Consider the following 144,179-nt stretch of genomic DNA (forward strand, 5'->3'; position numbering starts at 1 on the left):
GTTCGCAGGTCCCCAGAGCTGGCCCACTCACACTCACAGGCCAGGGCCAGCTCTACTGTCTGCCCAGGTGAGATGCAGAGGTTTCTCTCTCCCTATTGCTGCAGGCAGTGTGGGAGAGGGTCAGTACTCTCATGCCCTCAGGGCTGGCTCACCTGTGATGCTCCTCACAACAGGGTCAGTTCTAGTGTGCTGTCCAAGTAATGCGCCCGCTCCCTTGTGTGCTGCAACCGGTGAGGGGCAAGGCTAGCCCTGCTGCTCTCGTGACCCTGGGCCAGCTCTCTCGCTTGCCACAGGTAGCAAGCAGCAGGGCAGAGAGGGCATCTTTCCCTCATTCGTGGCATCATTTGGCAGATAAAGGAGGTGAGGTCAGCTCTTCTGCTCTTAGACCCTCAGAGTCAGCTCACCTGCATGCGGACAATAAGTCCAGCTCTAGTGTGCTGCCCTGGTAAGTTGCATGCCTGTGGTGAGGGGTGGAGCCATCTTTCCCAAGTGTGTGGGGGGGGGGGGGTGAGTGGGTGTGTGTGTGGGGGTGAGTGGGTGTGTGGATGGGTGAGTGAGTGGGGGGGGGGGTGGGAGAAGCCTCTCCTGCTACAATATCCAGTAGGGGCAGGACTATTCATCCCAGGGCCACCAAAGGGTAGGACTGGTTCAATGCAGCCCTCAGATTTCCACTTATGTGGTTCCCATGACCCCCTGTGCTAAAAGCAGGCATGAACATCATCACAGACCCTAGCTGCAGCAGAACCATGGATCCAGACATGGTTCCTGGCAGCACCTTGGGCCCAGATGCCGCCATGGCCCTGGTGGCAGCACAAGTCACCCAGACCAGTATGGTCCTGGTGGCAGCATGACCCTCGGACACCAACATGGTCCCAGGTGACTGACCAGACCCGGGGCATCTGAAGAGCCCTTGGTGGTAGTAGGAGCCATGGACATCACCCAAGACCCCAACCGCTACAGGCAGCAGTCCAGACGTCTCCATGGCTCCAGGTGGCAGCACAGGTCACTCAGATCAGTGTGGCCCCTGCATTGGCACGGCCCTCGGACACTGGGGTGGCCTCAGGTGGTTGACCAGACCTGCATGTCTCTCAGGGGTAACAGGAGCCACAGACATCAGCTCTGCTCCTGGCTGCTGTAAGGCCATGGATCCAGACATAGCCCTGGTCAGCAGTCCTGGCCCAGAAGACACCATGGTCCCAAGGAAGAGTGCAGGTCACTCTGAACAATATGGCCCCAGCAGCAGCACGGCTCTCAGATACCCACCTCACCACAGGTTGCAGCCCAGACTCCAGACATTTGTGTGGTCTCTGGTGGCCTTATGGGCCACAGACATCAAGACAGACTCTGGCTGCAGTAGGGCTGTGGACCCAGACATGGCCCTCGGTAGCAGCCCCGGCCCGAATGACACCATGACCCTGGGTAACAGTGCTGGCAACTCAAATCGACACGGCCCAGGTGGCAGCACAGACCCTGAGCAACATCATGGTCACAGGCTGCAGCTTAGACCCCAGGCATCCGTGTGTCCTTCTATGGCAACATGGGCAAATGGACATCAACACAGACTCTGGCTGTGGCAGGACCACAGACCCAGACATGATCCTCACAGCAGCCTGTACCCACATGTTACCATGGCCCCAGGTGGCAGCACAGGCCCCCAGATTGACATGGTCCCCATGGCAACGTGGCCCTCAGACACCATTATGGCCCCAGTACAGGCCTCTGCACAGCCCTCAGTGGTGACAGGAACCAAAGACATTAACACAGGTCCCTCAGCTGCTTCCGAGCCTAGAATGAAGACTTGGTCCTTAACAATAGCCCAGGCCCAGGCATCACCAAGGACTGAGGTGACAGGTAGGTAATTCACGCAAGCCTGTTCCTCAGCACCCTCACCTCTTTGGATATGCCTCTCTCCCCAGGCCATGAACAGTTCTCTCTCTCTCTCTCTCTCTCTCTCTCTCTCTCTCTCTCTCTCTTTCATTTCCCCACTCTGTACTGGTTTACCATAATGGTCTCCTGAAATTTGATGGGCTCCTGGTGGAGTCAGAGGCAGTACTTGGTTGAGCCCTGCCTGCCCCAGCCACAAGAGATGGTGCAGAGATGTTGCTTTTCATCTCTCCCGTGCCTGGGTCTAGATGCCACAGGCTTGATATGATGGCAAACAGGTGGGCTCCTGGGTAGTTGTGGTCCCCCCAGACTATGATGTATGGTGGGGAGCCATCTGTGTCTTCTACCTCTATAGAGGTTTTTCTTAATTGAAGCTCTCTCAGGTGACTTTAGCTTGTGTCAAGTTGACATAAAACTATCCATCCAGCACACATAGTAAGTCAGCACACAAAGTATGTCAGACAATTCTGTGATGACATCACAGTCATCATGTGAGAGTTAACGAGATGGCTTTGCAGGTTCTACTATCCCCCAGACCTGCATGGTAGGAGAGAACCAATTCCTACAAGTTGTCCTCCACATGTCCTCTATGTCATGTGTGTGCTCTCACATACATGTACATATGCACATGTGTGCACACACTAAATGAATATATGCAATAAATGCTCTAAATAGTTTAATTTTTTTTAAAAGCCCAAGATCTGTAGTCCCTCAAAAGAATCATAGTACTCATAGGTCAGAGAGAGGGCTCAGTTGGTAAAGAACTTGCAGTGCACACCAGAGGGCCCGAGTCTGGATCCCCAGCATCCATATAAAAAGCTGGGTGTGGCAACTATCTACAATCCCAGTGCTGGAGAAGTAGAGACAGAAGGTTCCCCAGGGCTTACTGGCTAACCAGTCTAGCCAGAGAGACCCTGTCTCAAAAAATAAGGTGAAGAGCGATTGAGGAAAATGTTTGACATCAATTTAACTCCCACACATGTGGGCACACTAAACATCCCTTCCTCGAAGCACAGTAGTGAGCCCACAAGTTCTAGGAACTCATTTGTCACACTGCAGTGCCCCCACATCCCAGGTGACCCCAAGTCACCTCTTCAAATGTGACCATAGTCCCAGAGTCCTGAAGCCTGGTGGAAGCAACTGCAGTGATGAGGGATTCCCCTCTGTATGCTGTGAATACCATTGGTTAATAAAGAAACTGTCTTGGGTCTGTGCAGAGCAGAATAGAGGTAGGCTGGGAAAACTAAACTGAATGCTGGGAGAAAGGAGACAGAGTCAGGGAGAAGCCATGAAGCCACCGCAGGAGACAGACATGTTGGAACCTTGCCAGTAGGCCACAAGCCTCATGGCAAAATATAAAATAATAGAAATGGGTTAAATTAAGATGTAAAAGCTAGCCAATAAGAAGTTAGAGTTAATAGGCCAATTTAATTAATTAATACAGTTTCTGAGTCTGGGAGCTGGAGTGATAGCTGAGTTGGTTTATAAAATGCTTTTGCTGAAAGTATGAAGACCTGAGTTCAATCCCACAATACCCACCTTGCAGGGAAAGAAGGAGGAGGAGAAGGAGAGTAGTTGTGGAGGAGGAGAAGGAGAGTAGTTGTGCATGCTTGTCATGGAAGTGCTGGTGAGGGGGAGATAGGCAAACCCCCGGGTGCTTGTTGACCATCCAGCCTAACCTAATCAGAGAGCCCGGGCCAAGGAGAGACTAACACTAAAAAAGCAAGGTGACCAGAGTCTAAGGAATAACAGTCAAGGTTGACCTCTGACTTTCACATGCGTGTGCACATATGTGCATACCACCCCCCCCCAACACACAGTAAAGCCCAATTCCCATGATCTTATGTGGGCACTATATACATAAGGATTCTCTTCCAATAAAAAATGTGTCAGAAAGCTAGCGTGGGACACTCAAGAGTGAGACTCACGATAGCTTCCTCCTTATTCTCCTGTGTCTTTCCCTAGGCAAGTGGACATCATGGTGGAAATCCCCTCAAGAAGCCTTGTGTCAGGAACTGGACCCTCCTGCCGGCACCATCTCACACATCTTGGAAGCAACTTTCTTCTCAGAGTCCTCTGCTCTAAGAGCTTCTTAATGGAACCTCATGAAAGATGCTGAGCCAGAGCAACAGACTTCCTCTAGTTGCTCAATTCCTGGCCCATAAAAACCACAAGGTAGGACAGGGGAGATCGGTCAGTGGTTAAAAGCACTGGCTGCTCTTCCAGAGGGCCTCAGTTCAACACCTACATGGCGGCTCACAGCCATCTGTAACTCCTAGTTCCAGCGGATCTGATGCCCTCTTATGATCCCCGTGGGCACTGCACACACAAGGCTCACATACATGTAAGCAAAACACTCATGTTCAAAAAAACAAAAATTAAACCTTTAAAAACTCATATGGTGACAAAGTTCATTGTTTGAACACCGTTAAGTTTGGGGAGGATTTGTTGCACAGCCATAGATAACCAGAGCAGTTATGGTTACGAAGTGAAAGACCCTCTCAAGACCCCAGACAGGGAAAAGAGATCTGACTTAACAGGAGTTTAAATTCCCTGTGCTATCTGGCTGTGGTGGTGTATACCTGTAATCCCAATGCTGGGAGGCAGAAGCAAAGGTAAGTTCAAAGCTTGCCTGGGCTACATAGTGAGACAGTGTCTCAAAAGAACAATGACAAATATCCCTGTGGCCCAGAGAGCAGCAGTGAACACAGACCCATTCAGAATCCCAAAGGATGAGACTTATGATACCAAAGACAAACCAGGCCTCCAAAGAAGCAGTAGGACCAGGAATCAGAATGACTTCATGCGTCACGGCTCACCAGAAGAGAACAGTGGGGGGGGTCCTCACCTTCAATGCTGCTGGAAAATGATGTCCAACCTGGACATCCAGCAGAAATCCAATCAAAGGTGAGAGCAGGGTAAAGACACTTAGAAACATTCAGTCTCTAAGAAAGTTGACCTCACCCAAGCCGCTTCTCTGACAGAGGGCTACATCCAGTGAGGGGCTTGAACCAAGAGATGCTACCCCTGAAAGGAGGGGTGCCAGGAATTCCTGGGACACTAGCAATGAAGAGTCTGAAGGGGAGTGGGGTGGCTCACGGGATAGTCTGAGAGATATGTCATCCCAATGAGAAAGGGGCCCTTGAAGCCCCTTCCTAAAACAGTGGACAATCTGAGAGTGTGTGGAGTGCTGCTGAATTTGGAGGATGGCTCTGAGAAAGGTCTGAAGAACATTAAACCAATGCCAACCCAGCCAGAAAAGTATGTGTCAGAGACTGAATGTCATCAAAATGCATGACATGTCGCTATTTGCATTATAGTAATGCAAATGTGATATTTACATTATAGCAATGTAAATGTTGTATGTTGATGTGTTGGACAGTTTGGATGTCTGGTAACCCTTCCGGCCCCATTCTTCCTTCCCCATCTCTGGAGGGCACAGATCTCTACTTCCCCGTGGAAACAGTAGATCACAGCAGTCGGGTGTATGGGTTACTAGCTGTTTCTGGGTGTGTATTGCTATAGTTTAGATGCTCTGGCAAATGGTCTCCACCTTTATGTTCGTTTTCTCATTGTTTGTTTCTAGTCTGTAAAATGTATTTATTCTTATGCATGGATTTTCTATCCAGTGAGTTTCCTAAGTTGCCTTCTCAGCTGTTCACAGATCAATAAGGAGGCTTTGTGGGGCTTTTTGCAAACACCATCACAATGCCTGAGAAGGACTTCATTTTCCCTCTTCTCTCATTCTGTCTTTTGTTTCTTCCCCTTATCTGATTGCTCCAGGTAGACGTGATAAAGACAGTAGGTGTCTGTTCCACGCTTCCTATCTCAGCTTGTGTTCAATACTTCACCTGGTTAGGGCGGGGCAATGCAAAACTTATATGTTAGGAATAAACTCAGCCAGGTCACAATATATCATCGTTCTTACGCATCACACAGCTGGTTTGGTTTTGAGACAGGGTCTCACTGTAGCCTTGGTTGGCCTGAAAAACACTATGTCAACCAGGCTGGCCTTGAGCTTGCAGTAATCCTCCTGCCTCTGCCTCTTAAGTACTAGGAGTGCAGTCATGGGTCATCATGCCTGTCTTCTATCATGGGATCTGATTTGTTGATGATTCAATTAGAATTTTTAATCAATACTCACAGGAAAGATTGACTTGCAGCTCTCCGTTTGCAAGGCCCCGGCTGGACTCTGTGGAGGTTACAGTAACCTTGAAAGCCACTAGAGAAATACTGGCGAGCCAATGAGGGCTTTTTTTCCTCCTTAAATGTTTGGAAGCATTTGTTGGTGAAGCCACTAGAACCTGTGGTTTTCTTTGTAGAAAGATTTTCAATTAAAAATCAATGTCTTTAAATTATAGAAGACTTTCAGCATTCTGTTTCTCTGCACGTCTGCTTTGATATGCTGTGGTTTTGAAGGATCATCCATTGGACTTAAATTGTTTTGTTAATTACACTAGTTCAATACACCTTTTGTTAGTATCAATAGAATCAGGCCAATCTGGTTGTTTATTACTATTATTCCAGATATTGCTCATTTGTGCTTTTTTCCCTCCTATTTGTTCTTCATTGGTCCAGCCGAAGTTTAGCCAATAGCTCCACAACTAAACATGGGGTGCAGATATCACTACTGAATGCCAGCTTTCATTCCTTCTGGGGTACATACAAAAGAGCGTTAGTGTTTTGTTTGCTTTTATTTTGATTTTCGTCTGGGGTTTCTGTATGTGTTACATGTGTGCATGTGTGGGTCAGGGTGGGTGGGCACCACAGTGCCTGTGTTAAGATCAGAGGCCCACCTCAAGGGCCAGTCGTCTCGCCCACCGTGTTTGAGGCAGAGTCTCTTCGGTGTTTGTTGCTTCCTGCTCCAGGCTGGCTGATCTGTGAGTTCCTGAGGATTCTCTGTCTATGTCCCACCCTACCCGGTAGGAATGCCAGGATAATGGACACACCCTACCACTCCTGGCTTTTCATGGGTTCCGGGGATCCAAATTTATGCTCTCCAGTCAAGCGCTTTACCAATGAGCCGCCTCCCCAACCCCTCTTACTGTTTTGAAACAGGGTCTGGCTAATTGCCTAGGTTGATCTCAACCCCACAGTCCTCCACCTTCGGCCTCGCGAGTGATGGGACTTTTAGCACTCCTCTGTGGTGTGCCACAGACAGGCTACACGTTAGCTTTCTGAGGAATCTCCATACCATCTCCATGGTGGCTATGCTACCTTATCTTCCCACCAGCTGTGTGTAGAGCTGTTTCCTCCTGAATTCTCACTGGAATTTATTGTCCTTGATGACAGCTTCTGACTGGGGTCAGTTCGAATGTCAGTGAGGTTTAGCACTTCCCTACTGACTGGGGATATTAAACATTTTTCCACATCTTTAAGTACTCTTACATACATAAACAAAAAACACATATATGTACTTTATGAACTGGGCTTTCTGAGTCTTTTAGGAAGTTACCTGTTTAATTCTTTTCTTGGGCATAATTGGATCATTCTTTTCTTGTCAGAATTTTTGAGTTCATGGTAAGTTCTGTATGTTAATCTTCTTCCAGATGAATATCCAACAGAGATTTCATTCCATCTTCCAAGCTCTCTCCACTGTTGCTTCCTTTGCCGAGCTGAGCTGTTTACTCTGATGAGATCTCACTTCTCACTTCTTTTTATTACTTCCTGAGCTCTCGGGGTCCTAGGGTTTCGTTGCTGCCTGTAATTATACCTCCAAGAGCGTCCCCCGAGTTTTCTTCTAGTAGTTTCAATGTTTTCCATCTTCCGCTGTCTTGTGCTAAACCTGAGAATCATGAGGAGAAAAAAACAAACCCACAATTGCCCAATTAAAGAAAGCGATATTTTGGGGGTGCACCTCAGACTGACGAGACAGTTATTTCACCCTAAGTCTGGATTTGAGAGAGCATCCCCTGCCAGCCTCTCGAGGTCCTTTTTATAGGAGAGATAAGGTGCTCACAGAGGCAAGAGAGTTGGCTGTCACACATTGTTAGAATAGAATGAAAGGTAAGGAACGAGGGTGAGGGAAACTAAACAGGGTCTAGTTTCAATTATCTGAGTGCAGATACCCAGTTTTCATAACCCCCTTGTTGAACAGGCTGTCTCCCCCTCCCCCATGTCGGTTTCTAGAACCTTTGTCCTACGGATCATATGGCTACAGCTATTGGGTTTATTTCTGGACGCTCTGTTCTATGTGGGTGGTCTGAGCACGTTGCTTTCGTTGCTGTGGCTCCACACTGGAGAGTCTGCAGTACTGCGACATCCCAGTGACACCCCAGCATTGCTCTTGTGGCCCAGAACTGATGGCAGTTTGTGGTCTTCGATGCTTCCCCGAGGCTCCAAGGAATACTTTCTGTCCTGTGAAGAATGGCGTTGGTACTTTGAATGGGAATTATATTGAATCTGGAGACTCCTTTTAGGAGTATGGCCATCTTAACACTATGAATTCTGCTGGGCCCATTTGCATGGGACATCCATCACTCCATCTTCTAGCCGCCTCCCCCGTTCCGCTCTCAGGGTTTTTTAAAGTTTCATTGAGGTTGCTTGTAACATGAGGGCCGGCTTGTTGGGGTATCTGTCCTGCACAGTACCCCACAGCTGGCAAATCCCAGAGAAAATCAATCACACAGAGATCTCTATAAGTTATAAAGCTGATTGGCCCATTTGATCAGGCTACTTATTAGCTCTTATAACTTATGTTACCCCATTATCCTTATCTACGTTAGCCACATGGCTCAGTACCTTTTCCAGTGGGGCAGCTTACATGTTGCCACTTCGGTGGTCTGCGCAGGAATGGCGGAGGGACCTTCCTCCTCCGTAGCCTTATTCTATTCTCATTGCCCCGCCTCTACTTCCTGTCTGGTTGACCCGCCTATACTTCCTGCCTGGCCAATCAGCGTTTTATTAAAATACATGATTGACAGAATACAGATAATTCTCCCGCACCAGTTGCTCACTTCCACGTGCTTAGGCTCATTCCTGGCTCTGTTGTTGTTGGGTTTAGGCTATGCCTAATGGGACTGTCTTCTTGATTTCTTTCTCCAACAGTTCAATATTGAGTTCTAGAAAAGCTATTGATTGGTTGGTTAGTTTGATTGACTGATATTTTGTTTTCACGTGCATATGAAGAGTGTACTTTTCTTTATTTTCTTTCTTTTTTCCTTTTCTTTTCTTTTTTTCTTTAGATAGCATCTTTCTATGTAGGCTGTCTTGGAACTCACTGCGTAGACCAGACTGGCTTTGAACTCACAGAAATCCTCCTGCCTTTGCCTCAGGAGTGCTGGGATCAAAGGTGTGTGTCATCACAGCCTCTCAATTATCTTCTCTCAGGAGCCTTCAACTTTGTTTTTTGAGATTGGGTAAACAACCACCCCACCACTGTGTGTACACAGGCAACCCCAACTGAATGCACTAAAAGGCATGAAAACAGAAGGCAGACTTGTTGAGAAGACAGGCTTCAGAGAGCAGAAGTAGATAAAACAGGATTATGTGGGGATTTTAATCGAAGTACAAAATACTTCTATGAAACTGTGAAGTTTTTAAAAAAATATATTTCAAGTATTTAGGGTTGTTTTTATATTTGCTAAGCTTTGATTTAAAACATAGAGTATCTGTTGGGGAGTAAGCTATGTGAGCAGCTGAGAAGACTGTGTCTATCAGTTGCTGTATGTATGGGATGGTTTCTAGTTGTCTGTGCCCACTTGGTCTACCATGTACTTTAACCCTGATGTTTCCTTGCTGATTTGGGGGATATTGGAGATCCCCATTATTAATAGACATCCTGACCAGTAGTGTTTATGAAACTTAATATACCAATATTCAATATATGTCTCTCCTTATTAATTCTGTCTTGAATTATAACTTTGTCAGATATGACTAGAGCCACCCCTGCTTGCTTCCTGGCTCCCTCTGCTTGGAATGTCACATCCCCCTCTACGTTCAGTCAGTGTCTATGTCGCCAATGTAAAGTCAGTTTCTTGCAGGCGGCAGCTACTGGAGCTTTTTAAATTAAGTCAGTTAGTCTATGTCTTTCCACTGGAGAATAAAGACCACTTACATTTATAGCTATTACTGAAAGGTAATATATACTGTAAGGTAATATACTGAAAGGTATGCCCTAATTCATGTAATTTTGTTCTTCCTCTTCTAGCTGTCGGGAATGTTCCAGTGCTCTCTTCCTTCTCCCTGTTCACCTGAGATTCCTGATTGTTTACTACATCCGTCATCTTTCATCCCTGATCCTGATCTGTGTATCGGCCTTTCTAGTGAGATTTCTCCTTTGCTGAGATCTCCTGTCTTACTTCTCCTTCTATCTGTGTGTAGGATTAAGTATTTTATACTTAATTAATTTAAATATCATATACTGGCCTACTGGTTATGAATTCTTTTGTGTACATTGATCTCTGACAGTTTTTATGGACAAGTTTCCTGGACATAGAGATCTAAGTTGGCAGTTGTGTTTTCTAAGGCCTGAAAGTTATCATTGCGTACGATCCCTCCAGGCCTTTAGAGTGTATGCTGAGGAGCCTTCGGCATCTCTCTTGCATCTTTGGGGTTTTTCTCCTCTGTTCTTGATAATTTAACTATAATGTGCTGTGAAGAGGTTCTTTTTTCAAAATGAGGGGGGACTATTAAATCAATACTGACAATTGAATAACAATATATTAAGGACTGAAAGTAATAAATCGACCCAAATGCTTAGTCATGAAACTGGAAATTCCCACTCATTTCCAGACTCAAGAAGTTAATGCCCAGTGGCCAGCAGGAGGGGCCAGTGCTCCCCAAGCTGTATCCAGTAGCTGGGAAGAGAGCGCAAACTCAAGCTCACGTCATCTCCTACTTCCGGTGTAGAGCATGAACATAAAATAAATAAACGGCTACTCCTAATGCTCTTCTGAGACGACAGATCTCGGCTGGGGAGTACAGTAGGCTGCTGCTCCCCCACACCCTCTGTTCACAGCTGGATCAAAGCCTTAAGTCCAGCTGTGGTCCACTCTTTGTTCAAGGGAAGCCACTGGGGGTTCTTCTGCCACCTCCAAGCTGTATTCATCAGCTGTTTGGGGCTCCCTTGTCATTTTGATCAAAATACCAGAAGGATGTGAGCTCCAGTAGGAAACAGGACCATTAGATCCTATATACTAATGAGCTAGACATTAAGGGGGGGGGGCATTAAGTTGGTCACATGCTGCTTCTTCTCAGTGGCCTTCTGGCAGCTGAGGATCTCAAGCCATGTGCTGCACACAGGCCGCCAGGTGGTGAGTGCCACTTGAGCCTCTCCACACAACTCCCTATACTGGTGTGTCTGCTGACGGCTTCACATTTTACACGCCCACAGTAGAACGCACTCATCACAGCTCCTGTAGCTAGAAGATGCTCCCATGGGGCTGCTCTGAATGCTGCACACATCCAGGGAATATCAGTAGGCAAAGGGAGGTCCTCAGGCAGAATCATGGAGGGGCCAGCTACCGTGCCCTAGAGGAAATAGACATGCCGAGCATCCTTCTGTCCAGCCTCTCAGAAGGCTGTCACTTCCCCTTGCATTCCGCCCAGCAGAGCAGCCTTACAGATCCACTGGCATTTGCCAAGCCTATAAAATCACGGCCAGCACCTGGGCTGTGTGGCATTTCATGTCTAGGATGGCAGAAGTATCCTTCTTTGAATCTCAGTCAGAGGGTTGGCAACAATATGATCATTGAAACTATACAGGTAGATTTAAATTTATTGATAGACTTAAGTTATTGATATTTCATTAATGGTTTTTGCGTTCACATTCTTATTTATTTATTTTTATTTTATGTGCATTGGTGTTTTGTCTGCATATGTATCTGTGTGAGGATGCTGGATCCCCCAGAACTGGAAAGTCTTGAAGAATACTTGTCAGTAAATTTCTTGTAGTGCCTCTACCAGTCTAGACTATTCTTAAAAAATCAAAAAGGACTCTTTCTTGTTTTCTGAAAATACTGGATTATAGTTGGTAATTTTTGTGTGTTTTATAAAGGTTTTCTGAGATATAAATGATAGAGCATAATATTTACTTTATATATGCATACCCTTTGCCATTTTTATGTTTCTTGGTGTTGAATAGTCACTTATAGCACATGCCACTTACCCTGTAAAACTTCCCCAGAACCATCTCTCACTCCAGGCAACTACTAATTTACAGATTTACTTTCTAGATATTTTATACATAGACCCATGTTATCCATGACTTCCAGTTTCTGTTGCTTATTTTGTATGGATTTTCTCAGGGTTATCCATGCTGTAAAATGAGCCAACAGCTTGCTACTCTGCATGTCCTATAGTACTGTCCTGGTTGACTATAATATGCATTTAATTCTCCCGTTGATGGATGCTTAGATTGTCTCTGAGTTTGGGCTATTATGGATACAGCTATAGACATTCAAAGTCTTTACACCAACATGCATAGAGACGTACATGTTTCCATGTTAATTTGCAGGCTCCTAGAAGTGGAATTGCTGTGTTGAATATGCAAACAGCCCTTGCACCTTCTTAATAAGAAAACAAGCAGCCCAATTAAAAAATGCACAGAAGTTTTAAATAGACATTGCATCAAAGAAAATAGAGCATGAAAATAGTTAATAAGCCTGTAAAACTGAGCTCAACATCTTTAGTTATTAGCAAAATGTAAATTAAGACAATAACGTGTGTTAGCTTTCCGCTACTGTAACAAAATGCCTAAGAACAGCTACAAGGGGGACGAGTTCCTTTGTGCTCATAGCGTCAGAAATTCCAACATGTAGTCGATCCGCTCTGTGGCTTTGAGATGATGGTGAGGCAGATGTGGTGGGGAGCAGGTTGTTGATCAAAACTTCTCCCTTCATGGCAGTCGAGAAGCAAAAAAAGAAGGGGCTAAGGTCTTAAAATACCCTTCAAGAGGTCAATGGCATGACCCAACTCCCTGCGACTAGACCACACCTCACGGCCGTCCCTAGCAGCATTGCAGGCTGGGAAATGAGCTTTTAATACCCGGGCCCTCATAAACATCTCTGATCCAAAGGCTGGCAATGAGTTGCCATGCTCCCCACACACACTACAATGACTGTAATCAGAAAGACTGGTTGGTTGTCAAGAGCTGGTGAGGATGGGGTTAAACTGGAACCCTCAAATGTTAGTGGGGGGCAAGTAAAATGGCTTAGCCGTTTTTGAAAACAGCTTGGTATTTGAAAAGGTTAAACATAAACCCGGCAAATTCAACATGTCACTCTAGGGAAAGCACAGAAATGAAATCTGTTTGAACCCAACCCAACCCCAGGGCCCAGGAGTGACCTTGGCAGCTACCCACTTGCTGACTGCAGGTGTCACACATGGTGTGGCTGTCATTACCTCTGATGACACACAGAGCTACACAGCTTGTGGCTGTAGCATGTGGGCACCTTCGTCACCACAGCAGGTGCTTCCGAAGACAGAAGAGGACTTAGAAAGGCCACAAACGAGTTTATGTTAATTTGTAGTCTGTGTTTTGAGCATATAGGATGAAATGGTGACATTTCTTAAGTCCAGGGGGAGGGCGCATCTGTGCCTCTATCTCAAAGAATCTCTGCCTAACTCAAAAGAACAAAGTTTCTGTCTCTCTCTCTTTCTCTCTCTCTCTCTCTCTCTCTCTCTCTCTCTCTCTCTCTTTTAGAAGTTTTATAACTGCAGTTTGTGGGGGGTGTATGTGTATGAGTTTGTGTGTATGTGCGCATGCGGGTGGATGGCAAACATCAATGTTTAGTGTCTATCTCAATCTCTCTCCACTTCATTTTTGAGACAGTCTCCCTGTACCTGGAGCCTGAATCCTCATGCCTCCACCTCCCCAGTGCTAGGATTACAAGCATGGAGCATGATAAACACCTGGCTTTTTATGTGGGTACTGGGAACCCACACTCAGGTTCTGATGTGTGGGTTCAGCAAGCACATTGCCAAATGAGTCATCTCCTTAACCCCCAGTTTTTCGGGGTTATTTTGTTTTTGAGATGGGGCCTTACTATGTAGCTCAGGTTGACCTTCAATTCCTGCCTCAGTCTCCCAAGAAGTGGGATTTCAAGCATATGCCACCATGTCTGGTTGCCTTAGCTCTTAAAGGAGGTCATTGTATTGTGAAATATGCCCCGTTCTTCCTAGATGATTTGTGAGCAAGTGACAAATGGTTAGATCCCGTGGCTTCAGGGTCTCCCTCCTCCCACCCCTACCCCCACCCCAAAGCACTTTGAGCAAAAGAAATGGCCTCCCCTACTGTCTCTATTCTTCCTTTCCTGGGGTCCTTGTCTGTGGTGTATTATGATCCCAAACCACCCTTATTGCTGTACTAGGACCATACAGGCGGAGAGGAAAGACCCTACTTCTTAGTGTTTAAGTTAACTGGAATCAACATTTAAAAATAAGGAATGTAGCTTAAAATCTGACTGGCCATCTCTTCCTGAGAAGTTTGTGGACATCTCTGTGGGGAACCCAATTGTGCTGTCACCATTTGGCAGAGCTGGCTCTGCAGGCCACCCCGTACCTGTCCCTCTGAAGGTCTTCAAAACCACGCAGCTGGTCAGCTGTCAGAACCGGTGATTCCTCCAGCTGCTAGCTCTCCAACTGCTGGTCCCGGCAGGGTCTCGTCCTCAGCTCTCCAGTTCCTGTCCCTCTTCAGCATCTCACGTGGCCTGGGACAGGTTTGATGAGTTAGGTCACAGTAGGCATTCTGAATATAAAGATTCTGCCCAAGGGCACACAGCCGCTAAGTGGTGAGCTGGCTTTGAGGCCCTCTCTCTGCTCTCCCATTCACTGGCCCGGAGCCCTGGGCCTGGGGGCTCCCCTCAAGCATTGATGCGGTAAGCTGCGAAGGGTGCAGATGTACCATTAGTTCCGCCATGCACACTTGTGCATCTTCAGAGGTACGCAGCTTCCAAGATGAGGGCTCTGTTTCATTAATGCTTGGAGGAACAATTAATAAATGGGTAGACAGTCACCCGGGCAGCTCTCATATGGAGAATCATTCATCAAGACAGATTCAACCATAGAAACGTTTTAGCTGAGGTATAAAGGAAGAAGAGGGCTGCCCAACCAAACCAGAGCCACCACAGTACTGTCTTCTAATGACTGCACACTGAAGGAAGAGCTTTCTGTCAAAAGCCTAAATAATAATGTTGGAACAGCTCTTAGAGGTCAATCTTCTGCAGCTAACTGGAGGATACCTGTGGTGTTTTGAATGAGAAGTGTCCCCAGCGTGACTATTTGAATACTTGGTCCCCAGCCGGCTGCTGTGCTGGTCAGTTTCTATCAACTTGACACAAACTCAAGTCAACTGAGAAGAGAGCCTCTCAACTAAGAAATCACCTCTAGCAGACTGACCTGTAGGCATTCCTGTGGGGCCCTTTCTTGATTAATGGTTACTGGGGGAGAGTCCAGCCCACTGTGGGCAGTGCCACCCTTAGGCAAGTGGTCCATGGTTGTATGAAAAAGGTAGTTGAGCAAGGCATGAAGAGCAAGCCAGGAAGCAGCCCTCCTCCGTGGCCTCTCCGTCATTTCTTTCTTCCAGGATCCTGGCTTGAGTCCCTGCCTTGATTTTTCTCTATGATGGACTGTAACCTGTAACCAGAAATTAACCCTTGTCCACTACCAATTGTTTTCAGTTAATGTTTCATTACAGCAACAGAGAACTCAAGTAGGCTCGTGGCACCGTTCGGGGAGGTTATGGAACCTGGAGGACAGGAGATTTGCTGGGAGGAATGTGTCACTAGGCACAGGCTTTCAGAGTTTAGAGCCCCGTCCTACTTCCAGTTCATTCTTTCTGCATCCTATATGTGGCTGGAGATGCGATCAACATGCTGCCATGCCTCCACCACCATTATGGGCTCTCCTGAAACTGTAAGCCAAGATAAACTAACCCATACATCACTTCTGATCGTGGTATTTTATCACAGCAATGAAAAGGACCTAATAAAAATCTGTATGAGCTACAGTGTGAACATGGTTTGTCCCCTTAAAACCCAATTGAGGATCATAGGGATAGCTCAGTGTACAAAGTGATCCCCACTCAAGCATGAGCACCTGAGTTCAGGTCCCCGGCTTCCCTGTAAAAAGGTGGGTGCTGCGATGCATACCTGTAGCTCCAACACTGGGTAGACTGAGACAGGAGGATACTCACTCACTGGCCAGCTAGTCCAGACAAAGTGCTAGGCTCCTGGTTCAGTGAGAGACCCTGTCTCAAACAATAATGTGGGAAATGATAAAGGAAAATACTCTGTCAATCTCTAGCCTCCACACACCTACTATGTACACACATACTAACACACAATGCACACACACAAACACACACACAAATCCATATGCATGCAAACACCATACACACACACACACACACAGAAATGGTCATGTTGAATTTTACCATCAGTGGTATTAGAAGGCAAAACCTTTAACACGTGATTAGGTCATTGAACATAACGCCACTCTCAGATTGGATTAATCCTCAATTCTGGGGAGACGGAGCAAGCTCTAAACTCTCAGGAGGCTGCATCAGTGGGGTGAAGTAATTCTAAAGCAAGGCTGTCCCCTGCGCTTATCTCCTTCACGTCTCTCCTGTCTTCCACGGCCCTGCTGTGCTCTGACAGCAGCAGGGGGTTCTTGTGGGTTATGCTTAGCCAATCTTGGACAGTCAGCCTCCAGAACCACGAGCTAAATGGAGCCTGTTCCTTTATAAATTACCATGGGCGGTAGTCTGAGCAAGAGACGTACGTCCCTCAGAGGCCCATGTAGTTAGTAGTGTTCTTGCAAAGTGTGCTAGTTAGTTGTTTGTTTGTCCAACTTGACACAAGCTAGAATTATTTGGGAAGAGGAACCTCAATTGAGGAAATGCCTTCGTCAGATTGTCTGTAGGGCATTTTCTTGATTAGTGATTGATGTGCCACAGTAGGGCAGTGCCACCTCTGGGCAAACGGCCCTGGGCTGTATAAGAAAGCAGACAGGGCAAATCACGAGAAGCAAGTCAGTAGTGGCTTCTGCGGCAGTTCCGGCCTGCAGGCTCCTGTCTTGAGTTGCTGCCCTAGACATCCTGACGTCTCTCATTGATGGAGCGTGACCTGAGAGCTGCAGGATGAAACAACCTCCGTGCTGGTTTGCATGAGCATGGCCCCCATAGGCTCATGGATTTGAATATTGGTTCCCTGTTAGTAGAAGTATTTGGGAAGGATTAGGAAGTGTGACCTTGTTAGGTGTGTCACTGGGGGTAGACTTTCAAGTTTCAAAAGCCCACCCCATCCCCAATCCTCCCCCTCTGCCTTGTGCTTGTAGATTGAGACGTGAGAGCTCTAAGCTACTGCTCCAGCGACATGTCTGCCTGCCTGCTGTCACGTCCCCATTAGAGCACGGGCTCTAATCCTCTCTGACCATGAGCCCCAAACTAAACTTTCTTTTATTAAATTCTCTTGATCATGGTGTTTCATCATAGCAAAGGAAACCCTAAGACAGGAAGTGAAATCTTGTATGTCTCTGGAGGCTTTGGGACTTAATAGCCTTACCATACTTTGTTGTCTCAATGCTCCCTGTGTGTGGACAAAAACATGGCCAGCCAGCTTCCTGCTCCTGCCTGCCACGATGCCGTGCCTTCTGGAACCATCAGCCAGAATAAACTCTTAAGTGTTGGGAACTGCAGACTCTCAGACCCCGAACTTTCTATGACCCCTTGCCTGCTGATGTAAACAACTTGTTTTCCTATGCTTGCAGCTGCTCTGGGCATGAATCCCTGATGGCAGGGGAGTGGTTTCTGGTGGGCTTGCAGCTGAAAAATTCCGAAAGCTAAGGTGTGACCATTAGTCAAGGAGAGCCCTATATAAGCTGCCCTGGAACACAATACAATTGGCATTCTTGTTTCAAGAGTGACCTGTGTCTCTGTGCGTTTTTTAATCCCCAGACCGTTGCCCGATAGCGGTTCCAGGTTGTGCAGATGCTACACTTAAGTTGCTTTTGGCTATGGTAGTTTATCACAGCAACAAGGAAGTGACTAATGCATTTGCTCCAGGAATTCTAATCCATTGTCAGAAAACGGACAAAGACAATATGAGACGAATTTCATTACACTTTCTCTGAGATGTGTAATTATAATGAAAAATCCACACAAGAGGAATGGTATGCAGCTTATATGAAACTTTCAATGGAATCTTTGAAAGTTTTTTAATAAAAACTCTGACCTTTCTTGAATTACCTTAACTTTTTATATTAGGATTTATGTTTGAGACAACACACAATCCCTGTCTAGATATTTTTAGTGACAGCATCTTTAATTCTTTGTAGCCCACATTGATGAGACAAAAAAGTGCTAATTTTCTTTGCAATATTCATTCAGAAATCTTAACAGTATAGACTGTGCGCAAAAAATGCAATGAGATTCCTCCTCTTTACCAAGTTTATTTCTAAACTTTTAATAGCATTATGCATAGATGGTTAATCCAATCAAACATTTTTAGATCTGATGTTTAAAAGAAAGAAGATGCCATAAGGAAAACCATTACCTTGTAAGCTAACCCTAAACATTAGTGACAAAGACTAATTTGAAGAACGTGTTTCTTGTGAGGGAACAGACACCCTGGCTTGGGGTAGCTAAGGACACCAGCAGCAGACAGCATGAATTATTGGCTGCATGTTAAACAATACTCTCAGCCTTGTTTGTAGAGGTGGCATAAAGATTCAGAAACTTGTTTGTAAAGGCAGGTTTGGGACCACTGCCTACACCCACCCAAGCTTTGCCTTGTCTCACTACGCCAACCATTCCCTTGTCTCCCCCGCCTCAGTGCCCAGGGGAATGCATTTGGGCATTGCACAGTTCTCCTGGGCCCACAGAGCAAACACCAGGCTTTCTAATCATATTATGTGCTTCTTGTCCACAGTAGACAGAAGAACTCTCTGCCTTTCTATCAGAAGAGATGTCCAAGACCTCAGTCTGTGCAAGATGTCCCTTGCTGAGCGTGCAGCCCACAGGTACTTAACCACACCTAAATTTCTCCCAAAAAGACCCTGGAGAGGAGTCTCCCTGGGGTTTGACCTGGTTGTTGATACCCTTAGGCCTTGTGATGCCTTGGAATCCCCTGTAATCCAGGCAGGGCGCTCTGACCTACCAGATGCACGGTAATAGTTCTCTCAGAAGCTCAAATGTGCTGGCTCAGGCTTTTAAAAAGTACCGTCGCTGTGTTAAGTTGATTTGTTATCTCAGCCCATTTGAGAACTTGTTCTTAAGAGTTAGGGCTGTGGTGGTGTAAAAGAAAATGGACCCCAAAGGGAGTGACACAATTAGGTGTGGCCTTTGGGACAAGTGTGGTCTCGTTGGAGGAAGTGTGTCACTTGGAGGAGGACCTTGAGGTCTCATGTGTGTTCAGGCCACATTCAGTGAGACAGTTCACTTCCTGTTGCCTTTGGATCAAGATGTAGAATTCACCAGCACCCAGTCTGCCTGCATGCTGCCATACCCCCCACCATGATGATAATGAATTAAACTTCTGAAACTGTAAGCCACCACCTCAATTAAATGTTTTCTTTGATAAGAGTTGCCATGGTCACGGTGTCTCTTCACAGCAATGGAAAACCTAACTAGGACATGGCTCAGAGGTCAAGAGTACTGGTTGCTCTTCTAGAGGACCTGGGTCAACTACTAGCACCTACAACCCACATTCCTAGCACCGACCACCCACTCGGTGGCTTACAATCATCTGTAACTTCCGTTTCAGGGCACCAGTTACATAAATGGTGCACACACATACATTCAGGCAAAACACTCATATACATAAAGTGCATTTAAAAAAAAAGGTTTACATTAAGTACAAATACTACCCCCTACCCACTAAACAAGTGAAATGTCTCCAGTGAACCAGAGTGAATGAGAAATGGGTAAGTCTCTGAAATCTTTATCTGGAGGCTGCAGACTGCATCCCCAGGAGCCTCGAGCCAGAACAGTCTAGAGCCCCAAGAACTTCTAACTGAAATGTAGTTTCTTCCTTTGTAACTAGAAGCCATAACCCACAGTGGTGCCGCAGTACCTGTGGCTTTAATTCCAACAGAAACCACAGATGTTCCCACGGCTCATTAGAATTGCTGCAAACATGCCAGAACATCCTCTGCGCGCATGACTGCTTCAAGGCACAGTGGGTAAGGGCCCTGCCGCTAGGCCTTGTTATTTAGTGAGTTAATAAGAAGCACACAGAAGACTGTATCACAAATTTGCTTTTCTTGCGTTTGATAGCTCAGTGTCAACATTAACAGTAATAGTTTCCTTTAATCCTATGCATTTTATTTCATGCACTTAGTCATGATTCAGAGAAGTTCCAAGGCTCCACCACAACGCAGGAGGAATCCTCAACTCCAAGGCTACCAGCCCTTAATCCATTTGGAAAGTAATAAGGAAGGTGGTGGAAGGGATTCTGGTCAGTAAGAGGGGTTAACCTGCACCTGGGCTGTCTTGTAATGTTTTCTGTCCTGGTTTGGCACATTCTTTGTGTGCACACATGTGTGTTTTTATGTGTGTGGATGTGTGCAGATATATGTGTGTGTGCATGTATGTGTGTGTGTGCTAGAGGCATGTGCTAGACAAGTACTTTATACTGCATTGCCTTTTTCTACATTAAATTTTCTAAATGCTAATGAGAAAGGAACCACAGCTGCCAGAAGACATTGGATAATAGCAAAAAAACCACAAAAAACAAAAACAAACAAACAAACAAAAACGGCATTAAATCAGCCTGTATACTTTAAAGATGTGTTGACTTCAGAATGGAAACCAGGATATGTGTTACATTGGGAAAGGAGTTTTGCTTTTGTTTCCACAGGAGAAGAAAAGCTATGAATACCATCAAAATTGATAAAGGTTTGATTTGAACAAGAGAGACCTCTTGATTAGAAGAGGTGATAGTTCATCAACCAGTGTGACCATTCAATCTAAACTCACTTATAAGACTAACAAATGCTTCTCATTTGATCAGATATAACTTGCCAAAAGGGAACTTCCCCAAATTTAGGGTTAGGGACAGGGTTTTCTTTTTGTCTTTTCAGGAGAATAGGAATCTAACTAAAGAATCTGAAGACCACTGGACAAATGAGACATCTGAAGAAAAAGAACAAATCATCCAGAAAAAAAAATGTCCCAAGAAGAAGAGTAAATTGGCCTATTGGTATATCACATTTCCAACAGGATAAAATTTCATAAATCTTTCCAAATGTCTGTTTCTGCTGTTCTCTATAGACATATGACACAAATGGTTTTTTTGTAGTCCCAGACCAACTAAAAATTAAAGCTGGTGGTTGGAATGTGGCTCTTTTCTTCTCTAAACCCAAGCATGTTTGTTAAAGTAAAATCCAGAATCTCAGTTTCATGTCAGAAAAGTCACATGATATGGGACAGAATAAAAACCAAAACTAAGGGACTATTTTATTGTCACTAATCGCAAAATCCTTTGGTGATATTTTGACTCTTTAACAACTTTTCTTAAGGCATAAATATTATCTCAAAATGTATAATATATGTTTTTTTAACTGTGGTCATGTTATTATTGGTCATAAAGAGTACTAATTCTAGAACAAAAGCTTCCTCTAGCTTCCTGTACATGATTTCAGGTTTGAGTCTCTGTCAGGTCACTAAGAATTAAGTTTTTATATTCCGATGTACTTAACAAAGTATGGCCCTGGAACCTCTCTGAGATCTGCTGTATAGGACACTTAAAATGTTGACGTTTTCTGCAATGAACCATGACCACGCCTAACAGTGACCTTCGAAGTCTCCAAAAAGAGGATGGGGCCCAACAAGGACAGTTCCACCAGGACTATGATAATACCACTAACCTGAAAAACACCACCAAAAGACAGGTTTTGGACTACAGACAGCTCAGGACCATTTCAAGGTGGCTAGCTGAGATGATCCAGACTCACAGACTGCTCTAGCCAGGACTTGAGACAAGTCCTGCACTTTCCAATTATGCAGAGACTAGACAACAAATGATGCAGCTACCTCTCCCAGGACTTGACAATTAACCCAAATTCTTACTTTCAGGATCCCCTAAAGATGCCTCCACCCCTAGACAGCAGGAAGTAAATTTAAGAATATGACACCCACATTCCAAAGAGGTGGGGTTGGATGATCTTTGGTCTTTCGTTTGGGCATCCATGGTTATGTGTCATTGTTTAGGGGGGTTAGTTACAAGTTGTTATTGGTAATGGTCAGGAAAAAAGCTGAACAAAAGAGTTTAGATTCAGGGTTCTTGTTTTGAAAAGAAAAAGGGGGATGTAGATATGATAGGATATAAAGGTAGATTATTGAGTCTACTCTGAAAAGGAAAGTAAGGATATAGAAATAGAATAAAAAGGTAGGTTATTGGATCTACTTTTAAACCAAAAAAGCAACTAGTTTTAAATATTTTACATTGATATGGAATTTTGTATATTGATACAAATTTAGGTTATTTTTGTTAGAACACACTGTACATACATGTGACTGAGTTTATTTCCCAGCAACCACATGGTGGCTCACAGCCATCTGTAATGAGATCTGGTGCCCTCTTCTGGCCAGCAAGCATACAGACAGACAGAACACTGTATACTTAAATAAATAAATCTTAAAAAAAAATAACAGGAGGGACTATTATCAAAGTATATCATACATATGTATGAAATTGTGAAAGAATTAAAAAAAACTCAGAAATATGAAAATCTAATATTAGTTGTGTTGTGCTTCAGAGTGGGGCAATGGTCAGTACTATGAGATTTAGAATATTTATAATTCCCAAGATTAACTCCATACTCTTCAGTTAGTTCTCCTTTCCCCAATGTCCACCAAGCACTCAGCAACCACTGGTCTACTTCCTACCTGTATGGGTTTGTCTGATCTGGGCACTTCATATAAAAGAATCATACTTTTGTGATATTCTGTAGCTGGCTTCCTCCCTCAGCACTGTGTTTTCTAGGTACTTCCTTGTTGAGGAGTATTTATTTACACTGTAAAAATGTGTCTCTGCTTAAGGCACCTTCTAACTGGTTTAATAAAGAACTAAATGACCAATAGGTAGGCAAGAGAAATAGGCAGGACTTCTGGGGAGAGAGAGGGCTCTGGGAGGAAGACAGGCAGAGATGCCAGCTAGAGGCAGAGCAAGTCAGACACACAGAACGGAAGAGAGGTAGAAGTCATGTGGTGGAACGTAGATTACTAGAAACAGGTTAATTTGAGTTTTAAGAGCTAGCTGGAAACCGCCTAAGCTAAAGACCAAGGTTTCATAATTAATAATAAGTTCCATGTCATTATTTGCGGGTTAGCGATCCCAGAAAGTTCAATGAAGAAGCTTACCACACTTCCTTTCCTCATCCCCAATACCAGACCAGTGCCTGGCTAGCTGCACACTGCACATACACTCTTCAGCTGTAGACATCTGGGTTGCTTCCACTGTGGAGCGCTTGTGAAAAATGCTACTGTGGCCATATACAGCCAGCTTTTTTTTTTTTAAAGATTTTATTTTATTTATTACTTATACAACATTCTGCCTCCATGTAAGTCTACAGGCCAGAAGAGCACGCCAGATCTCATTACAGATGGTTGTGAGTCACCATGTGGCTGCTGGGAATTGAACTCAGGTCCTCTGGAAGAACAGTCAATGCTTTTAACCACTGAGCCATCTCTCCAGCGCCCTACAGCCAGCTTTTTGCAAGGCATGCTCCATTCCCTTGAGCATGAAGAACCTGAAGAACCATCATCGGCTCCCAGTGTCTGCACCATCCTCCACTCCCATTAGCAACATGAGAACCCACTTTCCCCACAACATCACCAACACTCATCAGGACCCTTCTTTTACAGTGGCTGTACAGTGGTATCTCAGTGTGGGTTTTGATCTCGTTTCCTGGTAACCAGTGATACTGAATATATTTTATGTGTTTTATCACATATCTGCATATCTTTAGATCCTTCACTGATTTAAGTTTTGTATGCATATGGTTGTGCTGAGCCTCCCAGTCATGACCCTCTTGGCTGAGTACAAAGATTATGTACACACACCACTATGCCTAGTTCCTGTGCTCATCTTTAATAATATGGGTGTCACTTTTGCGTATATACCCAAAGGATGCTCAACCATACCACAAGGACGTGTGCTCAACTATGTTCATAGTTCCATTATTTGTAATAGCCAGAACCTGGAAACAACCTAAATGCCCCTCAATTAAAGAATGAATAAAGACAATGTGGTATATTTACATAATGGAGTACTACACAGCAAAAAAAAATGACATCTTGAAATTTGCAGATAAATGAATGGATCTAGAAAACATCATATTGAGAGAGGAAACCCAGATACAGAAAGACAAATATAATGTGTATTCACTCATAAGTGGCTTTTAGACATAAAGCAAAGAAAAACCAGTCTACAATTCACAATTCCAGAGAACTTAGACAACAAAGAGGACCCTAAGAGAGACATACGTGGATCTAAATAGGAAAGAGAAAAAAAACAAGATCTCCTGAGTAAATTGGGAGCGTGCTGATCATGGGACAGGATAGAAGGGGAAGGGGAGAAGGAAGAGGAGCAGAAAAAAACAAATATATAGCTCAATAAAAACAATGTAAAAAGAAAAAATAATGTGGGCATTTTTTATTATTGAATACTTTTCATTTTCTACTATACTTTAAAACTTAACACAGTACGAAGGATTTGACTCCAACTTTACGTCGCTCACCAGGAAACAGGAGATTGTCTCCAGGGCACTTAAGTCCTAAAAGCTGTGGCTCTTAAATCTCTTTTCAGCTCCCAGATATCTGTAAGAATCTTAACAAAAACTCACTGCCATACAAACACATGTGCACACATCTTTTTTTTTTCACCTGGTACCTAGGAGTTTCTAGGCCTTCCACTGTTCAGCCATCACCTGAAGTAGATGCTTTCTTTTTCCAGGAGGACTGTAAACCCACTTTTGAGTAACTGCCAAAGGGGGCAGCATAAAATGCCCAGATTCTCGGTTCCCACAGAGGACAGTGTGAGCAGTGTGCTGGAACTATCAAAATTTCTCTTAGAATAGTGTTTACAGTGGGCCGCTCTAAAGTCTGAGCGCCCACCGCAGATTTTCTCCGGTCCAGCTTCATGCCCTCATGCCCGGGATCTTCTCCGAACCAGTTCTGATCATACTTCACCCTAAACCTTCAACCTGCAACTGTAAAAAAGCAAAGCAGATTCTTTATCAGTTAGGAGAAGATTACAGTCTCCCCCCTCACCTGTCACCTAAACAGGTGCTCACCAGACCTGGTCAAGCTCAACTTTTCCTAAGGCAGCTGTCTGCTTCAACCTCGGAGGCACCAGAAGCCTTTAGAGTAAGTGTTTCCTCCTCTGTCTTTGCTGACAACTCCCTTCTCTTGTCTCTGTCCTGTCCATGCTCTTCGTGACAGCTGTTTGTGTCCCCCATGCCCTCGGTTATGTACAGCTTGTTGTGCAGCATCTTTCTCACCTGTAACTTTTAAGTTCTGGACTCACGGGTGTTCTGCACACAGAAAACACCATGCACAGCTCCTACACCTTCCTTGTCCTAGGGGAGGGGAGGCAGGACCTGGAGTCAGGGACGTCACAGAGCAGAAGACGCAGGTTATTTTCCATTTAAGACTTCAGAGCACGCTGTGCCAAGCGAGCTGCTACGTGCTTCACAAACATACTGAGTTCATTTCCACAAAAACCCTGAGGTAGGCACTCTTTTTACTGTTTTATCTTACAGAGGATAAAACTGAAGTGTAGAGAGGTTAGTTCAGTGGCTCGGGTTCACCTAGCTAAACTGGGCTGTGCTGGAATTAGGAGGAAGGTCATTCATACCCGGAGTCCACACTTCCTCTTGGCTCTGCTAGAGGGAGGGCTCCAGGGCCCTCTACAGGCCATTTTAACTTCCTTATAAAGTGGGGAAAATGACTGCCACTGCTTCCTAGAATCTAGACACAAATTTGTCGCGAATCCAGGGCAAGCAGAATGACCCAAGTCATGTGACACAGCAGTGTCTGTAAACAGTGACGGAAGACTTCATCCTCAGACACGCCAGTGCTGTGAAGGCAGAAGGCTGCCCTTGGCTACCTAGGATGCTCCAGGACAGGCTGGGCAACAAGAGACCCTGACTCAACAACAAAGTAAACGTCACATCCCTTATCATCTCATTTGCCCTGAGCAGTCACAGTTTTAAAAAAAACTGCTAAGAAACAAATTTACTTAGTTTGGACAAATTTGGGTAGTAAGAAATTTGAAAAACCAAAGTCCAGGGAATAACTACAATCCAACGTTCTACAAATTTAGACAACAGACTGCTTCAGCTCTTGCGAAAGCACAGTGTAATTCTAAGGAAATTCATAACACCTCATGATTCCTTGACTGCTCCCAGGGACTGGGCTGTCCTCTCCTCCCTGATAGGACACAACATAGAAACCTTTCATCTGAAGCTTGGGAGACTCGGAAATTCAAAAACCCCTTCAGACTAACCTACAGAACCAGCATTTTCCGAGCCTAAACAGTGCTTTAGAAATACATCTTCAGTAACTCCTCTTAACCCCAGGAACAGTACTTTCATTCTACAGAGAAGTACAATGAAGGCCGACGGTCAACATTTGAACTCACCCACTATGATTACTGAGCACTATCTGAAGAGCAGCGTGCCGTTCAGCCCTCGGGAACAGAGGTCAGGGAAGGCAGCAGAGCGAGGCTGGTGCTGTTATGGGGCGTGCTCAGGAAAGCAAGAGCAGCTCCCTGCCCCTGGCCACTCCCATCACACAGGTTATGGCAGCCAAGCATCTGGGTGCTGTGGGGTAAAACAGCAGCGGCAGGCTGTGGGCAGAAGAGACCAGAAGGAAAGCATCCAGAGCAGGAGGAGAGCGGCATGTGGGCATCTAACGGACAACCGACATTTATCACTGGCTCAACGCATTTGAGTGCCTCCAAGAAGATGGGCTTGTGCAGTGTGTGAGGACCCCACGAGGAATGGGGCAGCAAAGGCCCTGCCCCAAGACGTATAATTCAAGTAACAAAGTCTTCTCGGAGGATGAAGAGCCCACAGAGAAACCTCTAGGAAACCTAATATGAGCAGCTCACTGAGGGAGGCACAGTGAGGACCATGTGCAGGCCAAGGTCATGGAGGCTCTGTAGGCACAACACAGTTGAGTTTTGTTCGGAGTGCAGTAAGAAGCCTCCTTAGGTCACAAAGTGGGAAGCAGTGACATTTCATTCCTGGTCTGAGAGTGTAGCTCTGGACACTCTGTGAAGGTGAATTACTGGTGTCCGGTACTGGAGTGGTACCAGGTGGGAGGCCATGCCCAGACTTTAGGTGAGAGTCTGTGTAGTCTGGAGCAGGCTTGTGCTGTAGAAGACAGCAGTGGGGGAGCTGAGACAAGCAGAAGCAGCAGGGGCTCCCGATAAACTGGGCAGAGCACATGGCAAGGAGTTAAGAGTAACACGGAGGAGCCAGCAAACACAAGCCCAGTCCTGAGGTGACTCTTAGCCAGAGGACAAGCCCAGAGTCCTCTGCTGGAAATGCGGAGTGTTGGACCCGTCCAGGACCACCAAGCAAAGGCATCTCACCAACCGGAGACCGCTCTCATTCCTTGACTGTAGAGTACATTGGCTTTACATGGTCGTAAGAGCCTGGCAACAGAATGGAATGTTCTAGAGAAGAGTGTGCTAAGTGAGGAAAGCCATCTGGAGCCCTCCAGTGATGGCGAATGATGTGGAGAGGCCAGGCAGACAGAAGGGAGCCTGCAGGAGCAATGGAGGACGGGAACAATGTGCAAAGCTTAGGTTGATAGTGTCCTCCGTGGCAGGAGAGCAACGTTAGAGTGAAGAGGGCTCAGGAGAGAGGAGACCAACCAGAACCATCACTGCCAACAGCTGTTTATGGAAATGTTTGCTGGAAAGGAGCAAATCGTATGGAGATGACCAGTTTTCCTGTTTCTCTTTGAAGGAAGAAGAAACAATAGGATGTTTGTATGCTGATGGGAAGGACCCACTAGCAGGGGGAATGGAAGGTTCTGGGTCCCTGAGCTGGCAAGAACAGTGTGTGCCTTCTCCTTGTCTTACCTGCATACTCCACTTCCTGTACTGGTCTGGCTCCTGTGATCCTTTGCTGCCCAGGACCCCGCTCTTCTCTCTCCACACCTCCTTGGTTGTCAATGGTGTGGCTTCAAACCCTGTCTCCCACCTGACTCTCTCCTCAGCATGCAATTGCTGAGCATTCACTGGCTGTCCCAGGAGCCCCATGCACTCTTTGACCTGGGGGTGGGACAAACGCCTCCTAGCCAAGGATTTCACCATGCCCTTCACACACTTCTAGCCAGACCTTGCATGTAACATGGTAAGAAAGGGTAAGAAGCCAGCTGCGCAACTTTAGAGCCAGGCTTCCACTACATACTTCCCTAAGGGAAGTGCTGTAGTTTCTTTATTTTCAAACTGCATTAGAAAATCTTTATTGTAATTAGTACACAGCTATTCACATTTCAGTCAGAAAGAAAAAATATTGCTTTGTGGTAATAAATATTCATGTGAGAAAAGTCTGCAAATTGGTTTATTCTCACAAGTTACTGTTGGGAGAAGTCTTTCAAACAAGTCAGTGAAAATAATTAGCGCAGATCCTTCACCGCTGCTCTCACGGGCATCGTCTGTATTACAACTTTATAACCAAGTCTTCTGTCTGCGGCTGTCCAGGGCTACACGAGGGCCGTGAACTGCCTCACCGTCCTCTCACTTTCTCTTCTCAGCTCTTCAATGTGTGCATCCAGGCGCTCTAGAATATGGTGAGACCGGAGCTCCTCCTCCTCCAGGAACCTGGTAGCTATGGATCCCAGAGGAGAGACGGGCAGCGAGCACTGGGAGAGGGACAAACCGTGACATGTGTTAGGAAGCAGGGGTGGATGCTCTGACACTATCTGTGATATTTTCTGCCTAGCAATGCAAAGGGAATTTCCCTCTGAAGAAATATTTTTATCTTAATGTCAAGAAAAAGGAAGGTAAAGTTCTGAAAACATTGCACCACAGGTCTCTTTCTTTCTGACCCAAGCAGTGTCTATATGAAGAGTAAAATTGGTATAGAAAAGCTCGTCACTAGTTGGACAGGATCTCAGCTCAGACTTGAGTGTCTGCCTGCCACTCAGACAAGAACACAGCCAATGCCTGCTACTTCAGACTCTAAACATCACTCTCACTTTACAGCACTGAAATCTACAGAAAACAAATTGGATGCTGGTTAAGAATCAATACTTTTATCCCTTTCTCAAAATTTCACTTCATGGTCTTTGATCTGCAATTCTTGGATCTGGTGATGTTTCAGATCTCAGATTTTTGAAGGTAATATAGGAAATCTACCCCTCATTTACAGTTATATTTGAACATTACCCTGAATGCTGAGTTAGCACAAACTGCTGCCTCCAGAGTAAAGTATAGACATACATACACCCTGGAAGTCCCTTGTCTCCATCTGACAAGACAGAAGTAGGTCTCTAGAGTGAGAAATGACTTTCCCAGGGCTGACAGCACGCTAACTGCACGGTGCTACCCAGCATCACCACGTGAACACTGAGACAGAAATGCAGGATGAGGCTGCCCTGTACCACCTCCATTAGGAACGTGTAAACCAGCTCTCCTGTTTTGTGTATGTCCACACATGGGCACAGCAGGACTACAGAAAAGTCTAATGGGCAGGCAAGCAGGCAACTGCTGAATAATCAGGACAACTATGCTAGCACCAAATATCGAGTACTTCTGAAGGGAAATACATGGATGCTCACACTAATCAGAAAAAGCAACATCAATAAAATCCACATCATCGCAGGTCAGAGAAGGTGTGCTGTCAAACTTAGGAAGAAAGTCACTTTTCTGGGTGATGAGTTTTTTGTTTGTTTGTTTTATTTTTTACTACATGTAAGTAAAACAAACATGTACTTGACAACTAAAGGGGAATATTTCCATGAAATTGCTGACACATTTTACAAAAATCAAGATTACTGAACTTTTACAAGGATACAACCACAGCTGACAACAGACAATGACTGTCCAACACAAGTACTTCCCTACTGAGGACAAAGAACAATAGAGTCCAGTGGTGGGGACGAGAGACCAGCACAAGGTCAAAGATGGCCTCTACCACCGGGGCCACTACAGGTACCTAAATCACACACTGCACACCTCAGATGCACCATCCTCTGCCACCTAACACCAGCTCCTCTTTTCCTTTCTCTATCCATGCTTTGGGACTCTGCTGGCATCCAGAAAACAGCCCTTGATGCAATCGCTGTAGCACAGTCAGTCCTCTCTGGAAAAGGCAAGCAGGAAGGTGCAGGCTAACGTCAGTGGATACCTACACTCATATTTCAGAATGTGAGTTTGAAGTCATGATGGCTGAATGTGCTTTCACAAGTAAAACTGCATGGTGGCAATGTGTGAAAATAATAAAGGGCACTGACTGGGACCCGGTAAGAAAAAAATCACAAACAAAAACAAAATACCCTCTCCAGCTTAAAATGAAAAATAAAATAAATGTTAAGATCAGAAAATTTCCATACCGAAGACACAAACTCTTCTTGGTCATTCATACAGTCAGACAGGACGTCAGAAAAGTTGGCATCGTTTATATCTAGTATTGAAGGCAAAGAGTGAGCATGGCACAGAAAGTTGGAAGGCAGAGACACGGTGGAGCTGTCAGGGCTGATGTGAGAACTCCGGGGACTGGGGCCCCTGGCCATGGGGTCTTTGCTACCCAATATTTGTTCTCGAGGCGAGTGGTGACCTGTTTTATACTGCTCAGTCTTTATTCCATCATGTCTGTGCTGGTGGCCATGGGTTGGCCTGGATAGCAGATTAGAAAACAAAATAAATGAAAAATTGTAGCAACTTTTCTTTCTGATAAATGCTGAAAGAAGTATGCTCATTTGAATGTTAAATAAGAGGCTAAGTAGCGAGGCACTGTCACTTACAAAGGAGCAGCCCACTTGGGGACATGTGTTCCTCACTCATTCAAGCCCTACTCTCATGCTTCCACCACACAGAGGCCAAACAAGCTGCCACTGTGATTCAGAGTGAGCAGGCAGGGCAGCCCTATGCCCAGAGAAGACACATAATGCCACTGTGGGTGAAAGCAGTGGTGGGGTGCCACCAAAGGCTTCTGACTGGAAAACACACAAGCTACATATGATGAGCTGAAGCCACTTGGCTTCTCATTGAATGAATCTTTCTTATGGTAATAACCTAAAATTAATTAACCAAAAATACAATGGATGCTTTTTATAAAAAGCCATGTTTTACTTCTTATGGAACAGGTGGGACAGAGGTGGTGGGAAGTAGTATGGAAAGGCTCTGGGGAACAAGATGGTGTTTACACTACATCCAGGGTGCACAGAACAAAAGCTGTAACGAAATAAGGGCCGAACCACCTGAGCCGCTTGTGTAGTCAGAATTAAACCCAGAGCCTGTGATGACTACTTCTCAAAGCAGAGGAAATCACATTGCAGCACACACATTTCAAAGAGACTTTTAAGAAACTTTACTTAAGTTCTGTGTTCTTGAACTCGGCTGCTCTGGTGTGTGTTGGTTTAAAGATCCTGTCATCTTTTTTTTTACACACGAGAGTAGCATGCTGCAGCTGAGACTTGGTGTTCATCAGATCTTTCTGGAGTTGTTGATTTTCAGACACTAATTTATTTAATGCCTCAATATAATTCTCCTGAAGGTCTGCTAGTGAAATCTCTTTTGCCTAATGGAAAAAGAATACTACAATCACTCGTGTGTTTAAGGGTACATACAATCAATCTACAATGGTGCTGGCTGAAATAGTTTCTTTTTTAGTTTTATTAATCCATGGCTTTACTTAAAGAAACTGAAAATTTGTCTTTAGCCATGTTAAGTAGAACACAGAGAAAGCATCAGTCTTCCTAGAGGAAAGGGAGGAGAAAATGGGGGCAGGATGGCTTCCTTTATATGAACATATAAGGGACAGAAAGAGGACAGAGGAAAGCTTCAAGAATAAGAGACAGGAGAAATCAAGAATAAAACAGCTCTTAAAGAAGAATGAGGGGCTCCCTTCCCACCCTACCTCCGCTCACACACAGAATACCTGTAAAAGAAAATAAAAAGAACTAATTCAAAGAAAGTAATTTAAACACAAGGTTCTAAAAAATTCTGGCATAAAGTTAGGTGACATAAAAGCAGGACTCAAGCACATGGCAGGAATTACTACTGTGATCTGGTCTTAGTTCTAGGACCGTGCATCTCATTTCTTGATAATACAGGTCTACTTTTGTTTTCTAATGATAGATTTCAATTAGCATTCTAAAAAAAATGGTGATCTTTACAGTTTAGCATTTCATTGTCTGTAAAGAAAAAATTGTGAAAGCAAGCTTGTAAATAGTGTTCTGATAAACATAATTTACCTGTCAAGTCACAAACGTGTACAAAAACCTGTAAGCTAGGAATTACAAGATCTTTCAGTAGCTGCCCATGTCTGACATCTCAGAGAAGCATATTTGCAGGACACGGGATTACACTGTCAACTACCACCCATCAATATTCATCAGAGCTGCTGCTTTCATTACCATAATTAGATTAATTTAGAAAAGTAATCTCACCTTCCCAGGTGGTAGCATGAAAAAAGTACTTCCTAATAATTATGTTTTGATAATTTGTACAAGATATCCACACTGTATGTAACTCTGGAACCACAGAAAGCTAAGACTGACAGGATTTTTTTACCACTTTGATGTCTAAAAATCATTAAACTAGCGTTTCTCAACCAATGGGCTACAACCCCCTTTGGCAAACCTCTATCTCCAAAATTATTTATATTACAATTCATAACTGTAGCAAAATTACATTTATAAAGTAGCAACAAAAAAAATTATGGTTGGAGGTCACCACAATGTGAGGAACTGTATTAAAGAGTCAACGCATTAGGAAGGTTGAGAATCACTGCACATACATTAAAATACACACACACACACACACACACACACACACACACATAATACTTGTCTTTCCATGCATCTTTCTGGAATCTCCAAGACCTAGTGGTTTATTAACAACTACTCCAGGAACATGAACGGTGAAGGTAGCCTGACAACTGGGTAGCAGGCCTGTACTTAGTGTGGTAAAGAAGGGTCAGTGTTCCCACTAGGATTCAGGAGAAGCTCAGCTGCACAGAACACTGGGCAGAGTCCGACTGTGACATTCCTGAAAGCTCTCAGTTCTGAATGTGAACAGGGAATCACTGTATCCCTAAATCTTTTTCTTTTTTTAAAAAAGATTTATTTATTTATTTATTTATTTACTTATTTATTATGTATACAGTGTTCTGTTTGTCTGCTTGCTGGCCAGAAGAGGGCACCAGATCTCATTACAGATGGCTGTGAGCCACCATGTGGTTGCTGGGAATTGAACTCAGGACCTCTGGAAGAGCAGTCAGTGCTCTTAACCTCTGAGCCATCTCTCCAGCCCCAGGCCCCTAAATCTTTTTTTTTTTTAATTTTATGATTTATTTATCTTTTATTTTATGTGCATTGGTATAAAGGTGTCAAGTCTCCTGGAACTGGACTTTCAGACAGTTGAGAGCTGCCATGTGGGTGCTGGGAATTGAACCCGGGTCCTCTGGAAGAGCAGTCAGTGCTCTTAACCGCTGAGCCATTTCTCCAGCCCCCCCCTGCAAATCTTTAACACTGCCAAATCACATATTCTTAAAGGATTCTGTAGTATAAATCAGATTAGTTCATGAATTACTATTCACTCAGTGTTGGCTTTATCAGGGCATACAAGGTCATTTGTTGTCCATACTCCCACTCAGTTACTTATCCACTCACCCACTAATCCACCCATTTATCATCCATCCATCCAGTCACTAAGCCAGACAGCTCGTTAGCTAACTGGCTTCCCAACCCCTGCACTCCATCCATCTTCCACTTCCTTTATAAAATGTTTAGTTATAGGACTGAGAAGACGGTTCAGTTGGCAAAGTACTTGCCATGCAAGAGGACCAGTGTTCAGATCTATAACACTCATGTAAATGCTGGCTGAGCGGACTGGTAGACTGCCTATAAAACTGGGAAAGAGGAAACAGGATCTCCGGAGCAAGGTATAACTAGATCAGCCAAGTCAGCGAACTCAGGGTTCAAGTGAGAGACCCTGCCTCGGTATTAAGATGCCAAGTGCCAATCTCTAGATTCCATTCATGCACACACATACACACATGTGCCCCCACACATGAAGACAAGCATCCACCAAACACACAAAAATAAAAGCAAACATTTTCTAAATGTTTGGCTATTGTCTCTTCTCCTATTTTTCCCCATCCATATGAGTTTGTGCTTTAAAAAAAAACTTTCACTATATCAAAGGGATGTAGAGTGGGGGCAAAACTGAATGAATATTTCCAACTGCTGTATTAAAGACAGCATGTTTCACAGTACAGTCACAGACCAACCATCTTAGTGACCAGTTTATTTCACAATACTGCTGTGCCCACTTCTAGACATTTACTCCTACAAGATGGGTTCTTTGGGAATGCAAACTGCTGGGGACACTGAAGAACATGACTATTGATATCACAGTTGCAAATACCCAGGTGTACTTGGGGCTATATGTATTTACAGCTTGATGTCCACGGACAAACTTTCCTGAAGGTCATATCAATGTGCACAGCAGAACCTGTTCTCTTAATATTTGCCAACAGAACCCATACATTAGCTTTTTAAAGCTTATCAAGTCCATTAGCAAGAGAAATTTTATTTTTAAAATTGTTGGTTATTAGGGAAATTAAACAGCTTCCCTCACTCACTTGAATTTAAATTTCCATGAAACATCTACTCAGTTCTTTGCCATTTTCCTTCTGTATCCCTTTCCTATTACTCTTTGGGACATTCTTATTTATTGATATCCTGTGTCTGCTTATAGATTACTTCTCCTTGTCTGTCATTTGTTTTATATTTATTTATTTATTTTTTTATTTTTTTACTCCTTTTGCGGTGCAAGGGATATCAAATCCAGAACCTCGTGCTAGGCAACTGCTCTCCATCTAAGATACACTCCCAGTTCTTCTGCTGTTACTTTTATTCTGAGACAGGGTCTTGCCCAGTTTGGCCTCAGCCTCCTGAGTAGCTGGGTTTATAAACATGAGCTGCCACACCTGGCTTCTATTATTAGTCTTTTTAATGGAGTCTTTTGTCATCCAGAAATTTTACATCTTTATGTTGTAAAATCCTTTATGGCTTCATGATGCTCAGAGAATCTTACCCATCTGAAAGATTACAGAAATAGTCCCCTATTTTTCTAGTTGGAAGTAAGTGTTCTTCTAGCCTTTTGCATTTTCTTCCATCTCAGCCTCCATGATTGTGAAATTGGAACTACTTGGGAGCAAATAGAGAGCCTTGTGTGACTATACATCTTTTTGGAGGCAGAACACTCCCTAGAAGTTCAGAAAAAAGAATTCAGTCTTCAGACATTTGACCTATACCAAAAAAAGATGGGTCAGAATAGATGTACCATTTTATAAATCATAAGAATTTTGTAATAAAATGTTTAAAGAGCATCACACTGCCTATAAGTCAATCTTGTTCTCTCTGATTTCACAGTAGCTTATATGTATTTCTCACAGTCTCTATTAAATTAGCGGAATATCTTTAGAATCAAGAATTTGATCATTCATCCAGTGTTCAATCTAGCACTTACTAAATATTCTAGACTATTTGACTAAATGAATTACAGTTCGTTGAAATGCAATAAAAACTGAATTATTTCAAAGATGGCATACTTTATAATAAAAAGACACTGTGAGCACAAGAACACAGGACTGGGACCAGCACCAGGATCCATTTCACACTTACTGCAGACACTCCACTTGCCGAGAGCACCGAGTCTCACACAGGACAGGAGACTAGTCTACTGCTGCAGCAAAAGCTCTGGCAGTAGAATACTTGCATCTCATCTGCGACTACACCGACCAAGGAACTGTTCCACTAGTTTAATTATAACTCCAACTAACATCAATATTTACAAGTTACTTTCAAAGGCTTCAAAAGTACAACAGCTTAAGTGTCTATGTGGGTACCTCGTGCAAGCCCAGTTCCAGCTTCATCACTGTTTCAGAAAGACGGCGATTTTCTAACTTGAGTGATTCTAGCTGACTCAGAATCTTCTGAAGAAGGAAAATCAGGGTGAAAAAAAAATCACATAAATCAAATTATCTTACAAAGCTTTTCCATGGATAATTTTCACTAGTCTAGTTATTCTCATCTACATCCTCCATTCATATAGTATGCACATATAGTGTGTGTGTTGCATGTACATAAGGGCACAGGTGTGCCTGCCATGCATGTATGCAGAAATCAGGGCCAGCGTGTTCTCAGAATCCACCTGTCACTGCCCACCCCACCCCACCCTGCACCCACAATGCTGGAGTAACAAAACACAACATGCAGCCTTGCTTGATTTTTTTTTTATGTAGGTTCTGGGAGTCTGAACTCAGGTCCTCATTCTTACAGAGCAAGTGCTCTTACCCACTGAGCCATCTTCCAGGCCCCACACATCCTTTTAAAAATAATGTGTCAAAGGTGTTAGCAGGTAAACTAGCATGCATGCAATTAAATGTCACTCCCAGTGATGGATGGGAGCGGGAAAGTTTTGAGTCACGGGTAAACCCGTAGTCACAACCTGCCTCCACCCCTGATCTTTCCAATTTCCAACACCACATGGAACTGCACTTTCATAAAATGCTCAATTAATTTCAGTCCCCGCCCTGCTGAGCTTTTCTGCTTGACCATCTCTATGAAAAGCCTCCTGCCTTCTTTCACACCTTCTTCCTCAGCAGAAACTGCCTGTAGAACTTCCTTACCATTACTTTTTTAAAAGCTCCAGCTCACTGTCTCTTTTGTTTGTGTGTTTGTTTGTTTGTTTTTATTTTTCAAGACAGGGCTTCCCTGTAGAACAGCATTGGCCCCTGGCTGTCCTGGAACTAGCTCCTGAACCCTAGCTAGTTCAGGCTAGCCTTGAACTCACAGAAATCCACCTGCCTCTGCCTTCCAGTGATGGGATTAACCACCACCACCCAGATTCCCATTATCTTTTTTAACCCAAATTGAGAAATATCTTAAGTCTGATTCAAGTCGCTCTTGTACATACTCTATTGCTTTTTCATTAAAGCCACTATGTCTGGGGAAGGGGAATTTCAAATGCCAACTTCTTGCAAGGACTTCTAAAACTAAACCTTGGATTCCAGTCTTTCTGTGGAGCCGACTAACCAATTTTCCCAGATAAAATTCCAGGCTTTATCTGAAGCCAAATGAGCCAACACCCCCTCCACTAGCTTCCCTACCGTGTCCCTCTAAGAACTGTAGCATCCTCCCCAACCCTTTAGCTATCTTCTGTCTCATTACAGAGCATTACTCAACTGCCCAAACTTAACTCCCTCAATAACAGCTTCTCTCACAGTCTACTCTGCTATCCCAGTCTAATCAAACACAAAGCCTAGCCAATCAAACCAGGCAAGAATCCTTAGAAGCCATCACTTCCCTCTACAGCCTTTGCACACTGCTCAGGCCACACGCTGTGTCACACCCACTCCGCATGCAGGGTCTCTTCCACCCTTACCCATTCTCCACTGCAGCAGTAGATATCTTTACTCTAGACTGGGAACTCCCTGGCTATGCCCACCACCTTGCCCACACAGTACTGGGGGATCTATTTTCCTTGTCTGTATCCATCAAACCTCCCCACCAATCCTCACTACACTGCGAGCTGACCATCCAAAACAGGTATCTACTAAAAGCTCACTGGGGTAAATATGGAAGCTATACCTTGAATAAATTCATTCTTTGAAAACAAAACAAGCAAATATCAATTAGAAAGCTCTGGGTGGACTTTACCTTATGCTCAGCTGCCTTTTCTTCTGCTTTCTGCATCTCTGTCTTCAGCTGCTTTTCCATGTCTGAGGAAGAGCACTTGGCAGAAGCAATAGTGATATCTCGCTGGTGTAACTCCCGAGTCAGCTGGGAGATTTCCATCTTCATTCCTTCCAGCGCAGAGCTATAGGTCTGATCAGCCTGCAGAATCTGTTCTTTCAACTACAGAGAAGCACATAAACATCAAAAGTGCAGAAACGGTATTTAGAATTTGGGCATATGATAGTACACAGGGTTAATTCTAGCACTCAGGAGGCACAGTCAGAGGCAGGAAGACCCTAAGACTGAGACCAGCCTGCTCTAGTCGGTGATTTCAAGGCCAGATTGAACTTCACTGGAAGATGCCGTCTCAATAAGCGAGGTTTGGGGATGCAGCTCAATGGAATAGCACTTGCCTAGCATGCACAGGCCCGAGAAGACAAAAAATACTTAGAGAGAAAGACACTTGGTTAATGGTTACCAAGGAAGGGTGTCACCTTTTTTGGTGGTGTAGTCACTGGCAAACTGCTCCAGTAAATAAGCCCTAACAATGTTCATGTAAGAACCCTAACTAAACTCAGTAGTCCTAAAAAAATAAAAAAAAGTGAAAGCAGCAGAGAGGCTAGATGGGAAAGGTGAGCTCAGCTGTAGAAGGGGGACAGAAGAAGGTACTGGTGGGGAATATGATAGCAGTACATAGTATGTATTATGAAACTGACAAATCAATATTTAAAATGGACATAATTTAACTAAGAAAATATATAAAACATTAGTAAGGCAATGCTTATCTTAACTCAATACATAAAATTATTCCTAGATTAAATAGACAGAAAATGAGCAACTTACCAACTTGTATAATTATTCTGAAAGTCTGGTGGTTAAACTTAAAATCGTGTATTAAGTATCAGAAGAGCATGAGTTACTCAAACGTCAATGTCAAGGTCTATGTCCAATTTATGTAGAGGGCCCTAAGGCTTTCATTCTTCTCACGGCTACAAATTAAAATTTTGTTTTTGTTTGTTTATCAGGTTTTCTGGTTCACAGAACAGACATAAAAGATAATAGGAAGAAGGGAGCAAGAGCTTTTGGGGAGATGGCTCAAGCTATGATGCCCCTAAAGGAGAAGCATGAGGGCCTTGTCTACATTCCTAGCACCCAGTAAAACATGCTTTGGCAGTTTGTGTGTCTGTAACCCTACCATAGGGAGAGAGGACACAGGTCATCCTGGAATCAAAGACCAGCTAGGCTAGTTAACCAATGAGTACTGAGTTCAGCAAGAACCCCTGAGAAATCCTGTCTCAAAGAGGAGGGGATGAATGTCCAGGAAGAGATAGCAATAGACAGATACCCAACATCTACTTCTGGGCTCTATGCACATATATGAACACATGTGTGTACATGCACATGCATGTACACACTAATACACGCAAACTAGGAATAATCTCAAGAAGTAATGAAAATGTAATTAAACCACGCATGGTGTCACACACGTCAAAATTCAAAGGCCAGAGGATCGTGAGTTTGAGGCCAACCTCAGCTACATAGCAAGACCAAGCCTCTATACAAACAAGTAAATAAATACCAACAAAGAGCAAAGCCAGAGCCCTTTATCAATGTATTGTTGGTATTTTGAGACAATCTTATATATTCTAGCTAGCCCTGATTTCCTGTGTCTTCACTTCTCAAGTGCTAGGACTATAGTGTACTAGCATACCTGGGCCAAGACCCTCTAATAGAAAGGCTCTGAATAACTCAACAGTCAATGAGGACACTAACTGCATCATAGCAAAGAGGAAATACATATTTAGCCAATGAGAAGATATTAAATGACAGGTCACAAAAAATGTTTTTATAAGAAACAATACAGTTATTTGGAAATCATTATGATGTTTAAAAGAAAGTTTTAAAGTTTGACGTGAACAGATTTCAATTTCATTTTTAATTTGCTGATTCTTTCACAATTTCATTCATATACACAATGTACTTTGATCATCTCCCCATCATCCTCTTATCCCTCCCTTCCTTCCTCACTGAACCTCTTCTTTCCAGCCAGACTTCCACCAAGCGCACTCCTGAACATTAGTCTTTCCCTCACTAATCGTCTCCCCACTCGCCCCTTGGCCCATAAATACATCCACCTTTGTGACCCAAGCACACAGGGCTTCACCTTTTTAATCTCGGTCCTGTACTCATTGTTATGCCCTTCCATTCTCTTCAGTTCTTCATATTTTTCCATTAATTCTTGGCTCAGCTGTTTACATGTTGCACTCACAGATTCCAAACTGTATTGCAGAAATACAACCACATATAAATAAAATTCTTGAAATCCATAAAATGGATTACCTAAATGTACCCTCTTGATGCCCAAGATACATCCTCCTAATACCTTAAACGTCATACCCCATGTTAAAAGTCCCTTCCAATTGCCCATAACCAGATGCAGCAAGTCCATCCCAAACCTTTGAGGTAGCTTTGACTTCAGTGTTTACCTCCACTCCTTCCTCTTGGTTTAAACTGAACTAGTTACAGAATTATAAAGGTACCAGCAACTTTACTAACAGTTTTACTACAGCCATACGATTTTTCTCTAACTGTATGAGAGAGGGAAAGCCACCAAGAACTGTCACAAGTGAAACTCATCACCTTAGTGACACATATGCCAGACTATACAAAAACCTCAAGAACAACCTTTAAAGAATAGTAACTCACAGGATGGTGATGGCACACGCCTTTAACCCCAGCACTCCAGAGGCAGAGACAGGTGGATCTCTGAGTTCTAGGCCAGCCTGGTCTACAGAGTTTCAGAACAGCCAGAGGTACACAGAGAAACCTGTCTCAAAAAATCAAATAATAATAACAATAATAATTAGTTATAATAATAAGCATTATTTGAGTCCATCTAAAGTAAACAGAGTCAACAGTGATCATGAATGTCTCACATACTCCAAAAGGGGTAAAGTCGAGGGTGTGAGCAAACAAAGCACGCCCAATACTAGTGCCTTCCAGAAACAGCACAGTGAAAACAAAAGGATGTAATGTATAAAGAAAACCTAGAAATGCAAAATGGCATCTCTTCTTGTTCTCTGTTTGCCTAATGGCTAACTTCTGTTTTGTTTTGTGTAGCTCTTGTAGACCAGGCTGTCCTAGTACTCTCTCTAGCCTCAAACTCACAGAGATCTGCCTGTCTCTGCCTCCTGAGTGTTGGGATTAAAGGCATACACCACTGTCGACCAGCATGGCTAATAATTTAGGTAAATATTTCACCGACCTTTTGCACACACAAAAAATTAACACACAAGCAATTATGATAAATGAGTTTAAAACAATTTATCAAGCTCTTTCCAGTAAAAAATGCTTACAAATATAAAACTATAAAGTTTGTAACTCTGGCAAAAATAAGCATCACCTGCTACACTATACCATGCTAATGCTACACTATGCCATGCTGTACTACAGTGTGCCATGCTGTGCTACACTATGCCATGCTGTGCTACACTATGCCATGCTGTACTACACTGTGCCATGCTGTGCTACACTATGCCATGTTGTGCTACACTATGCCATGATACACTACACTATGCAATGCTGTGCTACACTGTGCCATGCTGTGCTACACTATGTCATGCTGCGCTACACTGTGCCATGCTGTGCTACACTGTGCCATGCTGTGCTACACTGTGCCATGCTGTGCTACACTATGCCATGCTGTGCTACACTGTGCCATGATACACTACACTATGCCATGCTATGCTACACTGTGCCATGATACACTACACTATGCCATGCTGTGCTACACTATGCCATGATACACTATACTATGCCATGCTGTGCTACACTGTGCCATGATACACTACACTATGCCATGTTGTGCTACACTGTGCCATGATACACTACACTATGCCATGCTGTGCTACACTATGCCATGATACACTACACTATGCCATGCTGTGCTACACTGTGCCATGCTGTGCTACACTATGCCATGCTGTGCTACACTGTGCCATGCTGTGCTACACTGTGCCATGCTGTGCTACACTGTGCCATGCTATGCTACACTGTGCCATGCTGTGCTACACTGTGCCATGCTGTGCTACACTGTGCCATGCTGTGCTACACTGTGCCATGATACACTACACTATGCCATGCTGTGCTACACTGTGCCATGCTGTGCTACACTGTGCTATATACAACAAATACTACAGTATACTATGCCATTAGCCAGAATTCAATTCATAGACAAGAAAATCTAAATCATACCATATAGGCGAGAAAGGAAATAACACGTGTCTACTACATCCTCTCCAAGAACAGTTTCAGTGAAGTAGTAGAGAGTAAAGTTGAATTCAGGCCCCTATAGGAGGCCTAAAAAGGCAAAGGGTGAAGTGAGGACAGTCAGAATACACAAATCTTGAAGAATTTGATTTTGAAGAACAAAGAAAGAGGAGATTTTTTTTTTTTTGATGCAGGTAAAAGGTTTAAAGAGTGTTTAACTGTTTTCAGAATGGAAGAGATCACAGAATACTTTCTGTCCATATAAATCATTCTGAAGAAAGAGCCCAGAGAGGAAATCAGGGCAGGAGCAAGTCAGTCTCAGACATCTCAGCAGACCACAGGCCCTGATGCAGGCAGACTGGCAGAAACATAGGACATTCTCTTCTATGTTTTCAATGAATTAGGAAGCAAGGCCATTATGAATGCTAAAGGGGAAAAATCAACTGTATTTTCCACTACTGTATTATTTTACTGAGTCAACATGAAGATCAAAGTTCATCCTAACAACTTGAAGTTTCAAACATGTAGCTAATTATCTACCTGCCTTCAAGACGAGTCACCTCTGCCTGCAGGAGCTCCTCGCTGGTGTGGCTGAAGTCCAACTGTGACAGCACATTATCTAGGACTCCTGGGCCTGGAGAAGGGAACTTCCTTTCCACCTGACAGTTCTCCAGCGGCCTGAGGAGGACAGGAAAAGAAGGGAACAGGTCTCTTATTCTGGTAACGAGAACAGTGCAAAGCCAGCCTGCTGTCCCAACTGCACTTGTAATTAAGCTCAGTTTGTCGTCTGCTTTGTGGATAAACAGAAATATATACCAGGAGAACAATCCAGAGTCAGCAACAATTTAATCTTTACTAGGTTTGGCATATTTTTCAAAGGGAAAAACCACATAAAATAGCAAAATCACTTTGTTGAAACTTGACTGCTAACTGATAAATTATAAGAAGGTCAAGTGAGATGTATGACTTATACAAATTTACTTAATTATTTTTTACTATAAACCTAGAAATAACAGATCTATAAAAACAAACCCAGGCTGGGGATATATAGCTTAGCTGGTATAGTACTCCCATGGCATGCATGAAGCCCTGAGACTAGGTGTGGTCACATGTACTGGTAAACCCAGCACTTGAGAAGTAAACACAGGAGGATCAGAAGCTCAACGTCATTCTCAAAGCATTAATTTCGAAGATAGCCTGGGATACATAAGATCCTGTTTCGAAACATAACAATAATAATACAATAAAATCAGTTTTCAAAAGGGCTAGCTCAGTGACAGGTTGTTACTGACGACAAGCAGCTATGCCCTAGTCTCCTACAGCATGGAGGTTCATCAGCCAATGAGGAAAAAATACGGAGTTCTCAATTTTATGATCCTCAGAATCATAGAGACTCAAATGAAAAGGAGACAAAACTATCCATGGAAATTTTATGATAATGAGAATCTAACTCATAAATTAAAACCAAGTCAGACAAGATGATCAAACACAGAAATGTAAATATTCAATATTAAAATCGGCATTCAATGCCAAGGCTTCAAATGGACTGGCAGAATAATACTTAAGATTCGAACAGACCTCATACTTTCTATGGAGTGCTGAGTGTCAACTGTCTTTAATTTTGTTTGCAGTTTCTCCTTCTGCATTTTTGCCTCAAGGATGAAGTTTTCTTGAGATTGAAGACTCGCCTTCAATCCTTTCTGTTCTTCCTGCAGAGCCTGAAAAAAAGAAAAATAGTCAGACATTATTACAACTTTTCTTCAGCTCTCTCTTTTTCCTGCAGAGTCTGCAAAATACTCCCCCAAAAAGAGTCAGATAACATTACAGCATTTCCATTTCCTGAGCAAAGCAACCAGAGAGGCTGACTTTAAGTTTTATGACAAGGGCAGTATTAGTACAGCTGTCAGTGGCTGAGCTATCAGCCTCAGCTCAAGGAGGAAGCTGAGGTTTCTGGAACATAGTTCTAGGTCAACCAGTCTTAAGACACTCATACGCGTTTCCCTAACCTAAGCATTCTAACACACACCTCTAATAACTTTTCAGACTCCCTCAGTTTCTCCTCCTTTTGCCGCTGCTCCTGCAGGATAGTCATATTGGTCCCCATCAGATCATTGACCCTCATATTGAGGCGCTCTATTTCCAGCTCGTTGGCACAAATGGTGTCCTTAGCCCGCTCGAGCTTACTGCTCAGGTGCTGGATTTCTGACTGGCTGGACAGCTCCACAGACTCTAATTTCTGTTTCCGGTTAGCAAGCTGAGCCTAAAAAAATATTAATTTTTTATTATTAGAAATTATTATTAGGGATTTTTAATAGGAAAAGAGAAGTGATAAAAGAATAATCAATAAAATAATCAATAACTGTATTCACTGAGGAAAAAGTACTTGTAGGAAGGACTGGTTCAATCAGCGGATTTTGGAGACTTCTGAGCTGACAGTTATAACCAAATATACACAGCTGAAATTAGTTCAGTGGCATCACTATCAAAGTCTACTCAAATGAAAGGATTTCAAGTAACTGTGTCATGGGCCTGTGGTGTACAGTGCCTAGCCTTACAGCTCTGCATGCCAGCTGAGTATTTTGGCTTTCCATGTTCTGGTTTTCTCAAGTTTTAATTCAGTACCTAAACTGGTTTTTTATCTAATAGACATAAATCATTTGTAAAGGTAAATTTCCTTTATTTTAAACATATTTTAAGAAAAAGACACACAATTTTATTTTAGAAATTCAAACAAATATCTCTGTGGAATTCATCTGCTATAGATTTAAAGATTTTACTGTATATAATACAGGATCAAACTCTTGTACTTTATATTATGGTGACACAAAGATGCTGCTGGGAGAGAGAGAGAGAGAAAGAGAGGGAGGGAAGGAGGGAGAGAAGGAGGGAGAGAGGGAGGACAGGCAAAAACACAGACAAACAATGTTTGTGTGAATGAGAGCTCAAGGCTTTAGTGTAGAGGCAATTGTTTTGTCTTTTAACCAGATCCCTAGAATGGTGTGTGTGACAGTCAACCCAGCTTGACTGCTAACTGCTATGTATGCAATTGTCTCCACACTTTCAAAAACAATCTAATCTTCTTACAAAGAGGAAATCTTCCACAGAACCCTCTGCAGAAGTAAATACAAAGATTGGTTGAGGGTAGGAAGGAGAAAAAGTCTGTGGCTCTTTGCTGAGCCTCAGTTCACTCCAACCCTAACCTATCCACCAGCCTGGAGCTCACAGGACACAGCTGGAAACCTCTGCCCAAATGAGAGCTCTGGGGGACAGACAACACAGAAAACTCAACACTGTGACCGCTATGTAACACTGGATAGATCGCTGTGTAACCCTGGGATTGCTATGTAACAACACTGGGATCACTATGTAATAACCCTGGGATTGCTATGTAACACTGGGATCGCTATGTAACAACACTGGGATGCTATGTAACACTGGGATGCTATGTAACCCTGGGATTGCTATGTAACACTGTGATTGCTTACGTAACACTGAGATTGCTATGTAACACTAAGATGGCTATGTAACACTGAAAGCAAATTCAGTTCTGAAGCTTTAGCTGTGTTAAACAACAGTGTAACCAGATTTGTTATTTTAAATTAGCTTCTCAGTTTTGAAAATCAAGTCTTCTTTAATCATCTACTATTTCACTCATGTAAAAAGACAGTGTTCACACTGACTAGAAATGATACCCCAGGCTGAACTGTGCACTATAGCAGTAAGAGACACATGTGAAGACTGATCACTGAGCTGTGGCTACTCTGATTTTAGAAATGTTCTAATTGTAAAACATACAGGGGAGTGCCAATGGCCTGGTTTTAAAAAAGAATGCAAATTCTGAACTGATAATATTTGACATACTGGGTTAAATAAAATATATTAATTTATTTTTACCTTTTAAATCTAACTACAAAAAATGGTAAATTGTGCAACTCACATTATATTCCTGCAGTGGCACTAGCATCAAGAATACCTCTTTCAATATTAAGCAAGTAAGAAAATCACAGAAACAACTAAAATTATCATCACTTCTCCTAAACAGCTGACTTTAGAAGCATTTAAAGGTAAATATATTTGAAATCTTTTCATGTACAAATTACTTCAAGGAAGCAGAAATTTTCCTTACTCGCTAAGCATTCAGCATTGTTTTACTAAACGAAGAGGGGAGCTACTGCAACTCCACAAAAGACAGTGGAAGGAAGGAGGGCACCGAGAGGGTGATTACATCAGGAGACAGAAGGCTCTTCAAATCAACCTGCACTGGTCGGTAGGTAGGCACAGCGGGGTCAGAGGTGCGCACAGGGAGATCAGAGCTTTGCAGCTCTTTAGGCTTCCCACTGGGATGTGATGGCCTGCGTGGACACATCTGGAGGTGACACTGATGGGGAGATAGGTCAGGGGCTGTGCTGCAATGACTAGGCCTTTATACTAGGATTCCCTGGAAAGATCAAAGCCCTGGCTATTCCAACCATGTTGTTCTTAAACAGTTTCCCTATCTGTAACAATGGCTTCCTTGAGTTCCAAAACTACATTTAAAAAAAAAAAAGTTATAGAAAGGATGTCCTCATTTTTCTAAAATGAGCATGGAGTATATAATTTTAATAGCTGAGTAGAACTGAAGTAAATACATAACTCAAAGAGCATGAAGTTATTTTTGAATCTCATTTTTAGATATAAAAATATTTAAGAATTTTTTCTCATAAGATTTACCTGGTCTCCCAGATTTTCTGCTTTCCCACATATCAACTAAATGTAATGAGTCAAGCTCAACTGGATTCTGCTTCAAACAGCCAACTGTGGAAGGGTGGTTTTTAGACACTTGGAGAAAACTGCACAGACTGAATATTAACTTATATTGTTATGATGTATCTATTAATGTCATTCTGTCATATTATAGGAATTTTAAGTCCTTGCCTGCTCTAAAATGACATGATTTCATTTGCATTGTAACTTTTGAGTGGCGGCGGTGGGGTGAGACAGGGGATAGGGTTTCTGTGTAGCCCTGGCTATCCTGGAACTTGCTCTGCATACCAGGCTAGCTCAGTCAAACTCACATACATCCACCTGCCTCTGCCTCCCAATGTTGGGACTAAAGTGTGCCACCATGTCTGGCCTGTTTGGTAACATTTTAATAGCCAAAACTAAAGACTAAAAGTGTACCCAGTTAGAAGGGAGGCGGCGGGCGAAGCAAAAAAAAAAAAAAAAAAAAAAAAAAAAAAAAAAAAAGTGTACCCAGTTTTAGTTTTCCAAGATGGAAAGAATCAGGCTGGATAGGTGGCTCATTAGACAAGAGCATAAGCTGCTCTCCTGGAGGACCTAGGCTCAGTTCCCAAAACCCACACTGGAGCATACAAGGATCTGTAACTCCAGTTCCAAAGAATGCAATGCCCTGCTCTGACTCTGTGGCACTGCACACAGTGGTACACTGCATACGTGCAGGCCAAACACCCATACACATAGATAAAAGAAAATATATTGACTTTTTAAAGCCATATCCAAACAAAGAAGAAAAAAGTTCCAAAGAACAGCTGTACAAAAATGTACAAAAATGTAGTGTTATTAACACTAATGAACAGCACACAGAAAGCCAGTTTAAATGGCATGGGGTTTAGCTCACTGGTACAGTGCTTGCTTAGCATAAGTGAGGCCATGAGTTCAATACCACACTGAAGAGAAAATCAGGCATAGCCAGGTGGTGGTGGGCACGCAGAGACAGGTGGATCTCTGTGAGTTTGAGGTCAGTCTGGTCTACATAGTGAGTTCCAGGACAGCTAGGACTATACAGTAATACCATGTTCCAAAAAAAAAACAAAAAGAAAGAAAGAAAATTAGGTACATTGCTGTAATACATTTCTGACACCCACTCATACACAAGATTGACAAGATGATGACAACTATTAACAGCAGGTAATGGGCACATAGAATTTAATTAAATGTTTAGGAATGATAATCATACAGCATTGATTGACAAACTGAGTCACAAGAAGCTTTAATTCTTGTTTAGTTTGTCAAAGGAGAAAGAGAAGTACATTTATCAGATGACTTTATTTTAAAGAAAACAATGATAAGAATTAAAAAAAACTATTATAAGAATTATTCAGACATCCTTAGTGGATACAACAGATGTCAGCTCTTTAAAGGTGTCTTATTCTAGCTCTAGTCAAGTGAATGGTAAACAAAAACTCTATTTTTACTAACAGGGAAGTTTGAATTACATAGAATTAATCACAATAGTAATTTGATAGTGGCTTAAAGGCTATGTAATCAATAAACAACATGAATAAAATGAGGACTGAAAAATTAAAAACTCAATTTGTTCTTTCCCAGTCTAATGCCTATAATTAGAATACAGCAGTATACAGCCTTTAAGAACACAGAGCTTTCTCAATTAGGTTAAAATCTCACCCCATTCCCATGCCCTCCCTCAATGAGGGCTCCACTGTCCCACTTTGGCTGGTAGCTCCTTGAATTTGACAATGCAGTCTTTGTTCTCTGGGGTGCAGGGGTGTCCTGCAAGTCTCAGTGGAGTTCCTCACAGCAAAACCATTCACAGTAGTGTGCCAGACAACTGGTATTTCAGGGGGCCAAAGAAGATGAAGGTTTAAAAGAAAAAACAAACAAACAGGAACATCTCCCTCTAGCTCTCTGAACTTACTGGCATTCTAGAAACTGAGAACTACCAGTGTGGACGGATTGTCATACTACAAATAACACAGCTAACAGACAAGCATCCAACAGGTAACAGGGAGTGGCTATACAAACTTACTACCCTCTCTCTGCTTATTTCTTTCTGTCTTCTTGATTTTAAAGGAAAAAGGCAAAGGAACTGGCTATGACCCAAGAAGACATATCCTGGAAAAATTCAGTGTCTACTTAGTTTTTGCTGAAGTCATCAGTTTCTGCAGCCACAAAGACATTATTTTCATTCGCGTGCACACCAGTGCAGTGAGATTCTTTCCAAACAGCCAAAAACTGAGATCTCTGGCTGAGGCACCTTGGCCAAAGTGCTCAAGCTGTCACGGAAAAAAACAAAGCAGATGGAAGTAGAGCCAAAAAAACCAATGACAGAAGCAGAAAGAAGGGAGACAGAGGAGAGAGGCATGGTGGGATAGGTAGAAACCAAATTCAAGAGAGTGAAGACAGCGTGGAAGAAGGGTGAGGCAGGGAGAGGAGGATCTGAGCTCTAGATGCTGAGCCACAGTAGAGGAAGATGGGCTTGTCATGCAAAGGTTAGCAGAGAGAATCCAGAAAGACAACGACAACCATCAGAAGGTGCATGGCAGTCAATCAAATTCAGTCAAAACCCGTCTGCTGGACAGCTTAATCTTACCTGAATGATCTCCGACTGGTCAGCTAAAGCCTTCCTCTGTGCTTCCAGAGAAGATATCTGTTGCTGATAAATCAAACGCTGCTTCTCCCAGTCCAGAGACTTCTGACGGAACTCCTGAGGAGACAGTTCCGGTACTTAGCCCCTAAGTGCTTCCTGGACTGCAACACTCTCACTTTGCTTCCCCAGCCTCCCACTCCTGGGTCCAGCTCTACCCTTCTCCTCAGCAGGAGCTCCATTACTCACTTAGCTGACTGAGCTGCAGAGGAATAATGATTCTGCTCACACAGTGCCTGTCTTTCTGAACTTAACACCCTAACGGTGAAGAGGAAGAAACAGACCCGAAAGTGGGCTCATGAGCATCTTCACAGATCTGCTTCACAGATCTGTTACCATTTTGTATAATTTTACAGAAAAGTAATCTGAAATAATAGTATTTCCCTTGCCATCTAAATTCCTGACATCCAAACCGAGAACTGAAGAGATTTGAACAGATTTCCAAATCAGTAACTCAATAGCCCAATTCTAACTTCATATTCTGCTAAACCAGTATTTTTGATAGTCAAAATTTTATTATTACACAGAAGAATTGCAAAAGCTTGAACAATATGGAAAATATGTACCACATTTTAACAGGTATTTATTAATAACCCAGAGCCAAATAGTTAAAAGTTATAGTTGATGAACAGAATTTCAAATTGTACACCATGAAAATGAACTTAACATTTCTGAAAATAAGGCAAATCAAAGGGAAAAGACCCTTAACCTTCCCATCTTTGTCCTTCAGGGATCCTCAGCTTTAGATTGTTCTTTAGACTGTTATGTCAGCTTTCTGACATTCCATTCAGTCAGTCAGTCAGTCAGTCTGTCTGTATGGCATTCCATCATATGTGCCAGCACTGATTTAGAAAATATTTAAAAAAAGAAAAAAAAAAGCCCAGCCACACTCACTGGAGGGTGACACAGACATGGCATACACACTGAATGAATGAGTAAATAACAATATTTAATGAAATCAAACATGACATAGACTTTTGAAGGAATTCAAAGAGGACACAAAGACCCATCGAAATGAAATAAGAAAGTCAATACAGGACATGAAAGAGAAACTCAATAGAGATAGAAATACCGAAAAAAAAGGATCAAACAAATTTTATAAATAAAAAAATCTTACTGAATCAAATAAAAACTTAACAATAAATCAAATCAAAGATAGAGTTTTAGAGTCTGAAGACAAAGTAGATGAATTAGCATGACAATGACAAATATAATAAGAAAGTCAGGGCTGAAGAGATGGCTCAGTGATTGAGAACACTGACTATTCTTCCAGAGGACCTGGTTCAATTCCCAGCACCCACATGGCAGCTTACAACTGTCTGTAACTCCAGTTCCAAGAATCGAACACCCTTACACAGACATGAATGCAGACAAAACACCAGTGTACATAAAACTAAATTAAATATTTTTTTAAGAAAAAGATAATAAGACAGTATGAATACAATGTACAAGATCCACAAGATACCATTACAAGACCAAATGTAGGGGCTGGTAAGATGGCTTAGTATGTAAACAATGCTTGCCATGCAAGCATATATGCCAGTACTCACTAGAAAATGCTGGGCATGGCAGCACACATCTGAAATCCCAGTGCTAAGGCAGTATTAACAGAGGGATCCCTACGCTTACAGGCCAGCCAGTCTAGCTGGATCAGTGAGTGTCAGGTTCAGTGAGAGACTCTGTCTCTAATAGTAAGGTAGAGAGTTAACGGACGCTGACTTCTAGCCGCCACACACACATGCACATACACGCAGGTATGTTCATACACATGTGCACATACATACATAAAGAGCAATCTATAGTTCATTAGCATAGAAGAGTGAGAATATCAGGATAAAGTTGCAGAAAATACACTCACCGCCATGAACTAAAACCCAAGTACAGGAGCAGAGCAATCAAGACATAAAAACATCTAGAATGTCAAGACCAGAAAAGAACCTTTCCACATCATATTACAGTTAAACACTAAACATGCAAAACAGAGAGTACCAAAGCTGCAAGAAAAATGTACAAATACATACACAAAGGTAAAGTCATCAGAATAAAAGATTTTTCAACAATAACTCTAAAAGCCAAGGCAGAGAAAAATGTAATTCAAGCTTTGAAAGACAATATTGCCAACCTAGATTATTGTAACCACTGCAACCATTGTTCTAGTTGGTTTTTATTAATTTGACACAAACTAGACATATGGGAAGAGGGAATCTCAACTGAGGAGTACCTCCATCAGATTGGCATGTCTTCGGGGCACTTTCTTGATTAGCGACTATGGTAGGAGCTGCCATCCTTGGGCAGATGGGTCTGGGCTGTGTAAGAAAAGCACTTGAGTAAGTTGAGGAAGCAAATCAGAAGACAGCATTCCTCCATTGTCTCTGCTTCAGTTCCTGCCTGAAGTTTTTGCATTGTTTGAACTCCTGCCCTGGCTTCCCTTGGTGACAGACGATAAGCTATAAACTGAATTAACTCTTGTCTCCCAAGTTGGTTTTGGCCATAGTGTTTCAGCACAACAACAGAATATTACCAACACACTGAACTGAAGGAGAAAGAAAAATTTTCCTTGATAAACACAAACTAAAGGAATTCTTGACCTTGTAGTAATACTGGAGTAATCTGCATACTGATGAGAAAGATAAACATCCATGATGCAAAAGGAAAGAACAAACTTCAATGGACAAATGAGAATTAAGAAGACACCAGACACTACAAAAAAAGATGACAGAAATGAACAATAACTTTCAACTAGTATCTCTGAATAGCAATGGTTTCAATTCTCTAAGACACAGACTAGAGCTAGGGAGCTGGCTCAGTGGGTAAGAGTGCTTACCGAGAAAGCAACAGTCCCTGAGTTCAAATCCCCAGGACCCACATAAAAACTTGACCATGGCTGTGTGTGCCTGTAATTCCAGTGTTTGGAGGGGGACACAATAGGATCCCAGGAGCTTGCTTGGTCAGCCGCCCTAACCAAAATGGCAAGGTTTAGGTTTACTAAAAAACCCTGACTCAAAACATAAACTTGAAATTGGCAGAGGAAGACACACAATTTCTCCCTCTGGCCTCCACATGTGCTCATATGGGCACACAAAGGCATGTGTACATACAACTCTATACAACTATCTCTCTCTCTCTCTCTCCCTCCACAGACTAGTTAATTGGATTAAAAAATAGGATCCATCTATTTGTTGCCTGCAAGAAACACATCAACTGGAAAACATAAACACTGCCTTAGAGAGAAAGGATAGATCATTCACTATGATCAAGTATGCACCATTACAAGGATACAAGGATGATTCAACATATACAAACATAATGCATCATATTAACAAACACAAGAACAAAAATCACATGACCCTCTTAATTGATGCAGAAAATATTGGATATTGACATAATCCAATAGCCCTTCCTTATAAATGCCTTGAAAAAATTAACAGTAAAGAACAATATCACAACATAATAAAGGACATATATAGCAAGCCTATAGTCAACATATTAAATAGGGAGAAGCCCAAACACTGCCACTAAAATGAAGAATGAGAGGCAAAGACATACATTTTCTCCATTGTTATTCAACAGTCTTTGGAGTTTTAGAGCAAAAAGCTAAAGGAAGAAAAGACATACAAATAAAGGAAGAAGTCACACAACTCTTTCTTTGGACACAATGATTCCGTACATGAAAACTCTACTCCCACTACCAGACAGCTTCCAGAACTGATAAACACCTTCAGAAAAGGAGCAAAATATAAAGTCCACACACAAAACTCAGTAGCTTTTCAATAGCCAATACCAGACACCCTGACAAAGAGCTCAAAAGGGTAATCTCATTCACAACAGTTTTAAAATACTACAAAATTAAATAAATACACATATGCACACACATACATATACCATGAGATAACACAACCAAGACAATAATCAATCTTTTCAATGACATCTTTAAAACATTAAAGAAGGAAATGGAAGAAAACACCGGAGAATGGAAAGGTCTGCCATACTCATGGACTGGCAGAAACATGGAAATGGCTAAATATTGAAAGCATCTCATAAAGAGAACTGAGGAGAACAGAATAGATACAGAAGAAAGGATGCTAAGAAACTCCAAAGGCAGAGTGTGATACATACTATGTCTGTGGATGAAACCCTCAAACGTTAAGATGAGAGCAATGTTGAAGAGGATAATAATGAGCTGGAAATGGACTCCCAGAGTCAGTGCAGTAACCTGGGCCAGAGGACAAGGGCAGGGAGAAAAGGTAGCAGTGAAGACGGCTGGAGGGGAAGTAGTATTTGTATGGTACTCTGCGTCCAAGTTCTAAATCTATAAAAATAGTAAAGTATAAAAGAACACTAAACATGAGAATTACAGTTCCAGACAGTAAAGTATACTGGCATTTGTGTGTGACAGATGACCCAGAATAGAAAATGTTTAAGTAGTCACACAGAGGTGCTGGCCGGTGTCTCTCAAATAGGGTAAAGTGTGGATTCCTAGATCCTATGCTTACTCTAATCAGACTCTCTGAGGTCGCAAAGCACCCTGGTGACTGTTAAATGCACTGCAGAACTCATACAGAGAGGGAACTCACTGCCTCCTGTCAGTAATCATGGAGTTACAGAGAAAATACAAAATCAGCAGAGGGAGACGAACCCTTTGTAACTCCGGTTCCATCTAAATGGGAGCTGAAACTAAACCACCTGATGAGCAGAGTACTCTCTGCAAGAAAATGCCAAGAATTCCCCACATTTGCTGACACCTACTCAGTTAGGTGTGGAGCCACGGTGATAAACAGGATGCTGCTACTAACTGATGGTCACTGTTCTTAGAATGGAAGGTATTGAATACTAGGATCTTCTCCAGGATACAGTCCCAAGCATGTTGGCTACTCCTTCTCCCTGTACCCTAAATGCCAATTTCATGCTCCATCATCTTAACAACAACAACAAAAAACAAACAAAACTTCCATACATTTCCAATGGCCCTGTAGGGTAGAACAACCCTCTTGAGAATTACTGATGGCCTAGAACCCTATCAGCCACAGGGGAGCAAGTGATGATGGGCTGGCTGTACTACTGAGTAGCTCAGAGGCAGCCCTCGAGATGGCAGGAACTCGCTTCATAGGAAATAGCATTTCCTACACAAAGGCTGACGGTCGCGACTGAGACTACTGCTGTGAACATACCTCTATTTTTCCAGTTAGCCTCTCAATCTCAGACCGATCCTCCCGTAGACTTTTGGTATTTCCTCTGAATTCTCTTAGTTGCTTTTTCTGCAGCTTTTCATAGCTTCTCTTCAGTCTGCCTAACTGTAAAAACAGTTATTTATTTACTTAAATTTTCAGAGCTAGTAAATTGTGGTGGTCAGACAAACTGGGATTATAAAGCAAAAGTGGTACTAAATTATCTTATTGAAAATAGATTGGCAACATGCTAGAGTTGCAAAGAAAAAGAAAAAAAAGAAAAAGAAAAAATAAAACTTAAAAATTCTAGGGCTGGCATAAAGCTCTGCTGGTGAGTGCTGACCTAGTCAGCACTGGGTCTGGGCTGGATCCCCAGGACCACATAAACTGGGTATGGTAGCAAATGAGGTAATCACACAGTTAAGTGGAGGCTGGAAAAAAAAATCAGAAGATCAAGGTCATGAAAAATCTGAGGTCAGCCTGAGATACCTTATCTCAAAGTATATGCCTGCTTGCATGTGTATGTGTGAGAAATAAATGCTAGCAGTGAAATTTCCAGGCCGAAAAAAGAAAACAAAAAGTCTGGTTCTACTACAATTGCAATGCATTCATAGACACCCATGACCCACTTGACATAAGAGAGGAAGCAGTAACTGTTCCCCTTTAGGTGAGTGGGTCTCAAGACATACTTCTAAGGGTATTAATGCCCAGTAAACAGACTTTGACTTCAACCAAAACAAAGGCAATTTTCCCCATAGTTAAAAGGTAAATTAAATACTGAAATAAAGTTTTCTTCACTTTAAAGATTTTATTTTTAATTTCTAATTATGTGTGTTCTAATTATGTCTCTATGTTGGTATGTGCATGCAAGTACAGATGCCCACAGAGACCAGAAGAGGGCGTCAGATCCCTCAAGCTGGAGGGATGGGTGGTTGTGAGCTTCCTAATGTGGGTTCTGGGAACTGAACTGGGGTGCTCTGCAAGGGCACTACACTACCAACTGCCAACTGTTGAGCTAGCTCTTGCTTCCCAATCTTCTTCCTTTTAAAAAAAAAAAAAGCTTTTAAAAATATTTCTTTATTTGTGGGAGGTGGAGTGTTGGGGAGGGAAGAGTGTGCACTCTACAGCCCACTACGGGAGGTAAAGGGACAGCTTGCAGGCCTCGGCCCAATGAGTCATCGCGCAGCCCTTGCTTTTCTTAATCCCAAAATATTTCTAAGCCTTTTGTCTCTTTCAATATTTAAAAATCAGCTATTGAATTAACTTACAACTTAAAATATTAAGTTTCTGGTAACAAGATTTTAATATTATACAAATATAGCTCTTTTTCCTTTAGGTCTCAGTCAATTGCTGGTTTAGGTAATAGCAAGTGTATTAGACAAGATTCTTTGTCGAGATTCAAGGTCAGAAAATATATTTCTACCACATACTTCCCACAGGGTATCAAGTACGATATGTACTTCCTACCATATAAAGTAGTAACCAGCTCTCAACAGCAGTCAAGGGTTACAGAGAAAGGACAACTACACATCGCGTCACAGAACTAAAGCAGTCAAGGTTACAGAGAAAGGACAACTACACATCACGTCACAGAACTATAGCCTCACTTCCTCCTGCAGTTTCTTTAATTCCTGCTTATACTCCATGGCCATTTCTTGCTTGATTTTTTCATGTTCTTCTATCTGCTGATGCAACATTCCAATCTAAAAGCAGAAAGGGGTAGTACAATTCAGTATTAGCATTGAAATAACATCCCTGCAACACAAAAACAGAAACCAATCCTTGCACTTCCTTGCAAACTAACATTCTCAATGTTTCTACATGGTTAGCCTTAAAATATGAATAATGCTTTTATAAATTTATATAATTATAAATTAAGATTTATTTATTTATTATGTACTCAATTTTCTGTCTGTATACCAGAAGAGGGCACCAGATCTCATTACAGGTGGTTGTGAGCCACCATGTGGTTGCTGGGAATTGAACTCAGGACCTCTGGAAGAGCAGCCAGTGCTCTTAACCTCTGAGCCACCTCTCCAGTCCTTCTTTTACAAATTTAAAGTTAGTTCAAGACTCACACTCCTTGTCTGATTTATTTTCCCAATTCTCTTTGTTAAAATAAATAAATTCTTATAAAAATAGCATATATAAGTTTAAATGTTTTGATAACCAAAAATATTTCACTTTTAGAAACGTGTAAAACTTTCTACAAGTAAAGCACAGTTCAGTAACATCAGAGACAGACTGAAAGACAATGAGTAGCTACTACTTACTTCATAATTTCCCTGATTATCAGAGTAAGGAAGGGGTCCTAACCCGTTCTGCAATGATTGGGTACCAGTGACAACAATTTCATAGCTCATCTGGTCAGCTAGACTAGGGACCCTCCTGTCTCTGTCCCTCCAGTGCTCATTATAAACATGAGAAGTCATACCTGCAGTTGACATGCTGCTGGGGATTGAACTCAGGTTCTCATGCTTGTGTGGCAAACAATTTACCCACTTACTGAGCCACCGTCCCAGCTTTTTCTGATTTCTTAAAATGGTTATTTAAATGACTGATTTTCAGTCTTCCTATTGTAACAAACCTGGAGATATAGATAGGTAAAACTCTCTTTAGGTACCATGTGAAAAGCATGCTGTGTTGTTTTTCAGTTTATTTTGGTTCTATGCTGAGGACTGATCTTAGGGCCTCTGCATAGACAAGCACACGCTCTGCCACTGTCCATTCATCTGTTCCTATAAATACTGATCCACAGGGGACCAAACCCAGGCCTTTATACGTGTAAGTACACACTCTGCAATTGTCTATTCATCCAACCCTACAAATGTGACCCATAGGAAGGTCATTATCATTATCAAAGTATATTCTAATTTTTACTGTGATTTCTTCGTGACTTAAAGGTATTTGGGAAGCTGAAGAGCTGGTTCAGCAATTAAGAGCACCGACTGCTCCTAGAGAGGACCATAATTCAGGTCCCATCATCCGTATGGTGGCTCACAATCATCTGTAACCCCAGTCACAGGGGATCCAACGCTCTCTTCTGACCTCCATGGGTACCACGCATGCATGTGGTGAACATAGATATATTATAAATAAAATGAACAAATCTAAAAATAAGGGTCATTTAAAACTGTTTTGCTTTTCCAAGTACTTGAAAGGTCTTTTTAGAAGTATATTGCTTAATTTCTAAGTACTTGGAAAGTTGTCTTCTACTGTATTGAGTTTTAGCTTAAAACTATTTTGTTACAAAAACACAATTTAATCTGCTGTAGTTGCCCAATAAAATGCTTTAGTCACATTAAAAGAACATGTTTAAAATTAATTAGGTCAAGTTTATTTTGATCAATCCTCCACCTTAACTGCCTTTCCATGTGCTTGTTCTATCACTAGCAAGAGGGCTGTGTTAAGGCTTCTACAGTTTCCACGAATACAGTTTCTCCCTAAATCCTGTGTTTGCTTTGTACATTTTAAGACTGTTATTAACTACTTACAGTTGGATTATTAGAGTTACCGAGTAGAAGTCAGAGGACAACCTGAGGGAATTAGTCCTCTCCCTCTACTCTGTGGGTACCAGGTACTGAACTCAGATCTTTAGGCTTAGCAGCAAGCATCCTTATCTGCTGAGGCATCCTGCTAGCCCAGGTTCCATTTTCTTTTGAACATCTTCTCATGCCACGATATTTCCAAATTCTTACTTTCAAATTTTGGTGTATATTCTTAAATTTTCCTTCCTCTAAATTCTTTGGATTTAACAAGCTTTCTTCTAACCTCTGAAATAAATCACTACCTATAGATTTTCAACTTATCTTCTTCTGATATACTCAATTGCCCTCTTAGACACTACTGCACCCTTCAACTTTGATTATAGTCCTATCTACTACTTTTCATTTCTATTATGACTTCTCTGAGTCACTCAGAACCTTACTTCTTAACTTCCAAATGCACATATTTTTCAGAGTTATCTTTTTCTAATTTATTTCTGCTATGTTAAGAGTTTATCTATGATTTCAAGCCTTTGTTTATGGCAAAATTCACTCCACAGCCCAGGATAGAGTCGACTTTGGTAATCATTCCATTTGTGCTGGAAAAGAAATGCACATTCTGCAGTTCCCTTGTGTCATGGTCTATAGTTATAAACTAGGTCAGGTTTGCTGATCACGCTGTTCAAATCTGTATCTTTATGAATGTCCTCCATCAGTTACTAAGAAAAATGTGTTAAAACTCCGAAGCATGACTGTGGCTTCATTATTCCTACTGACAGTCCTGGTACTTTTTGCATACATCTAAGAACGGTTAAAACTATCTTACTATATTATTTTGTCCTATTTTGAGTTTTCCTAAAAGTGCAATCTGAGATGTGGACTTCTGAACAGCTAACTGGAGTGACCTTGGAAAGCACAGTGAGATGACAGGAAGGAAGGGCCATACTGGGTCTATTCCTGGGCAGAAGACCACAGTAAGCAGCTGGAGCTGTGTTCCTGGGAACCTACTAAGGAAGCAAACAGATGTGTTTCAGAACTGTCTCTATGAGCAATGGGAGCCTGCTGACCTTACTCAACCTCACCCTGCTGAGGTTTGTCCTGGGAAAGTTAGCTACCCCACAGTTGTAGATTTAGAGTGAGCAGCTTTCCGAGGTCCTGAGAGGAGCAAGTACAGTGGAGTTCTGGTGACACAGAAAGCCATATTTCATGGCTAAGAATGAAATGAGAGGGAAGGAATGTGGTCCAAAATGAAACAGTGTTGGTGACAACCGCACGTCCTGAAACTGACGCCCTCCAGACGGAGCACTGCTATCCCCTTTAGTCACTCTGCGATTCCAAGTCAAGCTTGCTTTCTCTAGTATGAACATAGTCACATCATCTTTCTCTTCAAGTCTGGGTGGCAGGTATTTTTATTTTGCCATTTACTTTCAACCTTCATGTGCTTTTACAATCATTAAATAACTGTGGTTCATTATTTTCACTTCGTTAGCTAATTTTTGTCTTTTAATTGAGTCAGTGACTGCATTTACAACTAATGAACTTACTTGAATTTAAATTACTGTTTTATGTGCTATGTATACTTAATAAGGGCTGCACCTTTTTTCCTTACTGCTTGCCCTCTTTGGACTGACTCCGTTCTCATCATTCTACGATCTCCTTTTATTAACCTGGATAATATTCTCAACTAGTATAAACTTTAAGGTTCCCTCAGCCTAACACAGAGATCACTGACATAACAAGACTAATGTTAGTTGGTTGCATTTCCAATTCCCTGGTAATCCTGAGATTAAAAATGTAATTTAATCCCATTTATCACCAAATTGACTTCACTATGCACAATACTGAATGTATGATAAGCTGCTGCATCTTGCTTTGATTTTATTCCTGGAGCTCTGGTCATCCATCTGAAGGATATTCTTTTCTAATTGTTTGTTTCATCCATTGTGTGCATGTGCTCATGCATGCCATGTGCATGTGTGGAGGTCAGTGGACAGCTTACAGAAGTCAGCAAGCACCTTACCACTGAGCTATATCCCCAACTCTTAGGGGTCACTTTTAAGTATCACTTATTTCTTTCAAAGTAGTCTCAGTCTTCACAGCAATACTGGTATAGGGGTCCCCACTTTGTACATGATGGAGCAGGCTGAAGCTACTTGTGCAAAAACATTCAGCTGAAAAACACAGAAAGAGGGCTCGAAACTCTCACTGTTCCACTAGGTCAACTTGGAGTTAAGGACAACAGTGGCAGACACTCCATCAAAATCAACCTGATCTCAACTCTCTGAAGTGTTTAGAAACAAATCAGCTAGCAAAGCCTTACACTGGTGCATGGTTGGCAAGCTGCTGGTGCTGGCCAAAAACAGCAGCCCACCATGAGATAAGGGCCTACAACAGGTGTAAATCAACCACCCACAAAAACAGCAGCCCACCATGAGATAAGGGCCTACAACAGGTGTAAATCAACCACCCACAAAAACAGCAGCCCACCATGAGATAAGGGCCTACAACAGGTGTAAATCAACCACCCACAAAGCTCAAGCTTAGTGTAAATGACATTCACACACAATAAAACATTCCCACCAAAGATGCTGGGCACAGATGCACATTTGGCCACAAGCTTCCCATCTCACCTTGGACAACTGCCTTGGGACAACTTCCACCATGGAACTAACTGTTCTTGGCCTGTACCTCTTGGACAGAATACAAAAACTTAAAGCCCTGTTTCTAGTTGTTATATCATGTGAGATTACGAACACATTAGATATAAGTGGGGCTTTTTGTGTGTATGTGAATGTCTGTGTGTGTGTGTGTGTGTGTGTGTGTGTATGCATGCACGTGTCTGTTCTCATGTGTGAGGGCACACACAAAACCGGCTCAAGCATACCCTGTAAAGCCCAAGACTGACATCAGAGTCTTCCTCTACTGCCCTCTACTTTACCACTGAAGCAGGGTCTCTCAGTTGAACCCAGAGTTTGCCATACAGCTTAGTCTAGTTAGCCAGACCCCATCTCTGCCTTTCAAGAGATGCACACCTGGGATTTAAGTGAGTTCAGGGGATCTACACTCTGGCTCTCATGCTTGGACAGCAAGCACTTTATCCACCAAACCATCACCCTAGCCCTAGAAAAAAAAATATGTTAATGAAATAAGGTTCGCAGAGTCTATGGAATAGAGTCCCATTACTGGTGTTTGACAGAAGTACATAACATCTAGGAACTTAATCAATTCCTAACAACTCAATCAAGGAAGCAGCAAGTCAATTAGACATCTGCAATTCTAAATTTCCTGAATATCCCATGCCAAACTTGAAATCTTAAAATCCTTTCCTGGAAACCTTTCATTCAATCCTCTATTATTATTATCATTATCATTATTATTATTATTATTATATGTATTTATTTATTTTATGTACAAGAGTACTCTATCTGCATGTATGCTTCCACACCAGAAGGGGGCATCCAATCTCACTACAGATGGTTATGAGTCACCATGTGGTTGCTGGGAATGGAACTCAGGGCCTCTGGGCCAGTTCTCCAGTTCTCAATCCTCTTTCTTGTTGAAGCAATTATGTAATAGTAATAATGCCCATGGTATGGAAACTAAGCCAGAGAAGTAAGTTAAAACTCAGCCTCAGAGTGCAATAATAGTCTCACAATTACAAAAGCGAGTTTCTTTTGTGAATTTTAACAAACTAAACAACCTAGACATCAATACATACAGTCATTTTCTGAACCAGAAAACTGATGTCACTTCAGTTACCAAGCATAACTGTTTCTGTCTTACCCCAGGAGAAGTGAAGAAGCCACAGTAGTTTCCAAAAAAGCAGCATGGGTCTACTCAAATTGATCTGTTTGTTTGTTTGTTTATTCTTGTATGTGTAAGTGTGTTTGCCTTCATGAATCTGTGCACCACATGCATGCCTAGTGACCATGGAGGCCAGAAGAAGGTGTCAGATCTCCTGGGACTGGAATTACAGACAGCTGTTAGCTACCATATGAGTGCTAGGATTTGAACCTGGGTCCTCTGAAAGACAGCTGGTCCTCTTAACCACTGACCTATATCTCCAGCTCCAGCAAGTTGTTAGGAGGGAGGGAGGTTGTTGGTACTTTTTTTTAATCCGATGTGACTGACATTTAGTGTGTTTTCTCATCACCTTCCCAATCTTTGTGTAAACTGTATTCTTAAAAGATCTAACTAAACTTCAGAATAAACTCTAGACTACCAAATACCATTTACAAAATTCTAAATTTGATACAGCTGATATTACTAAAGCGCTATTTGACTCTAAGTACAAAAGGTCAATCACTAGGAGACAATTTTTTAATTCTTTCAAAATTTCATACATGTACACAATATCATCAACCAAATCACAATGTGTTGCCAGTCCTGGCAGCATACTAGGCATAGCAGTCAACTTGTATTAGCCTTGATGAGGGCAAATCCCATGTAGGCAAAGCTGGCAGAATGAGAATGAGGTTTAGGGTTAGCATCTACCTACAGTTCTTGTCATTCCCAGACTAATTTGTATGGAAACTTAGAGACAATGCTTCCACCTGCAATACTTCCTGCTTCCCTTCAGTATTCAGTGTTCTTCTAGTGTACCAGCTGAGTTAGAAGAAATAAATCAGGAAAAAATTCTTAAACTTCTCCCAATACTGCCAATATTAGTGGGTGATGGGACTACAAATTTATTTTATTTTCCTTCTTCTCCCTTATTTTTTTTTACTTATGTCTGGTTTTTAAGACAGGGTTTCTCCATGTAGCCCTGGCTGGCTTTGAACTCACACTTTGTAGACCAGGCTGGCCCTGAACACAGAGATCTGTCTGCCTCTGCCTCCGAGAGCTAGAATTAAATGTGTGTGCCACCACCATCTGGTGGTTCTTCCTTAGTTTTAAACAAAGGTCTTTCTGAAATAGATTTCCTTAACTTAGCTTACAGTGCTGGAGCTCCTGGCCAGGACCGTGCACATGCTAAGCATACTCCATCACTGAGCTGTTTCTCCAGCCTTGATTTGTTAACTTAACAAAAGAGGAAAACTATTAAATGCAAGGACTCAATTCTTGTTTTTGTTTTGTATTTTTGGGAGATTAGGGGATAATGTTGGGAACTGAACCTAGGATTTCAAGCATACTAAGTAAGCACTCTATGATTAAACCATATCTCCAGTACTTAACTTTGTTTTTGATCTAAATTTACAAGACAAAACCAGCTCCTATTAAACTTGGTGACATTAATACAAACATGTAATATGATAAAAGTTATGCAAAGGTTACATGGCCCCTTCTTCCATTTTCTTCATGTGCTAGGGTTACAGAGGCACACCACCATGCTCATCTTTATCAAGTGAGCTCTGGGGTGCGAACTCGGGCCCTTGGGCTGCACAGCAAGCACTAACACAGTCATGGCCCCAGCTCCTCTGACACTTCCTTACATAAAGAATGTATTATAGGTATGCAAAGTAAAATGTCCTTAAAGTAAATATTAATATTATATCTTCACAATAAATTTTCTCCTAAAAGAAACCATAAATATTAGAATAAACACCAAAAAAGAAAAAGCAAAGAAGAAACTAATTTGGTAAACAAATGTTTTCTTTTAACAAATACTTAAAAAACATGTTTAGTACAAAATGTCAAACTACCAACAGAATGAACCAAGGGTACTGGGGCATGGGTTGCTCCAACTGTGTTATATTCGGGCCTGAACACGGGCGTGCAGAACCCTGGATAACTGAAAACCAGAGGTGAAAGCAAGAAGAGTGGCGCAGCCAGTCTACCTCCTTGTGCTTCATGTCCAGCTGACTTCTCAGCGTCTTCAGCTCCCGATCACGGATGTCCAAACAAGTCTCCAGCGCGTGCGTCTGCCCCTCCCATTCAGATTTCTTATGTGCCACCATTATATCGATCTGTTTCATGAGCTCCTGCAGTTCTGCTTCACAGGACGTCAAAAATCCCCTACAAACACCAACAGACCAACACCACTCATGCCACGTGGTTCTCATCTGTCACAGATAAAACTCTCACAGCCGAAGCCTAGCTGAAGAAGTGAAACATTAGAGCAGCAAAGCCAGGATGTCTGTGCCCTTGCTCTTATGCTGTCACATCCTGCACCCAGTCGGCTGCTTACTCTATACACTATTTTGCTCTCCTCTAGTGAGTAACCTAAAGCCGAAGTCACTTGAAACACAGATGGATGTTTCACATCGGGCTTTCCAAGTGAGATTTCCACTACTACTAACCACACTGCTGGAATATTTTAGGGATGCTCTTGGGAGAATCCTGGCAAGATTATGTCACATCTCTTTCAGCCAAAATGAATGCCTCAACAGCAAACGGGCTACTGTGCAGGAAAAAGATACTTAAAAAAATAACAAACAAACAAAAATCTGTTTCAAAAAATTCATCCTTGGGCAACATCTGTTGCAATTATTTCTTCCAACTGTTACTGGGAACACATTGCGGCCTACCTCACTGCTCTCCACCTACTGATGCCCTCTGAACTGCAGGACAGAAGCAAGAGTCCATCCACCCTGGTACTGTTAGGCTGAGATGTAAGGAGGGATGCCATCCACAAATGTGCAGTGGCTCAACCTAGCATCTGCTTACCAGAACCAGATAAGATTTTAAATTGCACCAAGAAGCTCCCAGTCAAAGGCAAACTTACCCGCTATGCCCTCGATTTTGTATTCCTTCCAACAAGGCTTCCATCACTAAATCCCCTTTGTTCTGGCAACTGGGGAAAAAAGAAAAGGAAAGATGAAGAGAGTGAGAAAAGCCACTGTTCTGAATCCCAACATTCCAACCTAATGTGAATGAAAGCAGTCGCAGTGTGAAAATAGAGCAGGGTAAGATGGCTGTAGAAGCAAGGAGTCTTACTCAGGAAATGCTAGCACAGCCAGGTGATGGGGGCACACGTCTTTAATCCCAGCACTGGAGAGGCAGAGGCAGGTAGATCTCTGTAAGTTTGAGGCCAGTCTGTTCTAAAAGAGCTAGTTCCAGACAGGCACCAAAGCTATAGAGAAACCTTGTCTCGAAAAAAAACAAAAAAACAAAAAAAGAAAGAAAGAAAGAAAGAAAATGCTAGTACCAAACACATTCTAAAAGAAAAAAAAATTGCTTCTGACATTATCCTACAAATCAATGAAACACCTAATTATTCTAGGCCTTTTCATTCATTGTTGAATTTAACTTAATTTTTGAGACAGGGTCTCACTACTTATCTCTGGCTGGTATGGAATCAGTTTTGTTATGTAGAAGAGACTGGCCAGAGAAGCCCACCTGCCTCTGCCTCCTGAGTAGTAGCACCACACTTGGCTTGCTTTCTTTTGCTGTTTCTGTTGTCAGATTGACTTTTTAAATTTTAACTATGTGCTTATGCATGGGTGTGTACATATGTGCTCTGGTGCCCACAGAGGCATTGGAGCCACCAGATCTGGGTGCTGGGAACCAAACTCTGGTCATCCTCGAGAACAGAAAGTACATGCTCTTAATTGCTGAGACATCCCTCTAGCCCCTCGAGGCCTAATTCTTAAAGAACGTAAGGGTGGAAAGCATTTTCTCTCAAGGAACATTTAAAAATCTCTTTACAAAATAGGAGGAAAAATAGTTTTTCACTCACATAACACAAGGGTTTTTGTTTGCTTTTGAAGCATAGGTTTCTTGATTTTTAAAACTAGAGCCATTATACAAAGGCTAAACTCCCTCCATTATACAGAGGCTAAACTCCCTCCATTATATAGAGGTTAAACTCTCTCCATTATATAGAGGCTAAACTTCCTGGTCAGGGGTTGGAGAGAGGGCTCAGTAGTCATTCCTGCTCTTGAGGAAGACCTGGGCTCAGTTCTCAAAACCTACATGGCTACTCACAATCGTACCTCCAGTTCCAGGAGTTGCAACACCCTCTTCTGGCCTCCACAGGCACCAGGTATGCACGTGATAAACATACATACAGGCAAAACACCCATACTCATAAAACAAAATAAGGAAGTCTTTAAAGAAAATTAAGCCAGGCGGTGGTGGCGCACACCTTTAATCCCAGCACTCAGGAGGCAGAGGCAGACAATCTCTGTGAGTTTGAGGCCAGCATGGTCTACAAGAGCTAGTTCCAGGACAGCTAGGGTTGTTATACAGAGAAACCCTATCTCAACTCCCCCCCTCCAAAAAAAAAAAAAAAAAAATTAAGCTCCCAGGTCAGCCACAGACCCTACTGACTCAAAGAGAAAACTTCCTGCATCATACTCTGTCCCCTGGAACCTAAGGACAAGGTCAGCAGCACTGCACGGTGCCTTGTCTTTGACACATTCCCCCACTATTCATCCCAAATCACACAGAATTTGCATGCTCCTCCTTCTTTCTAGGCCACCAGCTCTTAAGGACAGAAAACCAATGAGACTCATCTCAGGAGTGGAGAGCTGAGCCCAGTGTCCCAACATGGCACCATTGCATGCCTTGGGCGACCTCATCTCCCCTTCCTCATTATGCAAACTGCTACAACTGAAGGACAAAGAGGGGAGATAGAAAAGAGAAAGTCATACAAAAGAAAAAGACCCTTAAATTCAGAAGTATCCTGAGTTGTGTGGTAAGTTTCTCTTCATAAATCCTCAAAACATTCCTTGGCCAACCACCTTTCATGCCTTAGAAAGTGTCCTATTGGGCAGGAGAGAAAGCTTAATGGTTAAGAACACTTGTTATTGCAGAGGACCCAGGTTTGATTCTCTGTTGGGGGCTGCAGACCCCTGGCCCTTGACTTTCTTTGCCTGCCTCGGACCTTTTGCCTGCTGGAGTGAAACACCTTGTTTTCCTGCGCCTGCAGCTGCTCTGAGCACGAGACCCTCGTGAGTTCCTGGTGGCAGGGGAGTGAACTCTGGTGGGTTTTACAGCTGAAAATCCCGAGAGACGGGACGTGGCTACCAGTTAAGGATCCCTGTATAAGCTTTCCTGGAGCACAATAAAGTTGGCATTCTTGTATCAAGGATGACCGTGTCCTCGTGTCTTTGTCTGTGTGTGTGTTTTTAAATCTCCAGCTAGTTTCCCGGCTCGTGTACCTTTCCCGGCTCACGGACAGTCCCCAGCACCCACATGGCAACTCATAACTATTCATAACTTTATTTCCAGAGGATCGCCAGGCACGTGTATGATACACAGATAAATATGCGAGCAAAACACTCATACACATAAAATAAAATTTAACTGGGGGCTGGAGAGATGGCTCAGCGGTTAAGAGCATTGCCTGCTCTTCCAAAGGTCCTGAGTTCAATTCCCAGCAACCACATGGTGGCTCACAACCAGCTGTAATGAAGCCTGGTGTCCTCTTCTGGCCTGCAGACAGAATACTGTATACATAATAAACAAATAAATAAATATTAAAAAAAATAAAAAATAAAATTTAACTGTCCTCTTTCCTTAAGCTTTCAAAGTTTCAACCATGAATTAGCTAAAGGTTAGGGTGTAGAGATTTGGTCCCTCTACCCTAATGCTTTTCAAACAACTGTATTTCTCTGGGAAGTAGATTGCTTCAGTCTACAAATTCAATGTTATACACTGCTCTCTAGATAGCAATAAAAGGCATGCTCCTTCCCAAGGAATACCCCAGCGTGGGACTGAAAAAGAAACAGAAATGTTCACCATCCCTGGCAATGAATGTAGGGGTGGAGGACATGCAGAAAACTCCAGAGACAGATGAGAAGAAGGGAAAAAAGCACAAGTGTGTTGCACCTATTCTACATGACCTGAGGACTGTGCACTCGTCGTGCATGATGTGGGCTCTTTCCTCCAGATTTCACCATGACCCAAAATAAAACCCTAAAGGAGAGGACTTATTACAAACTACACTCAGGCCCTGCCTTTGCTCTGCCCCAGAACTGGGAGGCAGAAGAGTCCACTCAACACTAAATAGAGGTCAATAAAGCAGTTCTGCCCTGCAACTAACTAGCTATGTGTTGTCAGACTTCGGTTGTTCCATCTGTAAAACGAAGGTATGAACAGTAACTGCCAAAGTCTTTATTTCATCTTTATAATTATTTCTCAAAATTATTCCTACTAAAATTATACCACTTTAGGTCATGTTATTCTTAGTGATCTACTTAATAATACATAATTTGTTGGTATTTGTGTATGACACTATTTAATAACAATGTGTATAATAGATGCTAAACTTTAGTGACTGTTTGTCTTATCTGCCTGCCTCTTACACATTCTATCTTCTGTACACCCATAAAAGACATAAAATACGATTTAGTGATTAAGAGCACTCCCAGAGGACCCAGGTTCAAGTCCCAGTACCCACATGGCAGCTCACAACTGTCTATAACTCCAATTCCAGGGGACCCGACACCCATAACAAAAACACCAATGCACATAAAAATATGTGTGTGTGTGTATAATGCATGTTTTATATATATACATATTATAATGTATGTACATTTGTGTGTGTATACAGGTGCTATCACTTTGAGGAAACAGGCTTAGAGGGTGCGATGACTTGACTACAGAAACCTACAAGTTATATTGAAGCTCAAACCCAGGCGTGTGACCCTCCAGTCCAAGCCATGTGCCATCTTTTATTTCACTCTGCCTCCTTATGCTTAACAAGATCTTCTCGGTGGGAAACAGAATAAAATTGAAGCATATGGCATTGTGGCCACTAGGTGGCAGCAGCACTGTGATAAAGCCATTGAGGTGTCAGGAGAGCCACCCGCTCAAAATGAAATCCTGAGACAAGGGCATTCTTGTTTAAAACAGGCACAGAAGACCGGCAACGCTAAAACAGGCACAGAAGACCAGCAACGCGCCCTGGAAAAACGTCTGCCAATGTGAGGTGTGCTTCTTTAGCAACACCCTCTGCACCAGTTTCCATTCTCTGGAATCAGATAAACTGCAAGGACTTGGACTTCCTGAGCGGACATTTGGTTGTCTTCCGTTTCTCACAGCCACAACACTGATTCTGTCCCTAACCAACCTGGCCTTCGCTCACCTCAGACAAGTCACTTGTTTCCTCTTTGATGGCGCCATGTGACACAAGACTGTGTCCCTAATCAATACAGATTTAGGTAAAAACTGTTTGATGATCTGTCACTCCTTACCCGGACATCGAATGCTAACGTGGGCTCCACAGCCAGCCAACAGGCAGAAGTCAGTATTCACAACAGCCTTTGGGCTGAAGCCTGAAGGGAAAAATATCAACTCAGGACCCAAGGAGACCAAGTTCTCAGCACAAATGAAATTTGTTTGCCCCAGAGGGAGAGGAACAGAGGGTAGGAAATAAGAGACAATGACAGGAGACAAAGGATGAGGGAGAAGGGGAAGGAACAAGGGAGAGGGGGAAGGGCTGGGTATTTATCCAGAGGACAAAGGACTGCGTCTAGATGGGGAGGAAGCAGATGGTGGTGCAAAGGCAAACGGTGGTCTATAAAGTAAAAGGGAAAATCCCTGTGTTAAGATGAAAGTAAAAGGGAAAATCCCTGTGTTAAGATGAGGTGTTTTCTTTTAATTGGGCATGTTAATTAGGTGAGCCACAGGAGGCTTTTGATTGCTGGACTTCAATACTGAGAGCTGGATCTTGGTAGTCAGAGGAGAAGAAAGTGACCAATAAGGGAATGGAACTTGCTGTCGTTAGGAATGTAATCTAATGGTTTTTAGCGAGGCAGAGAGAATGAGAAAGAAGTCAAGACCTGCCACATGCTCAGTCCTGCTCACTGGAAAAATATAAACTGAGATGTATAAAGGGCATTCCCGGCAACATTATTCATAAAGTAGGAACTCACTTAATATTCATTCACTGAGGGAATACTAAGAAGCTATAAAGAGGTAACTCCAGCCTCCATTGAAATTCATTGATGGCCAGAGTCCCAAGTGATAATGGTTGGCCCTCACAACAATCACAATACTTCTATGGAGGATCTGTTACAGGTAAAAAGAGTAAGACACAGAACAGTAAAAGAAATGTGTACTGTAGAATATTATTTTAAGATATGTTACATTTGTTTATGCTGTGGAATATTTGTTTAATGATGCAAAGATGTGTTGCATTATTTTTGTTGTTGTTTTGTTTTGTTTGTATTTTCAAGACAGGGTTTCTCTGTGTAGCTCTGGAACCTGTCCTGGCAATGCACTCAGTAGAACAGACTGTCCTCCAACTCACATAGATCTGCCTGCCACTGCCTCTCAAGTGCTGGGATTAAAGGCATGAATCACCACCGCCTGGCTTAACTATTATATTCTTTTATGTTGCATTTGTTTAATTCTGTGAAGCTGTGTTACTTTGCCTGTCTAAAACACCTGATTGGTCTCATAAAGAGCTGAATGGCCAATAGCGAGGCAGGAGAAAGGATAGGCAGGGCTTGCAGGCAGAATAAATATGAGAAAAAAAGCAAGGAGGAGGAGCAAGAGAAAAAGGAAAGGAGGATGCTAGGGGCCTGATTTTCAGCCACACAGCCAGTCAGGGAGCAACAGTAGAAGTTAGATTACAGAAGAAAAGGAAAAAGTCCAGTGGTAAAAGGAAGACAGGATAGTTTAAGTTTAAAAAAAAAAAAAGCTGGCTAAAAATAAGCCAAGTTAAGGCTAGGCATTCATAAGTAATAATAAGACTATGTGTGTTTATTTGGGAGCTGAGTGGCAGGCCCCAAAAGAGTAAAGAGTAAAAACTAGTGTGTTTGCCATTGGATGCTTATTTACTAAGAACAAACTATGAAACACTATGCCTGTAAGGAAAGAAATAATCATGGTGGAGGAGATAGGGCTAAAGCTAACCTGCTCCAGGTAAGTCTGGATTTATGTTGCTTTATAGGGACTATGATGATGTTTTATAATTAACACATAAAAAGGAAAAGAAGCAGTACTGAGCTTGACACTGTGGCTCACACCTGTAATCCTAGTACTTAAGAAGTGGAGGCAGGAAGACCATAATTTCAAGATCATCTTTGGCTACAGAATAAGTTCAAGGTCAGCCCGGACTACATAAAACCCAGGTAAACAAAACTAGACAGAGGAAGTTATCAAAACTATGGGTCTTGAAGGGTTCCTACTGGCCAAAAACAAAAATAATTTTGGGTATCAAAAAATTTGCAATATGTTCAAACAATTTAAACACATTAAAGTCTATTGGTTTGTTTTTAAAGGTAAAGCCCTCAGGTTGCCTCAGGAGATTGCTAGGCACAGACTTAAACATATTAAAGTCTATCTGTTAGTTTTAAAGGTAAAGCCTTCAGGTTACCTTTGAAGGTTGCTAGGCCACCAATTCATTGCTGTAGTCTGAAAAGAAAGGAACAGAGTTAAGCATTTCTCTTGCCGTTCCTGTCCCAATTATATTTCAGGGTAGTCCGATAGTTGTGGAAGGCAGGCTCTTCATCAGAACGCCAGCTAAGCAAGCACTGAGACACAACACAACTAGAAAGGGCCGCTCTGTGGCTGCCGTGCAGTAACAGACCCAGGCACAGCCAGCCATGAAAGATCTCCCTATTAACTGGAAAACTCTGGAGCAACTAACAGAAACCACTGCACAGCTCAATTGTAACATCCCAAATGGGAGGACTCAGATATTACATGTCTCCCTGGTAATGCATGCAACAGATAATTTTCATAATATAAAACCTACACCTATGGCATTTTTCTTGCACCTCTCATCAAAAAAAACAAGGTTGAATCTAACACTTTGATCACTGTATTTCAACAGAACTTTCTGTAATGAAGGAAACATTTGTATCTGCATTACTCAAACAGCAGTCACTCGGCAACCTATGACTGCTGGACTAACGCAGCTAATGCAACTGGGGAACCACTTTTATTTCATTTAAAATAGCATGGCTAGCTGATGACTACCACACTGGACAATGTAATTCAAGACTTAGCCAGTGGAGGAGAGGTCACAGAGGAAATAGAGGCACATTCAAAACTACATACAAACAGCTAAATTTTAAATGGTAAAGAAAAAAGGGAGATAAGAAACTGCTGTTGGTTAGAGGAGATAAACGCCTAGCAACCAGGTGCAGCAGACAGTTCTCTGCAGAATTTTGGTCCAAACAAGGTATTGCAAGCACATATGGAGTAGGGGGAGAAAACTGATCCCTCTGGATACCGACGTTGTGTGTTCTGCACAAATTTGTACTGATATAAAAATAGTACTGTGGTTTTGTAAAAGTAAATCTAGCCCTGGGCATGGGAAGCACTTTAGCTATGACAGCCAGGGGGTGGGGAGCATCTTTGCTATGACAATGTGGATTAATGCTGCCACCGTCAGCTCCTTTCGAGGGCAGAAAGGCTAAGTAATGGTCCTCTATGGCTCCACGGGAGGAAGCAGCATTGGCATAATTAACAATATCTATATTGTTGTTAAAACTTCAGTGTGCACACATTTTAAAAGACTGTGTGTCTGAGTTTGTAAATCTCTAACCCATTTTAGTTTCACAGTCTTCTTTACTATACTGACCACTAAAAGACAAGGTACATGAGACAAAAATTAACCTAAAGATGGTGTTACATTCCATATAAGAAATTTTGTTTTATCATACGTTAAGCTACAGACTTTAAGAGTAAGTGTAGCCGAGCGTGTTAGCGCATGCCTTTAATGCCAAGCACTGGGAAGCAGTGACAGCGGATCTCTGTGAGCTCAAGGTTCTGGTCTACAAAGCGGGTTCCAGCTAGGGCTGTTATACAGAGAAACTTTGTCTCAAAAAACGAAGTTTAAAAAAAAAGTAAGTATAAATAGCTAAAGATAATTTATATTCATTGACCCATGACTTACATACAAAATATAAATACAAAATTAAAACTAAATGGAGGTATTCGAGAAATTGAGCACCTACCCTATTTTACTAAATAAACCTTAAAAATCTAAATTGGCCTCAAGAGAACTTACAAAGTCAAGCGAGATGATGTAGATCCTTAACCCAGGACGCTGAGGCGGGCCCATTTCTGTGAGTTTGAGGCCAGCCTGCCTTATACATAGTGAGTTCCTAGCCAGCCAGATATTTTGTTGTTTGTCCGAGACAGGGTTTCTCTGTGTAACAAGTAACAGCTCTGGCTGTCCTGGAACTCGCTTTATAGATAAAGTTGGCTTCGAACTCACAGAGATCCACCAGCCTCAGCCTCTGAGTGCTGGGATTAAAGATGTGTACAGTCCAGGCTTCATAATAAAAGGTCTTAGAGGTAAAGCAGGCGCTGGAGGGGAGGGCGTACTTTGGGAAAGTAAGTGTACAGTCTCAACGTGAGACAATGCTCTGACTTCACGGTTCTGTAAAGGGCAAAAGCCCTATTTGCAATCCAGACCACTGTCAAGTTATAGCCTTATAGAACTGTCCTTTCAAAGCTTTCATTTCACTCTCCCAATCTTGTTTCCGATGCTTGAGTGAAGGCGGGAGGCCACCTGCAATTCTCCTGCATCAGGGGTCCCGCCAGGCTTCCGCATCTCTCCTACTACAAACATTACCAGGGGACCCTGCGGGCCAGCCCGCCCCCGCCCCCCGGCGCCAGCACCCTGCAGCCCTCCCGCACTCCGCCGCCGAGGCCGCAGCACCTGGCCGGCCGGCACGGAGCTGCATATGGAGGAGTCGGAGCGACCCGGGGGTCCTGCGACCGGGCGGCCGCGGGTGGGCAGCAGCGGGCCTGGCTGCAGGCGGCCGGCGACGGCCAGCGGCCGCGGGCCATGCGGCCTGGAGGTTAGCGGCACCACGGTGGCCAGGGCCGCGTTCGCACCACAACCAGCCGCTGCTCCCCCGGCTTTGGGGCGCGCAGGCGGTTACAAAGCACGCCCCCGGCCGAGCGCGCCCCCGCCGGGCCTGCGCGCCGTTCCTTGGGGGCGCGCGCGCGTCACAACAAATGGACGCCCGTCCCGCCCCCTCCCCACGGCAGCGAACGGACTCACCTGCGTACGGCGTACGAGCGCGCCGTGCGTCACGTGACCCAGAGGAGGGGCGGGGCCGAGAGAGAGCCGTTTCGCGCGCTGTGGGTAAGGGTGACTTTCGCGCCAGCGGCCCGGGTTTTGGAGGGTGACCAAGCGTTTGCCCTAGGCTTCAGGCGTCCAGTGCTTCCAGACACGCAGGCAGGTGCTCTCGACCGACCTTCAGAGCCACTTCCTTATTGCACGCCGCGCGGAGTGGAAGGGACCCGGCAGGGCGACGCTCCACCTCCCCTATGCACTTCCGCATATGGTATCTCCAGCCTTCGGGCCGGAAGCGGCGGCGGCGGGCGGCTTTGCGTCTAGTGGCCCAGGATGGTGGCCTGTGAGGGCCAATTTTAGTGCCGGTGCCGTGCTTTTTTACCTTAGAAATACATCTAGAAAACTGTAGATTTCGAAAAAATGTATATTATGTGTCTAATATCTGAAAAGAGAGATCTTGACAGTGTGACAAGCTTCCCTGTTATCACGTTTTGTGCCCAGAGATCTAGGGGACTGGTGAAGAGATGGGCTCTTGGAACTGCGTTCAGCCTGAGTCTAAAGGAGACAACCTCAGAGATGAGAGTTTTGTGTTATCGGGTGTGGGGGTGGGCGCTAGAAAGAGAAGGGTACGTATGTAAAAATATGTTTAAGAAACCCGGAGAAGTTAGGATGTGCGGTAAGAGCTCGACGCAGTGGTGGTTGCCTGGGCTTTGTCTGTGCTTGCTTCTTTGTTCATGTAAAAGGGGAGTACCCGAGTGCCTCACCCAAAGATCAGTCATCCGTGTTGTGCTTGGAAGGACGGCCAAGCATTTACTGATGAAGTGCAGGAGGTGGATGAAAAGCATGCCAGATTGCAAGCGTGTAGAAGAGGGACATGTTACAAAATACTGAGGCCAACTTGTGGAAAGACTGGGATCATTGGTACAGCGTTTACACTTTACCGCTGAAACAGAAGTACCCTACCCACCAGTCCGAAGCTGACCTGATTTGTTTCCTAGATTAGTTAAGAACAGCAGCAAGCCTTCGAGGACAGAAAGCCTCCTAAAGCTAGAGGGGTCAGACCGCTTCAGAAAAGGGTGCAATATATAGAGACCGGGTCAGATCAACAGAGCAAGCGGGAAGTGTAGCCCACGGCACAGCTCCAAGAACAAAGGAATGATAGGAAAGTAGGGAAACCTGGGGAATTCTGGAAGTATAACTAGAACTGACAAGAAGTATTAGTTATACACTACTGCAGATGGGAATCCTTCAGCTAGCTTTGCTTTAGCCACTGGCTAGATGCAGTGAAATCTAAGTAAAAAAAAAATGCTAAGCTGTCACCTGGTACCTAGGTGGCAAGAGAAGCTAATGGTGGTGGAGGTTCGTGCCTGGAGGTGGAGTGGGGGGTAAGTGTAAAGGCCAGAGGTCAACAGCAGTGTTGTCCGCTAAAACTTCCACCTTGACTCTTTCACTAAATCTGGAGCTTTCCGATTCAGCTAGACTTCCTGGCCTGGCCATCTCCCAGAAATCCTCCTGTCTCTGCTTCCCAGCTCTGGGAAGTGTGTGCTACTTCACAAGTGTGTGCTACTGTGCCAGGCTTTTTATGTGGGTGCCAGCGATCTGAACTGGGGTATTCTTGCTAGCACTTCACCCACTGAATTGTCTCCCAGGCCCCTTCTGTGTAAGTTTTGAAAGTAAAAGCCATTCCCCACCCCCAAACCAGATAGTGCTTGCTTGCTTGCCTCAAGTACTGTTGGAGTCAAGTGCATACTTGTATGGCAGAGTTAAACTACAATACCAAAGGTTGTTTCTTACATTGTTTCTTAAACTGGTGGTGGTAGTTTCTGGCCTTCTGTGGGTTGCCACTTTGTAGCAGGGAGTACAGTAGGGCATCTTTGTGGAAAGGAACAAACTTGGAAGCTGGAAACCCAGAAGTACTCCATGATGACCAGTCTTGTGAATTAGATTGCCACTGTTCCAGGAGAAAAATTAGGAGTGGTCTATGGTCAGGGAGCACTGGGCCAGGCCCTGAGGCGGGCCAGCAATGTGACTCAGTGGCATAAAGGACAGCGAAGCCTGGCAGCTGAGTTCTACCTCTGGGACCCACCTGGTGGAGGAAGGGAACCATTTACTCTGAGATGTCCTTTGACTTCCACATGTACATACACAAAGAAATGTAGTTTTTTTTTCTTTTTTTGGAGGAAGAGGGTTGGGTGTTGGGAGTACAACATGAAGGTCCTTGCACCCACAGATCTCCAGGGAGACTAGGAAATGTTCATCATACAGGATTGTCTTTCCAGTGGGAAAAATGGAAAACCTGTTCTTCCATCCAGAAAGCTGGGAATTGAAAGTAACTAATAGCCTAGTGATCTGTGATAATCTGTTGGGTCAAGCCATATCAAGCTCGCACAACCAGGACTGGAGAAATGATCTAAATAACCCTTACAATACTGTATAACCAGAGACTCCCCCAAACTCCCACAGCCAAGACCAGAGGTGGTTAATAGTCCAGAGGGCCTCTGTGCTATCTGTTTGACTGAGACCAAGACCTGACCAGACCCTTGCTTAGGCCCTTAAGCTAGTACAGGTGCCTATCTCTAGAAACCATCTTCTTGGAAGAGATGGCATGTACCCTGAGTCAAGTTTTGTTGTAATTACGCTTTTTTATGCACTAGGGATTGTATTACACCAGGTAACTTTTTCCAAATTATACTGTGTTTAAATTTGTTTGGAATAAACTACCTGACATCAGACTCCCCAAGTGTGATCCAAGTTGACAAAGTCAATCTGAACCCTGTTTTCATTCTAGCTTCCTCACAGTTTGCTTCCCTGCCTGAACACCTGCAGAACTCCCTCAGCTGGGGATGTAGGTCAGTTGGTAGGGGCCTTCCCTAGTTTATACAGAGCCCTGGGTTCAATTCCCAGTACCTTGGTGACACATGCCTGTCATCCCATTGGCGGGGGAATTAGGAGCTTAAGGCTGATTTTGGCTATGGAGAGAGTTTGAAACTCTGACTCAAAAAAAGAGGAGGAGGGCCAGGTGGGTGGAGGTGCACACATTTAATCCCAGGACTCAGGAGGCAGAGGCAGGTGGATCTCTGAGTTCAAGGCCAGCCTGGTCTACAGAGTGAGTTCCAGGACAGTTAGGGCTATACAGAGAAGCCCTGTATGAAGTGGAAGCCCAGAGGGACACACAATCTGGAGCTCCCACCATTGATCATGGCATACTACGTTCAGAGCTCAGTCTGGACGCTGTTTAAGAAAGGAAGTGTTTCCGTGGCACGCCCATATTGTTCCTGCGTTAAGGGTTAGCAGTTGGTCTATGGCTAGTCACTTCACACATTCCAGCTCAATGTCACCCTGCATGTTCCCATAGCTTCCGTGCCTTAAGAATGCCAAGGTTTGAGCCAAGGCAGGTGGAGATTTGTACCAAATAATGGGGGAGGGCTTAAGGAGCAAGAGATGAGACTCAACAAAAACACTACAAACAGGGAAAGATTGTATATGATGTAAAGAAGGCTACATTTAGATGCAGTGCCTTTCAGGGCTATTTTCAGAAATGTGTTGCTCTCTGTTACACTAGGAGCTTGTCTGCCAACTAGACCGTGTCTATACACGATCAAGAATCTGTCAGTGAAGTGAGGAAAGAACTGTGGTCTTTTATGTTGTCACATGACCCATATAAGATGGGCCTTTCCTGGGATGGTATTAAGAAACAAAACAAACCACAACAAAACTAATTTCAAGCTTTAAAATTTGGGGAATCCTGGTCCTGGATTATACTGTGCCCTCATTATGACCTCTTTGGCTTACAGAACTGACGAGAACAAAGCTGCAGGAGAATGGACAGCGAGGTGCAGCGAGATGGAAGGATCTTGGATTTGATTGATGATGCTTGGCGGGAAGACAAGCTGCCGTACGAGGACGTCGCGATCCCACTGGTAGGTTGGGATCCGAGCTCGGGACAACGAGTCAGAGATATAATGTGGTGAGGTCTTGTGGACGCTACTGGAAGGTGAAGTACCAGGGCCCAGAAATTCGTGCTGTGGCGTCCCCTAAATCTAGAAGCCTCTGGAAAATAGCTAGTTCGTCTCTTCGTGGCTCAGAGAACGGGCTGGTGTAACCACCTTAGTTAGGGTCATTCCAGGGCTGCAGCCCAGATTCTCGGAGCCAAGCATGAGTCACCCAAAGCCAAGGTGAGCCAAGCATGAGTTCAGTGCATCATGCATAGAGGAGCAAGGAGCATGTGTGTCCCTGCTTCCCTAGTTTAGTGCATCACTCACAGAGGAACAAGGAGCATGTGTGTCCCCGCTTCACTAGTTTAGTGCATCACGCACAGAGGAGCAAGGAGCTTGTGTGTCCTCACTTTCAAGTTCAGTGCATCACGCACAGAGGAGCAAGGAGCATGTGTGTCCTCACTTCCCTTCTGGTTTGTTGGTCTTTGGTTTGGTTTTAAGATTTATTTTGTTTTTATTTATGAATATATATATGTGTGTGTGAGAGAATGTCTGCCCCTGATGTGCAGGTGGGAAGGACGACAGAAGAGGGCATCAAATCCCTTGAGCTGGAGGTTAAAAGTCACCTGACATAGGTGCAGGGAACCAAACCTTGATCCTCTGAAAGGGCAGTATAGCAGTAGATGATGAGCCGTTCCCCACCCCCTCCCCGCCTATTTCTATTTGTGTGTGTTTGGGTATCTGGGGAGAGGAGGAGAAGAGACATGTTAAGTACAGGTACCCTCAGAGGCCAGAAGAGGATGTTGGACCCCATGGAGCTGGAGTTAAAGGCAGTTGTGAGTCACCCAAAGTAGGTACTGAAAACCAAACTCTTTTCTCTGCAAGACCAGTATGAGCTCTTAACCATTGAGCTGTCTTTTGGGCCCTTGGTTGGCAATTCTGTAAATAGTGTACACACGTAGGCCAGCTTCCAAGAGGTGCTTAGAAGCTACCAAGCTTTGGCCTTTACACATCCAACCTCTCAGAATACCTTTTCTTTGCTGGTCTCTGGAAAACTCCCTTGAAGAGCAATTGTTGAACCTTTTGTGATAAGTGATCCCTCACTTTATTTATGTATGTTTTTGTTTTCTGAGACAGGGTGTGTGTGTGTGTTTGTGTGTAGCCCTGGTTGTCCTGGAACTTACTCTGTAGACCAGGATGGACTTAAACTCAGAGATCTGCCTGCCTCTGCCTCCCAAGTGCTGGGATTAAAGGTGTGCACCACCAACGCCCTATGTAGATGTTTTATAAAACTCTTACTGATGTCACAGACTCTTAACAAAGGACAAGGAAAAACAGAGCCTGAGAACTTTCTCTGCACAGCGCCAGAAGAGCAGCGAGCCCAGAGTGACTTCCAGGTGCACTGCCTGCCGCTGCTGTTTTACAAAGAAAATACTCAGCTCACCTGCACTCTCCTTCAAGAATAAAAGGTGGTGATGTGCCCAGTGAATATTTAAGTCACAGCTTAGTTCAAGTTCAGGGCAATAAAATAAGAAAAAAGAATTGTAGCTGTTGTTTATTGTCAGTTTTAAGCCATAGACTGAAGTTAAAGCTTCCATTTTCTGTAATCCTTAAGACAGTCACACAGAGGAGGTGGTGGTGTCTCCATTTGGCAGGAAAAAAGTAGGGTCAGAGAGGCACGCTTGACCCAAGACTAGTCTCAGACTTCATGCGTCAGTCTGCAAGTCTGTCTGTCCTTCTACCTATCCAACAATCACTTCTCTAAAGTCTACTGTGTGCCCTAAGATTATCTGAGTATAAGATAAAGTTCCTGTTTGGGGTCAGGGATCAAGAGAGACAAGATGCTGAGTAACTACAGTACCAACCAGGGGGAATGAATAGCCAAGCGGAGAATGGCTGGGGGCCTGGGTATGCAGCAGAAATGCTTCAGGGAAGATGTAATGCTTAAGAAAGAACCAGAAGTTTGGTTTGGTTTGCTTTGGTTTGTATTTTTGGTTTTTCAAGACAGACTTTCTCTGTGTAGCTTTGGAGCCCAGAAGTTTAGTGCTAGATAGGATAATACCGCAGAGAGGAGAGGCGTGTGACTGGCATAGAGTTCTGAAACATGGTGGGAGATGGTGAAGCAGTGGGCAGCAATTACGTTTGTAGTTAGGAGGCAGGAAGTTGGGCACAGCTTTTGAGAGGGTGTTTGTGCCCCCCTTAGGCCTTCTCTAGGGATCTAGGGATGGAAGAAAAGGCTGCGGCATGAGGCTGCCATGTTCAGATTTGTCTTTCGGGAAGTAGGTCCACAGCATTGTGCTGTGTCACATGGTGTGTTCATTACAAGAAATATTAGTCACCAGGTGAAGGATCCATCATTTTAGGAAGTCTGTCACACTCTTGGAGGAAATGAAATTAAAGCAGTGTCCTACCTCTTGGATTTAGTAGTTCTTAACCAAGGGCCTGTTTATTCTTTGTGACCTGTAGATAATTATTAAGGTCAGATTTCTAAATTGACTAGAGAGTAACAGTTCTCTGGAACTATATATGGAATGTTAAATCTCAATTTACATTTGTAAAATAGATGCAAGTGATGCAAACACATTAGGGTTTTTCTTGCATGTGTGTGCATCTGTGTGCTATGACACCCATGTAGAACTCAGGTCATCAGCCTTAGCAGCAAATGTCTTTACCCACTGAACCATCTTACTGGTCCCGATTCAAATATATTTGTACGTATTATAGATAAATTTCATTTACTATATGTTGAACATAATTTTAAGGCGAAAAATACCTCCATATAGTATAAATAAGTATTCAGTGGGAAAGCCCAACTGAATATTAAGCAGCAGTTTGTCAACACAAAGTATAACTTCAGGTGATTGCACAGAAATACACGGTATTGGAGAACCCTGGGGCCAACCACAGATTCAGCAGTAATAGGTTCACATATATCAGGGAATGATACCAAATTCTGTCTAGTGTGTTCCCGTGGGATGTGTGTTAGTCTTTACTGTGTTTTTCCAGTAGGGGGAAGTCTCATCTGTTACATTGTCAGTGTCCCTCATCCAGCCCATATTGTCACATAAGCGTTTTGAGTGCAGCATTGTTGTTGTTTTTTTTTTAATATTTATTTATTTATTATGTATACAATATTCTTTCTGTCTGTGTATGCCTGCAGGCCAGAAGAGGGCACCAGACCTCATTACAGATGGTTGTGAGCCACCATGTGGTTGCTGGAAATTGAACTCAGGACCTTTGGAAGAGCAGGCAATGCTCTTAACCACTGAGCCATCTCTCCAGCCCTTGTTGTTGTTTTTGTTGTTGATACATTTGTTATATTTAAAAACACATTCCAGCAAATCTGGTTTGCCTTTACTGCATTTCCAGAAAGGTTCAGCATTGGCTGTTGTCAGTGTTCATCCTAGTGTCTTAGATCACCAGACACCCAACGCAGTGCTAAGTACTGGATCTAAATGTCCTCATTCTATCTTTACCAAGGCCTGAGATGTGAAAAAAGCTAATTTTTTCTTCCATTTGTGAGATGGGAAACAAAGGCCCCATGAGTTTGAATTATCTCTTCCAAATAAGCCAGCGAATGAATTATCTCTTCCAAATAAGCCAGCGAATGAATGAATGGCAGTCTGGGACTCCTCCAGTCCCTACCCTTTGCCCTTTTGCCACACTGCCTTTTGTAAGAAAACCAGAGTCACATATTCCATATGGGGAAGCGAGCAACGCTGAACAGAACCTCTGGTATTTTCCATACATCTGTTTATTCTGACTCTTTCTTTAGACTGTGCATATCGGTTATGCAGGCTGTTCTTAGGACCCCCTGGGCTTTAGTTTCTAGTGCTCTTGTGTTTTCAGAAGTAAATATTCAACCCCAGGTCCACACCTGTAATTCCAGCTCCTGGAAGGCAAAGGAAGATAGGATAGAGTTCAAGGTGATTGGCTGGGAGTGTGGCGTGGTGGTAAGATGCTTGTGCAGCACGCACGAGGCCCCTGAGCTCAGTCCTTACCAGCGCGAAAGCCATACAGAAGATGACATAGTGAATTTGAGGTCAGCCTGGGCTACGTGAGACCCATCTCAGAACTAAACAGAAAGAAATTTTCTGATGGTTGCCGTGGGTGTCCTTCCCTTTCAGAGTGAGCTTCCAGAGCCTGAGCAGGACAATGGTGGCACCACAGAGTCTGTGAAAGAACAGGAGATGAAGTGGACGGATCTGGCCTTGCAATGTCTCCACGAGAATGTCCCACCTGCTGGAAACTGACGCTGGGTTTCTTTTTCTTGGTAGAGTTTTCAAAAATATGTAGGTAAAACGTGTTTCTTCTGTCTCCAAATTCAGATCTTTGAGTAATAAATCAACTCTCAAAAACGTACACCCATTTGATGTTTCAGGAACAAAACACAGTGTGAAAATGTTCTGAATGAGAAGCTGAGACTTCTCAGGCTGCAGACTGTGGTCCTCGAATCCTGCAGTTAGCCATTCACTCGCTAGCGCTTGAACACAGTCCATTAAACATTTGCTAAAGTTAATGTGGCTTCTGTCAACGCTTAGCACTTCCCAGCCACTGCCATGTGTCCTCCGGCAGTTGAAAATACAAGTGGGAGGGGCTGGAGAGATGGCTCAGTGGTTAAGAGCATTGCCTGCTCTTCCAAAGGTCCTGAGTTCAATTCCCAGCAACCACATGGTGGATCACAACCATCTGTAATGAGGTCTGGTGCCCTCTTCTGGCCTTCAGGCATACACATGGACAGAATCTTGTATACAAAATAAATAAAAAAATAAATATTTAAAAAAAAAAAAAAAGAAAATACAAGTGGGAAAGGCAAAGAGGAAGCCAGACATGAAGGGAATCTCAGACCTGTGTGCCCACGCCTGAGAAGCATTCTGAGTGGAGGTAACCTGCAGGTGTGTGTGCTTCAGACAGATACCCACTCACTGATGGCTGGCATTCCTAAGGTTCCCAGGCTATTTTCAGACCTTGCCTAAATGTACAGACTAAAAGTTAACTCTGAGGAGCTAGGGGATGGTTTAGTCAGCGCCTAAGTTTGATCCCTAAAACTCCAGTAAGCACTGGGTTTGGTTGCCCAGTGGTGTGTGCTTGTTATCCCAGTTAGCCATTAGTTACCTCTGCTCCCTGTCTGGTTGTTACCACTGGGCTACCGGAAGGGTCTCTGTTTGAATGGAGTGCTCCTTTTATTCAGGATAGTAATGGCATCTCATATCTTAGAGCCCCTTCAAATAGGAAATGCTATGGATCCAGAAGCCAGTACTATGTTGTTGCCTACTAAGAACTTCTTGAGGCTGGAGAGAGGCTGGAGAAGCTCAGGTAGTTAAGAGCACTTGATGCTCTTGCAGAAGACCTGGGTTCAATTCCTGGTGTCCACATATTAGCTCACACCTGTCTGTGACCGCAATTCCCGGGGTTCCCGTCCCCTCTTCTGGCCTCTGAGGGCTGCACATGTGAGGTGCATATGCACACGTAGACAAGATGCTCATACACATAAAAATAAATCTTATTTAAAAAAGGATCTGTGAGGGGCTGGAGAGATGGCTCAGAGGTTAAGAGCATTGCCTGCTCTTCCAAAGGTCCTGAGTTCAATTCCCAGCAACCACATGGTGGCTCACAACCATCTGTAATGGGGTCTGGTGTCCTCTTCTGGCCTGCAGGCATACACACAGACAGAATATTGTATACATAATAAATAAACAAACAAATAAATAAATATTTTAAAAAAAAAAGGATCTGTGACTTGCCAAAACACTCATGTGTATTTCGCCACCAGACTTATCTCTGTTCACCCCTCGCCAGCCAGAGGAAACAATACGACGTCACCTGGAAAGCTGGTTGCCGCAACTTTCCTGTGCCCCACAGGCATGCAGACTCACCTGCCCTGCCTGCGAGTCATCATCAGAAGAAAGACCCCACAGCACCATACACCCCTTCTGTAACTAGAGACAACCTAGTAGAAGAGAATCATCTTGAAAAAAAAAATAAATAAAATCCAGTGTATAAATGGAGGGTTTCAACATCAGGCATATAAACTGAGGACATGACCACTCCAAGGTATGGTTGAAGGGGAGATTTTTACTGTAGATGTGAGGGAGAGAAGAGCCGGAGGCACCTGGAAGAGTCCAGGGTAGAGAGAGAAATATTAACCTGATCATGGTCTGGAAGCTGTAATTGATTGTGAGAGAAGAGAGAGGAAAGCGAGAGAGGAAGAGAAGTAGACAACAGAGAGAGAGAGAGAGGCAGAGGCAAAAGAGAAGCATGGGCCAAATACTAAGGTTCTAAAGAACGAGAAGCCTGTGAGCTGAAGTTTAGGGTAGGGGCAGGGTGGGAAGAGCCACAGGCATGTGTGATACAAGGGAGCCTGGAAGTCAGCATATGCTTTGGGATGCTAATAGGACCTTAGAGAGCTATTTGTCTGAGTTCCTTTCGGACCTGGCACCTAGTCTTTCTTGGGAATATTGGAGCACCAGTAAAATTGGAGTATTGCCTTGATTTTGACTGAAATAGGATATTATCTCGATAAGACCCCTTTTGATTTGTCTGATTGGCTTCTGGCTCTTATCTAAGTAGGGACTCCATGCCCAGGAATGTCCTGACTGGCCAGCTTGACCTGATAAAAACAGAATTGTGATTCATTGTGTCCAATCAAGTGACCTAAACAGGACCAGTCAGAGACTGTTAACTCTGACTTTGGAATTTGAGGGGACTAAACAAGAGAAGGCAAACTGGGGCTGTAGGGTGGCTTTCTTTCCCAAACACCCAGAGGAGAAAGTGACTATTGCTAGAGAGGTTAAGAGGCTCTGTGACCCTCGGTGTCTGCCACCTTCTCCATTTTATGCCTGGGTTCAGATTGACACTGCTGGAGTCATCTTGAGTCATGGCCACCATGGCTGCACCCTAGCTGGTTTTTCCTGCAAGGCTTTCTAGCAAACTGTAACTAGATAAAACCGTTAGTCATCTGGAGCTTTATACCTAGACCCTGACTCCCAGGATGGACCCGACCCTTGCATATCATCTTAAGAAAACTATGTACGCTCCTGCCCTGACTTTCATCCTAAGTGACTTTATAAGCCCGAATATGCCCTCACCATATCTTCTCACCCAGATTTCAGAATCCACCTGGGCTTGCTACCACCAAGAAGCATGATTCCGACATTCTAAGTTCCCTGGTATACACTTCCCGCCACAGTGGTAGCTCTCTGGCTCTTCTCGGTCTCTCTAAGAGAAAGAAGTGACCTATTCTCTATACTTAGTGCTAGAAATATTGCAATAAAATAAAAAGGCAGGGAGTCAGGCATCTTTAATCCCAGCACTCAGAAGGCAGAAGCCAGTGGATTTGTGTGAGTGTGAAACAAATCAGGTCTACCTAGCAAGTCCCAGGGCTACATAGTGAGATGAATGAAAAAAGGTCCATTTCCATGGGATCTTTGTTTACTTAGGGATATTTGGGATAAATATTAAACTAATAGCTGTAGAAACTAGATTCAAATTGGACTTATCTAGAAAGGATAAAGGGCGTGACTGAGTTTGGGTCCCTAGAACAGAGCCTGTGGTGAGGTTTCCTGTGCAAGTGTGATGAATCAAGAGGCTTCCAGAAGCCTCGAAGAAGTGGGGCAGACCAGAGAGAGCCAAGCAAGAAATGCTTTCATAGCCCTGCGATGGCGGTGCACACCTTTAATCCCAGAACTCAAGAGGCTGAGGCAGGTGGATCTCTGAGTTCAAGGCCAGCCTAGTTTACAAGAGCTAGTTTGAGGACAGGTTCTAAAGCTACAGAGAATCCCTGTCTTGAAAATCCAAAAGAGAGAGAGAGAGAAATGTTTTCGCTCAGCGTCTCACTTTGGGGGCATATGTACTGCTATGAATTGTCAGTGAATTGTCAATTGTCAGCATCCAGCCATCCCTGGGAGACAGTATAAACACAGCACTCCAGAGAACATGAGCTGGGTACCTTCAACACTCAGTGGCTCGGCTACATTCAGTGGCTAGAGAATGAGTGAAAGAAAGTAGGGAAAGGGGTATTGCTGAGGCACAGCAAAGTAGACTCAAAGATTTCGTTTGCTTTAATGAAAATGTGACATTTCTTATACCCGCCTTGAGTTTGTGCACTAACACGTGACACACGAGCCGAATGGACAGGGGACACGTGAGAGGTGACTAGTGATGGTAGAGAGAAAACTGTCCAAAGCCCCAAAGTGGAACTAGTGTACAAGCAAGGGGCCTGGGTGGGCAAAAGGCTTCTCAACATTTTCCTGAGTCACTGAAAGGTTTAACCAGAGCTAGGGCACTACTTGGTTGTTTGGTTTTATTTTGCTTTTTTGAGACGGGTTTCTCTGTACAACCCTTGTCCTGGAACTAGCTCTGCAGACCAGGCTGGTGTCCAACTCACCAAATGCTGGGATTAAAGATGTGGGACATAATCACCCAGTTTTGGTTTTTGTTGTTGTTTGTTTTTTTAATATAAGTCCCCCCGTTGTATGGATTTCATAGACAGGAAGTGCAAAAACAAAAGAGCTTTACACTGAAAGAGATTCTGGTGCCTTGGACCAGCAAAGGTGGAGGTAGGATAGCTCTTCCAGGTGGACCTTGTCCAGGCTTGCTCACTGCACAGTATTTCCTGCAGTGAGAACTCTGTATTATAGCTGTATGGCTCTAAAGAGGCTCACACACAGTGTGAGCCCTGTTTTATAATCCAGGACTGAATTCTCTGAGCAAAACGCAAGCCTGCGGCTACAACCTCTATCCCTGAGAAAACAAGAGTCCAGGAGCTGTCCGTCATCCAAAGCCCAGTTTAGACCCACCCCTTCATGGTATAGTAACAGTGGCAGGAGCTGTCCATCATCTGAAGCCCAGCTTAGACCCACCCCTTCATGGTATAATAATGGTGGCAGCTGGGATAGATGGAACACTTTCGTGGCTCAAGGATCTCCAGCCTTGACTTCTCTTTTTAGCTGGATGTCACTGTCCTTTGAACAGAAAATTCAAAAATCTGATGTCATTTCAAGTGAAAATCAGCTTGTTGCAGGCTAAAAGCCTTATGCAAGTCACGCGAATAACAGGTGACTTCAAACCCAGACTGTCACATTCCTAAACTATGTCCTTCCAAAGGCCACATCAGTGCCCTAGAAAATCTCATCCGATTTTTTAGAATTTTCTCATTTGTCTTATTTCTAGAATGGAAGCAGAATTGAGATAATTTTTATTAGGGATCTTAGATACATGAAACATTAGATATTCCTGTTTAATTACCAAAATAATGTCATTGCCCCAGAAAAATCAGTCTCACTAGTTTTCCTAGTGTCAGTGCCCCTTTTCACCCAGCAGGGGTCGCTCAGTGCCTTTTAAAAAGTGTGTGTCCAGTTCCTAGTTCCTGCTGTACCAAACTCCTTCTGTAAATACAGTGGAAGCAGCAAGGTCTGAGGGGCTGTCCAAAAAGGGCGGCTGGGAACCAGAGGATAGACGCCCCTAGCCTCTGGACCTAAGCCAACCAGAACTGGCTCCACAAATGTGCACCCCCAGAAACATACATTTGGGCTAATATTTGACCCTTCTTGTCTTGAATCCCTCAATAGCCTTTGACTAAGGGCCCACGTTTTCATCTTGCAAAGGATTGTTCCTTTGCAAACATTATTTAGTTAATTCATGACAGCCCTCTGTCGGCATTCCATGCTGGATAGAAACTCAAATGGCACTACATTGAAAGAGTGAACATTTAAGGTCCTGTACGAGCAGACTTTAAAATGCCAAAAAAGCAGGCAGGACCAGGAGAAGCAGAGCAGAGGCCAGGGATGAGCATCCTTGCTGCCCTTTGGGACTTCTTGCTTCTCTCAAGATCTCCCGAGGGGGTTACCGTTGAACTCCCTTGATCGGGGTCTCTTTGGGAAGCCTTGCCTAAGTGACCATGGGTGAGGGGCAGGTATAGAGGTTCTGTAAGCCCAGCAAGACAGTGTGTGGACAGCTAGGAGCACAGGAGTACCTGAGGCCAGGTTATCTATTGCCCCATTCCAGGGCATGTCCTTACTGTGGTTTGCCCTGGCTCAGAGCCAGTGACTAACCTTCCCTAGCCCTGTTTCAGAATAGATCCTTTAACCAAACAAGGTAGGAAACAGATGACAATAGCTGGGGACAGTGTTCAACTCCCTGGTCCATTACTCAGTAATATAAAGAGTTTTTATCTGTGCTTTTTTTTTTTTTTTGAGTTGTTTACCAGTTGGTTGACCATATACAAAAACAATTTTTGTAGTTCAAGATTGGCCAAATCATAGCAGCTTCCTTTGTTTTCAGCTGGTATTATTCTGAGACTTGATTATACATATATAGAAAAATATACATGCACACGCACACACACACACACACACACACGCGCGCGCCAGATTTGCTGCGGGCAGGAAAAGGGGACAAAGGGTGGAGAATTCAAAAATACCAAATGACTGGAGAGGAAGTGAGGGAGGGTGATGTAAATACCCATCCCTGTTATCCATGTCTTCCCTGGTGACTCAGATCCCCTTTGTGGAGATGCCACCACCCAAGGGCTAAAAAGATTTTCCTCCACCCTTGCTCTGGTCTTTCTTCGCCCTTTTGGCACTTCTGCCCCCAGCTTCCACCCCACCTGCCTTCTCAGCAGTGGCCCTTCCCCCACCGTCCTTCTCAAGAATGCTGCTCACAGGGGCTGGCACCCGTGCTGGTACTAGAGGACTCCCTGCGGGAGAGAGAGGGAGCTGTGTCCCCGCCTCTTCACCAGCGCGTTAACACCCGTGCTCTTGACTGAGACCCCTGGGTTCATCTGCATGGCTCTTGCCTTCCCAGCCTCTCTCCTCCCAGTCCCTCTCCTCATGGCTGTGACGATGTTAGCAGATGCCTCTCTTCTCATCCTGCTCTTGCCCAGGCTGCTTTGGAGGCAAGGGAGTTGGGAGTCTTGGGCTGGCTTCAGAGGACTCCTGGCAGAACTGGAGAGGGAAAGTCCTCTTTTCCCACTGTCTTTTCACCCAATCAGCCAGCCCATCTCCCCACGTTCCCGTTTTCTCTGTCACTTTTATTCTAATTATCCTCTTGTCTAGAAGCAGCTATACTTCTCCCCGCTCCGCTTTCAGACTGCACAATCTCTGCAGTAGACTTCGTGTCAAATTCACAGCTTATTTTTCTCACATAATAGTTGTTTATCTAACATTACGTATGCATAAAATGCATATAGTACACTAAGTGCACAGACCTTGAAACAGAAGAACTCGAGTTCAAAACCCGAAGCCAAGCAATCCTCTGGCTGTGCATCCCCTCAGGGGTTATTACCTTTCTGAACTCAGGTCTCCTTGGAGCGGAGGTCGACAGGACTGCCTGTATCACATGCATCTCAGAAGGTGCAGTGAGCCAGTGTAGGTGATGTGCTAAGAACAGTTTGAGACCCATGGCAGACACCTGTAAACCTGAGCAGTCGCTTCTTATCAATCTAATGCAGTAAGCATTTCAGAGGCATCCTCCATTAAGCTCTGGAGTGGAAAAACAATTCCCTGACCTTCAGAGACAGCAAGGTTCAAACAACAATGAATCAGAAGGCCTGGGTTTGAGTTCTCTTTTAAGGGAAATCGTGCTGACTTTCCATTGTACTCGACAAGCACGATACCACTGAGCTCCATCCCCAGACTGACCTCCAGTTAAGACTCTAGGACCGGGAGGAGTCTGTCTGCTAACTTCTCTGAGCCTTCCACGATCAAAGAGTAAAAATGCATTCAAGATTCTTTTGTAGCCTAAAGAATGATAAACATTGAAGTTACTCATCCAGATTTTATTCCCTGCATGAATTCATAGGGTTTTCTCAAATTCATGTTTTAACAGCTCTTAGTGTGTGTGTGCATGCTAATTTGATAAATGTCTACATGGGCATAGCTGTCTATGAATCTACATAAATGAGTTTTATACATACAGTCTTGAAAGGAAACTACTGGCAAGGGTCATATCTAGGAACAAGATTTGACAGGCCGAGGGAGGAAATTCCACAGTTAGCCTTCTGAAAATGTAGTAGCTCTTTGAGTAATTTTTTCAGATAATCATATAAATACAATAAAACTTAGAAAAGTATTGTTTATTTTTTTAAAAAAAAAAACTTCACTGCTTTTGAATGAGGATCTGGGACATGGGTCAAAACTCTTATTTGTATTCAGGAACTTCCACCCTGCTAAATTTTTAGCAGCAAGCAGCAGATACACCAAGAATTCTGGAAAATGCAAGGATAGATCTAAAGCTGGGGCTCTGCCTGACAGTAGAGTGTGTGAGGCCAGATTGCCAGCCGTGTAGTGAGTACAATAGCAGAAGCGCTTGCACAGCTAATGCTCCATAGGTACTGACGGGAAAGATGGGCTGCTGGATGGCTGCATGTGTGCACACACCAGATGCAAGGATACACGGGTGGACTGCTATGGACATGGAGACCAAGGGGGATTAAGAAAGACAAAGGGCTCTGGTGGTTAGGGAACTTGGGAAAGCTTGGAGGAAAGGGTAGCATTTGAGAAACACCTGGACTTTGGAAGAGGCATTGAGAACATGGCTTACAGTAATGGCCTTCTGTTTATTTCTGACTCAGTCTGCCTTCTCCTCCCTCCCTCCTTCCCTCCCTCCTTTTCAACTAAGGGACAGGAATGGTATGTTTTGAAAGCATGTGAGAACATTTTTTTGGTTGTCCTGACTGGCATAGGAGGTAGGTAGGTGTCGGGAAGTACCAATGCATTTAGTGGGTGCTGGCTAAGACCATTAAAGTTTTAGCCAACTTCTGTTTTTTGAAGTAGGACTTACTCTGTAGCCAGGGCTGACCTGGAGTTGTGTTTGTCAGGTGGAATTGAGACTTGGGGTCTTTCTGATGCTTCTGACTCCTTTTTCTTTTGTTTAAGATTCATTTCGTTCTTTCTTTTTCTTTCTTTTTTTTTTTTTTTTTTTTTTTTTTTTTGGTTTTTCGAGACAGGGTTTTTTGTAGCTTTGGAGTCTATCCTGATGCTACCTCTTGTAGACCAGGCTTGGCCTCGAACTCACAGAGATCCTCCTGCCCCTGCCTCCCAAGTGCTGGGATTAAAGGCGTGTGCCACCACCACCCAGCTAAGATTTATTTCTTCATGTATTTTATATATACGGGTATTTTGTTTATTTGTACATTTGCACTCTAGAAGAGGACATCAGATTCCATGGAACTACAATAATAGATGGTCGTAAGCCACCATTTGGGTGCTGGGAATTGAACTCAGGTCCTCTGGAAGAGCTGCCAGGGCTCTTACCCTTTGAGCCATCTCTCCAGCCCAATAACTAACTTCTTATGGAGACCACATGGAGAAATACTAATAAGTGAGGGGAGAATTCTAAAGGATGTCTAGTGATGTGAAGAAGTTGCTGTTGTGGATATCCACACCAGTTTTTGGCTTGTGTTAGCCTATTCCTGTGCTGTCTTCTCTCCTGCACACAGGAGCAGGGAAGTAAGATGGCCAAGGCCACTGGTAGGAGATGGGGGTCAGCTGGGTAAACAGGACTGGCCAACAGATTAAACCTTTAAGATTGAGGAAGAGGGGCCCAATCATGCCTTTTGAGTAGGAGGGTGACCTACCACATCTATGCTTTGGGGATGCCAAACCCTTCTTTTTAAGGCTTTTGAATAACAAAAAAGTGGGAGGTCATCAAAATTAATTATTGTTAGCCTTTATCAAGGGGAAAAAACGGCTTGAGAAAAAGGAAAGTGGTTATCTTATGTTTTAAAACATTCTCAGGTTTAAACTATGTTTTTTGAGGTGGCAAACAAATTATTCAAATTAAGCTAGCTAGGACAATTTGTTTTCCACTGCGATGGGAGTGGGGACAGTGTTAATCTAGATCCCTGGATCTACCACACATTACACTTGACCTTATCCAAAAGGCTGAGACGCGATTATACCATACGATAGAGAAAGTTTTAAGAATTAAGCATAAAATGTCTATAAAGGCATTATGAGGGCTGGTAAGATGGTTCAGCGGATACGGGAGTTTGCCACTAATTGATGATGTGAATTCAATTCCCAGAACCCACTGTAGAAAGGAAAACTCATCTTCTGAAAGTTGTCCTCTGACCTTACTGCTCAAGAGCATGTGCACCTGCACACATCACATATCATCATCATTTTAAAGTAAAAAACAATATGATACAGTACAGTTGCATCCAGCAGAAACACTGAGGTAGAGATACGTTCTTAAGCTACAAAACCCAGGAACCAGAAACTAGAAAAACAGATAAATGTAAAACGCCTACACGACAGGAAATATAAAATTAAATAGATGATTATTGCAAATATAATAGCTAAAATTATTTTCCAGGTAACACATTAAAACATTAGTGAATCAAGTAGGAAAATGTAATCCCAGGAGAAAAGTAGACAAGGGGTGTAACTGAGCAATCCGTTTGAAAAAAAGATACAAAGCACAGAAGTTATGATGATGTCACAGGTTTTAGACTGGCTCAGCCCACGCCCTCCACCTTGCAGGTTATCTTCCTGCCTGCTGGAATGTGAATGGCAAAGCTGTCCCCTCTGACTGCCTTAGTGCTGAGCTTTTGTATGCGGCTTGATATAGTCCGATGTGGTGTCCTAGAATGGCATTTCTCAACCTGTGGGTCTCAACCCCTTGGGGGTCAAACAACCTTTCATAGGGGTTTCTTTTTCTTCCTTTTCTTTTTAAATTTTATTAATTTTATTTTATGTGCATTGGTGCTTTACCTGCAGGTATGTCCATGTGAAGGAGCTGGATCACCTGGAATAGAGTTACAGACAGTTGTGAGCTGCCATGTGAGTACTGGGAATTGAACCCCGGTTCTCTGGAAGAGCAACCTGTGCTCTTAACCTCTAAGCCATCTCTCAGTTCCTTAAGAAATAGGAGTTTCTTAAGACCATCAGAAAATACTAACATTCACATTACAATTCATTGCAGTAGCAAAATTACAGTTATGAAGTAGTAACAAAAATAATTTTATGGTTGGGGGTCACTAAAACATGAGGAAGTTTATAAAGGGTCACAGCATGAGGAAGGTTGAGAACCACTGGTCGGGAGGGTGTATGTGTGTTGCATGCATGTGTACGTGTGTGTGTGTGTCTCTACATGTATGGGTCTCCAGATCCACGGGTGTATTTGACAGAATGTAGCCATCCATTGTTTAGCTCAGATAGCGTGGTCCGGCCGAGGCTTCCTGGCTTCCAGGCTGCCAAGTCTGTGATTACATCCCAGGTTCTCAAGTTCCCAGCTTCCAGATCATGGCAGAAGGGCAAGTTGCATTCATGGTAGTCTGTAGCTGCGATTCCATCATGGAATCTCAACCTGGAACATTTTATTCCATCTGATTTGACGTAATTTTAATCAACTGATTTTCAAAAGTAAATCTTTCTGCCCATGGTGATTTCTGTCATGTGAAACTGAGCTAAGACACATTACTAATAATTAAAGAAAGGCAGATTATCAACAATACTGTTATATCTCGTTCATCAAAGTGTCAACCCTTTTTCAAAGACTACCAGAAGACCCCACACTGGTGAGGCTGTCTGTCCTGGAGGCTGTGACTTGGAGAAACCATTGTTTAACACAATCTGGTAGCATACACCTAGAAGTGGCAAGTTCATGTCATCAGGGATGTACCTAGAGGATGCTGTCAGAAAAGCTTGCCCTTCAGGAGACACCTGCCGGGGTTAACAACTGCATCGCTCTGAGGAATGGAGGCGCTATACTAAAGGAAGAACTGGAATCCCCATCAAGAGGGGACAGCCTGAAGAATTATTCTACAGCCACCCCTGGGAATTCTTTGCAGCAGTCACAGAAGGAGACAGGCACCCACGTGAGTGAGAAGATCATCCCACAAGTGAGAAGTAAACTGCTAAAGAGCATGTGGAGTGTGACCTCATTTGGGACTGAAAACATGCGTTTCTGTGTCTGAGCACACGTATGTGTTCGCATAAACAGGGAGAAAGGACACTAGCGAAGCTGGCTGGGAGATAGCAACGGTGGCAGAAGAGCCCGTGCCTGGTTTTCGCTTGTGTTCTCTCCAGAGTCTAAACTCTCCGGTTTGACTGTCTTAGGAGATTGTACTCACATGTCACATTAGTATACAGTCAAACTCTCTAGGGAGCAAGATAGAGATTTTCCAATGTCTAGGAAAAGATATGTGTGGACATTTCCTAGAGGAAGCGGGGAGAAGGAGGGGGCAGGACAGAATGGAGCACTTCCTGAATCTAAGCAGAAGGACATGAATGTTCGCCCAGCCAGTCTAACAACTTGAATTCCTTTCGTAACGTACAATAAGAGCACATTAAATAAAACCCCTTGGATGCACACCATTTTCCTGTATAAGCAGATTTTTCCAGATGTGGAAGCAAAGCCTGTGGCTTGCTCAGCTGTAATTACGGCCAAACGTTATTGGTTCTCCTCCTTTCCCTCCCCTCACCCCAGCTGCTTAGAGGAAGCATGTCCTCACCCCTGTGGCCAATCCCTCTGAGGGCTAGGCCCTGCTGGAGAGCAGAGACCAGGCTGGCCTTCTACCCCCTCCTCCTGACCCTTTAATCCAGCACATGTCCCCCAGGTGTCTCTGGACTCTAGCTGGTGCCAGCGCACAGAACGCGTGCCTGAAGAAAGCAGCCCCAGGAAGAACCAGGTGGCCTGGGCGGGAAGATGACATGAAGGGCCCTTCACGGCCATCCAGGGGACTCCAAAAAGACCCTATTCATTGGACTTTGCTCCTTAACCTGGGGTTTATTTTGAGATAACAGTTTGAGAAGAATGGGGGGGAGCTGCAAAAGTGGGGGTGGGGGGACTGGAATTTTAATGAGAACCATCTGGAGTGTTTTCCAAGCGCACAATGTTTGGTACGAGAAGCTAATTCCTCAGCTCAAGTGAAGAGAAGAGAAATGGAGGAGACTGTTTTATTGTGTTTACCCTCAAAATGATACCAAACAGAGCTTAACCAGGCAGGTCACCCTTGAATGGGGCTGGGGTGGGGGCTTGTTTTGGGGTGCAGAGGGTGGACAACAGCATCCTCTCTCACTCTGACTGCTCTGACGTCGCTACAGGGAGAAGGAATGCTTCATTTCTGCCAGGGAGACTCTGAGGGATGGGTTGTGGTGGGCCCAAGGCCAGTCCCTGGAATCTGGGTTACTATGGAAACGGCCTGAGGATGACAACAAACACAGGATGGAATTTCAGACTTTGCAGCAGCAGGCCAGGGAGGAATGGGAAAGTTCGGGAAAGTTTCGCTCCTTTCTTTTTCTCTTTTCTTTTCCTTTTCTTTCCTGTCTTTTCTGCTTTCCTTTCCTCTTTTTTAACTTGAGGGAAGAAAGAGACACAAGCAGGCAGCCCCCAGCACCCTAATGGAGGAACAAGAAACAAAATTCGCCAGAAGTCTCAAATTTTTGCTTTATTCTTTATTTTTAACCTGTTGCATCCAGTCAAGCACTCCATAGTCTCTAAAGCCACTCTGGGAGGACCCTCTGTCCACTGTCTCATGGGTGACAGGCAATCATGAGGACAGGCACTCTCCTTGAGCACTTCTGGACAGCTTCTCTGTGCATCCTCACCACATCCCTGCAGCCCAGATGGGATGGTTCCTGCCCTACAGATGGGGTAAAGGAAACTCAGAGCCAAGATCACCCAGAAATCGGGGAGCAGCTGCCTAGCCCAAGCCCAGCAAGCCATCATTCTGACAATTTTTATTCTGAGAAAATAATAATAATAATAAGGCAGCCAAATTTTATGAAAGAGAATCAAGCTGCTTCTTACAGTGATGGGGAGCGAACGGCAGTGAAGGCCGCAGAAGCAGCTGCGCCTGCTCCCAGCTCCTGGCTATGGCCTTGAGAGGTTAGGAAGGAATGCCTGAGGGAAGTGGGGAAAGTTTAGAGTTAACTAAACAGAAAAGTTCAAGAAAAGAGTTTAAATTCTGGAATCTTATCGCATTTCTAACTTAGAAACGGAATACCCAATGTCTGTGTAGGCCTAATAAATCCATCTTTGTCCTCCAGATGGAGAAACCAAGGCCCAATCATTAATTTCAACTCAGAGTTCTGCTACTGACTCCAGGTTGTTTTCCTGCATGAGCCAGGGGTCTAGAAACAAGCTCCTGGCGTCCTGGAGTGTAAGCGGGTTAGGTAAGGACTGCAGGGAGCAGAGGGTGGAGTCTGGGTTCAGAGAGGAAGCAGTGGTGGACAGGATGTCACCAGGACTGCATCAGGACGGTATAAACCCACTCAAGGTCACCGTAAGGACCACGTCAGCAGCTAGGTAGAAACCTTTGTCCTGCAAGGAGCAAGAGACTCAACTGCTAAGGATTTAACTGAGAAGATTACTTTAAATCAGTAAAGACACATAATCCTTCCACGGTTTTAAGGGAAAGGAAAGGAAAAAAAAAAAAAAAAAAAACTCCTGAAAAGGCCAGTAGGAAATAAGAAACACAGGAATTTCTGGAAACAAGAGAGTGGGTTTTTTGTTGTTGTTGTTGTCTGCTGTTTTTTAAATGGAAAAAAAGTTTCAAAGGAAAAAGGAAGTCCTGACCTACATAAAGATAGAGTTTCAGTAAAACTAATTTGAGAACAAGAGAACCCATGTGAAGTGCTCAGCAAGGCAGCTTGGGCCAGGCCCTCAGGGCTTGGTGTAGAGCTGATGTTACACACTAAAGGCAAACCTTCACCAAAATGCAACCAGTCTGCAGGAGATTGTCCACGGCCCTGTTGAAGTTTAACCGTGGAAAAAATTTCAAATTGCTTTAGCATTTGGCAATCCTGGAATGCTTGTGATTTATCCTGAAATAATCGATTTTTCTCTAAAGCTCTGCTTTGTAAAATTGTATCTTGAAAACACCCTGGAGGGGGTGTCACTCGAGTCTCAACTATTTCAACTATTTGTGTGTGTGTTTGTGCATGTAGGGGAGAGTGTGCACGCATATGCGTGTGTGTGTGTGTGTGTGTGTGTGTGTGTGTGTGTGTGTGTGTGTGTTTAGAGACCAGGTGTCAACCCCAGGCATTTTGGTTTTGGAGGGGTTTTGGGGAAAGTGGGGATTCAAGACAGAGTTTCTCTGTGTAACAGCTCTGGTTGTCCTGGAACTAGCTTTGTAGTTCAAGCTGGTCTCAAACTCACAGAGACCCACCTGCCTCTGCCTCCTGAGTGCTGGGATTTAAGGCATGTACCACTACTGGCTCCACTTTTTTTAAAAAAAAAATTATTTTTATTTGATGTGCGTTAATGTTTTACCTGCATGTATATCCGTAAAAATGTCAGATCCCCTGAAACTGGAGTCATAGATGTTATGCCCAAATCCGTGGGCCCCCACAAAAGCCAACAAAGGAGACGAGTCCCATATGTAAAAGCAAAGAACCTTTATTTTAATCAAGTTTGCAAATTCGGTCTCTCCGCATGTCCAATGTATTGGAATATCCAGAGAGCCCCAGCTCAATTAGAATTGGGTTTTTATAGTAGTAAAAGTAGGGGTGAGAGGTCTCAGAGGTTCAGGACCCCTGATTGGCTGACATTTGTCTAGGGGTGTCCTGGTGAAGTGCTGGCAGGTGTTTCTATTTACAGTGCTTGGAATGCCAGGAATTTCCTTTGAATGGTCTGCTCTTGGGTTGGGGTCAGGTAATCTCAGCCTGCCAGGCCTTGTCTCAGGGTAAACTATTGAGACTCCATTAAAATTTATCGATGGCCAGAGTCCCAGGTGATAATGGTTGGAAGAAATAAAGAACCTCCTTTCTGCCCAGACTTAGATTATCATGGCTGGCCCTCATAATAGACAGTTGTTGAGCTCCCCTGTGGGTGCTAGGAATTGAACCTAGATCCTCCAGAAGAACAACCAGTGTTCTTAACCACTGAGATATGTCTCCAGCCTCTCCACCTTGTTTTTTAGACAGGGTATCTTACTGGGACTTGGGTCTTGCTGATTAGTCTAGTGTGGTATGACCAACATGCCCTAGGGATCCTCCTTTCTCTACCGCCCCAGTTCAGGATCAGAAATACAGGCTACCATGCCTGGTGCTTGTGTGTGGTATATATGTACATATGTACCAGTGCATGTGGCCATGTGTGTGCATGGAAGCCAGAGGAGTATATCTTGTGTCCTCCATCTTTTTCCCTTGAGACAAGGGTCTCTTGCTAATCCTGGAGTTGGGCTGGGAGCCAAAGATAGGGAGCCCAAGTTACTTTCCTATCTCTGCCCCTAACAGTGGGTGTTACAGAGACATGTGTGCCCTGTCTGGGTTTTTATGAAAATGCCAGCGATCAGTTCCAGGTCTTCATGCTTACATAACAAGCCCCTTCCCCTTCCTCTCAACAAACATACTTTAAAATTTAAATTGCATTCTTTCCTTGTGTGTGCATGGGCACTCCATCAGAGGGCACCTTGAGGAGAGCTGGTTTTCCCCTTCTACCACATGGCCCCAGGGATGGAACTCACATTGCCAGGTTTAGCAGCCAGTGTCTTTGCCTGCCATGTCATCTCACTGGCTTAACAGACTTTTAACACTGTGCCTATCCCTAAACAAAGTGCTATGAAGTTATCAGATTCTTTCTTCTTGAGCCAAACACTGTATCTAAGCTTTTAATACTAAAACACAGAATGTGACTGGGCGGTGGTGGCGCACCCCCTTAATTCCAGCACTTGGGAGGCAGAGGCAAGCGGATCTCTGTGAGTTCGAGGCCAGCCTGGTCTACAGAGTGAGTTCCAGGACAGCTAGGGCTGTTACACAGAGAAATCTTGTTTCAAAAAAAAAAAAAAAAACAAAAAACCAACACAGGATGTGTCGTGAATCCATGCATCTCCCACTGAGTGCTGAGTTTTCTACCTTCAAATACCATGAATACTTCTTCACAAGCTTTGGGAGGCCACAGCTCCTTCCTAATGAGAATCTTCTGTCTATGATTCACGGGTTAAACTCCTATAAATGGTTTTATGTACATGCTCAAAATATGTGGATCTGCCAGAAGTCGGGGAGTACTCACCTAAGTGTATATCTGCTCGTGAGAAAGTGTGTGTGGGAGGGAAGGCGGGCGTAGAAACTGCTTTCATTTGAAAAAGCCAGGAGGGTAAGCAAAATCTCCTGATAGACATCATCAAAGAAGCGAGAGCACAGGGCACAAGGAAGGACGAAAGCCATGTGTGTTCAAATGGTCATTCCTTTCATCCTTTAAAGCAGTGGTTCTCAACCCTCCTAATGCTGCAACCTTTTAATACAGTTCCTCATGCTGTGGTGATCCCCAACCAGAAAATTATTTTTGTTGCTACTTCTTAGCTATAATTTTGCTACTGTTATGAATCGTAATGTAAATATCTGTGTTTTCCAATGGTCTTAGGTGACCCCTGTGAAGGGGTCGTTAGAACTCAAAGGGGTCATGGCCCACAGGTTGAGAACCACTACTTTAAGGCACTATTCCCTGATGAGAAACCATGAACTGATGGCAACCTGTATTGAGGGCCAGCTCCTCACTGCTGGTGGGCTCCACGCCTGTATACCAACCACACTCATTTCATGCCAGCCTGACTGACAGGGAAGGAACCATGGAGATCCCCTCAGCTTAGCATGTGCCCGTGATTGTCACAAGAAGCAAACAAGTTCTCCAAGCAAAGATGGCCTTTTCTGGTCAGTTCAAGACTGTGTCGTTGGATGAGCAAAAGCTTGATTACAGACATGCTGCAAGTCAGAATCACGCTCTAGACCCCATCATCTCTCCATCATTGCCGGGTCCCTGTGTGTGGCTCTCATCCAGCTTTCATGAGTGAGGCTAACAAATAACACTTCTGTTTTGGTCCAGATGCCTATAGAGGCTGGAGTTTCTACCACTGCCTCCAATGAAAGCTCTGGAGCTGAGCTCCTCTTTGCACCAGGCCATCAGTGACTGATGACAACAAAGAAAGCAGCATCCAGGAAATGGGGTGATGGATTCCACTGTACATTTTGCTTCAATTGGAAGATTAAACACTATAGGCAATTGTTATTTCCTACAATCTACCCAGATCTGGGGTTGGTTAGTTCAGTGCCTAAATGATTCCATAGAGATCCTTGTCCATCTTTAAGGTTCTTGAGTCCTACACTCTCTTGTTGTCATGGATACAGGATGTGGTTCACAACTCTGGGCAACCTCTCCTCACCTCAGAGCAGAAAAGAGCCTATCTCCCCTCTGTGGTTAATCTGGGCCTCTGAGAAATTAACCAAGCATCCTATGAACATATTGTGGTGACATATCTAAGAAGGGCTCAACCAAAGAGACAGGACACATAGGCACCCAAATGTCAACCTGAGCCCACCAAAGCTTCTGGACTTCTTCCATGACCCAAAAGTTCTCTCCTCAACTTGGTTGCCTATCCCTTGTAGCCCCAAGGACTTACTCATATGCTCTACTTGTCAAAATAGAAATCTGTTGGCCCCAAGCTCCAAATCCCTTGTGAAGATTGGATGAAAACTTTTTGGAGTTGGTTCTCCCCTTCCTCCATGTGGTTCCCAAGGATCAGGTCAGGAGCTTGGTGGCAAACATCTTCATCTGCTGAGCCATCTCTCCAGCCCCAGTGGCTCGTTCTCTTTAGAGCTACTGAGATCATGAGCAAAGAAGAAAGCTGGAAATGTCACATGCTAAGCAGACTGGATAGCTACATGTGAACAGATATGCCGGGCCATTCCTGGGGTAGAAAATAAATCCTGGGGAGTCAGGGAGTAAATTAAAATAGAACCCGGTTTACAGTTCTGCATCTTTGTGAATTTCTTCCTTCTGACAAACACTCTGGGTTTTCTGTATGACATAAGGAAGTGGGAGTGGCTTAGTCGGGAAAGTGCTTTCCATGAAAGAGTAAGGAATGAGTTTAATCCCTAAAACCTACAAACAAGAGTCGGGTGTGGCAGCACATGCTTGCAAACTCAGGTCTAGGGAGGCAGAAAAATGAAGATCCTTGGGGCTCACTGGCTAGTCATTCTAGCAAGATCAGAGCACCAGGCCAGCAAGAGACCTTGTCTCCAAAAGAACAAAGCCAGAACCAACCAAAGAAGCCAAGATGGATGGCTCCTGAGGCATGATACCCAAGGCTGGCTTCCATACACATGCACACGTGCACAAGTACCTCCCACACACACATACACATGCAGACACCATACACACACATACACATACACATATCACACACACATACATACACAATGATATAAAAGATATAAAAGAAGTTGAATAGAAGCTAACATTAGGGAAAGCTACCTGCTTTTGTAACTTCTGTGAATCTAAAATTATTCCAGTTTGGGCCAGAGAGATGGCTCAGTGGTTAAGAGCACTGGCTGCTCTTCCAGAAGACCCAAGTTCAATTCTCAGCACACACATGGCAGCTCACAACTGTCTATGACTCCAGTTCCAGGGGATCCAACACCCAATACACATAAAGTAAGTAAATATAAAGAAAGAAAATGATTTGTTTAAAAAAGTATTCTAATTTTTTATTTTTATACTTTACTAGCCATTGATGCTTTTAACTCTGGTAACCAGTGGGCCAATCTGAGTTCTTCAACTCACAGCTAACAACACTAAGTCCCAAAGAGGTTAAGGGACCTGCTTAGGGCATCAGGCCATTCCTGCCAGAGTTGGATCTAGGATCAACTCTTGTCACCCGGGTGGATGATTCCTGTAGCCCAGGGATGCCGGACCTTTCTCACAGGACTCTGTTCTCATGGAAACAGAGCTTTTATAAACACACTCAATTCCCTGATGGTACTCACCACATTAGCTCTGGATTATTACATTTCAAAGTCCATTTTTCACATTGATAAATTACACAGTTACAGCCATCCAAGAATGAGCTGTAGCCTCATGCAAATGGAATTTGTACTAGAAATTTACACTGCCATATGGCCCGCGGATTAGCATTAACCGTAAATAGAAGCCGCCACACACTCTCTGGGGCTTGCCAATCACATCCCTCTAAATTAAGTGTTTTCTGAAAGGCAATAGGTGAACATGGTTGATGCAGAATAAACCAAGGCCGCCGCTTTGCTGAGGACATTTTAAAGCGGTTGTGCTTCAAATCACGTAGGTGGGCGTGACTGTGACCTACACTGGAAAAAAGCTATATTAGATGATCCAAGAAGTGGCTTTCGCGATGACAGATGCTGATGTCAAAGACTCATTTGTAAAGTGTGGGTAACATGTGTCCCATAAAATGTGAAGGAAAGAAATGAGAGCCACACCAGCACTCAAGGGCCATCGCTGTTTTCCAGAATTCTGCTACATCCGCTTAGATTTCATAACCCAGTGCCCGGATGAGACGATGTTCCCATACAAGTGAAAGAGAGAATCCTCGGTCTGCTTCCCTTTCCAAAATTCATCCACTCCTATCCTTCAGTGTCCCCGCCTGCCAAGCTCTGCCATCCGTGCCCTGGTACCCTGTGCCAGCAACAGTGTCATCTGCGAGGGTTAGAACCCTCCACTCCTTCCCCACCCAGTAATTACCCCTCTCCCACTCTGTGAGTGCCAGGCCCTTGGGCAGAGTCCAGGCATCCTGGAATGCTGATCGCAGAATGTCAGAACCCAGGGGATCCCTGAGCGACGCAGACAGAGATGGCTAATGAGCACTCTTCCCTGTAATTGCCCTGACTATTGGAATTATCTGATCAGAGCCATGCCAGTTCTCTTCCTCAGAGCAGGGACACGCCTCTCGAGAGAGGGGAGAGCCGCACACGTTCATGTTTGCCACAGTATCCTTCCTTAGCTAATGGTTCTGTGACAGAAAATTTAAAAAAATGGTCTTGATAGAGAGGAGTGATGGGCCCCAAATAATAAAAAGTAATTTAGAAAGAATGTAGGCAGCTCCCTGTAGTTAAAGTTTCAAAAGTCTCCTGAAGGGACTCAGGGGGCAGTGTGTGACAGAAGCGGAACTTGAGACCCAGGCCTTGGGAGCGGCAGGCCCTGTCCCTGCCAGCTCTCCAACTAGCTGGTCGCGCTCCAACTAATGACTAGCCTCCCTGGATCTTAGTTTCTTCATCTGAAAATGATCGCCCATGTATTCTCCAGAGTCAAAGAATTCTCTGCCAAAAACAGGAGAGCCAAATAAATTATGGGGCATCCTCATGATAGAATATCATGCAGCTGCTCTGAGTCCATTTCCCAAGAACTCTTGATCATGTGAGAAAGTGCTTGCTCCATGGTGTGAGCTAAAATGAAAAATGAGAGGGAAGAACTAAGTGTGGCTTACGATACAAAAGGGTGGGGGAGCCAAACGTGTGAGCACAAGAAGGACTAGCGCTGTTCACTGTGAGCAGCCGGCCTCAGCTTTTATTACTCGCAGAGCTTAAAACTGTATTTACTATTACGAAAGAAGCTTTTTAAAATTTTAAATTTTAAAATTCCAACAATACACAGGTGTAAACAACAGAAATTATAGGCCCTAGGTTTTATCTCCAGCATGGAGGAAAAGGAGGAAGAGAAAGGAGAAAAGGGAAAATAGGGGCGAGGAGAGGAAAGAAGGGAGAAGAGGAGGAGAAGGAAATAATGCAGTGAACTCTGCTTGTAATGGTTTAGGAGGTATGGAAGCGAGGGAGGGAAGCAGGGAGAGAGTCAGTACACAGGCACACCTACTCACTTGGAGTTACTTCATTTCTTTATTAAATATATTCTCATAATGCAAAGATTATAAATTTCAAATGTAAATTTCAAAAACATACAAACGGTGACAAAGTCAAGCAAGTCTGCGGGGATAGAAGAAGTTGTTGTGCCAAGCACAGGACTGGAGGCCACCTACAGCCGGAAAGAACCCAAGAGCTGCCAGACTCAGCGACTCCGCCATCATTTACAAAGAAGCCGGCTGTGGACTCCAGCATAGCGCAAGAACGAAATGTCCCATAGGTGATGCTCACTACCAGACGCCACCTCCTACTTCTTGGCAGAAGAAACCTCAGTGGACCATGCTACCCACAGAGACATACCTGTGAGGATCCCAAACAAGTTAGACAACTCCCATGGCAGGTCAGAGGGTTGGGTGAGTGAGCCAACGTGCAAAATTGAAGCTTTACTGTTTCTGGAAAGATCCCCCTCCCCCCCAGCAGAAGGTTAAAATCTATGCTAGGGCCAGTGAGCGTCCATGGTGAAAGCACGTTCCACACAAACCTACCTGACCAGGTGAGTTTGAGCCCAGGAATATGCAAGAGTCCAGACTTAGTGCCTCACATCTGTAATCTTAACACTTCTATGAGAGATGCGTGTCAGAGAGAATCTCCCGGAAACTGGTGGGATGGGTAACCTGGAGTGTAAAGATTGGCAGAAACAGTAAGAGAGACCCTGCCTCACCCAGGCGAAAGCACAAAATCAGCTCCTGAAAACTGTCCTTTCTCCAGACGCATACCCAGATATACACACATAAGAGTGATTAGTTTAATCTTTTTAAATCTACACCAATTCTAACGGGAACTAAAAAGAAAACTAAGGTGTCAAAGGGATTCGAGTCAGTTCCCTATAAATGAGTATGGAGGTCAAATTCCTGATCCTGTTGAAGAACTCATAGCTCACACCTATAACCTTAGCCAGTCTATATTTTTGTTTGTTTGTTTTTATTTGTTTGAGACGAAGTCTTTCTACACAGCCCTGGCTGAGTTGGAACTCACTGTGTAGACCGGGCTAGTCTCAAGCTCACAGGGATCTGCCTGCTTCTGCGTTTAATTCCGGGATTGAAGGTGTGTACTCAGCTCAGTCTTCACCATTCTAAGTGATTGAAATTAGTATTAAAAGATACAGTAAAATGAAAGTAACAGCAAAGATAAGAACAGATAAGTTCAAGTACTAGTACTTTCTCATTTTTTTTAGATTTTCTTTTCTTTTTTATTTTTATTCCAATATTTTTTATTACTTTATAAATAATAGGAATCAAAATTTCCACTTTCTCCCCTCCTCCCACTTCCCTCCTGCTCCCCCTTTCCCTTCCCCTCTCCCCCTCCAGTCTAAGAGAGGACAGGGCACCCTGCCCTGTGAGAAGTCCAAGGCCATCCCCCCTCCATCCAGGCTTAGGAAGGTATGCATCCAAATAAAATAGGATCCCAAAATGCTAGTACATGCAGTAGAGACAAATCCCAGTGCCATTATCATTGGCTTCTCAGTCTGCCTCAATTGTGAGCCACATTCAGAAGGTCCAGTTTGATCCCATGTTCATTCAGTCCATGTGAGATTTTATTTTCTATATATTAGTGTTTGCCTACATGTGTATCTGTGTACCACATGCATGCAGTTCCCATGGAGACCAGAAGAGGGAGTCAGATCCCGTGGAACCAGAGTCACAGATGGTTAGGAGCTGTCATGTGGGTGGTGGGAATTGAACCCAGGTCCTCTCCTTTTTTTTAAAAATTTATTTATTTATTATGTATACAATGTTCTGTCCGCACATATGCCTGCATGCCAGAAGAGGGCACCAGATCTCATAGATGGTTGTGAGCCACCATGTGGTTGCTGGGAATTGAACTCAGGACCTCTGGAAGAGCAGTCAGTGCTCTTAACCTCTAAGCCATCTCTCCAGCCCCCCCCCCCCAGGTCCTCTCTTGAAGAGATGTCAGTGCTCTTAATTATTGAGTCATCACAACAGCCCTCACCAGAACTTTCTTAAGTATCTTTAATAAAAGTTTAATAATCAGTCTGACAGACACTGTGCTATTTGGGGTGGTTTTGTTTGGTGAAGTACTTAAAGAATGTAAGAAAATTTGATAGGATAGATTATAATTCTAGGATGTCCATAAGTAGCAGAAACTAAATAATTTTCAATCAATGGGGAAATAATTGGAGATATAGGTGAAGAAGTTTCAGTTAACAGTGGTATAACTATTGCATGAATTGAAGATAAATAAGGAACATTTTAAGTTAACAGAATATGAATCTTTGATAAATTCAGAACACTTGTGAATATGTCATTAAACACAGAAAAAGAATTAAAATTATCCTATATCCTCAAAAGCCCTCAGACCTAAAAGACTTGCTTAAACATGGCCTGGAACAGCAGCTTTACTTGTTGGGACTCCAGCGGCTGAGTCCATGGAACTAAGATATAGGAAGGAAGAAGGCAGAAAACTAACCTCAACCTTAACTACAGGAACCTCTGCCTCTGTCCTCAGCAAGAGGCCTAGTCCTAGATGATGTGACACCCCTCTGCAGTGAGGGTAACAGTAGCATCTTCTTTGGGAAAGAAGTTCCAGAATAGGTCTGAATTCTACGTCTACCCTAGTTCCCATACACTGTTTTCACCGAAGACACCATACATGCTAACATTTGAATACAGGCAGGATGGGACCAGGAAGAAGAAAAGTATGAGCCAAGACAGGAAGCTTGAGGCTGATAGTTGGGATGCTAAACAGAGAGATTTGACCTTGATTGTACCCCTATACTGTTGAAGGGTGGTAAATTAGTTGATTTCAAATCTGTGATTGAATTAGAATGCTATTATTTAGCCCCAAAGTTTTTAATTTTTTCCTCCCCTTAGCAGGTGGCTGGTACATTTCCAGTCTGGGCATCCAGAGCTCCATGCTCAGGACACCTGTTCCTGACCCAGCCACGGTCCCTGTTCCACTAACAGGAACAGGAACAGATCAGCCACAGTCAGAACATCACAGTTAGACTCTGATGGAGTTTGGAGCCTTGGGGCTAGATTAAACTCTACAAAGGGAGATTAAACTAAAGACAGGGAGAAACCAACCCATGGACCAGGACAGCAGTATTCCCTGACTTTTCAGTTACATGAGCCAAGATTTCCTTTTTGTAGCTTAAACCAATCTGGAGGCTTTTAAGAATCTGGGAACATCACCTGGAGAAAGCTTAGGAACTGGTGATGCCATCCTAGGGAATTAAAAACCATGATTACACCAGGCAGTGGTGGCACACACCTTTAATCTCAACACTTGGGAGGTAGAGGCAGGTAGATCTCTGTGAGTTTGAGGTCAGCCTGGTCTACAAAGCGATTCCAGAAAAGTCAGGACTATTATAGGGAGAAACCCTGTCTTGAAAATCCAAAGAGAGTGAGAGAAACTAGGATTACAATTCTCTTCAAACAAAATTTTTGATGAAGAGAAATAGGCAGGTGAGCTTTCTAAAAGCTAAAGTTGTCAAATCGAAGATCAGCTTATACAGACTTCTTCAGGATAGGATGTCCCATTAGTGAAATAACACAGTCAAGATCAGATGAGCTCCTGACAAGGATGTTGGCATGTGGATTCCTTAGCTGGGTGGGGCATGTGAATGGCAAACAGTGCCTTTTACTATAACCGGCAACAGAAAGTAAACAATCACAAGGCGAAATGGGTAGGGCGCGCCGTGGGGCTCTAGAGAGTCTCAGTTTGACCAATGAGAAGATGCCATATTAGTTCTTGGAATCCGACTTGAATATCACCATCACTGCTGGGTGAAATGGTTCACGTGGAAGCCAAGGGCATTTCGGGGAAATGTCGAGGGCTGCCTGGCTGTCCTTCCACATAGCATAAGCTGTTTAGTGGGCATTCTCTAGTTATAAAGCTGCTTCCATCCTATGCAATTGGCTAATATGAGAGAAAAACCTCTCTCATATGAGGCCACCCAAGAGCTTGAAGGGGATGGGGATTCTAGATATACATGCATGTCTGTGAGACCAGAACTAAAGTCCTCGGGTCTCAAAGTCCATCAGCACCTCATGTTCCTTACAGACAAGCATCTATATTAGGTATCACAAGACTGAGATGGCACAGAGTCCGTCATGTTGGCAGTAGCACTTCAGTTTGGCTATACCCACATCATCTGCCTTTCTCCTGTGACTTCTCTTCTCTCCTCGAGTTCTCTCGACTTTGGTCATTATGTTCTTCCTTTCTTCCTCAAAGGTACCTTACTCATTTCCAGTGACTCTTGCATTCTCACCTACCATAAAAGTTCCCCCTCCCCCACATACACACAAACCACTATCTACCACTGGTTCCCTGAAGTTGTTCAGCTATTAGCAGGACTGATGTCTCCTTGATGAGTTCTCTCCTGGCTGCCAAGCCACATCAATCAGCCGTGTCTCAACCCAACAAGTCTTCTCTGGTGTATCACAGTGTCCTGATCCTGTCACTTCCGAGAACTCCTCACTATTAGAACCATCTTTTCTACTTAATGTTTATTAAATTAAAATATTCAGTAAGAACAGAGACCGTGGTTGCTCTGCTCAGTCGCCTTCTCTGCTCTTAGAAGTCTTCCTGGCAGAAGGCTGGAGGGATTGCTCAGTGGTTAAGTGCTGCTCTTCCAGAGGTCCTAAATTCAGTCCCCACAGCAACCACGTGGTAGTGCACATCCATCTACAGTGGGATCCCATACCCTCTTCTGAAACAAGGGTGGGATCCGATACCCTCTTCTGAAATAAAGGTGCGCATGCAGATAGAACACTCATATACATAAAATAAATAAATCTTTTAAAAAAAAGACTTCCTGGTGCGTGGTGTCCATGATCATGACATGGACATGATTCAAATGATTGTTGAATCAATGAATGAGTGAATAGACATTTTCTTTCTGCTTTGATCTTAGAGATATTCCTCCTCTTTAATGCTTTTTCAGCATGCAGAAGAACCGGTAAGAAATTCAGAGATAGAGGTGACTGTTGAAAATACTTATCCCTCAGACAGAGCTTGTTGTTCTTTAATTGACTCAGCGTCCTAGAGTAACGAACAGAAAGGGAACATGGGACTTCATTCCGAGTGCAGCTTCCTTTAGAAGTGCTCCTAGCATATTCTGCAAATGCCAGTCAGCCTTATTTTTTTTATTGGGCATTAGCCTAGCAATGGTGGCCTACTGCCTCATCAGCTCTCTCTGATGAAGACAGAAAAACCAACACATTCTCCCTCCCCCACCTCCGTGAAAGGCTAGCAGGCCTTGAGTTGGACTTGACCCTCCACTAAGTGTATTGTTTTTCTTCCCAGTATTGACAAATAGTGACTTGCCAGCTGGCCCCGTGCCTGAGATAATTGACAGAAGATGGTTTTTAAGCCATGAGTATGTGTCATTAAAAGCTGGGTTTGAACCTCCCTCTGAAGGACTTTGCCCCCTGGGGGAGTTCTTTCTGAACCTAACAGGAAGAGACCTGAAATTAATTTCAATGAAAGAAGGCAGGGGAGGAACTCTGGAATGTCACCTCACAGGCTTTCCTGAAGTTAGGTGTAATCTCAAGAACCCCAAATATGTTGCCTAAGTGGTTACAGCTGGCTTTAGCCTCTTAGGGAAGCCTGCATGCAGTGGGTGTGGCAATCGGCTTCCCACGGGGAGAAAGAAAAGCACCTGGTGTATAGGAACAAGATATCAAGGTTGGGGTCACTGGACCCTGCATGCTAATAGAGGATCCATGGGTCATTTGCTTTAGGCTAAAATACCGAATCTGGGGGATGGCTTTTATTTCTCGGTTTGTTTTTTTAGTTACTGGAAAACTTAGAATGTGGTCCAGCCTGCACTCACTTCTCTCTTATTCATCAACCAGTAGGTTTGATTACTTGTGTTTTAGATACCATTTCTGATACCAGGAAACGGACTCAGTTTTTTGTTTTTGCTTTTGAGATAGAGCCTTGCTGTAGAACTCACTATGTAGACCAGGCTAGCCTAGAACTCACAGAGAGCTCTGCCTGCTTCTGCCTCCTAAGCGCTGGGGTCAAAGGCCATCACACAAAGAAGAGTTGACCATTGGCCCATATATGGAATGAACCCACAGTTTTGGCATTATTATCACTATTATCTGTCCTGAACAACTGAGCTAAGTAGCCACATTGCCAGGCTCCTCTGGAAGAGGAGCAATGAATACTTCCCCAGCTGACCCTCCTCCCAACACTCTTGTTGAAACTCTCATTCACTTCCTCCGTTGCCATGGTTTCTGGGTCAAAGTGAGCATCTTCATCAGTGTAGCCTGAGGCTTTCAGTGGAGACAGTACAGGAGATAAATTGAAGATGGGCACAATAGGGCATGGGCAGTCTCCTCGAGTTGGGGAGATCTCAGGAACATTGTTAAAGCTCCACTGGTCCCAGTTACCATGGCCAGATGGACCGATGCAGACAGGAAAACAGAGATTAAAAAGACAGCAAGCCTTACTCAGACGGTGCTGTCAGAGAAAAGGAAAGGGGCTGAGTTCACTAATAGACCTCCTTCGTTAATGAACCAGAGTGGGAGATTCAAGTAAGCCAAACTGCCTAATCGTCACATCCTGGTGGCCCTGCACACAGTCTAACATCTTACCTTAGCCAGTTCTCGGCTGCTATGAAACCAAACACCTGCACCTGGGTAGTTCTGGGGGGGTCAAAAGCACAGTGATGGCTTTTGCTCAGCTCTGGTTAGAGCCTCATGGGAGATGGTGTCACAGTAGTGGAAGTGTGTGCAGAGGAGAGCATATGCAAGGCCCATTGACTCACCCAGTCTTTCCCTTTAAAAAGCCAAAGAAAAAGAGAACCAGGAGGGATCATGCTAGCTCTTTATACAACAAATGCTTTGTCAGCACATAATCCATTCTGGAAGACCAGCTTAATCCCTTCCAGGAATGGTGGTCCCTATGACCTAAAATTACTGTCCAGTAGGCTCCATATTAGAAAGAAAGGAAGAAAGAAAGAAAGAAAGAAAGAAAGAAAGAAAGAAAGAAAGAAAGAAAGAAAGAAAGCCAGGAATGGTGATATGTGCTTGTAACTTCCATGCCCTGGAGCTCACTAGCCAGCCAGCCTAGAGCCCACTTAGTGAGTCCCAGGCCAGTGAGAGACCCTGCCTTAAAAAATGAAGTAGACAGCACCCTAGGAGCCGCACCTCCCCTCAGGTTGTCCTCTGGCAACACAGAGACACATGTGCACTCCTGCCACACATCCATAAAAGAATCCACTGAACTAAAATGTCTGCATCTAAGGTCCACAGATAAAACAAAATAAAACGGAATACCGACTCAGCAAGAAGAGCCCCACGCTCTCAATACCTCCCTCACAGGTGAAAAACACACAAAACCTCAACATCAGTTCTTTCAGTTAACAACATCACAGAGGCCCAGGAAAACCTGCCTCTTAAGGTGGCTGAGTGTTGGGAAAAGGAAGTGATGGAAATAGATCAGTGATTCTAGTTCAAGATCAAGAGAAGCCCAGTTGCCTTCCTCCAGCCCACCCCAAACACGGTGAATGAGATGTTTCACAGCATCACAGAGCAGAAGGCTCCTTTCAAGTCCCACTGACTGTCTCCTTTCTTGTTTCTCTTCCTCTTTCCATCTGTGCTTTGTGCCTCTGTCGTTCATTAATGTGGTATCCATAACAGTTGTACTGGGTAACTATGGAATAGTTTACAATAATAAATCATTTACATTGTTCTTCAACTTGGTCATGAACTTAATTTACCACGCTTAAGAATTTGTGCCTTACTGGGCATGGTGGCATGTGCCTATAAACCAGCATTTGGCAGGGAGGTGTCAGGAGAATCGGAAGTTCAAAGTCATCCTCGGCTACATAAAGACCTAAAGGCCAGCCTGAGCTACATGAGACCTTGTCTTACAAACAAAAACAAAAGAAAAAACACACAAAACAAAAAAGAATGTAGGCCTCTACTTGCATTCTTGGCCTGAGCCCCACAAGTACTCGGGATAGGCCTGGGCAGCAGTACCTTGGTTACCAAGCAGATGTCAACAGAGGGATCAATGGGAAGGAGGCCACAGTTCAAGAAAACATTCCAATGCTCAAAGCAGCACTTTGTGTAAACTCCCGGAGGTACTGGGGCTTACAGCCTTGCTCTAACAGTTCACCTTGCTCTGGGTGGTGTCTCCGCAGCTAGGCACCAGAAGGAGACTCTGGAGAAGCCCTTAGCAGTAGAGGATGAATCAGCTCTCTCCATCCTCACCCCTGTGCACCCCCACCAACCCCCAGTTCAGGGGATTAGGCTTTCAAAAGCCCTGCTCTTTTGATGTTTCTAGTGGTTCCCAGGCACCATCTATATCACAGTGCAGCACTGGTGTCCTTTCTGTCCTGTGTCCTTGTCCTTGTCTCTGATACTGACTTTGACTAGGTTCTCTCGGAGTGCTGTTCTAGGGCTCAGTGTGAGGACCTGGTCTCCTTGCATGAAGTACTGCTGTCTCCAAGTCTCCTGAAGAGAGCCCCTGGGCCCTGTCCTGGCAGTAAAGACCCATTGAACTGACTTCTAACCAGAGCCCAGACATCTCCCAGTGACAGGGTCCTCACTCACACCCTTTGTCTGGTTGGTGCCCTTACCATGCCCACTCTCCAGAAGCCTCCAGCAACACTCTGGAGTCCACACAGGACATGTATGTCCACTCCTATATCAGTAGGGATGTGCTGAATGCTACCTTTCAAATAAAACACTTTCTATGTCCCACATGAGCCTTTGGAAAGAATCATTCTTCTGTCTAAAGAGAAAGGAGGCGAGCTTTGAAGGTGCCTTGTACGGACCAGTCTAATTCCAAACTACTCTCTCAATGTATATGATATTCACATGCTATACATTTTATGCACACAGTAAAGAAGCCATGATGATGTGTTTTCATCTTTATAATTTCACTTTGCATGCTGTCTGCAGGATTTTCAGGAAAATAAATTGAAGACTAACATTCAGATCATAGTTACCTTAAATAAAAAACTATTCATGCATATTTGGATTAAAAAAGAGAAAGACAGACAGATCAGCAAGATAGCTCAACAGATAAAGATGCTTGTTACCAAGCCTGGTGACCCAAGTTTTGTCCCCAGGACCTGCACAGTCAAAGAAGATAATTGGTTCCAGCAAATTGGCCTCTGATTGCCACATCACACACACTCTTCATGCATGCATGTGCACATACATGTACATGCTCATACTTATGAGGAGGAAAGAGGGAGGATAGATAGATAGATAGATAGATAGATAGATAGATAGATAGATAGATAGATAGATAGGTAGATAGATAGACAGACAATAGGTAATAGATGGATATAGAGAGATGATAGATAGGTAGATAGATAGATAGATAGATAGATAGATAGATAGATAGATAGATGTATTTAAAACATTTTAAGAAGAAAAGAAAAGGAAGAGACTGCACAAAAAAACCACTTCCCACAACCCTCTTGTACACATCCAAGTTCCCACCACCTTCTTTTCAGCTTCTAACCCTGATGCCACTTTTAATCTGTCAGACTTGGGCAATGTCAACAAAGGAGGACACAGTCAACACCTACCAGATGTCACATACATCTGATCAGGAAAGAGCCCTTGAAATTAACTGCTGGGGCCTAACTCAAAGGGGCACAGGCTCCCTGCACACACATGAGGAGGTGTTGTTGAAGGCATGAGTTCAGTTCTCTGGTTTTACAGGGGAAGGAACAGGTTGACCCATGGTCAGTCGTCAACAGCAGGGCATGGGCTCTGACCTGTGGCACTTTCCATCACAGAGAAGCTGTGTGCTCGTCTCCTAGGAAACAAGCCTACATACCTGTGATGAATAGAAAGGGACTTCCAGGGCCTTTTTATCAGTCTGAAGGAGGGAGGAAGTGTGGGCAGGAGACCTGGGGCAGTCATCAAAAGAGTGGCTAGTTCCAGACATGTTTGGGCCTGGACCAGCAGAAGGAAACACAAGAGCAGGAGAAGGGCAGAGGCAATAGGGACTCCCCAGCCCTGGCTATGGTGACATCTGCTCCCTCCCCTATCCAGCACCCACACCTCTTCTTACCCACTGCAGCAACTGTGCATGGCTTCCACACTGTCTCATCTCCTGAGCTCCCTTCTGAGACCAAGGGCATGGTGAGAAGATTCATCAGAAGGGGAAGAAAGTGGATGATCAGGAAGGAGGTCAGGGACATAGAACACCTGCTAGAGATCCCAAGGGAGAAATGGTGCCAGCTAGGATACCAGCACTGGCGATGGAGGACCTCAGAGATGCATCCTCCACTTCAGCATCACCCTGGCACGGCCTAGAGAATGTACAAATACAGGTACTTGGGGTCTGAAGAGATGGGCCAGTGGTTATGAGCACTGGCTGCTCTTCCAGAGGACTGGGGTTCAAGTCCCAGCACCTACACAGCAGCCCACACTGTCTGCAATTGATTCCAAAGGATCCAATGCCCTCTTCTGGAATTCATGGCTACTGCACACACATGGAACATATACTTACATGAAGACAGAACACCCATACACATAAAATAAAAGTCTTTAATTTTTTTTAAAGAATAACTTCTTTAAGAATTTTTTTTTTAAATAATGACACCTGAGGCCACATCACAGACACATTTTTCAGGCGCAAACTGTGTGTTGGGATTTTGAACACTCTCTTGATACTAATCTAATTAAGGTTGAGATCTATGTCCCAGGAGAAACCTTAGTGTACTGCATACTAGGTTTTCTACTTCAATAACAAAAAAGAATCTAGCCTAGAGTAGTGGTTCATCCCTGGAATTCCAGCACTTGAGAAGTAGAGACAGAAGGATGAGAAATTCAAGGCTAGCCTTAGCTACATAGTGAGTTTGAGGCTAGCCTGAGCTACCTGTGAGGCATCTCAATAAAGCAACAACAACAAAATTAATTAATAAACACAGGTAAACAGCAAAAGAAATGTTTAGATATTTTGAGGCAAATTCTTTTCTCACGCTATTTATGCCTGTACACCACAAACCCCATCATCCCAATACAGAGCTATCAGGCTCCCTGTTATAATTCCTTCCCCAGTATCCTAAGTCCCTGCTGCCACTGTCAGGTCTGTAGACCTTAGGCTCCTCGGGGTCCTTTCCAGGTCCCATCTCATTTGCTATGACATACTAAAGGAAAGTTTAAAGTTGCTTTTCTTAAATAAATAGGGCCAGGGAGATGGAACAGCAGTTAAGAGCACTTACTATTCTCAAAGACAACCCAGGTTCTGTCCCCAGCAGCTCCCACAAGGTTTCAATCACCTGTACTTCCAGCTGTAGAACAGATGCCACCATCTGGCCTTCACTGGCACTGCATGCATATGGTACACACACACATGTGCAGACAAACATTTATACACATGAAATAAAAATAAATCTTTAAAAGTGATCATCAAGTCCTTCCGTTATTGGTGATGATGAAATCCCTAGGATTGCCTACACTCTGGCTGTAGGCAAGGAGCCACTGCCACAGTACAGAAGAAAGAGCACAGGCCCAGCCTTGCAAACTTGTCAGAGTCTGGAGTTAGAGGAGTCTCCTTGAGGATAGAACTAGAAACCAGATGTGAAAAGGTAGGGTGAAACTTGAACTCTGCTTGTGGCACAATGCCCAGAGCTTGCACTGGCTGTGAGGGAGAGAAATGCAGTCAGAGGGGAGAGATGTCATTCAATGCCACTGAACTCTGTAATATCCCAGAAAGGATTTCATTATGGTCCAAGACTGTTGCAGAATATTTGATCACATTGTGTAAAAATATGTCTGTTTTACTTCATTTGCCTAAGGCACCATCTGATTGGTTTAATAAAGAGCTAAACATCCAATAGCTAGATAGGAGATAATAGGCAGAATTTCCAGGGAGAGAGAGGAACTAAAGGAAGTGAGAGGCAGGGAATTTGTCAGTGAGATGAGGAGGAAGTCAGATGTACAGTATGGAGGAGATGTAAGAAGCCACATGTCAGAATACAGACTAACATAAACAGGTTAATTTAAGTTTTACAAATTATTTTTGAATAAGCCTAAGCTAGGGTCAAGTTTCATACTTAATAAAAAGTCTCCTTGTCATTATTTGGGAGCTGGTGGTTCAAAGAAAGTCTGATTACACAGACTAAATAAAACATACCATGGTGTTTGAATGAGATATCTCTTTTAAGTCTTTAGTATTTGAAAACTGAGTCCTAGTCGGTAGCACTGTTTGGGAGGCTTAGGAGGTATGACATTGCGGAAGGAAGTCTATCACTGAGGGCACAGGCTTTAAAGTCTCAAAAACTGTGCGCGGTTCCTAGTGTGCTCTCTCTACTTCCAATTTATGGCTCAAGATGTAAACTCTCAGCTCTTTTCACTACTATGCCTTGCTTGGCCATCATGGGCCCTAATCCTCCAGAACTGTAGCTCTAAAACAAACCCTTCCTTCTATAATTGGCTTTGGTCATGGTGTTTTATCACAGCACTAGAAAAGTAAATATACACAGACTTAAAGCAAAGATTACTTCAGAACCCCCTCAGCAAAGCCTCAACTCAAAAAGTTGAGTGCTGTGAAATAATCGTCTTGTACACCATAAAGATTTGTCACTTGGTGGGTTTAATAAAGCACTGATTAGCCAGGCAGAAAATATAGGCAGGGCAACCAAATTAAGGATGATGGGAAGGAGAAGGGCAGCATCAGGAGTCACCAGCCAAAGGCAGAGAAAGCAGGAGATGAATGTGCCATGCTAATAAAGGTATCGCCACGTGACAGAGTATAAATAAGGAATATGGATTAACTTAAAGTATAAGAGCTAGTTAAAAATAAACCTGAGCTATTGGCTGAGCATTTAAAATTAGTATTCAGCCTCTGAGTCAGTTATGTGAGACTGGGTGTCAGGACAGGAAACTCTGTTTACAGCTGAGTTCACCCTCAAAATTTTTTATGGCCCATCAAAACAAAATTCAATAGTTTTGAAAAGTAAAAGCAAAAATCACTATATTTGTTTATTTTCTATTGCTGTAATCAAACACCTTGACCAAGCCAGGTACACACCTTTAATCCCAGAACTCAGGAAGCAGAAGCAGGTGGATCTGAGTTCAAGGTCAGCCTGGTCTACAGAGAGAGATCCAGGACAACCAGGACTACACAAAGAAACCCAGTCTTGAAAAAAAAAACAGAAAAGAAAAAAGAAAGAAAGAAGGAGAAAAGAAAAAGAGCTCGGTAAGAACTTAAGAAGGACGGACAGGATTGTGGAGTATGGGGAGATACTTGCTGCCAAGTCTGATGCCCCGAGTTCCTTCCCCAGGACCCACATGGTAGAAGGAGAGAAGCAACTTCTCTGACCTCTACATAGATGTTGCAGCATGCGTGTGTGTGAGGACACACACACAAATATGTAAATAAGTATAATTTTCAAATTAAGAAAAAAAATCAAACAAAAAAGAAAATAAACAAATATGGGAAAAATATTTGAACAGACACCACCAAGAAAGATATTTAGTCAAAACCAGATGAAACGTTGCCCAACATCTTTAGCCACTAGGAAGTGCAAAGTAAAACCACAATACACACACACACACACACACACACACACACACACACACAATCAGAATGGCTAAAGTTTAAGAACTCACAGTGCAAAGTGCTAGCAAAAAATATGGGCAACCAGAACACTCATAGTGCTGCTAATATTTTAATAGGAATGTTAAACATTAAAAACACTTGAGAAAACAACAGATAGCTTCTGGCAAGTTAAAAATACACTTATTCCACAATTTAGTAGCCTCATCTTCAAGTATTTACCCAAAAGAAATGAAACCATTGTAAAAGCTTAATTTGCAGTAGATACATACCACGAACAGCCCAAATGTCCATTACCAAATGAATACACAAACTCATTGTGACATATTCAATATGATGTGATACCACACAACAATAAAAAAAATGCACACATACACACACACTCTCTCTCACAAATGGAACATTCTCAAGAGCATTGTTCTAAGTTAAAGAAACTGAATAGTATATATTTTATAATCCAGTGTATAAAAAACTCTAAAAGTGCCGGTTGTGGTGGCGCACGCTGGTAGGATTTGCTGAAGGAGGCAGAGGCAGGAGGATCACGAGTTCGAGGCCAGCCTGGGCTACACAATTTTAGGACTGGAGAGATGGCTCAGCGGTTAAGAGCACTGCCTGCTCTTCCAAAGGTCCTGAGTTCAATTCCCAGCAACCACACGGCAGCTCACAACCATCTGTAATGAGGTCTGGCCTGCAGGCATACACACAGACAGTATATTTGTATACATAATAAATAAATAAATTTAAAAAAAAAAAAAACCTCTAAAAGTGATCCAAGATCAGAGTATAGCTCAATGGTAGAGTACTTGCCTGGTTTAACCACTAAAACTTCATAAAGTGGACCTGAAGATGGGTAATGAGAGGCTCTCTCTCTCTCTCTCTCTCTCTCTCTCTCTCTCTCTCTCTCTCTCTCTCTCTTTCTCCTTCCTTCTTTGTATGAGCCAGACCCTCATGTATCACAGATTGACCTCACTATGTAGATGATCCTTGTTGTAAAAGAACTGCACAGAAGACTACATAGGAAACGCTCTGTGTGAGAGATCCTCCACGTGGGAGACCCTCTGTGTGGGAGACCCTCCATGTGGGAGACCCTCTGTGTGCGAGATCCTTCTCCTGCATCTTCCATAACAGGAAATGCTTGTAAATGAATGGTCGTGATGGTTCCTTCAAGATCAATGATTTGGGCTTTCATTTAAGGTCTCCCCCTCTTGGTGACAAAATCAATAAAAAGCCATCTGTGCATCTCAGCAAAACCATTACCAACAATATCAGTCACCCGGACTTCCCTGCATAAGCTACAGGATTAAGTCCTGCTCTGTCAGTAGCACTGTTTGTTCCTGGGTGGCGCCTCTTCCTTTCCATACTGAACCTTTCTCTGGTTACTCTGAACCCCAGAGCCCACTCAGCCCTTCTCGCTTTCCCCGCATTTCCAGCTACATCTCTCTTACCTGTCGAAGCCTCTTGGTTGCTCTTGCACTCCCATGGTCCTGGCTCACTGCTGCATGTGCAGTTCAGGGAGCTGGCGAGCAGAATGGGGAAGGTGGGAAAGCCGACTGCCACCTGCCTCTAGACTCCCTCCTACCTCAGCCTTCCCCAGAGGGACTAGTCTGCAGGGCTACAGGCTGAGACCCTCCTGAAGGAGAGAACCACCACCCAGGGACAGCAAATCACACCCCAGACTTCCGAAACACATTTAAAATGAAAAAAAGAACCTTGCAATTGGGCTTCACTGAACAATATGTTTCCCAAAAATGCCATTTAAAAATGTATTACAAAGGGCTGAGGATAGAACTCAGTTGGTAGAGTACTTGCTTGCCAAGTCCTTGGGAAGCTCTGACTTCAATCCCCAGAAGCATGGGTGGGTGGAGGGGTGTTTCCTAGGCATGGTACTCAGAAGGCAGAGGCAGAGGATCAGTACATGCTCAAGGCCAGGCTGGCCAAGGTTAAAAAAAAAAAAAAAAAAAAAAAAGGAGCAAACAGAAAACCTATTCAGTCTCAGTACTGCCTCAAAGTGAGTGATCATTCTGCCCATGAGAGTGGCTGTCCCAAAGGTTTCTCTTCCTTGCTGATTTCATATCCTAGGTCAGATGGAATCAACTGCTCGTGCTCAATAACTCTTCCGCTGAAGTGGGCTCTCAGGGACTTCAGCCTTTCCCACTGAGGCACCTAACCATCCAAGCTAATCATTCACACACCCCCACCTTGCCCCACCCCACAGCCCACCCCAGCATCCTTAGCATTTGTCCCTGAAGGTATCCAGGCCCATCCACAGACCTCAAGGGCCAACTATCTTTCAGATCCCAGGACTAGACAATAGTCACAGGACCCCCGTGGGGTGGGGGCAGAACTCTGCAGGCACCTGTCTCCAGACTCAAATGTTCACACACAGGGGCCAAAAGGGACAAAGAACTTCAGGCCACCTCCGGTCAGCATCTGGGACCAAGTGAGGCTTTCAGAAGTGGTTCTTAGAGCTGTTCTTTATGGCTTTGCAGATATGAGATGTAGGTTCGCCTTTCCCCTCCCCACTCTCCTTCTCATTTCTCTAGCTATTCCCTAAGCTATTCTGCCATGAAGAGAATCCTGCTGCCCGTGTAGGCAAGGCTTGAAAGGCGGCTACAAACCATGATCAAACACTGAAAACCAATCTTGGTTTCACCTGTACAAATCCCTTTCGCAGCAACCCGACACCTGTCCAACTGTCAGCTTCCATGATCCCTAATTGGTCTTCACAGAACCCGGCCACCTGCCACCATCTGGCTTGGGCCACCTCACACCTGCCCCTCCAGATGTTCATCTTCTCTTCTAAAGCTTCTAGTCCCCATGCCCTCCTCCAGTTCCTTTAGTCTTCCCTGACCTCCAGAGTCCTGGTGCGTGAAGCCCAGAGTTAGAGGAGGTTTGACCCTGGAGAGGAAAAGGATGGCAAGCACAGACTTCTCTTCGGAGCAAAAAGCAGATCTCTGGATGTGTTGCAGAGGAAGCGCCTAGAGGCCCTGCCCAAGGGAGTGCTTCATTACCTCCAAATGAGCCACCAGGCAAGTGGGGCTCTTCTGCCCAGCCCCGTTTTCCACAAAGCCTTCTGTGGGCAAGCACACAGGGTTCCTCCCATCCTCCATAGTTTGGCAGGGGGGGGCAAGAATGCTTCACTGTAGGCTGGACAGGAGTGCTCAGACTTAGACTCTTTTTACACCAAGAAGTAGCCATTTGGATGTTCCTGGTCCCTCTAGCCCTTTTTACAGCCCCTATGCCCATTTCGGAACATTTTAAAGATAATAATGTTGTTGTTAATTCTTTGAGAATTCCATACAATTTATTTTAATCCTATTCACTCCCCTCCCCCATCTCTCCCCAACTCCAGCCTCATCTTCCTACCCACCCAAATTCAAGTCTTCTTTTTTTAACACCCAAAAAATCCTATTTGTATTAACCCAAGTGCTACCCTGGAGTGTGGCTGACCTATCAGGTGTTACAATCTTAAAGAGAACTAGCTGTCCCTCTCCCAAGAGCCATGTTGCCAAGAACCCCTCAGCAAAAGGTGGGACTTCCTGCCCACCTCCCCTCTCCGTTCTGGGGTTTGGTCTGGCTTTGATCCTATGCACGTCTTTTGGCAGATGCATGCGGATACTGTCATTGCCGCTAAGTTCTTACATGGAACTGCCCTGTTGTGTCCGGAAAACACTGCTTTGCTGTGGTTGTCTACAGCCTTCAGGTCTCACCATCTTTCGGCCTCCTCTTCTGCGATGAGCCTTGAGGAGAGGGAACAGCACCTTTTGCTTTTTGGGTTTTTTTGTTTGTTTGTTTGTTTGTTTAATGACTCATAGTTGCTCAAACTGATGAAACACAGGGTGACATTTTGATACATGTTTACCTGGTGTAATGATCGGGTCAGGATAAGCAGCCTGTCCAAGATGCTATCTCGGGAGCCTCAGGTGCTTCCCCCTCCTTCTGGCCTCCTTGGTCTCTCTTCCTGTTCCCACTGCATCCCACATCTCGCCTCAGTCCTCTGAGGGCAACTAGCAGAGGATTCAGCCCCATCTTTAATCATCTCCAAGCACCTGGGAGACTAAGTGCTAGGGACAGGTGCTGGGGGTAACAGACAATCGCTGGGCCAGCCACTAGATAAATTAAATATGACTGCCTAAAAAGAGGCTTTATGTGGACTGGGAGAGGGCTCAGTGGGTAACAGTGTTCTCTGTGCAAGCCTGATAACCTGGAAACCCACAGGAGACAACAGTACTACAAAAACAAAAACAAACCAAAACAAAAGAGCAGCACTACAAAGCTGCAGCCCTAACCCTCTTACGATGAGGTGGTAGGAGATGGGAATCCCCTCGAAGCTCACTGGCCAGCTAGCCTAGAGTACACTCTGAAGAGGTACAAACAAGAGACATCCAGCCTAGAACAAGGTAGAAGGCTAGAACCAACTCCCAAACATTGTTCTCTAACCTCTACATATATGCTGTGATATAACACACACACACACACACACACACACACACACACACACACACACACACACAAGCGTTTTTGCTCTTTAGCGCAGACTCATCGCTCTCTCCAGGACCTCCCTCCGAATGTCACCTGAAAATTCTATCCACTAGAAATTGCAGAACAATTTTATTTTCTTGCCTGCTTTCTGTCCAGCTAAAAGAGGCCAAGGTTAGTGAGGTCAAGGTAGCACCATGTGACCTGGCCTGATCTAAAGATGCTACTATAGCTTACAGCAGTTAGATTCACCAGGAGTGTCCTCAAGATGTGGTGTGCAAGAGTCTGTCCTGGAGGCTCTCTAGCTGTTCTTGTGATCATAAAGCCTGGGGGTCCATGATGGGCACCCCTGTCCTGAATGGCTAATGCATAGGTGTTGGGGTCAGAGCTTGCACTCTTACAGCCCAACAAGCTAGGCTCAGCCTCCTGTCTCAACAGGCCAATTAAGCAGACAAAAATCAGTGAAAAGCAGAGAAAGAAGATTTAATCATTGTGACCACATTGGAAAGAGGAGGGACAAGGTCCAGCGATTGCACACCACCACAGTCACACCCCTCCCTGACGGTCCTTTTTCCCAGGGACCTGATAGGATGAGTAACTAAGCAGCCCAGTCAATGCAGGGTCCAACCCTTCACCATCGCCTTGCAAAGGGGTCTGAGCTTTGTAAAATCTCTTTCAGAGAGACAAGTTCCCCCTTTAGCTGGCACCAGGGCCCCAACCTTTTCCTTCTCCCAGTGTTAGAGTCCTAGGGAATTCGACTCTTAGCATCTATTGACCCAGTAGAGTGTCTTCACTGCCATCAGGACTATTACATTCTGGGCCAGGCCATGTTCTAGTATCTGATGAGGGCCGGGGGAGTCCTTATACCGTTGCCACAATTATACAGATACAGATTACAGACCTGAGAGACAGAAGAGCTAAACTATTTTCCCAAGCAGCAAGGGACTGAGGAAGCTGGGTTTGGAGGCCCTCACATACCCATTGCTATATTCCTGCCCTGGCCCTTGCTCACCCCAGGCCTGGTCTCCTCTATTCTGGATCTGAGCAGGTTCGGTGCATGGAGCCTCCAATGAGGTGTTGCTTTGATCCCAGCAGCTTTTCTGCTACCCAAGAAGACCAGATTCGGTGTCTTCTCTGACAGGAAAGCTAGTGAGCCCTGATGGTGATGTGGCTCTCGGCCCCTCTCTCCCAGCTGACAGGCTCCATTGAGAGAGGGCAATAGGCTCCATTCAGGTTATACACAAGACAGGGATTCCTAGCCATGAAGGCTGACTGAGCAACATTGCGGGCAGATGGGACCTCTTAACTGAGAAATGAGAAAGGTCACCTCTCAAGGGTAGTTTGAACGTGCCTTCCTTTCTGGTAATCATCTTACAAACACTGGTTCTAATCCCTCCACCAACTAAGGATAGCTCACAACAATTGTACTGTTGTTACAGGTGTGGAAATGAGGCTCAGTGGGGTTAATTGGTTTGTCGCAGACGACACAGCTAGTGACAAACCCAGAATAGGAGTTCAAGTTTCTCTGTCTACAAAGCCAAAAGTGTCTATGGGTCACTTGACTATGTCCTTGGGAGTTTTGTGTCCCACTGCATAATGTGGGATTTCACTGTAGAGAAACTTCTATGTTCTGGGCCGGATGACTTAGCAGGATCAGGGCCCCTTCTGACCCTGGGAAGTCCATTGAAAGAGGAAGCATCTCCCTTCATCCTTGAAACCTACTGACACTCCTACCTAGGACCCACTTACAGTAGGAAACGGAGGCTCATATCTATCATTATGGTAGGAGTAAGGCAATCCCTGGCCACCAGTCTCCTAGTGAGAACATCCCGGTCCTCAGCCTCACAACTCAAGGTCTGGCTGATAGTTGGGGCATTGGAGCTCAAATGCTCCAAAAACTGAGCCTCACCACCTCCCAAGGTGTTAGCAGAGTTGTCAGGGTCACATCCTGGTATCAACAGCCCTAGTAAGCTAGGCTCAGCCACCTGCCCCCAGTATGTCAACGAAAGAAACATGTAACAATGGAAAGCACACAAAAGAGGCTTCTTCAGTCTGGCCATATTAGAAAGAGGAAAAAGGCTGGCTGGGTGGTGGTGACTCGTGCCTTTAATCCCCCAGCACTTGGAGGCAGAGGCAGACAGATCTCTGTGAGTTCAAAGCCAGCTTGGTCTACAGAGTGAGTTTCAGGACAGCAAGGACTACACAGAGAAACCCTGTCTTGAAAAATAAAAACAAAAGAAAGGGAAGAAAGAGACAGAGAGAGAGGGAGAGAGAGAGAGAGAGAGAGAGAGAGAGAGAGAGAGAGAGAGAGAGAGAGAGAAGGGAGGGAGGGAGGGAGAGAGGGAGGAAGGGAGGGAGGAAGGGAGGGAGGGAGGGAGGAAGGAAGGAAGGGAGGGAGGGAGGGAGGAAGAGACCAAGGGACCCCTCACCTCCAACAAGAGTTGACACCCATCATTGTCTGGGATCTGGTCTACCCAAAAACATGGTCTGAGAAGTTGTCAGAACTGAGTGACATTTCTTTCTGTGAGTCAGGTTATTCCCATGGATGGCACCAGGCATCGGCATCTTCCCCAGCCCTGTGGGCTGGGTTCTAGGAGACACTTTCCTTCTTTGAGGTGCCTTGCTTCAATACTCTGACAGCTAAAAGGAGGGGTGCCAGTTTGTGTCTTAGAATCTCCTTCCTCTAGCCAGGAAGGCTATCCCATGACATGGGGCTGCATCCTCCTTGCCTAAGAACTAGTCTCAAAGCAAAGCCCTGAAGCACCAGGGTACCCCCATCCTTGGTTCCCTCAACTCTCCGCCCCCTTCATTGGAGCTCCCTAACCCTCATCTAATTCACAGTTTGTAGCAAGTTGCAAAAATGGCTTGTCTCAATGGGTGTGGTAGCCCACACCTTTGATCCCAGCTCTTGGGAGGCAGAGACAGGTGGATCTCTGTGAGTTCATGACTATCCTTGTCTACGTAGTAAGTTCCAGGCCAGCTAGGGCTACCTAGCGAGAGCCTGCCACAGAAAATGAAATCTGGTTTTCCTCGCTGTGGAGAGTCCTCTAGCCCTAGACTGTATGATGTTCAAGGCAGGAGGGACGATGTGTCTTGGGGATTGCGGTGGGTTGGGACACAAAGTCTGATGCGTAGTAGTTGCTCCACAAACACTGGAAAGATGACTGTGGTCTGGACGGAAAAGAGAGTTAGAGAGTTTGTGACACTTTAAGATCCCACAGGAGTTTGGTTTTCAAGCTGCGCTATGCCTGGGAACCAAGACACACACCAGCCCTTTGCATTGCAGAAATATGAACTGGAGAGCCGCTGTTCCGTTGAGGTTACTTTGGGAAGGAAGCACAGTAAGATGAAGCCATCTCCAGGAATGTGAGGGCTTCATTCTGTGGGCCCCTGACTCACCTTCCAGACATAGCGCTGACGTTGGTCTTAGCCAAGGTGTTCATCATTCGCTGTCATGACTTCCCTGGCTTTGGATGCCTGAGATGACTCAGGGCACACTCCATCCAGACCTCCTTCAGGGGCCTGTGGCCATGCCAGCTGGGATCCAAAGCCCCGATGCTGAGTTCACCATCTCCGTGAGTGTCTAAATCCTGACTGTGCTCTCTGTCACTGAGGGACTTTTTAATCTGTCATCAAAGATGGATAATTTGTCAGTTCTTTTCAATTGCTTAGCTAGTTTTCTGTTTTGAGACAAAGTCTGGATATGCTGCCCAGGCTTGCCTCAAATTCCTGGACTCAATCAATCTTCTGGCCTCAGTCTCCTGGATAGATGTGTACCACTGTATCTAACTCCCTCCTTTTCTTTCTTTTCTTTCTTCCTTCCTTTCTTTCTTTCTTTCTTTCTTTCTTTCTTTCTCTCTCTTTCTTTCTTTCTTTTCCTATCCCTTTCTTTGAGAGCATCTCACGTATCCCAGGCTGGCCTCCTACTTGCTATATAATCAAAGAGAACCTTGAATTTCTGGTCCTCCGGCCTAAGGGCTGGGACCACACTGAGCTCTACCACCACATCAGGTTTATTAGGGAGTGGGTATCAAACTCCAGACTTTGTGCATGCTAAACAAGCACTCTACCAAACAAGCTACATCTTGACCCCTTTCTTGAAGGAGGCAACTGTAGCCCAGAGAACAGACAAAGAGGGCTAATCAATCACTGCCTGCTCTGTCACCTTTTTTTTTCTGAGTCCAAGAGTCAGGCAGGCCAGCCTGTCACTACAAGACATCCTGAACCTCCCTGGGTGTCACTGGCCAAAGAGTTTTAGGAAAACTTGGGGAAAGGTAAGAAAACTGGGATGAGGGAACATCTCCATGATCATCACTTAAGGTGTCCGGGTGTGGCTATGTCCAAAAGGCTTTCCCCGCTCCAAATCAGACTTTGAGGTCCAACTGAAGTGGCAGGTGCAGTCCAGCTTAGGCAAGGATATGACTATTGGTCTCAGTCGGAGAGTACACTATCCTTCATATTCCTGAATGGCATTCTCCTTTTCCCACCTTAGTTTGTTCATGTTCACCTAGGAAGACCTCTAGAGACCTACAACTTCCTCCTTTGAAAGATGCCTGCAGAAAAAGACCATGTGGTCCAGCAGAGTGGGCCGCTAGCTTCAGCCAGCACACATAGGCTATGTGCTTCCTTAGATGTTTCTATGGCCATCTTCAGCTTGCAGTCTCATTTATCAAAGTACTGTTATACTGAGACCATCACATAGGACTGACTACAGTCCCTAGAAAGTAACCAGGGTAATGCTGATGCAGGCCAGCCTCTCATTTACAAAGGGGAGAACTAAGACCTGGTCTATATGGGCCATGAAAGAGCAAGCTAAACCTAAAAGCAGGGTTTGTAATCCAGAGATGGGAGGTTTCCCTGTGAACTCTCTGGGTGACCTTGAGTACCATCTTTCAACTTTGCTCAGCGACCGGCTGTGATGCATGCTCTATACCTTGTCCCAGGCAGATGCGAACTCTATTTGCTCCAGATAGGGCACCATGACAGAGCAAAGAAACAATTTCACCCAAGTCTAATTTAGTGAAACAGTGAGCATGTATTGGGGTTACTTGGAGAAGCGTGGGTGGGGGGTTCCTTACAGGGGTATAAGTGACTCAAAGACCTTGGAGAAAAGCTCACCTCGGCGTGAGTGGTGACTCACACAAGTTGCATTCCCAGAGTTTCCTGCACAGCTTGCAGGCAGCCCTGCCTTGTGGAGTCTCCCCTCTTCAGCAGGTTTTCTGCTTTGGTAACCTTGGGAATGGAGCTTGGGATTCTTCTACGTTTCTGTTTCTTTATATCCTGGGTCTTTATATCCTGTGAGCCCTGCTCCTTCCCCCCAAGAGGGGAGGTTTCAAATCAGAGAAAGCAGTTACACGGTAATGCACCTGCACCAGAGAGGACTAGGATGGGGTTTGGGAAGAAGAGGAAAGAGTGCGAGCGAGGCTTTGCCACCGCAGAATGGCTGTTTAGAATTTTCTCTACCAAACGAGAGCGCTGCTCCCCTGAAACTCCACATAGGAGCTGATCAGAACATTCCCAGCCCTTAACAGACAAGGCAACCTGTCCCGCGCTACCATCTCGCCAGCAAGAACCACGCGGTACACATAGGATCCTTCTGCAGAAAAGCTTTATGTCTCTTGGGAGCTAGAGCATAAGCCACATGGCGGAGACCCAGATAAGATGGAACCCATCCCTTATATAGGAAATAGACCCTGCTTCGGACGTGTCACTCTTGGATTGGTCAATTGTCCATAATCCCAGGTGAATGCCTCGGGAGTAGGCAGGGACTCAGTGGGAAATTCCGAGCACATGTGCGTTCACCTGGCGGTGAAGCCGGATGTCAGCACCATCTTGATAATGGAGAATGTGGCTGCGGCCTTCTACATCTCCCCCTAATTTTACTTCTTTGCAGAAAGGCAACTCCCTCGGAAGGTAAAGATAGAGGTCGCACTTCCCAAAATGAAAACATTAAAATGGGCTTACACGGAATCTGTCCCTAGGCTCATGACACCTGGAACCTATCCGGCCTGCCCTCTGCCAATTTTCTGGGAAAGGGAACATACGGCAGGAAACCCTTATGCAGAGCGACTTATCTCTCAGAGAGGGCCATTCTCTGTGCGATGCTTTTCAGCTCCACAACCTTCAGGGCTAGCTAAGCCAAGCACTCCACCCTGTGCCATGGACCACAGTCCTAGGGGTGCAGGAGCTGGTTGGCTTAAACCTTACTGCTTTAACATAGATAACCACATATAAGCAGAGGCTCCCTATTCCAGGGCAGCCAGCGCTGTTGCAAAAACCACTTTGTCCCTATGGCTTTGGGATTTGAGTCAGCAGACCATCCAGAGGAGAAACACTATTCCATAGCATAGGATTGTTCCAAAACATTTCCAACCCCCACCCATTCTTTGAAGTAGGAGATGAAGGACACAATTCAGGACTGGAATTCTTTGGCCAGGCTTATGTCCACTCGCGTGGAGTTGATTGTCACGATGGACCATCTCAAGGAGGACAGCAAATCATCAAAATTCTCCTACAAGATACAAAGACAATTCTCGGGACAAGTTAGCCACTTTTATAAAGTTCTCATATGGTACACTGGTCACACATAAGGCTGGAGTTTTCCATTCATAGCCCAATTGGGCAAGCTGTCATAAGCTATCCACCTGTTTTTGCATTAGGTCAATTATTTGATTAAGAACCATTATTTTACCTCTAATAGATGTATCTATGGTAACCTGCTGATCCAGGGCTGTAGCCACTGTGGTAGATAACTGATTGAGGGTCTTTGTTTTTCATGATATAGGCTGTGCTACCATTTAAAAAATGTATAATGAACAGAGCATCGGGGGCAGTTCCTTTATTATTCCCCCATTTTTCAATTTTAACAAGAACTGGTAAGTCCTCCAGTCCAATTACCTAGAAGATAACTAGACAATTGCTTAATAATCTGGGATCGCAGGGGCACAACTCTCCAGCTGCATCAAGAAGTCTGTAGTATCCAATTCTTAATTTGAATATCCATGGCATTTTGTAACCTGTCTTGAAGATACCCATAGTGTTTAGCAGAAATAACTGACAGGATAAGGGAAACTGATAGCAAGCAATAACTGACAAAACAAGGGGAAATCCAGCAGCATAGCAATGGCACAGCAACAATAACATTGTAATGTACAACAACAACACAGCAATAACTGACAGACCAAGGGCAGGAGCTGGACCATCCCTCAGGAACCCGCCAGCTCCGCAGCAATCAGGCCAGACAGCTCCATAGCAGAGGCTTTGTCCTCAGGCCTCTGGACAGATGAATCCACAGCATGAATAGTAGCATTCCTAGAAAAAAAATAAACAAACTCTTCTCCCAAAATAACATTTAAGAGTATTAAAAAACTCAGTGTAAAAATTTAGCACAGTCAGTACTGGAAATAGGCTGGTCTTGAACTTAGAGATCTACAGGTCTCTGTTTGTTGATATTAGATTTAAGATTTATTGGCTCCTGTATTTCTTGGCGGTACGTGGCCTTGTGTTTTAGAGCCCACCCCTCCATTTTCCGAGGCCCTGGGCCTGTTTGCTGTGCGGCTCCGCCTGTCCCGGGCCAGGAAGTGGTGGCTCCACCCCCATGCGCTCCTGCCTTCCCCGCGGCTGTGTTGGTGGGGGAATGTGGCGGGAGCCGACACCCAGACCGAGGCGGCACAGGCAGCAACATCTCAAGGTCCGTGCCAGAGCCGCTGCGGCTCAAGGGGCCGACGGGGAGAAGCGGCGACCAGGGCCGCTTTCCTACTAGCAAACTCTCAACACCTGTGCCATAGCAAAAGCGGCTGTAAACTCTCACAGATCCAGCCAACGACCCAATCACCCCAAAATCCAAGGGCCCTTCGCATCCATCTCCCTGCGGAACCTGAAACACCAGACAAGCCAAGCGTATACATAGCAATCTTTCAGGAGGACTTGAGTTCTTAAAAACTTAAGTCGCACTATGTAGATGTAATACGGTACTGTCTGTTTACTGTGTCTAAACCTTAATTGCGCTTTTATTATGATAAATACGACCAGCCCTGCCTGAAGTCAGCATCTTTTAGCATAGCCAAATGGAATCAGAGCCATTTTACCCTCAGAGACCCTCACAGTTTTAGGTACATTGCAAGGTACAATTAGGTACAATTCTGGCCTGGCAGCTTGTGGCACCGCTCTCATTCTCGGTACGTGACACCCTCCAGGCCAGGCACCAACTGAGCCACACCAATTGAGCCGGCGCAACGTGCTCCCCACCATAGCCACAGAGCAAAGCTCCGCTCCAGCCGCCCTCCAGCCCCAGCTGCACCCACTCTGAGCCCAAACCGGTGTACGGAGCAAAGCGGAACTCAGAGAAGCAGGCTTGCTGCTCTGCAAGGACCTCATTTAATCTTTTAGGGAATTTGGGCGTCGTTAGTCTCTTTGGCTGCTTCCTGCTGTTATTGGGCCGCTGTATTTTAGGGGTAAACATTATAACATTTCAGGAGGTCTCGGTGATTCAAACCACGTAAATCCCAAGTACACCCTTAGGCTCTCCTTTTCTGTGGAGACGAAAACAGAACCTCTTTTCCAAAACATCATATCCTTAGCAGTTTCTAAGTTTAAATATCTTTCTCCTATCCAGTACACAAAAGACAACACAAACAACATAACATAAAGCTTTTGACCTTGTAAATCAGCCTTCTCCCCCATTTTTACTTTTTTTAAAATCACTGGGGGGTCCTTTTTAACTTATTTTCTTTTCTGTCTCCCCCATTCTTTACCGGAGGGACACAACCTCCCACTGCTGCTCAGTTTCTGATATGCTCTCTGGACTTTAGAGCGTACCTCTCTAAGCATGCATGCCTGCAGTTCTGAATCCTCCTTGTGTCCAAGGGGTCTCTGGTGGTGCAAAGTTCTTCTTTTTCTTCCCGGGTTTCGGCACCAGATGTCCCGCGCTACCATCTCGCCAGCAAGAACTACGCGGTACACATAGGATCCTTCTGCAGAAAAGCTTTATGTCTCTTGGGAGCTAGAGCATAAGCCACATGGCGGAGACCCAGATAAGATGGAACCCATCCCTTATATAGGAAATAGACCCTGCTTCGGACGTGTCACTCTTGGATTGGTCAATTGTCCATAATCCCAGGTGAATGCCTCGGGAGTAGGCGGGGACTCAGTGGGAAATTCCGAGCACATGTGCGTTCACCTGGCGGTGAAGCCGGATGTCAGCGCCATCTTGATAATGGAGAATGTGGCTGCGGCCTTCTACAGCAACCCACTCAGCCTTGAGTATGTTGTGATTAACTGAGAGGGCACAAAGGACAAGTAGTTGGACGTCTTCAATTCTTTCTACCTAGAATTCGTCCAATCTTTTCAGTATATGAGACCCCTGTCTTAAGCTGCCTTCTTTACAACTCCGAAGCCTGGACAATGAACTGCTCCTCAGAACAGCGGCTGCATGTGTTTGAGATGGCATGTCTCAGGAGGCTTCTAGGCATCACACAAAGAGAAAGGCTGCACAACAATGACGTTAAGAAACATCTCTATATACAGAAGAAAGAAAACTACAGGACTCGGCAACAACGCCTTAGATGCTTTGGCTATGTTTTGAGAATGAATGACAGCAGATACCCGAAGATAGCACTGCTTGGAGGAGTGCACAGGATGAGGCGAAGAGGAAGGCCCAAAACACACTAGACAGACAGCACAAAGGAAGACTATGGGACGTTGGGTATGACAATAACCCAAGCATCTAAGACTGCCCAGGATAGGAACAACTGGAGAACCGCCATGAGCAGGCTGCCCATGCGTGCTTAAGCATTGCCGGGATGTATATGAACGAAATGACCTATTTACTGTCTATCCAGCCATCGTCATCTGTCCCTCCTCTGTCAGTCAATGGCTTGTTTCCACGTCCCTCCAGGTGGCTCTGGTCTCTCCCTCCCCTGTCACTCTCTCCTATTCATACAACTTCACTGGACAGAATTTAGAACTGAGAATACTCCTTTGCTTTTTTGTTTTTACAGTTGCTACATTTTCTTTCAAGTCCCCTTCTTTTTCTTGTGGTGTCCTTTTCTGCTAATGGCCCTACTGATGCTCTTCCCTTTGGCCAATAGCAGGGCTGGGCATGTTGACTTCAGCAAGGTCCCTGGTGTCTCAGGGCCCATCTCCAGCTCCCTGCATGTTATGAAAAGACCATACCCATGAAGATGAAGCACCTCCTTCACCCAGCCACCCCAGGGTCTGCCTGCAGATGTTGTCCTAAGCAACCCCAGCACTCCTTGTCTTCACTACTTTAGTAAACTTTGGTTTCCCCTGCAGGCCCAGGATCCAGTAGCCTGGCTTGTGCTCTAGGTACAGGGGCGCTGAGCTGATGGGTTCACTCTGACTGCAATCTGTCAATCACCACCCCGCTGCAGACCAGACCAGGTATTTCTCTAGGCCTGATATGCGGACACCCTTATTTTTTACCTGTGGAAACATGGCAACCACTATGGAGACAAACTTCCAGATGAGCCAGCAGGTCTCATGTCCAACAGGACAGAGACCGATGTGACCACACACACACACAGTTGGCACATAGTGTGTGTGGTGTGTAAGGGAGGTGCAGCAGGTGTGCCATGGCTCACACGTGGAGGTCAGAGGACACGTTCGCGGTGTCAGTTCTGTCCTCCACCGTTACAGGGGTTCTAAGGAAAGAACTCAGGTCATCGGGTTTGTACAGCACGTGCCATGATCTGCTGAGCCATCAGGTGGGCTGGGGTTGATGTGACCAGATGTGTAGGCATCCCAGGAAATATCTCAGACCAAAATGGTACCTTGGTCTAGTCCCCGGAGGAAAGAACAGGTCAGGACTAAAGAAGCTTAGAAGAGAAAGAGGAGAACCATTGGCTGGCCTGTGTAGACAGAGCACCCGATAACTTGGAGGAGGGAGTAGGGCAAGCTGGGAAGGGACTTTAAAAGCAGAGGCACTGAGAGGCTGTGAGAGGTTTGTCAGTGCAGGGAAGGTAGGGGGGCTGGAAAAGAAGGCCTATATGAGGAAGGGAGAAGATCTCTAAGTGGGGCCAAGGGGGTAGACTTTTTCTTGTCAGAAGTGGCATACAGCTTCTTGGTACCCACCCCTCCCTCCGGCCTTTCTGTTCCACCTCTGGGGAACATTGACACAGCTGGACTCCTTCTGAAGCTACGGAAGTTCAGCTGTGGCCTTGAAAACAGACTTCACTGGCCTACCCCGAACTCCATCGCTTGTGAAGCATCAGGCCCAGTGAACAGTGGAAAGGCCTGCTGAGGATTCTGGTACAGTTCCCAAAGGGAGGCAGCTCCTGGAACGGCAGGCTGTGCACTGCACAGTGCTGCACAGGCTTTGAATCAGCAACCAGCAGATGATGCAGTGTGTCTGTAGCCAGGAATCAATCCTGTAGCTCTCAGCCTGGGTCTGGGAGTGGAGGGCTCACAATGAACAACCTGCCCAGATACTGTTCCACACCGATGTAGGCCTGTCCTGGTTTGGAGACCTTCATCCCCAGAAGAGAGACTATCCCAATTTCATCAGAATGGAGCATCAGACTGCCATCTTGCCATTTGAGAATCCTTGTGCCACCAAGACAGCAAGTGGAACATAGACAAGGCTTGTTCTGTAGGTAGGATGACTGAACCTAGTGACTAAGGGAAAGCCAGGATCTTGCTACACAGTGGTTGCAAGGAGCACCACGTTTTATCCACAGTGAAAGAACAAACAGAAAAAAGTAAGAGTTACTGAGATTAGCTGACCCTGGACAAAGGTTGAGTCAGTCCACCAGGTCAGGTGAGAACACTGGATGAGTAAGAGAACAAAGAAGCAATAGAAATGTCCTGCTTACAGAACTCACTTTCAGAACCTCATGCTCAGCAGTGTGTGCGCGCGTGTGCGTGTGTGTGTGTGTGTGTGTGTGTGTGCATGCACGTGCGTGCTCTTCCCTCTTTATTTTATGTAAGGTTTGACGATAGTTACCTGTGAAATTTGAATTGGTTTTATGAAATAATTATATGGGAGTATGATTGAATTAGAGAAATAATTATCATCATCCATGGGCAGATACAATGACTATGGCCGTGAATGACTTTAATAATGGGAGTTATATAGCTTCATTTTGATGTCTGTTACTATAGTGAGAGGGACTGAGCGGTGGCGGCACACGCCTTTAATCCTAGCACTTGGGAAGCGGAGGCAGGCGGATCTCTGTGAGTTCGAGGCCATCCTGGTTTACAGAGCCAGTTCCAGAACAGTTAGGGCTATACAGGGAAACCCTGTTTTGAAAAACATAACAACAATAATAATAATATTAATAATAATAATAATAAGGAATTTCACATTTTGATCTTGATGGCTATTGAGACCAACTGTGTTCTCACAAAGTATAGCAGCTACATCTTGTTATGTCAAAGCAAAAAGTCTTGTAATTAATGTATAAGCATTGAAGTATTTGCAGAGGGGTGTGTATTAATATTCAATATATATTGTTGACATTAGACATGGAAGATATGTGGAATCCCAAAGAGACATGATCAGAAAAGAACCTCCTTAAGACTAGTGTAGTTAAAATGCCAAGAGCAGAAAGCGAAGAGAGAATATTCAAAGCTTCAAGGAAGATGTGCCAAGTTGCCTATAAAGACACACCCTTCAGGATGACATCAGATGTCTCAGCAGAAATCCTAAAGGCCAAGAAATTACAGATTAAGTCCTCAAGCACAGGAAGAATATAACTGCCAATCTAGTTTACTATATCTATCAATACTATCCTTCCAAATTAAATTAGAAATAAAGGTCCTCTAGGACCAGCACGCACTAAAGGTTTCGTGACCGTTAAGTTAGCCCCAAGGAAGACACTTAAGGGAATCCTATGCGCCGAGGAGAAGGACAAGCACAGCCACAAGAGCAAAGACAGAAAGAAATCTCACTAGAAGATCAGCCAAGCCCATGAAAATTAAGAAAACATCAGACCTTAAGAAACTAAGTAACAACTGGGCAGTGGTGGCACACACCTTTAATCCCAGCACTTGGGAGGCAGAGGCAGGTGGATCTCTGTGAGTTTGAGGCCAGTCTGGTCTACAGGGTAAGTTCTAGGACAGGCTCCAAAAATCTGTACAGAGAAACCCTGTCTCAAACAACAACAATAACAACAACAACAACAAAAAGAAACTAAATGACAGCTGTTGGGTCATAGATTTCTATTATATCCCTGAATGCAAATGGTCTTAATTCTCCACTTAACAAACATAGACTGGGTGGTTATATCCAAAAGATAGGCAAGTGTTTGCTATCTGCAAAATGCTCACCTCATCCACTGGCAAAGATAGACACAGACTGAAAGTAAAAGAATGGAAATTAATATTCCCAACAAACGCAACCAGGAAGCAAAAAGGAACAGCTACGCTCTGTAGATCTGACAGGGCAGAAATCAAGCCAAAACCAATCAGAAGAGACAAGAAAGTCACTATACACTAATAAAAGGAACAACAGTCCAACCAGAAGGTAATGTGGTTGTAAAATTGCATGCTCCGAGTGCATAAAACCAACACTATGGGATGCAGAGGGATATCTATGTAGTAATGAGTGATTTCCATATCGTACCAACACCAATAGATAGAGCACCCGTCCCCTCCCCCCAAAATCAGCAGAGAAATGTCAGAGTAGTGTTAAGCTACACTACAGGTCACGCGGACTTAACAGACAGCTATCTACAGAACTTGTAGACATTCTATTCAACAACTGCACATTCTTTTCAGCAGCTCCTGGAATTTTCTCCAAAACAGAGTCTATTTTAAGCCACAATGCAAGACTTAAACACTACAGAGGATGAAATCATATGGTCCTTTTTATTAGGTCACAGTAAGTAACGAGAAATCATAAGCAACAGAAGCCATCCAAGCCTGTGGAGACTGCACAATGGGGGATATGCTTTGTCGTTGTTATGTGTGTGTCATATTCTATGCTATGTGGTTATGAAAGAAAACAGAGGAGAAATTTAAAGATCCTTGGACCAAAAGAAGCCAGAAATACAGCCTGTCAGAAGCAGTGGGTTAAGCAAAAAGAAATTCTAAAGGCAGCTTCGGCTGTGATCTGGATACATTTAAATAGGCCTGGGTGTGGCTATACGTGTCCGTAACCCGGCTGTCAGGAAGCTGAGGCCTGAGGACAGAGGATCCGAAGCTACCACTAGCTACACCACAAACTCAAGGACAACTGCACCTGTGTAATCTGTGTCAGCTGCTCATCGTCCAAGGATTAATATTCAGACTACAGAAAGAGCTAAACTTGAACAGCCAACACGGGGAAATGACCTGAATACTTACCAACGGAAATACAAATGACCAATTAAACACATGGGAGAAAAATCAGTAAACTTAATCATCGCGGAAATGCAAATCAAAACTGCATTGTGATTCACCCCAGTCAGAATGCCTATCATCAAGGGTGTGGGGTGCTGATGAGGATACAGGGGTAAAGAAACTTGTATATATACTGTTGGCAGAAAAGTGATTTAGTTCATTTGCTATGGGAGCCAGTGTAGGGATCCTCAAAAAGAAAGAAAGAAAGAAAGAAAGAAAGAAAGAAAGAAAGAAAGAAAGAAAGAAAGAAAGGAAGGAAGGAAGGAAGGAAGAAAGAAAGAGAGAGAGAAAAAAAAGCAAAGAAAAAAAGAAAAGAAAAATAGAATTGCTATATAATTCAGCTGTGTCATACCTAGGAATACACCCAAAAGTCAGCTTGCTTTAGAGCAGTGGTTCTCAACCTCCTAATGCTGTGCCTTTATTCTAGTTCCTCATATTGTGGTGACCCTCAACCATAAAATCATTTCATTACTACTTTATAACTGTAATTTTTTACTGTTATAAATTGTAATGTAAATACCTGTATTTTCCAATAGTCTTAGGCAACCCCTGTGAAAGCGTCATTCAACTCCAAAGGGGTTGTGACCTGCAGGTTGAGAACACTGTTTTAGCAGTTTCTGAACATCTGTGTTTGTGATGCAATAGCCTAGACATCTGTCATTGGGTGAACTAAGAAAGTGTCGTATATTATAATTGCATATTATTTAAGCATAAAGATCAATAAGGGTGAGACCCAAGAGGAAGATAAAGGTATTTGTGCTCTTACATTTTTTTTTTTCCTTTTTGGAAAGGTTGAAGTTTATAGCTGGGTTTGGGTTGACTCAAAATGTCCCCACATCAAAACAACTGTAAGGCAAACAGCTGCTCCTGTTGCAGTCAAAATGGCTGCAGGAAAATTCCACGAGCTTCCCCTGTAGGAGCCCCTCACACAAACTCTGCCAACTTGAGGTCAGCGCGGCTTAAAAAAGGGTGGCGCTTGTGTCAGCCAGCCCTGGTCTCCCAAGCCAGCGCTAAGAAAACAGGAGCCCTGGGGGCGACCATTTCTCCATGGGGGCCCTGCGTGGGATTTTCCAAGGAAATGAAAGGCAGCCTTGTGTGAGGAGCGTGGACCCAGCATCTGCTTTCCATGACCTCATCCGTGTTGACTTTCTTGCCATTTCATCTCTCTGGAGCCACGGAGGAGGCAGAGGGGGACCGGTGAGCAGCAACCTTCACCAGAGAGAGTCAGGGAAGGAGGGATAAATGACCTAAGATCTACCCGTCGGCACGTGACCGGGTCTACAGAAGACTCCGAGACAAAACCGCTTCAGCCTAAGACAGGGCAGCCCAGGTGTGTCCAGGTGTCAAATGCCCCAATTGTTTCTCTCAGGAGGAAGGCAGATGGAACAGACACTCTGTAATTTGCACGCTTCCTGGGGGAAGCACAGATAACCATCAATTTGTAATTACCAGTCTTCGATTCTATTCTTAACGATGCTTCCCAACCTTGAGAAACAGGATACGGTGCTTTAAACAGCCTCTTGATGAGTCCTTTTCCCTTCCAAGGACCTTTACCTATCCCGCGCTGTCATTTGAACATCTACTTTAGCTCCTCCACACATGAGATCGTTTTTCTAAGCGAGGGAAAGGAAGGGAGCAGTGCCTTAAATTCTGTGGCCAGTCAAGCATAGACCTGAGCGTCATCTCCTGATTTCACGTCTTCAAAACGTCTATGAGGACTTCAGCTTTCTCGGGAGGAGCCAGGCTGGAGTAGTTTAAGAAACACAACACCAACCAGATATCTGGACTGGCAGGAGCCACATCGTTCCCAGAGCGGATATACCAACTAGAGAAATAAGGCTTAGACTAAATCAGCATTTGGTTGATAGACTAAATCACAGTTGGTGCTGTGGCTGGACCGCCAGGGTTTCTAAGGTGGTACCTGACCAGAGCGTCAAACAACCTCGAAGACCGCAATGAAACAATTATTCCCTCAGCAAACATCTTTTGGTCCTTAAGTATCATAAAGGGATGGAAGGGGCTTTCATACCAGCCAAAGGAACACTAAATTTATCTTTTAAAATTATATTTATTTGTTGTGTGGGGGTGGATGGCTGTGTGCATATGCATACGGAGGTAGTCGGTCCTTTCCTTCTCCTATGTAAGTCCCAGATATCAAACTCAGGTGGTCAGACTTGGCGGCAAACCCCTTTATCAACCGAGCCATCTCACTAGCCCAGTTAAAATTTTTTTCCTACTTTCTAATTATTTCATGTATAATTCATTTTCTATTTATGATGAAAATAGGCTGGTTTTGTTTGTTTATTTTGTTGGTTTCCATGTTTTCTTTCTTAAATTGGAGCCAAAAAGAAAAGAAAACAAACAAAAACCAGGCATTAAGGGCAAAAGTAGGACTTAAGGAACTTTAGCTTTTCCTGGTATGTAGAAAGACCCTCAGGTACCTGCAAAGACTGCTGGGTACAAAGGATGGAGTTGAGCATCTATCTTGTAAATGAACTGCCACCAGCTGCTTGGTTATCCGTGAAGATCCATGTTGGAAACAGACCACATTCACATGACCGTTTATGCTCCCGTTTCTTTGAAAAATTGTGACAGAGTTCTTTCCCTTTTAAAGGCAATTTCATACAGACCTGGGCTCTAGTACTGTCTACTGCATAAAAATGGTATCGGTTTTTGGAACTGCCATCCTGACTTTCGCTTCATTCATTCCGAAATGCTTCCGAGAAATCCTTCTAAGCTCACCGCTACCACTCTTCTTTTCAACATTCATTTGCCTCTGTGCATGCATGTGCACATGTGTGTGAGGGTGTGTGCTGGGCACCATTGTGGAGGCCAGAGTGCAAACCAGACTCAGCATTTAGCTGGTGCTGGGGTTAAACTCAGTTTCTCGGTCTTGTACCCCGCATGCTTTCCCTTGGATTCCTTCTTTCTTCTTGTTCCTTTCTTATTTATTATTTGTTTGTTTGTTTGTTTGTTTATTATCATATTTATTATGAGAAAGAGTCTCATGCCCAGACTGGACTCCAGCTTGCTATGTAGCCGAGCGAGGTTAAACTTGAACTCTAATTTTTAAAATTTTTATTGTATGTGTATGGGAATTACGCCATGCATGTATGTCTGCACCTTGCTTGCATGCCTGGTGTTTCCTGAGGCCAGAAGAGGATGCTGGATCCCCTGGAACTGGAGTTACAGACTGTTGTGAACCACCACACGGGTGCTGGGAATCCGGATCCTCTGGAAGAGCAACCAGTGCTCTAAACTGCTGAGCCATCTCTCCAGTCACAGATCTTGAGCTCTTGATATTCCTGCCTCTACCTCCCAAGTGCTGGAATGACTGGCCGGTGCCACCATGCCCAGCTCATTTTATTTTTCTAATGGGTCATCATTATTTATCGATTTTGCATATTAGCATTTTGCACATGTTAACTCTTTGGTAAATACATGACAATATTTCAAAACATTTTTCACAGACTAATGGCATAATATGCGATCTGAAGTATATGTAACCATACTAAATCTTTATACTTTTTTTTTTATAGTGAATAAGTCTATCTTTGGGGCCAAAGAGATGGCTCAGAGGTTAAGAGTACTGGGTGATCTTCCAGAGGACCCAGGTTCTATTCCCAGCACCCAAATTTAGCTCACAACCATATGTAACTCCAATGCCAAGGGATTTAATGCTCTCTTTTGGCATCCAAGTCACTGTGCACATGTGGTACACAGATGTATATGCAGGCCAAACACCCATATACATAATTAAATAAAGGGTTTTTTTTTTTCTTAAAATAAAAAGAAAAGAAAATGGGCTGAAGGCATGGCTCAGTGGTTAAGAGCACACATTCCTCTTGCAGAAGGGCTGAGTTCAGTTCCCAGCCCCAATACCAGGCGGCTCACAGCTGCCGGGAACTCGAGGCTATTTGGTACTCCTCTGACCTCCCCTCTCTCTGACCTCCCCTCTGACCTCCTCCTGTACATATACACATGCAAGTCATATTTTTTTCAAAAAAGAAAGAAAATCATTTTTAAAAAGGAAATCTATCTTTCCTAGCTTTCCCTGTTTAAAAAGAACTGTCCCGATTTCTTTTTGTGCTTTTCACTACTGTTTTGTTTAGTTGGTTTCTGAGACAGGGTTTCTCTGTGGAGCCCTGGTTGTCCTGGAACTTGCTTTGTAGACCAGAGATTTACCTGCCTGTGACTTCTGAGGGCTGAGATTAAAGGCATGTGCTACCACTGCCTGGCTACTGTCCTGTTTTCTGTAAAGGATAGTCTAGATTTCCTTGCCAAAATTTCTTAGCTATCTTTGATCAATCTGAATTTTCTTTTTTTTTCTGAATTTTCTTAAAGATGTATTTTTTTAAATTATATGTATTGTATGTGCGCACGCACGTGTGGGTGTGAGTGTGTGCACATGAGTGCAGGTGCTGGCAGAAGCCAGAAACATTGAGTCCCATGAAAGTGAAGTTACAGGGGTTTGTGAGCTGCCTGATATGTGTGCTAAAAGACTGAACTCCAGGCTCTGCAAGAGCAATACTCACCTTTAACCACTGAACCATCTCTCTAGCTCCCCTAAATTTATTTTATATGGTATAAGAGGGTCTGACAAACTCTCACTTTTTCCTGGTACATGGCTTGTGCTATCAATTACATATCCCATATGCCACTGGATAAGCCTATTTAATCATAACAAGTTCTCATGGGATCTGGAATCTATTTACAGATTATCTAATCTATTTACAGTTTTCTGTCTCTGCTTGTGCCAGTATCATAGTGACCTGGTTTCAGTGAACCTGTATCATTTTGGTGTCTGTTAAAGGCAGACTTCCCTTCATTCTTCACCTTTCCTTTTCCTCCTCCTCCTCCTTCTTCTCCTTCTTCTCTTTCTCCTCCTCCTCCTCCCTCCTCCCTCCTCTTCATCCTCATTCTTCTCATCCCCCTCTTCCTCCTATTCTTTCTAAACAGGCTCTCTCTAAATAGCTGTAGCTGTCCTGGAACTCTCTACATAGACCAGACTGGCCTTAAACTCACAGAGAACCACTTGCCTCTGTATTCTGAGTATTGGGATTAAAGGTATGTGCCACCACATCCAGCCTATTCTTTTTTTATATGTAATCTTCTTACTCATTTGGGGGATATTTATTATTCCTTGGAGTCATTGTTACCATTTTATACTATTAACATATTACTATGGAACTTATAATCCATCACTTGTATATATTAATTTAGAAGCAAATTGTTGCTTATGATATTATATTCCCTCTCAAAAAAAGAATACTATGTCTATCAATAGAATTTCATAGTTTTCTACAAAGAGAATGCATTTTCTCCATGCTAAATTTATTTTAGGCACCATGTAATTTTTGCTAGCCTTATAAAGAAAATGTTTTCCTGCTTCCATTTCTAGGTGCTTATTGCCAAAATAAGGAAGAGCTATTTAGATACACGTATCATCTGTCAAGCTGCCTTCCAGGCTGTGTTCTTTTTTTTTTTTAAAGATTTATTTATTTAGTATGTATACAACATTCCTTCCATGTATGCTTGCATGCTAGAAGAGGATGCCAGATCTCATTATAGATGACTGTGAGCCACCATGTGGTTGCTGGGAATTGAACTCAGGACCTCTGGAAGAATAGTTAGTGCTCTTAACCTCTGAGCCATCTCTCCAGCCCCCCAGGCTGTGTTCTTAATCCCAGCAATCTTAGAGTCTCCTGGCTATTTCAGGTGAACTATAACACGGCCCAGGTTATTGCACTGATCGTACCCTCCAGTCCAGTATGGCGGCACACTTCTGCAGCCTCAGCATTTGAGAGGTAGAAGGAGGAAGATCAGGAGTTTGAGGTTGTCCTCAACATCATGAGACCCTGCCTCAAAGACAAAACAAATAAACAAAAAAGGACCCCCAATGTGAAGTTAGATAGCTGTGGTGACAGCAGGAACCCTTGTCAATTTGCTAACTTTAATTGAAGTTATTTTACTATTTTAAGATTGACTTATTTATTATGTATACCGTGTTCTGTCTGCATGGATGCCTGCAAGGCACAAGAGAGCATCAGATCTCATTAGCAATCATTGTGAGTCATCATGTGGTTGCTGGGAAGAGCAGCCAGTGCCACCAACCCCCTAGTCATCTCTCCAGCCCTAACTGAAGTTACTTTAATGTCTCACATTTTAGAATAACTTTTCCTATTGGATCTTGGCAAATAGTCTTTTTAAGGACTTCTTTTTGGTAGTTTTCTTTCTATTTTTATTTTATTATGGAGTATTATTTTAGGAGTAGTTACTAAATTTTACCAAGTCTGCATTATCTATGCCCAAGCCTGTTTTGTGTTGCTATAACAAAATACCACAGACCTGGTCATTTATGACAAGAAAAGGTTTAGTTTGGCTTTTGGTTCTAGAGGCTGGGAAACCCAAGCACACATACACCTGAAACTGCCTGATTCCACGAGGATCTTGCACCCCTTCTTAGTAGCATTGGTACATGGGAGGCTAGGATGGCTCAGTGGGTAAAAGTGCTACTCTGCAATCATGGGGACCTGAGTTCAGAACCCCAGCACTCACATAAAGGCCAGATACTGCATCATGTGACTGTGACCCCAGCACTGGAGGGTTGGAGACAGGCAGGGTGTTGCCCTAACTTAACCAGCCAGTCTAGCCAAAACAGCCTTGTTCACACAGACGGACATGTAAGTAAAACACCAATGCATATAAAATAAAAGTAATAAATCATTAAAAAAGAAACACTTCCAAGACATAAGCTCAATCTGTTTTCCGCGCTAAAAGCATAGGATGTAGTTTTACTTTTTAAATACAAGACCTGTGCTGTATGTTTTTTTATTTTTTTTTTAAATATGCATTGGTGTTTTGCCTGTACGTAGGTCTGTGTGAGTGTGTCAGATTCCCTGGAACTGGAGTTGTGAGTTGCCAGGGTCCTCCGGGAGAACACAGGCAGTGAGTGCTCTTAACCACTGAACCATCTCTTCAGCCACTAGATTTTTTTTTTTTAATCTTGACACTTTATAACTAATAAAATGGGATTTTTTATGTAAAAATAATTTATTTATGTAAAAATAAGCTAGTAAGAGATTGAAGAGGACACCTGGATTTGACCTCTGACTGATGTGGGTTTCCCCTCTGTGTACTGTGATTACCATTAATGAATAAAGAAACTGCTTTGGATCTACAGCAGGGCAGAACTTAGCTAGGCGCGGTGAGGGGAGGTGGGGGTATATTAAACTGAATGCTGGGAGAAAGGAGGTAGAGTCAAGGAGAAGCCATGGAGCTGCCGCTGGAGACAGACATGCTGAAACTTTGCTGGTAGGCCACGACCACATGGTGATGCATAGATTAATGGAGATGGGTTAAATTAAGATGTAAGAGTTAGCCAATAAAAAGCTAGAGCTAATGGGCCAAGCGGTGATTTAAATAATATAGTTTCTGTGTTATTTTGGGGCTGAGCAACCGGGAACCAAGAAGCGGCCCTCCTCACTACATCTGACTTCTCATGCGCCTGCACAGCCTAGTGCACCCACACACCAACACATATACACAACCAATATTAATAAATAAAACATTTTTAATTGGCACAGATGTGGAAGAAAGAAAGGCGAGACAGTAACAGAGAGAGGGAGAGAGACAACCAAATGCTTCACTTGCTTTGACAATCGATCCATTCCATTCTCTGGAGAATTAATCCGCTCCAGAGAGAGGGGCCTCACTTTGTGCACAAGGGCAGTCTTATGACATAATACCTCCTGCTGAAGCCCACCTCCCAGTATTGCCACACTGAGAATTAAGATTTTAACTATGCTCTCTTTTAGGAACACATTCAAACCACAATAACCTGTCAATTTCATCACATGATCTCCTATGTATAATAATGTAAAAAAATATGCTAAATTAAGTTCCAGAAATGTATTCCTGAAAAGGTTCTATTTGGTTAAAACACATGTTTTAAAAGTATTTTTGCTAAATGCAAATTCTAAACCTAAGGCTCAGGGAACATCACAGAAGAAGGGGACAGAAATATGTGAGAGCCAGAAGACTAGGACATCTACTGTGAACTGATGTCTCCTATATATGGCAGGGAAGCTGCATCCGTGACTCTAAACATGGTTGTCTGAACAAGACCCACATGAGACCAGCAACTGATGTGTCAACATGGGTATGGGACATGTCACCAAAACCCACCCCTAGGTAAAGAACTACAGCAAATAGTGGCTGTTAAGAGAGGTGGAATCAGTTTTCTCCATTGTCAACCCCCTCATTAGGTCCCAAGTGATCAGCCCTAAACATACAAGCAAAAATAGATGGACTTATTAGGTTGTATATACCATCTGAGTGACAATAATAACTGGCAAGATTATGAATCTTGAAGTAGGGGTC

The 144,179-nt window shown here is 44.0% G+C and overlaps 2 protein-coding genes and 1 long non-coding RNA gene across 16 annotated transcripts; 2 read left to right on the forward strand and 1 right to left on the reverse strand.

Moving 5' to 3' along the window:
- Nucleotides 1-28,386: 28,386 nt before the first annotated feature.
- On the reverse strand, nucleotides 28,387-74,052 carry Cep63 (centrosomal protein 63). Of its 11 annotated transcripts, XM_085689629.2 has the most exons (17): nucleotides 73,565-73,582; nucleotides 71,267-71,304; nucleotides 69,138-69,218; nucleotides 64,721-64,789; nucleotides 63,834-64,011; nucleotides 56,179-56,274; nucleotides 54,575-54,697; nucleotides 49,353-49,466; nucleotides 44,049-44,282; nucleotides 43,601-43,740; nucleotides 42,563-42,700; nucleotides 39,918-40,032; nucleotides 37,736-37,933; nucleotides 35,923-36,009; nucleotides 31,379-31,584; nucleotides 30,398-30,680; nucleotides 28,387-28,705 (listed from the first exon to the last, which is right to left on the reverse strand). In XM_085689629.2, exons 3-17 carry the CDS (start codon nucleotides 69,143-69,145, stop codon nucleotides 28,547-28,549), a joined length of 2,148 nt encoding a protein of 715 aa, XP_085545755.2. In that variant the 5' UTR covers nucleotides 69,146-69,218; nucleotides 71,267-71,304; nucleotides 73,565-73,582; the 3' UTR covers nucleotides 28,387-28,546. The 11 variants fall into 11 exon arrangements, with proteins under 11 accessions (XP_085545755.2, XP_048273575.2, XP_085545758.2 ...); XM_048417618.3 differs by lacking the exons at nucleotides 69,138-69,218; nucleotides 73,565-73,582 and adding an exon at nucleotides 73,913-74,047; XM_085689632.2 differs by lacking the exon at nucleotides 69,138-69,218 and having other exon boundaries at nucleotides 73,565-73,735.
- Anapc13 (anaphase promoting complex subunit 13) lies at nucleotides 73,894-82,224 on the forward strand. Of its 3 annotated transcripts, none has more exons than XM_087905497.1 (3): nucleotides 73,894-73,996; nucleotides 77,722-77,847; nucleotides 81,990-82,224. In XM_087905497.1, the coding sequence occupies exons 2-3, from the start codon at nucleotides 77,749-77,751 to the stop codon at nucleotides 82,113-82,115; spliced, it is 225 nt and encodes a 74-aa protein (XP_087761623.1). In that variant the 5' UTR covers nucleotides 73,894-73,996; nucleotides 77,722-77,748; the 3' UTR covers nucleotides 82,116-82,224. The 3 variants fall into 3 exon arrangements, with proteins under 3 accessions (XP_087761623.1, XP_087761622.1, XP_087761624.1); XM_087905496.1 differs by having other exon boundaries at nucleotides 73,959-74,089; XM_087905498.1 differs by lacking the exon at nucleotides 73,894-73,996 and adding an exon at nucleotides 74,582-74,603.
- Nucleotides 82,225-92,580: 10,356 nt separating this feature from the next.
- On the forward strand, nucleotides 92,581-100,553 carry LOC146894656 (uncharacterized). 2 transcript variants are annotated; one of them, XR_015737702.1, is made up of 2 exons: nucleotides 92,581-92,645; nucleotides 93,361-94,181. It is a non-coding gene; the product is annotated as an uncharacterized LOC146894656 (long non-coding RNA). The 2 variants fall into 2 exon arrangements; XR_015001859.2 differs by lacking the exon at nucleotides 93,361-94,181 and adding an exon at nucleotides 99,631-100,553 and having other exon boundaries at nucleotides 92,582-92,645.
- Nucleotides 100,554-144,179: the final 43,626 nt, after the last annotated feature.

The sequence above is a fragment of the Myodes glareolus genome, chromosome 4 (assembly GCF_982192425.1).
Source record: "Myodes glareolus chromosome 4, mMyoGla1.1, whole genome shotgun sequence".
NCBI classification, from domain to species: Eukaryota; Metazoa; Chordata; class Mammalia; order Rodentia; family Cricetidae; genus Myodes; species Myodes glareolus.

What these genes read in the sequence shown, in the direction of transcription:
- Cep63 (XM_085689628.2), bottom strand. Translation starts at nt 73,695, where the DNA reads ATGGCCCGCGGCCGCTGGCCGTCGCCGGCCGCCTGCAGCCAGGCCCGC. An exon ending in CACTCCATAGAAAGTATGAG is followed by an intron (nt 42,701 to 43,600) that starts GTCTGTTCGAAT and finishes TGTCCTCCTCAG; the next exon opens with GCCGCTGGAGAACTGTCAGG. An exon ending in GTGACTCGTCTTGAAGGCAG is followed by an intron (nt 40,033 to 42,562) that starts GTAGATAATTAG and finishes TCTGCAATACAG; the next exon opens with TTTGGAATCTGTGAGTGCAA.
- Anapc13 (XM_087905497.1), top strand. Translation starts at nt 77,749, where the DNA reads ATGGACAGCGAGGTGCAGCGAGATGGAAGGATCTTGGATTTGATTGAT. An exon ending in AGGACGTCGCGATCCCACTG is followed by an intron (nt 77,848 to 81,989) that starts GTAGGTTGGGAT and finishes CTTCCCTTTCAG; the next exon opens with AGTGAGCTTCCAGAGCCTGA.